Source organism: Mauremys reevesii, linkage group 2, assembly GCF_016161935.1.
Source record: "Mauremys reevesii isolate NIE-2019 linkage group 2, ASM1616193v1, whole genome shotgun sequence".
NCBI lineage: Eukaryota > Metazoa > Chordata > Testudines > Geoemydidae > Mauremys > Mauremys reevesii.
The window spans coordinates 242,631,418-242,752,806 of record NC_052624.1 but is presented as its reverse complement, the minus strand read 5'-3'; the positions used below and the strand labels follow the sequence as shown (position 1 = coordinate 242,752,806).

The 121,389-nt window shown below is 42.6% G+C and overlaps 2 protein-coding genes and 1 long non-coding RNA gene across 5 annotated transcripts; 2 read left to right on the top strand and 1 right to left on the bottom strand.

Annotated features, from left to right (window-relative positions):
• Positions 1-7,667: 7,667 nt before the first annotated feature.
• On the bottom strand, positions 7,668-60,648 carry DECR1 (2,4-dienoyl-CoA reductase 1). 2 transcript variants are annotated; one of them, XM_039522326.1, is made up of 10 exons: positions 60,562-60,648; positions 28,245-28,447; positions 24,700-24,757; positions 24,482-24,568; positions 19,737-19,884; positions 14,706-14,805; positions 13,263-13,335; positions 9,494-9,640; positions 7,970-8,032; positions 7,668-7,865 (listed from the first exon to the last, which is right to left on the bottom strand). In XM_039522326.1, exons 2-10 carry the CDS (start codon positions 28,364-28,366, stop codon positions 7,806-7,808), a joined length of 858 nt encoding a protein of 285 aa, XP_039378260.1. In that variant the 5' UTR covers positions 28,367-28,447; positions 60,562-60,648; the 3' UTR covers positions 7,668-7,805. The 2 variants fall into 2 exon arrangements, with proteins under 2 accessions (XP_039378260.1, XP_039378259.1); XM_039522325.1 differs by lacking the exon at positions 60,562-60,648 and adding an exon at positions 47,672-47,826.
• LOC120397000 lies at positions 9,304-41,514 on the top strand. 2 transcript variants are annotated; one of them, XR_005593613.1, is made up of 5 exons: positions 9,304-9,529; positions 11,975-12,083; positions 27,942-27,973; positions 34,908-35,130; positions 41,475-41,514. It is a non-coding gene; the product is annotated as an uncharacterized LOC120397000 (long non-coding RNA). The 2 variants fall into 2 exon arrangements; XR_005593612.1 differs by lacking the exons at positions 27,942-27,973; positions 34,908-35,130; positions 41,475-41,514 and adding an exon at positions 24,429-24,735.
• Positions 60,649-60,766: 118 nt separating the features above from the next.
• Positions 60,767-115,662, top strand: NBN (nibrin). Its single transcript, XM_039522317.1, has 16 exons — positions 60,767-60,929; positions 63,625-63,758; positions 65,678-65,826; positions 67,092-67,251; positions 74,249-74,352; positions 91,059-91,176; positions 93,899-94,089; positions 95,368-95,465; positions 99,419-99,566; positions 100,050-100,331; positions 100,875-101,346; positions 103,738-103,809; positions 105,954-106,109; positions 107,302-107,415; positions 109,999-110,048; positions 115,470-115,662. The coding sequence occupies exons 1-16, from the start codon at positions 60,887-60,889 to the stop codon at positions 115,498-115,500; spliced, it is 2,322 nt and encodes a 773-aa protein (XP_039378251.1). The 5' UTR covers positions 60,767-60,886; the 3' UTR covers positions 115,501-115,662.
• Positions 115,663-121,389: the final 5,727 nt, after the last annotated feature.

Sequence of the window (121,389 nt, the reverse complement as noted above, 5' to 3'; positions counted from 1 at the left end):
TACCTCCTTTGTCTGCAGAGCTGGTTCAAGCAAATCTGAGGCCCCTAACAAAGTCGTTCAATTAGCTCCCCAGCTAAAAGGCCCAAGGTCCAGCATATTACCTGATCAAAATTCCTATGCCATACTAGACATGGAGGGAGGGTTTCATCAGTCCCAGAGGAAGCAGGGAATAGGCACTATATCCAGAACTGATGTGTACATTTGTGGAGAAAGTTAAAAACACAGTGAAAAGAGAGTTCTTATTAAACAGGAAAAAAGTGTGGGAGCCTGTGATGTGCCTGAGCTCTAATATAGGAGAAAGCATCCTGCTTCTATAGGCATAAGCACTAGTTACAATCCCCACACAACACTTGGCAATAAGCGATTTGTGTTTCACACCACGTGGCACTGGAACATTGGCCGTAGATATCACACAAGCAGTAGTACCCTCTCACTATACCCTCAGCCCTTCATGCCCTCTGTGGCTGTAAACTTGGCAGCACTGCCTGTATTAGCCCATCTAACTTACTTCCCTCCCAGGTACCACTGATCTTTCCTACCCCAGAACCTTTGGGAAAAGATCCAGTTGTGAAAGGATTAACTGTTTGATTCTATGAGACCAGACTTTCAGATATGACCCTTAGCATTAGGAAACAACTCTCTATAACAGAAGCCTGGTCTACACTACGCGTTTAAACCGGTTTTAGGAGCGTAAAACCGATTTAACGCCACACCCGTCCACACTAAGAGGCCCTTTATATCGGTATAAAGGGCTCTTTAAACCGGTTTCTGTACTACTCCCTAACAAGAGGAGTAGCACTAATATCGGTATTAACATATCGGATTGGGGTTAGTGTGGCCGCAGATCGACGGTATTGGCCTCCGGGCGGTATCCCACAGTGCACCACTGACCGCTCTGGACAGCAATCTGAACTCGGATGCAGTGGCCAGGTAGACAGGAAAAGCCCCGCGAACTTTTGAATATTTCCTGTTTGCCCAGCGTGGAGCTCCGATCAGCAAGGGTGGTGATGCAGTTAAAAATGAAAATAAAGAAAGAGCTCCCGCATGGACGATGCGGACGTGATCGCTGTAAGGGCAGGCAAATCTGTTCTATCAGCGCTCCGTTACAGAAGACGAAATTCAAAATCATTTTTTAAATATCTCCAGACAGACGCCATAGCAGGGACTCAGCGCACTGCTGCGTGACAAGCGTAACGGAAAGCCAAAGAATCAAATGGACGCTCATGGACTGGAGGACTCAAGCTATCCCACAGTCCCTGCAGTCTCTGAAAAGCATTTGCATTCTTGGCTGAGCTCCAAATGCTTCTAGGGTCAAAAACAGTGTCCGCGGTGGGTCAGGGCATAGCTCGGCAATTTACGCACCCCCCCACCCACTCCCAGAAGTGAAAGGGAAAACAATCGTCTCTTGACTCTTTTACATGTCACCCTATCTTTACTGAATGCTGCAGATAGACGCGATGGTGCAGCACTCAACACCAACATCCTTGCTCCCCCCACGCTATGGCTGGCTGATGGTACAATACGACTGGTACCCGTCCTCGTCATCAGTCTATTGGCACATGGGGCAGTGCAAAAGGACTGGTAACCATGCTGACTAGCATCTGTCAGGTCGATCAAGGGTGCCTGGTCCTAATTTTTCCTGGTAGATGGTACAGTATGGCTGATATCCATCGTCGTCATAGCAACAGGGGGCTGAGCTCCATCAGCCCCCACCCTTCATGTGTAAAGAAAAGATTCAAGTGCCCCTGAACTAGCAGAGGGATGCTGGGCTCCTCTCCTACACACTCCTTACTGTCCTGTCTGGACTATCATAGCAGCTGGAGGCTGCCTTCCACTCATATCTCACTAACAAGTCACTGTGTCTTATTCCTGCATTCTTTATTACTTCATCACACAAGTGGGGGGACAATGCTACGGTAGCCCAGGAAGGCTGGGGGAAGAATGGAATGAACAGGTGGGGTTGTTGCAGGAGCACCCCCTGTGAATAGCATACAGCTCATAATTTCTGCAGGATCTGACACAGAGCAGCTGTGCTCTCTGGTTCTCTGATACAGTGGTTCTCTAGTACACTTGCCCATATTCTAGGCAGGACTGATTCTATTTTTAGATACCAAAAAGGAGGGATTGACTCAGGGAGTCATTCCCAATTTTAACTTGTGCGCCCCTGGCTAAGAGCAGCCAGGGGCACTTATGACAGCAGCAAATGGAACAGTGCAAAAGGACTGGTAGCCACGATCATCTTATTACCAATTTATGGATTGGTAGATGGTACAGTATGGTTGATAACCATCTCTGCTGTCATGCAAAAGCAAAAGCATGCTGCTGTGTAGCGCTGCTGAATCGCCTCTGTCAGCGGCATCTAGTACACATACGGTGACAGTCACAAAAGGCAAAACAGGCTCCATGATTGCCATGCTATGGCATCTGCCAGGGCAATCCAGGGAAAAAAGCCGCGAAATGCTTGTCTGCCGTTGCTTTCCCAGAGGAAGGAGTGACTGACGACATTTACCCAGAACCACCCGCGACAATGATTATTGCCCCATCAGGCACTGGGATCTCAACCCGGAAATTCCAAGGGGCGGGGGAGGCTGCGGGAACTATGGGATAGCTACGGAATAGCTACCCACAGTGCAACGCTCCAGAAGTCGATGCTAGCCTCGGACCGTGGACGCACACCACCGATTTAATGTGTTTAGTGTGGCCGCGCGCACTCGATTTTATACAATCTGTTTTACAAAACCGGTTTATGCAAATTCGGATTAGTCCCGTAGTGTAGACATACCCAGAGTTGAGAAACAAGTGTGTGCTTAAGCATCAATAACGTAATTCAGGGGTTGCTGTTTATAGCAACTGATAGCTAAAGAGAAGCAGAGTAGAAGTGAAATAAAATATAAACTTCCGATGGTCAAAGTTCAACTGTTAGTCAAACATTCTTACCCTTCTCATCTCTAGCCCCCAACAAGTCAGACACCTCCTTTACCAGAACGATCAGGAAGACAAGCAAAGACAGAATATACTCTTGTGGGAACAGTCCTGAAATAATAGGAGGATGGATCAGCGCTAACCCTCCTTTCACTTCTAATGTCTAAGATTCTATTATTGGAGAGCATTTTATAAAGAGCCCTATGAAATGTACTGCATTCTTTATAACAATACATATTGTTCTGCTCACCTTATGCAGGCTTGATGCATAAATTGTATACATCTCATTAACAGACAAAGGCATTTTAAATGAAGTAGCAAATATTCCCTTTTGTTTATTGAAACCTCTTTGCAACTTGAAGCAAATTTCATGGGTGAAGCCTCAGATAATATGTATAACATGCTCTATTTTCATTGTATAGGCTCCTCATTAAAGTTTAAAATGTGCCTTTTGTTTCTGCCACAAAACACAGCAAGACTGGAAAAAAATTAAAAAACCATTTTGCTTTGTAGTTATTTTGTGATTAATTACTTGCTTAGTTATGGATCATAAACAGGTGCAGGAAGTTATTTTGGAAGTAATGCTCATTTTTGTAGGTGAGCAAAGTTCAGTTACTAAATAAATGCCTAATATATATTTATAAGCCAAATTATAATGGATCCCTCTTAACTCTTCTGATTTTATCAGGTTAAAAAAAAACCCAAAACAAAAAAAAACACCCTTCAAGGACATGTACATGTAGCTTTTTCAGCGCTACAGTTGTGTCAGGGCTGAGACTAGGTGGGTCAAGATGGGCCCTCTGTCTGAAGGAACTTCCTCTTGTTCCAGCAGCTAAATGCCAGTATTGGTCTGCAATTTAGAGATGAATAGGGAGATGGAGAAAAGACAAAGGTTTTATCTCTTTTTTGGGGGGAAAGGGAAGGGGCAACCAGTAGAATTCATTCTAAACTGTAAAAGGATTCCAAATTCCTAAAATAAGTCTGTGTGTATTCACCACACTGCTATGAAAGTGATACACTTCAGATTTGACTTGCGAAGAGTTCACTTTAAAAAAAGCAAATGTAAATAAGCAGGGTAATTTAATATTAATGTGATAAGCTGAAAAGAAATGTTCATGTTGTGTAAAATTCAGATCATGGATTTCTAGCGTTCATGAGCTCTGGTTCTGAGGACATACCTGTCATTGGAACCATTTTAAGACTGGAATTGGACTAACAAGGTTAAATCTGAATTTTTTAAAAAATGTGTTATTAATTTGTATTATGATCGCATTTATAGACCCCCCAACTAAGATTAGTGATCCATTATACAAACACATAGTAACAGGCAGTTCATGCCCCAAAGATTTTAATATTTAAATAAGACAGAAGGTAAGAGAAAGGAGGTATTACTATTCTCATTTTACAGATAGGGAATGGAGGGGGAAAAAAGTTTAAGTGACTTGCCCAAGGTCACACAAAAATTTGTGGCAGATCCCAGAGTCCCAATCCAGTGTCTTAGTCACAAGATCACCCTTCTGATTATAAAATTTTTATATTCCATAGGATTTAAAAAAAATCTTTAGAAAACCACAAAGTTTGATAAAAAAAAATCTCCAGTGGATTTCCATAGTGATTGTAACACAGATAAGCATCTGAATTTTTGGAAGTTCATCCATCAGTTGTAAATATGAGATTTTTTTTTAAAAAATGACGATTATAAATAATAATTTGTCCTGCATTTGGAAGGAGAAAGGTTAACCTGTCTGTCATGAAGGTCACCTGCAGAGACTGGTGTGAAGCAACAAGCTATGTTTCATCTAATTTGTCATCCAGAGAATAAATGTAGTTAGGTAAGGAAAACCTGTCTTCCTGATTCGGAGAAAGCAATCAGGTAACATATAACTGACTCTCTTCAAGAGCCAGAAAAAAATCCAGAGACCTGGAAAGTTTGGACACAGATCCAAGAGATACCCCAAATTCTGGTAAAAGGGAACTGAACTGTTCCTTTTACTCCTGGCCTAGACGACACTGAATTGTTAGTGTTTTCCTTGCTAGAGGACTGAGCTGCTTCCATTTCCCTGGATCTGAGACGCATTTTGAGGTCTAAGGTCATGTCTACACTAGCACTTATGTCAGCAAAAAACTTTTGTCACACAAATAGCATGACAGACAGGAATGGCGGAGCCTTGTTTCTGCCCTAAGTGATATCAGACAATGAGTAAAGGATTCCGAATCACAATTGCACCGAAGGAGCTACTAGTCTCTCTCTTTTCAGGAGCATTTACCCACCGCCCATCTGCAAACACTTGGAAGGTGGTAAGGTGATAGGGAATAGCCAGCATGGATTTGTAAAGAACAAATTGTGTCAAACCAATCAGATAGCTTTCTTTGATAGGATAACGAGTCTTGTGGATAAGGGAGAAGTGGTGGATGTGGTATACCTAGACTTTTGTAAGGCATTTGATATGGTCTCACATGATATTCTTATCGATAAACTAGGCAAATACAATTTAGATGGGGCTACTATAAGGTGGGTGTATAACTGGCTGGATAACCGTACTCAGAGTAGTTATTAATGGTTCCCAATCTGGCTGAGAAGGTATAACAAGTGGGGTTCCACAGGGGTCTGTTTTGGGACCGGCTCTGTTCAATATCTTCATCAATGACTTAGATGTTGGCATAGAAAGTACCCTTATTAAGTTTGCAGATGATACCAAACTGGGAGGGATTGCAACTGCTTTGGAGGACAAGGTCATAATTCAAAATGATCTGGACAAATTGGAGAAATGGTCTGAGGTAAACCGGATGAAGTTTAACAAAGACAAATGCAAAGTGCTCCACTTAGGAAGGAACAATCAGTTTCACACATACAGAATGGGAAGAGACTGTCTAGGAAGGAGTAGGGCAGAAAGGGATCTAGGGGTTATAGTGGACCACAAGCTAAATATGAGTCAACAGTGTGATGCTGTTGCAAAAAAAGCAAACATGATTCTGGGATGCATTAACAGGTGTATTGTGAGCAAGACACGAGAAGTCATTCTTTCGCTCTACTCTGCACTGGTTAGGCCTCAACTGGAGTATTGTGTCCAGTTCTGGGCACCGCATTTCAAGAAAGATGTGGAGAAATTGGAGAGGGTCCAGAGAAGAGCAACAAGAATGATTAAAGGTCTTGAGAACATGAGCTATGAAGGAAGGCTGAAAGAATTGGGTTTGTTTAGTTTGTAAAAGAGAAGACTGAGAGGGGACATGATAGCAGTTTTCAGGTATCTAAAAGGGTGTCATCTGGAGGAGGGAGAAAACTTGTTCACCTTAGCCTCTAAGGATAGAACAAGAAGCAATGGGCTTAAACTGCAGCAAGGGAGATTTAGGTTGGACATTAGGAAAAAGTTCTTAACTGTCAGGGTGGTTAAACACTGGAATAAATTGCCTAGGGAGGTTGTGGAATCTCCATCTCTGGAGATATTTAAGAGTAGGTTAGATAAATGTCTATCAGGGATGGTCTAGACAGTATTTGGTCCTGCCATGAGGGCAGGGGACTGGACTTGATGACCTCTCGAGGTCCCTTCCAGTCCTAGAGTCTATAAAACTTTTGAGGGAGCGAAAATATGTATATATATTCAGGAAGGCAAACCCAGTCTTCAATGTAATTTTTAATATCAATTACAACAGATGCAACACAGACGAAAAATGTCAGCAAAATCAAGAGTGTGACTTGTACTGTATTCAGTCTTTAACTTCTGTGTGAGATGTACCTTAGTACTCCCTACCCATTTACACTCTTCCTCCCAGCAACAGTATTAGGCCCCAATTCTGCAAAGACTTATGCATGTTCCATTGACTCCTCATGGTAGTAAAGCAAAGCACATGTGTAAGTGTTTGCAGGGTCAGGAACTAATACTGGCGTGCAAAGCTTACATCTTAATTTCGTAGTTTCCATCAGTTTGTTTATCATTTATTTTTTCAGTAAAATATTCCAGAAACATTACTGGAATTGAAATTATGATTAAAAATATGCAAATAACTGAATAACTGAGGGAAAAAACCATTGAAATATAGGTTTGTCTACATGATGTTTTAATGTACTCCAGCTGGGATGTAAATTCTAGCGCCCATCAGTATGCCACACACTAACTGACCGATATGGATCCTGCTAGCATGCACTAAAGGTTCCCTACTTCCTGTAAACGTAGTACTGTTTGAAATGGGGACTAGGGAACTTTTAGTGTGCACCAGCCGGGACCCACATGGACCAGTTAGTGCTGGTGCACACTATCACACCATGTAGACCAGCCCACATTAAAACAAGCAGAGAAGGGGAACTAATTCCACAGCATGGCATAGACCAGGGGTCGGCAACCTTTCAGAAGTGGTGTGCCGAGTCTTCATTTATTCACTCTAATTTAAGGTTTTCCGTGCCAGTAATACCTTCTAAAAACGTTAAAATGTCTCTTTCTACAAGTCTAAACTATTGTTGTATGTAAAGTAAATAAGATTTTTAAAATGTTTAAGAAGTTTCATTTAAAATTAAATTAAAATGCAGAGCCCCACGGACCAGTGGCCAGGACCTGGGCAGTGTGAGTGCCACTGAAAATCAGCTCATGTGCCGCCTTTAGCACACGTGCCATAGGTTGCCTACCCCTGGTATAGACATTTTTACTCAAAGCTGTAGAATATTTTACATACCTCATCAAAAGACTTCATTTGTTTATGGGAACAAAACAGTCAAATTAAGGGGTAAGTATAAATGACTCATTCAAAACATATTACAATTTCAAAATGTTTTATTAGAATTGTCAGATAAAATATTTAACAAGATTATTTCTCAATGTGTGAGAGATTTACAGCTAATGGTACTTTTTCAGTGATACTTTCTGTAAGGAAGATGATAAGACAAGAGTATTTTAAGAACCTTTTGTTTTCCTGATTAATGCTTCCATCATATCCCACTGCTCATTGGTAACCTACATAATATAAGAAGAAATAGCATTTCACTTGGGTCTGTATACAATTTTATATAAATTTTTAAGTATGTTTGTATGTAAATAGTATGCATGTAACTTACTACCTTTTTCAGGTCATTGAACTGTCCAGCCATAGAAACATATTCTCCACCATCCATTCTAATAACCTAGGGGAAAAGGAAGCAATGCACTTAAGGTTGGTGCTTTTTTTAAATTAAGCTCGTGTATCGTTAGCATTCTTATATCAGGGTTCGGAAACACCAACCTCAACCTTGTACAAATTCAGATTTAAAAAATACACTCAAAATAAATGAATGCAACACTTCTTATAAGAGGCTCTGTGCTTTAAAACCTTGCAGGGGTCTCAAACACGCAGCCTGCAGGCCAAGTTATTTCCTGTGGCCCGCCATAGCTCCCCTCACCTCCCGTTCCCCCCCACCCCCTTGCCTCGGCCCCCCCTGAGCATGCCGCATCCCTGCTCCCCCCCCCCAACCCCCGGAAAGTCCTAAGCGCCACCAAACAGCTGGAGTTTCCAGGAGGGAGGGGGTGCGGAGCGGGGATGTGGCGCACTCATGGGAGGAGGCGGAGAAGAGGTGGGGCTGGGGCGGGGATTGGGGAAGGGGTTGGAATAGGGACAGGGAGGGGGCGGAGTTGGGGCAAGGACTTTGGGGAAGGGGTTGGAATTGGGGTGGGGCAGGGGCGGAGCCTCATGGAAGGGGTGGAGTGGGGTGGGGCCGGACGCGGGCTTTTGTATCTTTGTATGAAAAGGTGTCAGTGATGCGGCCCCCCGGCCAATGTACTAGTCCTCATGGTGATTTGAGTTTGAGATCCCTCAGCTAGAGTGAAGAATAATTAAGGCTAAGAGTTTGTCATGGATATTTTTAGTAAAAGTCATGGAGACGTCATGAGCAATAAAGAAAAATTCACGTAAGCTGTGACTTTTACTAAAAATATCTGACAAAATGGAGATCTGTGGGTCCCCACACCACTTGCAACGGGGCAGCTGTGCAGCAGCTAGGAGCTCTGGGAGCCCCTACCGCAGGTTGGGTGTTAGAGCTCCAGGATCCCCCACACCCCATGGCTGGGAGCTGCGGGGGCCGAGCTGCCTGCAGCTTCGGGGGTCCCCACCGCCTGCTGTGGGCCAGGAGCTGCAGGATGCTCCCACTGCCAGCAGCTCCAGGGGCCTCTACCACACACGGCGGCCGGCAACTCGGGGGCTCCCCTGACACCCGCCATGGTCTGGAGCTCAGGGTTTTTCCTGCTGTCGGGGCGGCTGGGAGCTGCAGGGTACCCCCGCCACATGGGGCAGCTTGGAGCTCCGGGGACCCTGCAGCTCCCGGTGCCACAGGCTGAAGTCACAGAGGTCACTGGAAGTTACGGATTCTGTGACATCACTGGACATCACAGTCACTGATGACTTCACAACCTCCACTACTAAATCGTAGCCTTAAATATAATCGACTAGGTTAAAAATGAACCTAAGGTTTTCAAATTAGCAATTTCTTTTGCTTAAGCTCTCAAATACTCTACAGCACTTAAAGCTTCTTTAAAAATTCTCAACATCACTAAGAACATCATCTATAAGCTTAATACTGCTGACAGCATGAACTAGAATAATGAAAACTTACTGCTCCAGTAACCCAACTAGCATATTCACTACAGAGGTATGTGGCAAGATTTGTAATTTCTTCTGGAGTTCCCAGACGGCCACAGGGAATCCTCCCAATCATTTCTTTCTCAAATTCACCTGTTGGGTCAAGACGGGTAAAAGCACCCTACAGAATTAAAAAACAAACAAACAAAAAAACCATTCAGCAAAATGTTATGAGTAACTAGAAAATAAATTCAAACAAAGATTTGATTCCTGGTTTCAGACTTAATACATAATCTAACAGTTAGTAGGAGTGTTGTGACAATCACATGCTTATTAGTGGGGTGGGTTAAGAGAGAACAGGAGACAAAGATCAAATTCTGGTGCAAATTCAGTCAACCAGTTATACCAGAATTTAACAAAGCAGTTCATGGTGTTCAGCAGTGACCCTTCTAAACTATTATTTCGCAGTAAAGAGAGGCTCTAGTGAGCGTTTTTTTACACTTTTTCTGAAAACTTGCAGGATAAAGAAAAATGAGAATGCCTCAGGGCTACTATAGAAATGTAGAGGAAACTTAAAAATAAACCAAAATCATATGTAGCACAGAATAACCAAACTGAAAAGCAAGTATCCTTTAATCTGGCTGAATAGGAACAATGAACAGAATCAATCTAGATAGCTTTGGGCTTTAAAGTGCATTTGAATATCTGGGAACAGTGCAAGACATGGGTGAGCCTGGGGAGAAAAACCTCACTCAAATGGACTCTTTTACTAACAAGAATAAACTTTACTGAGCAAAATCAAAAACCTAAGAAAACATATGTGAAGTTAAGCAAGCATAGTGCTATTTAGTAAAACATATCAGTAAAATAGTACTATAACTGCTTAATGATCTTATTTTTTAAAATACTAGGTTGTATATCTAATAACTTTGCACTGATAAAGGGCTTTTCTTTTCCTCCTACGGTTACTTAAAAGAAGTGTTTCCCAAAGTGTGGGGCCTTCCCCCAGGGCAGGTGGGGGGAGAATATAGATAGGCCTCTCAATTGTTCTCCAGCATATCAGCTTTCATTAAAAAAGTAAGTCTCCAGCTATTACAGTTGAAGAGAACCTTGAAAACATGACTCACTAGCACCTCATGCAGCAATGCCTGCCTTTGTTCATAGAGAGCCTGAACAATAGCTCTGAAGCATGAACTGTCCCACTAACTCAGATACAATGATGACAGTTAATGTAAAGTATTTAATTATTCAAGGTTTACTATGAAGATCTACACAATCTGCTCTAAGTGACGACGGGGTGGGTTTATTCCCCCTCTCCCCACCCCTTCTGCTTGAGAAGCAAAGCCCAAATTGCCCATGAGGGCATTTATGCCCACTTGAGAGGAAGCCAAGGCCAAGAGCTATGATTAACATAGTTAATGAGTGTGAAACTGTTTTAGAGAAAAAAATTAATGTCACCACTTAGCACATGCAATTAGAACTAAAAATCGCTGTGAAGTGATACTGTAAACTTGAAAATAAATGTTTTATTTCAGTTTCAAATAATAAAGTAACTTGTATTCAATCATCTAGCATTCAGTATTGACTAGGGAGTTGCACGCTTTGTTGTATCTGTTGGCCAAGCATACTGTTTCCCCCTGGGGCTCCTTGCATTGCTCTATTACCCCTACAAGCTCCCTGTTTGTCAGCCTCCCGTCCCCCTCTAGTTCAGGGACTCCCTGCAAATCCCCCACTCCATCATTCATGCCAGGGGCTCCCTTCGCCCATACCACTGTCTCTCATGCCAGGGGCTCTATGTCTCCCCTATTTTCTCTCCTTCTCCCATGCTTTCCCTTTCTCCCTTTTCCATACCAGGGACCCCTTGTTCTCCTCCCTGCCACCCAACCACCAGGACTTCCACACCACTCATTTCTTTTCTTTCTGTCTGGGACATAAGTCATTCATGATGTCAACATTTTTAAACTGTCCTGGGAGGATCAGCAGAGCTGAGATGGTGGGTATTATTATACTGGAAGGCATTAAGGTTGTCATCAACCAGTTCTTTGATGTATACACAATTGCAGAGGAGGTTGAAGCTGCTGGTTCTGCTAACCAGATGCCAGAGGCCCAAGTGTCCTCCAGTTTCCTCCTTCCAGTTCTCCTATTTTCACCAAAATCAATAGGGTTCTACTCACTGATGCCTACAACATTCCCTGAAATTTTGGAATTGATTGGATGTGGCACTCAAAAGAATTACAGACAAACAAATGCCACAGAATTTAATGTAAAGCCTTGCTTTCCTCAAACAAATATATGTGTCATTTCTTAAAATAAAAATTGAAAGACCTGTTTAAAAATACAATTTAATTTCATTTAACTTAAATTCTAAAATGAGGGTAAACCTTAAATAACCCTCAGAGGAGCTGAAGGGAGGCATGAAGTTCCATTTTCCTTTATTGGGAGAAGGGAGGCTCAGCTTTTAAAAGTTTGGGAAAATACTATCCTAAAGCATTTTACAATTACTCTCATTTCACAGATGGGGAGAATAAACCACTGAGAGTATAACCGACTTGCTCGATGTTGCACAACACCGTTGGATCACTGGAGAAACCAAGTTTGGTCTTATCTATACTGAAAGGATTATAGTAAGGGTTACACTACCTTAAAGCAAATTTGCATGGCATAGCATATGTAGACTTGGAATTATTAGATTTTTATTGGTAAAATGTCAATATATGTCTGTGATGGGGTGAGACCCCCACACCAGCTCTGCAAGAGTGGAATTGAGCCAGGTAGGCCCAATCAGCTAATTACGCTTCAAACGGGGGAGCTTTTGGCTGCAGGTAGCTAATTAGGAACAGGCTCACCTGTGTAGGAACACGTGGGCCCTATAAAGCCAGGAAGCTGGCAAGAGATAGGGACAGCTGCTGAGAAAGGGTAGTCACTCCCTGGGAAAAGATTTGTTGGAGCTGGTACACCCAGAGAGAAAAGGGGAACCAGAGAGTAGGAAGCAGTAGGGAAGGAACAGTAAGGGCAGAGAGAGGAAGCCCAGAACTGCCAAGCTAAGGGTCCCTGGACTGAGGAGTAGAGAGCAGGCCTGGTTCCCCTACCAGCTACTGAGGGAGTGGCACTGGGGCAGTGAATGAGAAGACTGTCTAGGATGGTTGATGGTCTGAACCCCAGAAGGGGGAACACTGAATGATCTAGCTGGAGGGGTAAGTCACAAAGAGAATGCTGTGGGTCCTAGAATGAGAGGAGCTGCAGGCCAGAGTCAGAGTGATGGCATGCAAACTGTGGACAGGAGCACTAGCCTTCAAAGTTAAGCCCCAGAGTGACCAGGAGGAGGCGCTAGATCAGGGATGAGTGGAGCACTCCATGACAACATCAATTTCACTGTACATACTCAAACCGAATAAAATATATTTCCATCAATTATCAAAATTTACAGATAGGCAAAGTAAAAGAAATGCTGTTTGAGAACTCTCTGGAGTTTGATTTAAGACTATTTATTTTGTATATTTTGATATGGTGACAACTTGTGTTAACAGTTATAAAACTAACTTTTTAAATCTCAACATCTAATGTAATTAAATAATTATTGTACATCTGCCATAAGTTCCCACAATTTTGAAAATTTAAGAAAAAAAATAAGAAAAGCTGAAAAAAACAATTTTGTGCAACTGTGAAAATATCAATAAAATATATAAAATGCTTTAAATAAACATTAATATTTCCATCAAAATTATTACAAAAATAAAAATCAATTTCTACCAGGCCTAAGCACATGTAAGGTCAAGTCTCACTTTTTAATGACAGAAATGTACCTTTGTTCTTATTGGACCTGGTTGGATCACATTGAATCTCATGCCATATCTACCCCATTCAGCTGCAAGAGACCTAAAAATTCATTAATAGACTGCATAAATATTTCAAACAGCATGTTGCCTAATGTTATTCAAGATGTAATTCAGAATCAAAATTGGGAAGTATATATGTCGAATTTATAAACACTTTAACATTTGAATCCTGACCTACGTACTGGTAGATTTTTTTGAAATATTTTCCTTTTTTTGTTATTGAATTTTAATCTTCTCACACATGGATCTGATGTTATATGAATTAGCAAACTGACAAATACAGTAACACCCATTTGAAGTATATATTGCATATAAAGCATACGTTCATGACAATCATTGAGAGTTAGGTACCTAGCTCCTTTAGGCACTTTAGAAAATCCCACCAGTATACACTTGTGGCAGATCTTCAATATAATTCTCAAACCAAGTGTTTTCGGAAACATAAGATAACCAAATCCCAACTTCTAAAATGTTTTACAAAGCAGAGTAAGCAGTGCAGTTTTCCTTTTATGAACAATATTATCTTTGCATATGCTGTTTCTTTAAAGGTGCTAAAACATCTGGTGTGGTAAACGAATAAGGTGGCTAGTCTCTGAAATACACACTTAAGTCACACTCAACTTGTATGAAAAAAGTGTACACAGAACAAAGCAGAAGTATCCCTTATTTGCTTTCTGTTTTTCTGGAGAAATAAATCACACCTGACCTACTTATATTTTCAAATATTTCCATTTGATTATCTCTACTGAAGTGTAGCGGCTGCACAGAGGCTTTGGCTACACTTGCATTTCAAAAGCTGCAGCGCAGCGCGCTGAGCAGCGCGAGTCAAGCAGCAGCGGCTGGAAAAAAAAAGCCTCCACTGCCCCCCCCCTCCACCTCCCTGGGGGGATGGGGCGGACAGCTGGGCGGCTGGCGCTTTGCTGACTACACTGCTGCTTGCTTTGGCGCAGCCAGCGCCCAGCGCTGCAGAGGGTGTGTTCACACACTGCTGCATGCTAGCGCTTGCCCAAGCCCTCTGTTAGTATCATCTCTATTCCCCTATAGCCGCTAATCACAGATGTCTTTGTTTGGGGAATGAATGTGGATATCTGTTTAATGCTATTAAAGGAATTATTGCAGATAGTCCTGATGAAAATCTAAGCAGCAGAATCCATGGAATTGAGTAAACTATTTATTGATTTCTTTTTGCCCTAGTAAGATGGCAAAAGTAATAAAACTTACATACTTCTTTCCATGAGAAGCTGTGATAGTAGCAACTGCTTTCTTGTTACGTAAAATGGAAGCTAAGGAGTTCATTCATGATCCAGTCAACTAGCTTCATTTTGTCAGACTGACAGGATGTGGATAAAGAACCAATCAGCCCAGCCTGGGAAATGTGAAGATAAAGCATTGGTATGCTCAACTACTCACTTGCACATTGCATCTACCCCAGCTTTGGCAGAGGCACTTGGTGACACAAATCCAGACCCACTCTCTGCATAGGTTGTTGTAATAGCCAAGAATGCTGCCCCTGTAAGATGCAAGAAGATAACATTTTTAAAAACGCAGGACGAGCTACAAAACTTAAAATTAACAACAACAAGTATTAGAACAGTACTGGTGTTTGCATCATCTCTGTTGTCAGAGATTTAACTTTCAGCTGTAAAAAAAGCACTCAAACAAGTTTGGCTCCAGCTGTTCTTTCACGTTTGGTTCCTCCTGTCCCTGAAATGAAAGAGTTATTCCATATATACAAATGCTTTTTCTTGATGGTACTATAAATCCCAGTACTGCATTTGGAATTGTGCACGTAGGCCCTTGCACCCATAGAGTCCCAGTGACACTGAAATTATACCAGTAAACCCCTTGTAGTGTACACAAGGCATGAGCCAGGTTACTATACTCATGATACTTCTTGCTGCCCAGGCCTTTAGGATATATCCATACTGCAATTTGAGGTGTAATTTCCAGCTTGGGTAGATGTACACATGCTAGCTTTTCTTGTGCTAGTGTTCTACAACCAGTAGCATAGATGCAATGGCACAGGCAACTGCTTGGGCTGGCTGCCTGAGTACAATCCCATCTGAGATCCTAGATATGTACTCTGGCGGATAGCCCGAGCCACTGCTCATGCTGCTGTGGCTGCACTGCTATTTTTAGCTTGATGACACCTAGGGAGGGTGTCTTCCCAAGCTGGGAATTACACCTCCATCTGCAGCGCAGGCATACCATCAGTTCTCAGGCAGCTATTTTTGCTACAGCTTCCAACAGTTCCCCACACTTCCTGGCTGAAAGGGCAAGACATAAAACATCAATGTGAACAATTATTAATTTCAGCACAGTTTTAAATTATTACCAATTGCAGTAGGGGTCTTGAGGCTGAAACTGAAGTTTATTCTAGTGCCCATAGATCTCTTCTTAGCCGATTACAGTAACTCATACTACAGCAGAAAATATACCCAAGTTAATCTTGACAATTGTACTAATCTTGCTATTAGTGCCATAATGAGGTCTCACAACAAAGACTGTTATTTTTATAAAATACATTAACAGACATTCAGGTAGAATAGCAATTATCAACATAAATGAATGATGTAATACATTTTGTTTGTTCATTCATTCATTTCTTTTGTAATATTCAAAAATAGCTTGCCCAAACTTTAGTTGAGAAAGGGAACAAAACATTAGCCATAAGTCCCTGGTAAAGAGACCACTAGTTCCTTATGCTAGTGAATGTAAAACTAAAATATTTTAAAAAAATACTATAGGTAGAATAATGATTTTAATTATGATTGTTGCTCAATGGACATCACTAACATTTTACGTCTTGGGGATAGCCCATATACAAAGACAAAGTAAAATAACTCAGTTAAATATTTATGGTGAGAAAAATTCACAGGAGAATTAAAATAAAAACCATCAACATAAGCTAAATGGGCATTAACAGATATGCCTGAGGATATCCTGCAACAATTAGCCTTAGAGAAATGAAATTCTTCATACAGAGACTTTGAACAGAAAAAGAGACAACCTCCCCCCCAACTAACTTTAAAATCTATTTTGATGTGGATATAAATTATGCATAGTTAGTAGACTTACAAGGGATAGGTTTATTAAATGCACATTAAGTAAAACCAGGTGCCCCCAGATTAGAAGCCGCAAGACTGATATTTACCGGGTATTGTTGAGGCTCAATGTTTTATTTATATGTATTTCAGTTCACTCTTACAAGGTGTGTGTGTAAATGTATCAGTTCAATAAAAGGCCGTTATCTAATTGTTTTTGCTATCTCATGTGTTAAAATTTAAAATAATGTTTAAATAAAGAGGCAATGGACATTTGTATTACAGTAACACTTATATGCCCCAACAGAGATTGGGACCCCACTGTGCGAGACAGCATACAAATGCACAGTAAGACATTTCCTGCAACAAAGAGCTTAAAACTAAATAAAGTGTGTACTATTTACAAAAATAGTTTTAATGTAAATCACATCTTGGACCTAAAATACATGTCAGTGTCCCTATAACAGCTGAGATGTATGCCAGCATACTATTATTAAATATCTGTTTACAGTAGCACTCACAATGTCCTATGTGCATCCCAAACATTCAAGAAAGAATGGTCCCTGCTCCAAGGAGCTCTTAGTGTAAGGACAGGCAAGTAGACATAGGTTAGGGGAAGGGAAACAACAAATAGGGAATTTTTTAAAATATAAAATATGAGATTCACTGAAGGTAGCATGGCAGAAGTGGGTCTCTTAAAAGAGCCTTAAATGCGAACAGGCCTTGCATGCAGGGGCCACGAGGAAGAAAGCAAAACTGTGAAAGACGATGACTAACTGGTGGCCAAGGGTGTGGACACTATTAGAATAGAGAGGGAAGGTAGAAGGATGCCATGAAACTTAATAAGGATATATAGAGATGGAAAGAAGTACATGGAGCTTTGAAGGAGGCAAGAAGCTTAAATTTAATGGGATATGAGATGGGGAGCCAGGGAAGGTAACTGAAGAGGACATTAACAAGTTCCTGTTGTGAGACACGGAAGCTGACTTTAATGGCTGCAATGTGTATTGACTAAAGGGAAGCAAGGTATATCTTTGGAAGGCCAGAAAAGAAGCTACTGAAGTAAAATAGGCAGGACATTAAGAAGTCCCAACAGAAATTTGTCTGTGAGAATGGATCTTGGAGATGCTGAGTAGGAAGAAGATATTAGTACCTAAGTGTTACTGGACTAACTGTACACTTCTAGAATGCACTGCATGTGGCACATGAAAATACTATTTGACCAGAGACCGTAGCATACTCTAAAGAGCGTATACACAGCTTTGTAACTTAAAACTGTAGTCATCAATATACAGCAATGGCACAGAAAATTCAAGGCATTGTGGATACTTTTTGGAGTAAAGTTGTACTACGCTATCATAAAGACTAATCTCAATAAATCTGACCAGATTCGCATTTTTTGTAATTATGATTGTAGTAACGGATTTTTGTTCAGGTAAAATACAGGAACATGCCTTTATGCATGCTATTAATTTTCATGCTCTAGATGTGGCTTCTTCCAGAATGCTTTTCCTATATCCTTCTGGAATAAATGTATATTTTGGGTAATGGAGGAAAAGAAATAGTCAAAAGATGAGGTGGCTCACATATGTAAAGTGAACTACTCAATATTCATGGACAGTGAAGAGACTATGAATTTTATAATTATCACAAAAACAAAGGAAGATGATGTACCTCATTCTTGAATTAAGTCTATATTCTACTGGCAATTTACTATTTTAAATGTTCCCTAGGAAAAATCCGAAAGAAATTAAAATACCTTATTCTCAAGGATTCCCTGAAGCACAAAGAAGAGGCAGTTATAGGCAGATACATTAAAAAGATCATAATGAAGATCATAATGATATACAGCAAAATATATGAAGATATGATTTTGGCTATTTAAAGACTAATTTTAAAACTACAATCTAATGAGCAGTAAATATGGTTTCAGGTACGAAAGACAGAGCCTGACACCGTGATTGCACAATAATTAAGAACGTATTTGGGAAAGTTTATTGTTAGAAAGAAAACACTTTTCTTCTGCTTTTACATAATTGCAGACTGTGTTAAAGGAACAAAAATCTGAAATTTTAGAATGAACAAGTCCATCTGATCAGGCAGCTAGAGAAATGCAATACAAATAGACTTTGCAGAATTCAATTTTTATTGTTTATATTTGACAGATAATATCAATGTTTATTTTTAAGCATTTTTTATTTTTATCAATTGAAATTGTCACCACTGTGTGAAATTATGGGCTTTAAGCAATTTTTTTTTCAATTTTTATTAATTTAAAGTTTCACAGTTGTGGGAAATTATGGGTTGTGGTCAGATGATTTTTTAGTGACAGTAGATAATGAGACTCAAAAAGTTAAAGCTTCATATAAGTCTTAAAACACAAATTAGTCACATGTCAAAATATACAAAGTAAAAGTAATTAAATCAAACTCTTAAGTTCTCAATCAGCACTCTTCTTACTTTGCTTATATGTACATTTCTATCATCATTGATGGAAATACTTTTTGTTGGTTTGTGTGCATACAGTGAAATCGACGTTTACCAACATTTACCTATAAAAAACTAATTTTTCTAAATTTAAATACAAGTCAGGACAATTCTAGGCTTTTATCTAGTGTGAACTATTGACTCAATGTGTGACCTTGTGCCTTAATACATCTGGAAAAGTGGTAATAAAAATGGGACCATATGGTAAACCATACCCAGGAACTTGCACCACTACTAGCCAAAACACATCACAGCCTGGAACTTGAAAAATGACTGGGAAGTGACTAGAAAGAAGACTGAAACCAATATGTCTACTTTTATTGGTTAAGTAGAGGGAAATGCAGAAAGTCTTCAAATATAGTGAAAAGCAAGTTAGATGTTTGCAGTTCTTTTACTTTAAATAAATCTCAGGTGCTTATAGTAACACTAATGGTATTTTTTGGGGGTCGGGGGAGAATAACCGACCACGGCTTTTAACCTAACTGAATCCAGTTAAATGAATGCCACATTGTTCATTGCTTAATTAAAGGAAAATGGAGAAAGGACAGAGGAGATGAGTAATAGCACTATTTGTAATTTAAAAGAAAGTCTTATTTTTTAATAATTTACAGATAAGGTCCAAAACCTGCAATCAGATTTGTGTAGGCAGCATCATTCACTTTGGATCTGATTGCAGGATCAGGTCCTAAAATAAAATTATGGATTCTGCAAAGTAGTGCTGTGTTGTATAGATGTTTGCACTATACAAAAGTTTCTTCTTGCAAACCTGTACAGCATTAAAACTCATTTATCAAAATGTTTATTTAAAGCATCAAAACTTGCTATTGTACATAAGTGTTAAAGCAAGGACAGTAAATGGTAATGAGATGTCACAATCCTTAGGCATTGTTTAGCTTTAAGTATAACTTACCTTTTTGTACTTTAATTAGTTCCTTTCCAATTTCTAGAGTTACAAAGGCAGTACCATTAAGAACAATATCAACTATTGTTTTCCATGCATTAGCAGAAAGACGTTCAGTAGGGGAAACAAAGTTTCCAGCTGCATTGTTTATCACAACCTAAAACAAGAGAAGACAAGCCTAAAATGTTACATGGAAATTAGTTCACCATAGCACTTAAGAAGTGTAAGAAAACTTTTGGCATTGCTAGAGATAGAAGTAAAAATATTCCTATCAAATGAAGTACAGTTTAGACAGACACAGGAAATAATCTATCATAAACTGAAGAGGAGGGCCACCATATAGATTCATAGAATCATAGAATAGCAGGGTTAGAAGGGATCTCAGGAGGTCATCTAGTCCAACCCCCTGTTCAAAACAGGACCAATCACCAACTAAATCATCCAGGCTAGGGCTTTGTCAAGCTTGACCTTAAAAACCTCTAAGGAAGGAGATTCCACCACCTGCATAGGTGACCCATTTCAGTGCCTCACCACCCTCTTAGTGAAAAAGTTTTTCCTAATATCCAACCTCAATTTCCCCCACTACAACTTGAGACCATTACTCCTTGTTCTGTCATCTGCTACCACTGAGAATGGTCTAGATCCATCCTCTTTGGAACCCCCTTTCAGGTAGTTGAAAGCAGCAATCAGATCTCTCTCATTCTTCTCTTCTGCAGACTAAACAACCCCAGTTCCCTCAATCTCTCCTCATAAGTCATGTGCTCCAGACCACTAATAGTTTTTGTTGCCCTCCACTGGACTCTCTCCAATTTGTCCACATCGTTCTTGTAGTGTGGGGCCCAAAACTGGACACAGTACTCCAGATGAGGCCTCACCAGTGCTGAATAGAGGGGAATGATCATGTCCCTCAATCTGCTGACAGTGCTCCTACTTATGAAGCTCAAAATGCCGTTTGCCTTCTTGGCAACAAGGGCACACTGTTCACTCATATCCAGCTTCTCGTCCACTGTAACCCCTAGGTCCTTTTCTACAGAACTGCTGCCTAGCCACTCAGTCCCTAGTCTGTAGTGGTGCATGGGATTCTTCTGTCCTAAGCGCAGTACTCTGCACTTGTCCTTGTTGAACCTCATTAGATTTCTTTTCGCCCAATCCTCTAATTTGTCTAGGTCCCCCTATATCCTATCCCTACCCTCCAGCGTATCTACAACTTCTCCCAGTTTAGTGTCATCTGCAAACTTGTTGAGGGTGGAATTCATGCCATTCTACAGATGATTAATGAACATATTGAACAAAACCAGCCCCAGGAGTGACCCTTGGGAAACTCCCCTTGATACTGGCTGCCAACTAGATCCATTGATCACTACCCATTGAGCCCGACGATCTAGCCAGCTTTCTATCTACCTTATAGTCCATTCATCCAGCCCATACTACTTTAATTTGCTGGCAAGAATACTGTGGGAGACCATATCAAAAGCTTTGCTAAAGTCAAGGAATAACACATTCACTGCTTTCCCTTCATCCACAGAGCCAGTTATCTCATCGTAGAAGGCAATTAGGTTAGTCAGGCATGACTTGCCCTTGGTGAATCCATGCTGACTGTTCCTGATTGCTTTCCTCTCCTCGAAGTGCTTCAAAATTGATTCTTTGAGGACCCGCTCCATGATTTTTCCAGGGACTGAGGTGAGGCTGACCGGCCTGTAGTTCCCTGGATCCTCCTCCTTCACTTTTTTAAAGATGGGCACTACATTAGCCTTTTTCCAGCCATCTGGGACCTCCCCCAATCACCATGAGTTTTCAAAGATAACGGCCAATGGCTCTGCAATCATATCAGCCAACTCCCTCAGCACCCTTGGATTCAGTGCATCTGGCCACATGGGCTTGTGCTTGTCCAGATTTTCTAAATAGTACTGAACCACTTTCTTCACAGAGAGTGGGTCACCTCCTCCCCATACTGTGCTGCCCAGTGGAATAGTCTGGGAGCTGAGCTTGTTTGTGAAGATAGAGGCAAAAAAAGCATTGAGTACATTAGCTTTTTCCACATCCTCTGTCACTAGTTTGCTTCCCCCGTCAGTAACGGTCCCACACTTTCCATGACCACCTTCTTGTTGCTAACATACCTGTAGAAACCCTTCTTGTTACTTGTAACATCACTTGCTAGCTGCAACTCCAATTGTGATTTGGCCCTCCTGACTTCACTCCTGCATGCCTGAGCAATATTTTTGTACTCCTCCCTGGTCATTTGTCCAAGCTTCCACTTCTTGTAAGCTTCTTTTTTGTGTTTAAGACAAGCAAGGATTTCACTGTTAAGCCACGCTGGTCGCCTGCCATATTTACTATTCTTTCTACACATCGGGATGAGTTGTTCCTGCAACTTCAATAAGGATTCTTTAAAATACAGCCAGCTCTCTTGGACTCCTTTCCCCCTCATGTTTTTCTCCCGGGGATCCTGCCTATCAGTTCCGTGAGGGAGTCAAAGTCTGCTTTTCTGAAGTCCAGGGCCCATATTTTGCTGCTCTCCTTTCTTCCCTTTGTCAGGATCCTGAACTCTACCATCTCATGGTCACTGCTATCCAGGTTCCCATCCATTTTTGCTTCCCCTATTAATTCTTCCCTGTTTGTGAGCAGCAGGTCAAGAAGCGCTCTGCCCCTAGTTGGTTCCTTCAATACTTGCACCAGGAAATCGTCCCCTACATTTTCCAAAAACTTCCTGGATTGTCTGTATACAGCTGTTCTGCTCTCCCAGCAGATATCGGGGTGACGGAAGTCCCCCATGAGAACCAGGGTCTGTGATCTAGTAACTTCTGCTAGTTGCCGGAAGGAAGCCTCATCCACCTCATCCCCCTGGTCTGGTGGTCTATAGCAGACTTCCACCATGACATCACTCTTGTTGCTCACACTGGCCACTAGGCTATGCAGCCCTGACTGAGGAGGCAGCCATATTGACTCTGGCCACTAGGCCTGGCAGAGGAGGGCCAACATATTGACTCTGGCCAGTAGCTCCCGCAGAGGAGGGCTGCCATATTATCACTGGCCATTAGGCTACGCAGCCCTGACTAAGGGGGTAGCCATATTGACCCTGGGCACTAGGCCATGCAGTCCTGCAGAAGAGGGCAACCATTTTGACTCCAGCCATTAGGCCATACTGCCCGAGGCTAGAGTGGTCATTTGAACTCAGGCACAGGGCTATAACACCCTTCTCCACTCCCCAATGGATGACGGGGTGTCCCATCCCTAGGACATTCTCTCATAGTGAATATTGGAATGAAAGCTATTCTGGACTGGTAACTTAGTAGAATTTTAGGTGGTCAAACTCAGAGATCTTTACTAATAGTTCAAACAACCACCCACAGACCTAATATTCCCTAAGTTGCTAATATCAGTGTTCACTGATCCTGACTCTCATATCCCATTGAGGACAAGTGGGTATAAAAGAATAAATGTTGTAAACAGACTTACTGTCAAGTGGTTTTGTAACATACAGTACTGAAGCAGGATACAGAACTCCAAGAAAGTGAAAAAAAGTATGTATTTTCTTTTTCTCATGGGATTTTTTTTACTGACTTCTGACCCATGCTGTCTCCCTCCTCTGCTTTATTTCATTTTTGTCCTGACCACCTCCTTTACATCCCCTACTCTATTCTCTTGCCAAGTTATTTCCTTCATTCATTTCTTGCGGTTTTAGTATCTCTCTCCTCCAAGTTCTGCCCTCTGATGGCCCTACAACACCGCATTAAGCTAAAAAGCACAGTTTTGCCAGTTTAAGCTGTGTCCACACTTGGAGTGCTTTGATATGGAATACCACTACAGCTATACTGGCAAAGCCCTTCCAAGTGCCAGCCTGACCCTAAGTTTTTAAAAGATATGCCCTGTCTCCCAAAACTGAACAGGCTAGTTCTCCTACAACTCTAACCAGCTTGGGACCTGTCTACTTGAGACACTGCCTATCTCCCTTTTCCATAATGCAACAGCGGATACTCTGGACTTAACAGAGAGGGACTGGGGATAAAGAAGCCCTTCGCTTTGGAACCAGTCCCTTAGCTTTGGTCCAAGATAAGGTTATTTTTTCATCTTCTGGGCACAGTGAAAGGCTTATCTTTTTTACTCAGGCTTTATGGAAGTTGACATTTTGAGAGTAGAGTTCTGATTTGTTTAGCTGACAGTGAGTTGCTGAGGGCTGTGTGCAGGTTATTGGAGAGCGTTTACCTGCTAGGTTTAGTTGATAATTTCTTTACATGTTCGTTTTCAAAATAGGTACTTTTTTGTATAGTTTGTATACACCACAAAAGAAAAGGCAAGGAAGGATGAAAGAGAGACAGTGTTACTGTTATTTCTGCTTTTAATTTGGAAGACACTCTGATAGCTGACAGGTGTCATAAGTACTGGGATAAATAAAATCATTCTTGTATGGCTACATTCTACTCACTTCACTCACACAAGGAATTCCACTCTTATAGCACTGGAACTATATGAATGAGTAAGGGGACAGGATTTGGTCCATTTGGCTACTGAATCATTCAATAGCTACACAAAACCGAGTAGATCCTCTGTGCATAGGCACTGTCGAAAACTAAGATAAACAGATAAAACATTAGGTTTGTGCTGCACTACTGCTGTATTAGTAGCTGTCTTTTTCCTGCTGGGTCTCTGTATGCAGAGCTGCTTTTCTACGATATATCACTTTTGTTCCCACATACTATTCAGGGTATTTTCACCACTGAAGATTGAAGTCCTTGCATCATAACTATCATACTTACATCAGGATGTCCTGCCACCTTGATTAATTCAGCAACAGCATTCTTAACTGAAGTTGGGTCTCTCACATCACACTGGATTGCATGAACCTATATATTAAATGGAGAAAAAGGCAATTGTAAGACTTTATAAAAATATTACTCATGAGACAAAGAATTTTTTTAAATTCTTTAAAATGCAGTAAAAACTAATAAAAATACAAACTTATCTAAAAATATACCTTGTTTCCTGTTTTAGAAGAAATTTCTTCCGCAGTTTGTTTCAAAACATCGATCTTCCTAAAAATAAATTAGGAATTTTAGCATAACTTTTGAGTTTCCACTAAATGCATCTATGTTACAAATCATTACACTTTGAAACATTAAAATCTTTCTATGAATTCCATTTGTGTGTTGGTGATGTTAGTGCAAAATTTACCTTTGAAATAAAAAGAATTTAGGGCCTTGGTATTTCAATTTAGCTTCTGAAAAAACCTCTCTCAAGTAAAATGGAGCTTTAAAGAAATTCCAAGTTATGTCCAACAAAGTAATCTTCTCTCATATTATCAGCTAAAAGCAACTTAGATGGGACTTAAAAAAAGAGATACTTTTGATAGTAAAACACAGCAGGTGATGTTTAACAAAAAATGCCTTCATCCTGGGCACAATGAAATTTAGAAAAGACAAATGTAAGGTGCTACCCTTAGGGAAGAAAAACCAAATTCAAAAATACAGAACAGGGGATAATTGGCTTGGTAGAAGCACTGCTGAGAAGGATCTGGGAGTTGTGGTGGATCACAAGCTCAACATGATTCAACAATTCAATGCTGCTGCAAAAAAAGCAAATGCAGTTTTAGGTTCCATTAACAGAGGCATAGCATGCAAATTTCATTTAGAAATGAGCGGCGATAGTAATGCTCTACTCAGCAGTGGTTAGGCCTCAGCTGGAGTACTGTGTCCAATTTTGATCACCAATGGATAGAAAGGATGTAGAAAAACTGTAAAGTAACCAAAGGCAAATGACAAAGATGATTAAAGGGATGGAATGTATATCATATGAGCAAAGGCTGAAAGAACTGGGTATGTTTAGTTTGGAAAAGATGAGATTAAGGGGGGGGGGGGAAACATGACAGTGGTCTTCAAATACTTGAAAGGCTGCCATAAAAATGATTGGAAAAGTTATTCTCTTGCCACAGAGTGCAGGACTAGAGGAAATAGGTTCAAACTAAAGCATGGAAGATTTAGATTAAATCTCTGGAAAAATTTCCTAACCGTAAGAACAGTAGGACAATGGAACAGACTTCCTAGGGAGGTTGTGGAAGCTCCTTCACTAGACTTTTCAAAAGGAGGCTGGATAGCCATCTGTCTTGGACAACACAAATCCTGCATAACACATTTGGCACCTAAATGACATGTTGGCAGGGGGTTAGAGTAGATGGTTCTATGATTCTAAGTATTTTATTTAGGGCTGTCAATTAATCGCGGTTAACGCCTGCGATTAACTGAAGACACGTTAATTGCGTACCTTTAGGCAGGGAGGGAGGCATCATTGGTGGCCCCAGCTCAAAGTGTCGGGTGGGCTGGAGGGGAGTGGGTTCCAGCTCGGAGCTCTGGAGGTGGGGAGGCACGGCAGTTGGGCCAGAGCCCCACGCCCTGAGAGCAGCTGAAGGCCGGTGCCCTCATGGGGGCTGGAACCCGGAGCCTCCATGCCTATTTTTGAAAATACAGAAAACCTAAAAAATATTTAAATAAATGGTATTCTATTATTGTTTAGCAGTGCGATTAAAACCGCAATTGCAATTAATTTTTTTAATCTCGCAATTAGTCACGTTTGTGTTAACTTGAAGGATGAGATTATTTGCTCCTATTATGCTAGAAATCTTAGAAAGATCATTTTTAATAATGAGAATTATGCTAGGGCTGCTGTAAAATCCTTATGTTTAAAAGAAATACTAGCTATAGGAAATGATAAAAAAACTTGATCAGAAAGATAATTCTAATGATGAAAATCACAATGGCCATTGCTGTCCATTTAAAAAGAAATTTGTTGACTTGTTTTGTAAGCATCTAGAGGATCATAGCCAACATGAATTTGTCAAGAACAAATCATGCCAAACCAACTTCACTTCCTTTTTTGACAGGGTTATTGGCCTAGTGGATAAGGGGGAAGCTGCAATATGATATATTGTTATTTTAATAAGGGTTTTGACAGTCCCACATGACATCATCATAAAGAAACTATGGAAATGTAGTCTAAATGAAATAAACATAAGGTGGATGCACAACTGGTTAAAAGACTGTATTCAAAGTAGGGTGGATAAAAATCAATGATTTTTTTTTAAATAAAAAAACCCAGACTTTTATGATTTAAATTGGATTTTTTGATAAAATGCTTTTTGAGGAAAAAACTGAAGACCGACAAGAACGTACTTTTATGTAGAAATCCATGATTAAATCGAATCTTCCTGACTAATGATTTAAGTCAAATCCACCCTGATTCAAAGAGTAGTAATCAATAGTTCGCTGTCACACTGGAGTGGACATATTGAGTGGAGGTCTGGAAGAGGTCTGTCCTGGGTCTGGTACTATTCAATGTTTTCATTAATGACTTGGATAACAGAGTAAAGAGTATGTTTATAAAATATGCAGATGATACCAGGTTGGGAGCATTGCTAGCAGTTTAGAGGACAGGATTAGAATTCAAAATGACCTTGACAAATTGGAGACCTGGTCTCAAAGCAACAAGAAGAAATTCAATAAAAACAACTGCAAAGTACTACACTTAGGAAAGACAAATCAAGTGCATAACTATAAAATGGGGAATAACTGGCTAGGCAGTAGTATAGATGTAAAAGATCTGGCATTTATAGTAGATCACAAATTTAATGAGAGTCAGTGTGATGCAGTTGCAAATAAGGCCAATATCATCCAAAGGAGAGCAACAAAACTAATAGAAGGTTTAGAAAACCTGACCTACGAGAAAAGGTTAAAAAAACTGAGCATGTTTAGTCTAGAGATAAGAAGACTGAGTGGGGACCTGATAACAGTTTTCAAGTATGCTAAGGGCTGTTTTAAAGAGGATGATAATCAATTATTCTCCATGCCCACTGAAGGAATGGGCATAATCTGCAGCAAGAGAGATTTATATTAGATATTAGGAAAAACTTTCTAACCATAAGGATACTTAAGCACTTGAGTAGGTTTCCAGGGGAAGATATGGAATCCACGTCATTGGAAATTTTTAAGTACAGGCTGGACAAACACCTGTCAGGGATGGTCTAGGTATACTTGGTCCTGCCATAGGGCAGGAGGCTGGACTAGATGACCTCCTGAGGTCCCTTCCTGTCTACATTTCTATTATTCTATTTTTTGTCTCTCTTGGATTTGCAATAGAGGTGAAGTGTACCTGGCTTTTTTTGTTTTATTATACTTTCTGATTGTGGACTATCATTATGACTTTAATTTGTATTTCTTCTCATTGAAGGTTATGCAGCAGTCAAGCACAAGACATTACAGGTCGTACATAAATACTAACAATTTTAAATATAATATTTATACTCTGCATCGTGTTTGTGTATATTTCAGAGCAGCTTTTTAAAATTTAGCACAACAGATTATAATTAAAATGGTACTGCAGGTTAAGAGACAGACCTAAATTACATGTCTGTAGCTATGAATAAAAAAATGTATCTTTACGTATTGTTTATGAAGGAACAGGGAAGCAGATCAATGCAGCTTTCAATACTAAATTTAAAAAGATATTTTAGGTTTGATTATTAGTATTTACCTGCTTGATATAACACATTCAGCACCTAAACTGGACAGAGCTGTTGTCATTCCTTTGCCAAGACCAGTACCTCCACCAGTAATAAAAGCCACTTTTCCTTGAAAGGCATTTGGTGGTAACATCAGGTTTTGAAGAGGTGGAAAGAAGCTAGCTTGAGGTACATTGCTACTTTGACTTAATACATTTGATCCATGACTGAAAAACTGAAACAAAAAAATAAAATTATTTATTACTGCTTATATACAAGGATTCCCACAACTATCATAAGAAAATTAAGTTTTAAATTTTGGAATTATTATAATAAATATTTTCACAATTGACACAAATTCACTGTGAGCAATAATTTTATATTTATTGCATCACAATACATGTGAATACTTTTAAACAAATATGAATATTAAAGTAATTTTAATTTTTAGGGTAAGTTAATAAACTGTAGTAATTTCCACTACATTTTCAAATGAAATAAATAACACGTTTTTAAGTGATTTTTGTTCTTTTGAACATTGTGCCCAGTCCTGCAATGATGACTCACATAGGCCCCAATCCCACACTGGGATTCATCAGCTGTTTGTAGATCCCAAAGCAGGATTGAAGCCTTAGACCCTGATCCTGCAAAGACTTCTGTATGTGCTTAACTATATGCATTGTGAGTAGCTTCAGTAAGCCAGCAGGACTACTCATGGTATGTAAAGATAAGCAGATGTATAAGTCTTTGCAAAATTGGGGCCTGCAGTAGCAGCTACCCAAGGCCTTGATCCTGCACCATTGAAGTAAATGGAATTCTCATTATTGGCTTCAATTAGAACATGATCAAGCCAAGCCCCATACAACTAATCCCATTGGTTAATGGACTACTTGTATGAGTAAGGCTTTTATGACTAGAACCTTTATTATAGGTGGAGCAGGTACCACTGCCTATTATTAAAGTTGTGTGTTGATGAAGTGGGTATTCACCCATGAAAGCTTATGCTCCAATACGTCTGTTAGTCTATAAGGTGCCACGGGACTCCTTGTCGCTTTTTAGTCATCATTTATGTAGATTTCCACAGTTTTCTAGCTGAAAATTAAAGAAATTAAATTCTTGTTCTTGTATAAATATCATTTTTCATTATTAAATTACATTAAAAACGGTTAGTTTTACTAAATGCATATTTTTAAAACCCTCAAATACTCAGTTTTTTAAAATATGAAAATTAAAACAGTTTAAACTAGAAAATTGATTCTTGTGCTGAATCTCATGTTATCCATGGCAATGCTTAATGTTTCAGTAACCAACACCAATTAAAATGAACTATGATTATAACTGCGCTTCAGTAATATGACTCCACTTTACAGTGCCTCTTAGAAGTCCCAAATCAGGACTGGGGACCCATTATGCTAGACCCTATACTATGCCTAATAATCTCCTAAATCTAAAGTCTCTCTTATCTACTCCAATGCAGAAACATGCCCAGGGTTATGCCAGTTTTATGTAACCCAGATGGCAGGAAGGCTATCAATGAAAGGTTGAAGTGGTGTAAGTTGCCTGTTATCTCCCTATCACAGGCGAGCATGAAGAATGTCAATAGGGGCTCAGGCTAGCCTCAAAATTGGGTAGTGCTGGCCACATTGGCTGCTCCTGAAGCTACCAATGGAAACTAAAATTAACCTCTGACATGGACTAGTCAGGATGGCAGATGACAGCTGTAACCTGCCTCAGCAGCAATGCTTTTAAGACTTTCTGTAAGACTGGTTCTGACCAGGCTGGATAAAAATCAATGACTTAAAAAAAAATTAAAAATCGGATTTTTTTTTATTTAAATCAGATGTTTTTGATAAAATGCTTTTTGAGGGAAAAAACTATCTAAAGATAGTTTTAATTAAGATACATTATAGCTTAAAGAGATCTCATCATGGAATAGGGATTATAAATTCTTATTCTATAGTATGAGACAATATATTCATGTAATGTTTAAGAAGAAAGTTTTGTAAATGAGTTCCAGTAGTTCATGGATTAGGGACCCAATCTTATGGGGTTCCAGGGGCTTCTGTATATATTATTTAGGTTAATCTTTCTATCTACCCAATGGGACTCAGTGCTCAGTCTAGATAAGATACCATCAGAGATGCTTAGTTTTGCAGTATTCAAACAGTGGATTTGTGTCTCCAGAGTTAACATGCTTGTTAACAGCAAAAATGTTTTTAAATAAATAATATATAGAGGTGAGAAATAGACTCATAGACTTTAAGGTCAGAAGGGACCATTATGATCATCTAGTCTGACCTCCTGCACAAAGCAGGCCACAGAATCTCACCCATCCACTTCTATAACAAACCCCTAACCTATGTCTGAGTTACTGAAGACCTCAAGCTGCAGAGAATCCTCCAGCAAGTGACCCATGCCCCATGCTGCAGAGGAAGGCGAAAAACCTCCAGGGCCTCTGCCAATCTGCCCTGGAGGAAAATTCCTTCTCAACCCCAAATATGGCGATCAGTTAAACCCTGAGCAGATGGGCAAGACTCACCAGCCAGCACCCAGGAAAGAATTCTCTATAGTAATTCAGATCCCAACCCATCTAACATCCCATCATAGACCACTGGGCATACTTACCTGCTGATAATCAAAGATCAATTGCTAAATTAATTGCCAAAATTAGGCTATCCCATCATACCATCCCCTCCATAAACTTTTCAAGCTTAGTCTTAAAGCCAGATATGTCTTTTGCCCCCACTACTCCCCTTGGAAGGCTGTTCCAGAACTTCACTCCTCTAATGGTTAGAAACCTTCGTCTAATTTCAAGTCTAAACTTCCTAATGTCCAGTTTATATCCATTTGTTCTTTTGTCCACATTGGTACTAAGCTTAAATAATTCCTCTCCCTCCCTGATATTAATCCCTCTGATATATTTATAAAGAGCAATCATATCTCCCCCTCAACCTTCTTTTGCTTAGACTAAAGAAGCCACGCTCTTTGAGTCTCCTTTCATAAGACAGGTTTTCCATTCCTCAGATCATCCTAGTAGCCCGTCTCTGAACCTGTTCCAGTTTGAATTCATCCTTCTTAAACATGGGAGACCAGAACTGCACACAGTATTCCAGATGAGGTCTCACCAGTGCCTTATATAACGGTACTAACACCTCCTTATCTTTGCTGGAAATACCTCACCTGATGCATCCTAAAACTGCATTAGCTTTTTTAATGGCCATATCACATTGGCGGCTCATAGTCATGCTGTGATAAACCAATACTCCGAGGTCCTTCTCCTCCTCTGTTACTTCCAACTGATGTGTCCCCAATTTACAACTAAAATTCTTGTTATTAATCCGTAAATGCATGACCTTGCACTTTTCACTATTAAATTTCATCCTACTACTATTACTCCAGTTTACAAGGTCATCCAGATCTTCCTGTATGATATCCCGGTCCTTCTCTGTGTTAGCAATACCTCCCAGCTTTGTGTCATCTGCAAACTTTATTAGCACATTCCTGCTTTTTGTGCCAAGGTCAGTAATAAAAAGGTTAAATAAGATTGGTCCCAAAACTGATCCCTGAGGAACTCCACTAGTAACCTCCTTCCAGCCTGACAGTTCACCTTTCAGTATGACCCATTGTAGTCTCTTCTTTAACCAGTTCCTTATCCACCTTTCAATTTTCATATTGATCCCCATCTTTTCCAATTTAACTAATAATTCCCCATGTGGAACCGTGTCAAATGCCTTACTGAAATCGAGATAAATTAGATCCACTGCATTTCCTTTGTCTAAAAAATCTGTTACCTTCTTTGAGAAGGTGATCAGGTTGGTTTGGCACGATCTACCTTTTGTAAAACCATGTTGTATTTCGTCCCAATTACCATTAACCTCAATGTCCTTAACTACTTTCTCCTTCAAAATTTTTTCCAAGACCTTACATACTACAGATGTCAAACTAACAGGCCTATAGTTACTCGGATCACCTTTTTTCCCTTTCTTAAAAATAGGAACTATGTTAGCAATTCTCCAGTCATGAGGTACAACCCCTGAGTTTATTGATTCATTAAAAATTCTTGCTAATGGGCTTGCAATTTCATGTGCCAGTTCCTTTAATATTCTTGGATGAAAATTACCTGGGCCCTCCGATTTTGTCCCATTAAGCTGTTCGAGTTTGGCTATTACCTCGGATATGGTAATATCTACCTCCATATCCTCATTCCCATTTGTCATCCTTCCATTATCCCTAAGCTCCTCATTAGCCTTATTAAAGACTGAGGCAAAGTATTTATTTAGATATTGGGCCATGCCTAGATTATCCTTAACCTCCATTCCATCCTCAGTGTTTAGCAGTCCCACTTCTAGCTTTTTCTTCTTATTATTTATATGGCTATAGAACCTTTTACTATTGGTTTTAACTCCCTTTGCAAGGCCCAACTCTATATGGCTTTTAACCTTTCTCACTTCATCCCTACATGTTCTGACCTCAATAAGGTAGCATTCCTTGCTAATCCCACCCATCTTCCACTCCTTGTAGGCTTTCTGCTTTTTCTTAATCACCTCTCTGAGATGCTTGCTCATCCAGCTTGGTCTACAACTCCTGCCTATGATTTTTTCCCCCCTTTCTTGGGATGTAGGCTTCTGATAGTTTCTGCAACTTTGACTTGAAGTAATTCCAGGCCTCCTCCGCCTTTAGATCCACAAATTCTTCAGTTCAATCCACTTCCCTAACTAATTTCCTTAATTCTTTAAAGTTAGCCCTTTTGAAATAAAAAACCCTAGTCCCAGATCTATTTTTGTTTATCCTTCCATCTAGTTTGAACTGAATTAGCTCATGATCACTCGAACCAAGGTTGTCCCCTACAACCATCTCTTCTATGAGGTCCTCACTAGTCACCAAAACCAAATCTAAAATGGCATCTTCTCTTGTTGGTTCTTCAACTACTTGATGAAGAAATCCATCAGCTGTCACATCCAGAAAAATCTGAGCCCTATTATTGTTACTAGCACTTGTCCTCCAGTCTATATCTCGGAAGTTAAAGTCTCCCATGATCACACAATTCCCATTAATGTTTACTTCATTAAAAACAGAGAGGTCTCTATCCATATCCAATTCAGATCCTGGTGGTCTGTAGCACACCCCAAGCACTATCTCAGGGGAGGCTCTAGTAGCTTTCTTTCCCAATGTGATTTTTGCCCAGACAGACTGTCTTATCCATTCCATCACTTATTTCTTTACAGTTAACCTCATCATAGATATACAATGCTACTCTACCACCTTTGCCTTTATTTCTGTCTTTCCTAAACAGCACATAGCCTTCAATACCTGTACTCCAGTCATGACAACTATTCCACCATGTTTCTGTTATCCCTATAATATCCGGTTTCACTTCCTGCACCAGTAGCTCTAGTTCCTCCATTTTGTTACCTAGGCTCCTCGCATTAGTGTACAGACATCTTCATTTTTTCCATTTGGCTTCACTGACATTCTTTACCCTGTTAGGCACAGACATTCTACCACCAGTATCACCTATTAGACTGGTATCTACACTACCCTTCCTCCTTATGTCCATTCTTCTGCCCATGGCTGTATCCTCTCTTTCTTTGTTTTCTTCCTTCTCAATGTTAAATTCCGGCGTGGAGATTACCTGGACATCTCCCACAAATTCCTAGTTTAAAGCTCCCTTAATCAGTTGTGCCAGCCTCCATCCTAGAAGTCTATTTCCCTCCTTATTCAGGTGAAGTCCATCCCAAGAGAACAGTCCTCTATCCATGAATGCTTCCCAGTGGCCGTACATCCCAAAGCCCTCCTTATAGCACCACTGTCTGAGCCATCTGTTGATTGCCATAATCTTGTCACACCTTTGTTGCCCTTCTCTAGGAACAGGCAAAATCCCACTGAAGATCACCTGAGCCTCGATTTCCTTAAGCGTCTTCCCCAGATCTCAACCCTATTGTCCCTCTGCAAATTTGTGTATACAAAGTCAATGGCTTACCTCTCTCTAAAAGTGCAAAGTTTCAAAAAGATCAATGAATAGAAGATTGTTGGGGGCGGAATAGATCTGGACAAGAAGAAGTCTGGAGATAAATGTGAGAAGGGAGGGACAGGCAGTAGAAACAAAAGTGAAATTTTGAGCAGCATATTCCAGAACTCTTGAGTTCTTTTTGAGTGTAGCCTTCATTGATTTGAGATCTACCATACCATTCTCTCACTATAATGGCAGCAGGCCATAAAAGAGACCCGGTTTGGGAATATTTTAATGAAGTTCCTCTACCTGTGGGTCAGACAGGCATGCGTGCAAAATGCAAACAGTGCAACAAAGAAATGCAAGGCATGGTTGCCCAAATCAAACAACATCATGAGAAGTGTTCCTTCTCAGGAGGAAGCTGCGTTGAAGAAAGGAACATGTCTGAATATGCAGGCTCTTTAGGTTGGTTAACTTTTTCATTTCATATTTCTTTCTTAAGGACTGCTGTCTTCCTTCTGGACTATTCTCGAATTCTCATGTTTGAGCAAAAAATATAGTTGTTACTCTATGGTACTATCATTTTAGACGCAGTTGTGATAAAAAATAAATAGGTGAAATAAGCAGATCTTCCTTTTACAATTTCACCTTTAAAGTAGTACTGAATGTCAGTGAATGCAATGAGTAATACTAAATGGACAATATGGTAATAATAATTAAACAACTGCATTGACTTATTTTTTAGGAGAATCTACTCTCAACATACAGGATTCTGAAGACTATCCACCTTCAAGATCACCATCATTTTCTATAGTTTCAGAGTTATCTGCCAATGATAGTGTTTCAGTCACATCATATATATCACATAGCCACAGAATATCACCTGTAGCAAACGGAAAAAAAAATCTCCATCATCCAGAAACCACCATATATAAGTGTTTGATAAGAACCAGCAGATACAAAAAGAGGTAATTGATGAAAAAATTCCCTGGTTTGTTTATGCAACAAACTCTCCTTTCTGTATGGCTGAGAACCCACACTTCATTAACATGGTTCAGTCATTAAGATCAGGATACAGTTCACCCAACAGAGCAGATGTCGCGGGCAAATTGCTTGATAAAGTGTATGAAATAGAAATTGAGCAGTGTGCAAAAGGTCTAGAGGGTGAAATTGTTAACCTGAGTCTTGATGGGTGGAGCAATGTCCACAATGATCCTGTTGCATGTGCTTGTGTGACAACAGAAAAAGGGAATGTCTTCCTTTCAGAAACAATTGATACATCAGGAAATGCACACACAGCAGAACACTTACAAGAAGTAGCAGTAAAGGCTATAACGGTGGAAAAAAAATTCAAATGTCTAGTACGTGGTTTGATCAAATGTGCCACAAATGTGTCTGAGATGAGAAGAAATTATTTAGAAGAGAGAGTCCCAAGTTAAGAACATATGGTTGCAGTGCTCATTTGATGCACCTCCCAGCCAAAGACTTCAGTGTTCCAGAAATAAAGGCTAATGTTGAAATTGCAAAATACTTCTGTAACAACCACTTCACAGCAGCCCCTCTGAAAAAAGTGGGAGGAACCAAGCTAACTCTCCCAGAAGATGTGCGATGGAACTCAGTCGTGGACTGTTTTGAGCATTTTATCAAGAACTGGCCTAATCTGATGACAGTTTGTGAGCAAAATTGTGAAAAAACAGACAGCACGGTCACAGCCAAAGTTATCAACGTTGGGCTTAAGAGAAATGTTGAACACATGCTGAGTATCCTGAAGCCTATTTCTGTAGCCTTGAACAAAATGCAGGGAAATAGCTGTTTTATTGCTGATGCTGTTGAAATTCGGAACGAACTGAGTGAGATCTTAAAAAGAGAAATATGCAGTGACAGAGTTAAATTATAAGCATTAAAAAAAAAAAAAGGATGGGACAAGCACTATTGCCAGCTCATCTTCTTGCTAATATTCTCATAACTTAGTACCAGGGCCAAACCTTTAGTGCTGAAGAAGAGGAGTTGGCTATGACATGGACATCCAGCAATCATCCCTCCATAATGCCAACAATAATAAACTTCAGAGCTAAGGGTGAACCATTCAAGAAATATATGTTTGCTGATGATGTTTTAAAGAAAGTCACACCAGTGAATTGGTGGAAGTCACTCAAGCACGTGGATTCAGAGACTGCTGAAGTGATAATCTCACTTTTAACAGCAGTTGCTTCTTCTGCCGGTGTAGAAAGAATATTTTCTTCCTTTGAACTAGTTCATTCCAAATTGAGAAATCGTTTGGGACCTGAAAAAGCAGGAAAGCTTGTTTTTCTTTTCCAGATTATGAACAAACAGGAAAATGAAGGTGAAGATGATGGAGTTAGCTGCAGAAGCCAATATTTTAAGTTTCTCATGTTGACCTGGCTGACATGGTCAATTTTTTTTTTTAATATTTCATTTAACTATTTTAATTAAAAACAATTTTAACAAAAACAAACCTGATTTTAAAAAACCTCAATGTTTAACTAAATTAAAAAAGTAATATGCTTGTTTTGTTAAAATATTGTATGTTTGCTGTTGAAGAAAAATTCCAGAATATATAACGTTGTTTTAGTTAAATAAAACAATTTAAATGTCTGTCTGGTGACGTTCTCCTCCTAATACAGCATGGCAAGAAAATCCTCCAAATATTAACGATTAACCTGCTGAATTGGAGATAGTTCACCTGCCAATTACTTCATAAATATCTGCTTCATTTACCAAAGGTAAATGAAATAACCAAACAATCATTCATTTTTTGATATAGCTGTAAAACTAATCTGAAAAGTTTTCAAAATAAATCACTTTAAAAATATATAGTGTGTACCCTCTAAAAATGAAACATCTATTTCTGTGTTGTGAAGAATATGTATTAAGGTTATAACAACCAACAAGAATGCACTTTTATGCAGAAATCCATGATTAAATCAAGTCTTCCTGACTAGTGATTTAAATCAATTTCATTTTGATTTAATCAAATCCACCCTGGTTCTGACCAGAAGAAAAAGTGTCTTTTCTTGGTTATAAGTTTGTTTTAAAGAAAAGGAAATCTTATATTCCTGAAGTGAATCTGGTGATTGAAGTAACAAGTAAAAAAGAACACAGTGAGGCAAAGAAATGAATTCAATACTATAAAGAAAGTCTGTGGCAGAAAATGTCTGCACACTTATCACCATGAAAATCTAGATTACATAGTAAAGTAAATATTCTGGGGCAGTTTGCAGTCTGTCTGATAAATAATATCAAAGTTTAGAACTCCTCCACAGCAGAGCTTGTGGAAATGTTTTTGTAATCATATAAGTTAATGTTTTGCTTTTTCAGTTAGCTATTTACTAGTCATTTCATTTTGGCAAAGTATTTTTCTCTTTTTTTCCCCATACACAATGAATTGACCAAACTACAATAATCTTTTTCCATATCAAAGACAGTTTTACTATCTGACTGCCATCCACATCCAGAACTTTTACATGAAGATAATAAAAGTCGAATGCTTTTGCATAGGATGACATTTACACCACTCACTTCTCAATCCTAAAGGTCTGCAACCTGCATCAGAGCCACACACCAAAAAACTATCATCTTACCTCATTGGAAAGATCACACACATTCAGGAAGCCTTCTCAAACAACATGGATCCACTCCACCTATCACCACTAGCCCACCTGCATTCCTAGAGTTCAGTACATTCACTCAGCAAGACATTGCATGAGTGTCAACCTGAAACTTGTGAACCAACCCATGATCTTCCTGGCTTGTGAAAGAGTCAAGAGCAATCTCTCATTCAGAAAAGGAATCTTTCCTTCCTACTTCAAACACGCAACAGTCCAACCTACACTGAAGAAGCCTACCCTGGACACATCAGTTCTAGCCAACTACTGCCCAGCATTAAATCTCCCATCCCTCCAAGCAAATTCAGAGAAGCTAGCTAAAGGCCAACTACAACCTCATCTAATTGAAGCTAATATTTTAGACACAGCACAGTCTGGATTCAGGCCAGACCATGGAACTGAAATTGTTTTAGTGGCACTGATCTCTTATCAATGGATAGGACAGACATCTATTATCATCCTATAGGAACTCTCTGCAGAATTCAACATTGTTGACAGTAAGATGTTCCTGTCTCACCTGAGAGAGGTGACAGAAGTCCAGGGTAATGCACTAAAATAGTTTAAATCCTTCTTGGAGGGACACATCCAATGAGTCGGGATAGGAAACTGCAACTCCACCACTCAACCTCCTCACTTGTCAAGTCTCACAAGGATTAATTTTCAATCTGGTCCTTTTCAGCATCTACCTGCAGCCACTAAGTGAACTATTCAGAAAACACAGACTTAAGTGCCAGCAATATGCTGATGACACACAGATACACATATAACCACACCCCTACCATCAAGATGGCCATGATGGATGCAAGATGGCTCCTGATGCAAACAACTGGCTGAAGCAGAACCTGAGCAAGGCAGAGGTGATGCTAGTGGGCAGAAGAAAATATTTTCAAGAGTTTTCAGCCATGGCGAAGTCTCCTTTGGTTGAAGGTACATACCCACAATTGCTCAATTGAGTCTGTTGTTTAGGAGTACTTTTAGATTGCTTGCTGACACTAAACTTTCACATAGCAGCATCCACAAATAACACTTTCTTGCCATCTACAGTTGGTTGTGTCCCATTCTGGTGGACAATGACCTAGCCTTTGTTATTCATGCGTTCATGATCTCTTGGTTGGATTACAGCAATGCATAATACCTGAGTATGAAACCTTCAGTGCTCAGGAAACTCCAGTTGCTATAGAAAGCTGTAATACAACTCTTCAGTAACATAGGCTACTACAAATACATTAAGAGCTGTACTACCCTTAAAATCTCAAATCAAGTTCGAGGTTTCAGTCCTTATTTTCAAGGCATTCCATGATTTGGGCCCTCGGTATCTCCGAGATGAAGACCATAGTCAACTACTTCACTCCTCTGACACAATGGAACTCTCTACAAAGAAGATAAAGCTCGTTTGTGTGAAAGACAACTTTCTTTCGGGGCCAGACAGACTGTGGAATGAACTCCCCCCAGAAACTAAGGACCATCACAAACGTCACATTTCTTTGACCTTGCCTCAACTAACATAAATACATAGCAACATGTATATTAAAAACATCCTAGTAAAATAAGACTCTCCATTATATGCATTTCTCCCTCTGGGGAGCAGATGAGAGAGCACACAATACAAGGCAGATGGTAGTTACATCACTAAATGCACCACTGGAAAGTGATCAGATACTACTGTGATGAGGAGTGTGGAACTCAAACCCATATAGAATACAATGTTCTTGGAAAAATCTTCATTTTCAGTGTATATTACAATGTAGCGAAGGGTTCATTGTAACTGCACTTGCAACAACTTACTAAGCATTACGTTAGTGTTATCTCATTTGACTTTTGTGGTTTCTCAACCTCAGGAAGACCAATTACAGACCTAATTATTCTCTTACCCATTCCGCTCAACAACAAATGGTGAACATATGCCCTCTTATTCCACAGAAAAATGTACTTAATATTTATCCATTATCTCTATTACTACTCCTGGGGAATTCTGTGCCAAAAAATTTAAACTGCCTAGCCCATCCCCTCCACCCCAGCGGGAATTTACATTTCTATCAGCTACTCCAGGAGCCCAAACCAACCTGCCTGCACTTCCAGGGAGGGATGCGTGACCACTCTTGTGTCTTCCCTTTGCTTCCCTGTCAGAAGTCGTAATTTTCTGCGGGGAAGGAAAGAAATCTGCAGAGGACACGAATTCTGCAAATGCGCTGTGATGCAGAATTCCCCCAGGAGAATAATTTGTCAGTATCCATTTGCACATTGTACTGAAACGTTAGGTGCTGGAAAATGTCTCATCAGAAGAAACATACTGGAAGGATAAAACCTGGTAAAAGGCAAGTGCTTCTGGTTAGAGCCCTCTGAGCTCTGATCTGGTTTTGTTCACTTTTACACAGCTGTTTAAAGGGAGAGAGACAGATGGGTTTGTTTCAAGATTTGTAGGTTTCATATAAAACAGGTTTTATGAAACCTAGTACTATAGGAATGTTTGAGAAATTGTGCTTAAAATATTACCAAAATGGGTAAGCTTGAATCTGAACATTCCACATTTTCCACCTACATTTTTTTTTTAAACAACCCACAGAGTGCAGCATTGGGCTAATGTAAAATAACTGGTCTATTTTTATTTTCTGACTAAAAAAATCATGAATGATTAAAAGTACTTTGTTTTTGTAAAGACATTAATAACAAGAATCTAAAATAATATTTGTAATGGGTCCTTTTAAATATAAGCTCCCAATATGATTTTAAGTCGCAGTTTGGGCCATTTTCACTATATAGAAGTTGTCAACTAAAATATATTAACTTTAGATACTTTGTGCTCTCATTGCACGTGCACACATCAGCTAGGTGGAGTAAAACAGCCACCAGAAGAAACTTTTATGTATTATAGGACACTAAGAAAAAAATATATTACCAATCCTATATATCCTTGCCTCACAGAGCCTACATTCACATGAAATGACTAACATCTGATGACAATCAAAGGTCTCCTCCACAAATCTGTGAGTAACACAATACATACGATTCATTCTTTTGCCAGGAGATATCCCATCACTCCAGTGGAGCTCTAGGCACCTAACCTAATATGGAGGAGCTCAATATTAGATTCAATGCTAGATCTACTATGAAAGCAAAACAATATTTCGATATTTACATTAAACTGCAAATTTCAGATATTCCTGCTAAAACTCAGACATCTCAGTAATATACATGAAACAACACAAAACTCTTCCGAGATGATTTTGAGAAATTCAAGAAACTCAAATCAAGATTTTGTTCAGAATCAACTGAAAAAAAAAATCAATAAAATTTTCCCAGACCATGTGTTTTCTGAAGCACCAAAATCCTGGTAATCAGAGTTATAAGTCTGTATACAGGGATATTTTCTTACATTTTACATTTTTTCTAATGAATACCAGATTTTCAGATTTTTACCTGATGCACTGTCAATTCTTAAACTTTTTCTGGAAGAAATTATTTAAAAAATAATGCTAGCAAAGCTCTTTTCTTCTTTCCTTAGGAATTCCTGAGCTTTAAAACGCTCAAACTCTCTACCTCACAAACTACCTTCAATTACCACTTTCCTGATTTTCTTTTACATATCTTGGTTAGTATGCTAAGTGAGATGCTCAAAACCTAACCTAATGTATATATCCTAGGAATAGAACATAAGAAGTGACATTTTGACCATGAATCTTTTTCAGAGCTGAAGGGAAGAGAAATAAAACTAGACCAGCTGAATTTTAAAAAGGAATTTCAGAGAAAATATGAAGATGGGAAAATGAAAGGCAAGTAGACTGGGAGAAAACAAAACTAGGAGAGTGGGCACATTTAGAACATGGGTTTAATATACTTTGGCCACATCCAGGCTTGCCAGCCAAAGTGAAAGAGTCATGGGTTTTGATGAAAGTGTGTCTAATGCTTAGAATCTTAGCTCCCAACCAAAGGTATATGGGACTTTCAAGTCTTACTGGGCCCAATTTTCAGAACTGCCTCCATGGAAGCACACATACAATTGCAGTAATTGCTAGCGTGCAAACACTCAGTTATACATCTATGTAGTTACTTAGGCATGCTAGCACCGACTGTCTTTGTGCCACCCATTTAACGTTGTGTGCAATCACAGTAAACACATGTACAGTCAGGCTTGTAAATTGTTCTGGAGCTCTCAGGTACTGAACAGAAAAGTTAAATAAAATAAAATGTTATGATGGAGCACTAGCTAACAATCAGAAACTAGAAAATGGTGGAGAACGTAAGAGTTGGTATAAGGAGTGCGAAATGTAAACAAGAATCGTAATATTAATGAAGAAACATTGGGTAAATAATATTTAAACAAAGGTAGAAGTAGCGAGAATTTTGACAGATGATATAGCAGGCTTGGAGAATCCACTACTTCAGACTCATTTACTAATTTCAAACTTATTCATAGATTAATAGACTTTAAGGTCAGAAGGGACTATTATGATCATCTAGTCCAGGGATCACCAATGTTTGGCATGCAGCCCGCCAGGGTAAACCCCCTGGCGGGCCGCGTTGGTTTGTTTACCTGCCATGTCTGCAGGTTTGGCCGATTGCAGCTCCCACTGGCCGTGGTTCGCCGCTCCCACTGGCCGTGGTTCGCCGCTCCCACTGGCCGTGGTTCGCCGCTCCCACTGGCCGTGGTTCGCCGCTCCAAGTCAATGGGGGCTGCGGGAAGTGGCGTGGGCTGAGGGATGTGCTGGATGCCGATTCCTGCAGCCCCCATTGGCCTGGGACGGCGAACCACGGCCAGTGGGAGCCGTGATCAGCCGAACCTGCAAACGTGGCAAGTAAACAAACCAGCCCAGCCCGCCAGTGGGCTTACCCTAGTGGGCTGCGTGCCAAATGTTTCCAATCCCTGGTCTAGTCTGACCTCCTGCACAATGCTGGCCACAGAATCTCACCCACTCACTCCTGTAATAAACCCCTAACCTATGTCTGAGCTACTGAAATCCTCAAATCATAGTTTAAAGACTTCAAGGTGCAGAGAATCCTCCAGCAAGTGACCTGTTCCCCATGCTGCAGAGGAAGGTGAAAACCCCCCAGGGCCTCTGCCAATCTGCCCTGGAGGAAAATTCCTTCCTGACCCCAAATATGGTAATCAGCTAAAACCTGAGCATGTGGGCTAGACTCACCAGCCAGACACCCAGGAAAGAATTCTCTGTAGTAACTCAGATCCCACATCATCTAACATCCCATCATAGGCCACTGGGCGTATTTACCACTAATAGTCAAAGATCAATTAATTGCCAAAATTAGGCTATCCCATCATACCATCCCCTCCATAAACTTATCAAGCTTAGTCTTGAAGCCAGATATGTCCTTTGCCCCGACTGCTCCCCTTGGAAGGCTGTTTTAGAACTTCACTCCTCTGATAGTTTAGACTTCTTCATAAAACAGTTAGCCTCACAAACCAACTACCTTGAAAAAAAATATTTAAATAAGTTAAATTAAGTCTATACACTAAACTAGACAAGCTATTAAAAATGCTGTCCAAGGCCATGTATAGGTCATGGAAGTCATGATGTCTGATGATGTGGGAAATAATGAGTTTGAGGTGATTTCCACTTATAACTGCTTCAGTGTTTTCACTGAATTCATCTACAAACCTTCCTAATGTTTACACACTCTACTTTTGCTATAAAATATATAGTGAAGATTTTCAGAGAAGCACAAAGGAAACTCAGATTACATGGAAAAAAATTAATGGACTCCACCTATAGGTTATATTCAGATTAATTTGGATGTGATACAACAAATTCTGTAAGATTTGGCAGAAGTCTGAAGATAAATGAAATAGTACAGTTTGAAGTTATGTGGTCTAAACCAAGCAAAAATGGACTATAAGAGTTTAAATGACTACACACAGAATCAGTCAGAATTAGCATTACAAAAACTTACACAGAAAAATCTAAGAGAAGTTATTAAGGGAGATAGTCATATAGGGACTAGAATAGGAGACTGGGAATCAGACTACCAGGATTTTTATTCCACGCCTGCTACTGACTCATTATATGACCATTAGCAAGTAACAATTTCTGTATCTCAGCTGTACAGTCTTTAAAATAGGAATAATCCACCTTGGTAAAGTGCATTGAAAGAGTAAAATTACTATGTGCTTGATAAATTGACAAATCATGTGTGTACATTTGCCACAAAATAATAAACATGTTTTTCTTTCTTTACCTAAATGCAGTAATACATTTATGGTTTTAAAACTAAGTGCAAAGTTTTCAGGGGATACATAGACTTATAGGCGCTTTATATAACTGTTCTATAGAGATCTGATTGGTCCTTCAAGTGAGATTTGCAAGCAAAGCTGACAAAGAAAAACCAGCTAAAATAAAAGAGAGCAGGATGCTTGAGCAGCTATATATTTTCCCTGTGTCAGAGCCTGCCTTACCTATTCTGATCTAGCAAGATACTGAGCACATTACAGAAGGGGCTGAGCAGTTACAGGGCAGACCCTCTGAATGGAAAGCTGATTTGGAGAGTCAAAGGAGGACACAGCATCCCAGGTACAACACTGGATTTCTAACTGTGGCATATTAAAGAAAAAATCCAATTAAAAAAAGACAAAACTAGAAACAAATTAGAGTCAAAAGAGTAAAGGACTGAACAACAGCAGCAAACAATATGTATTAGTAAAAGACAAACATACAGCTGATTTCTAGGAGCAGGAGAACAGAACAGGCTCTTTATAGGACAAGAGCAGCAAAGTTGTTCAGAGGAGTCAGAGTAGTGGGAATTGTCACAAACCACAATGGTTTTAGGCTGAAAAAAAATCTAATACTCAGTTCTATATTGGGACACAGGTGCCAGCCACTAGTGTAGATATCCTGCAATTGTATAAACCATAATTTGCATGCAGATAGCCCAGTTTCAAACTAAGTCACTTTTTACATGGGTGAATGCAATGTTGTCTACATTAAGCAATTTCCACCAGTATGCAACTACATCAATCAGCTACACCAGTACAAAACAACCTACATGTAAACGTGGGTTAAAAACCAAACTAAACTGAAAACAAGCCCAGGAACAAGCTAGGTAACTGAAGGAGGAGGGCAGAGAAATCATGACATTACCCCCACCTGTAGGAATAACACAGCAAGTCTTTTCTGAACAGTAAGTGCTGTGTCCAGACAAAACTCTTCCAAAACATGGTCTGCAAAGGTACCATAAGTAAACAGACCAATCTATTTTGTTGCTCTGACTGTAAAATGTAAGCTATTTTAGTTAAACTGTACTGAATAGTACTGCTCCCAAGACCAAAGGTTGGTAAAAGGCTTGCTGTGCACCAGAAATATTTACCCAGCTAGAGAATGGAAGGTTCCACTGAATGCCTGGGAGGAGGAGGATGAAAATTACACCATGTATGTATGGTGAGGTAAAGGTGACTCGGCCTAAAGAAGCTATACTGGGTGGGTAGAGGGGGAGATGGCGAGCTTTCACTATGTTCCTGGAGGAGAGAGGAGAGAAATGGAGTGGGTTTCCAGTATTGTCAACTCTGACAATTTTATCACAAGTCTCATGATATCTGTTGGCATTTTTTCTAAAGCCCTAGCTACTGAAATCAAGACATTACATGAGAATCCCAACTTTAATTAAAAGGCAAATTTCTAGCCCTCAAGGTGGCAGAGAAAAACATGAAACAATTAAGCAAGTGTATCCTAAAGGCTAAGAAACCAAGAGGCAAATAAAAAGAAACCACAACTTATTTTTTTAAATTTCATTATTATAAGCCAATCTCATGATTATTTTAAACACTTGGTGGGACTGGCAATGCTGGATGTCACTGTGTTTTAATGGGGGGGGGAGGGGGGAAATGGAGCAAGGGTTAGCATTGCATCCAGAGAGAAGGGAGATGAGTTCGGTTATGCTGGTTCCTGGGATACAGTTACACAGTGTGCCCTGTGGGGAAGAAGAATAGAAGATGGGGATGGGTTACCCCATGCCACAGCCATATTGGCAGCATGTGTGTGTCAGAAGACAGTAAGGGTACACTGTTTCCTAGCCATGGGGGTAGCATGTGTGTACCAGTGGAGGAGGCATTACACACTGTGCCCTGGCCATAGGGGCAACCTGTGGGTGCGGGGAGAGGGCGGTGTGTGTGACACGCTGTGAACTGGCCATAGGGACAGCCTGTGGGTGCAGAGGGTGGGAGGTGATACGCTGTGCCCGGCCCACGGGGGACAGCCTGAGGGTGTGGGTCGGGAAGTGACACGCTGTGCCCTGGCCGGGGGGCAGCCTGAGGGTGCGGGTCGGGAAGTGACACGCTGTTACCTGGCTGGGGAGGGGGTGTGTGTGCCTGAGGGTGCAGGGCTGGTGTGACATGCTGTGCCCGGGCCATAGGGGCAGCTTGGAGGTGCGGGGGGGGGGGGGGGGGGGAGGGAAGGAAGTCACCCCCTGGGCCCTGGAAATAGGGGCAGCCTGGGGGTGCGGGGGGGGGGGGGAAGTGACACAAAGTGCCCGGGGCCAGGAGGGGAGCCTGAGGGTGCGGGTTGGGAGTGACACGCTGTGCCCTGGCCAGGGGGCAGCCTGCGGGTGCGGGGGCGGGGGGAGTGACACGCTGTGCCCTGACCAGGGGGCAGACTGCGGGTGCGGGGTGAGGGAGTGACACGCTGTGCCCTGACCAGGGGCAGCCTGCGGGGAGGGAGGACACGCTGTGCCCTGACCAGGGGCAGCCGGCGGTGGGGGGGACACGCTGTGCCCTGACCAGGGGCTGTGCCCTGACCAGGGGGGCAGCCTGCGGGTGCAGGGGAGTGACACGCTGTGCCCTGACCAGGGGCAGCCTGCGGGTGCGGGAGTGACACGCTGTGCCCTGACCAGGGGCAGCCTGCGGGTGCGGGAGTGACACGCTGTGCCCTGACCAGGGGCAGCCTGCGGGGGAGTGACACGCTGTGCCCTGACCTGGGGGGCAGCCTGCGGGTGCTGGGGAGTGACACGCTGTGCCCTGACCAGGGGGGCAGCCTGCGGGTGCGGGGGAGTGACACGCTGTGCCCGGGCCATAGGGGGCAGCCTGCGGGTGCGGGGGAGTGACACGCTGTGCCCTGGCCATAGGGGGCAGCCTGTGGGTGCGGGGGAGTGACACGCTGTGCCCTGGCCAGAGGGGGCAGCCTGTGGGTGCGGCAGGGTGGGGAGTGACACGCTGTTGCTGGGCCATAGGAGGCAGCCTGAGGGTGCGGGGGCAGTGACACGCTGAGCCCTCGCCGGGGGCAGCCTGTGAGTGCGGGGGGGGAAGTGACACGCTGTGCCCTGGCCGGGGGCAGCCTGCGGGTGCGGGGGAGTGACACGCTGTGCCCTGGCCAGGGGCAGCCTGTGGGTGCGGGGGAGAAGTGACACGCTGTGCCCTGGCCTGTCCGGGGAAGGCAGCCTGTGGGTGCGGGGGGGGGGGAGGTGACACGCTGTGCCCGGGCCAGAGGGGGCAGCCTGGGGGTGCCGGGGGAAGTGACACGCTGTGCCCGAGCCAAGGGGGCAGCCTGGGGGTGCCGGGAGGTGACACGCTGTGCCCTGGCCATAGGGGCAGCCTGGGGGTGCCGGGGGAAGTGACACGCTGTGCCCTGGCCATAGGGGCAGCCTGTGGGTGCGGGGGGGGGGGGAGTGGACCCGCTGTGCCCTAGCCATAGGGGCAGCCTGGGGGTGCCGGGGGGAGGTGACACGCTGTGCCCTGGCCATAGGGGCAGCCTGGGGGTGCCGGGGGGAGGTGACACGCTGTGCCCTGGCCATAGGGGGCAGCCTGGGGGTGCCGGGGGGGAAGTGACACACTGTGCTCGGACAGAGACGCGGGGGTGACACTGGACGACTGCGTCGACGCGGGAGGGAAGCAGCGACTCCCCACCCGGCCGGGAGCTCCGCAGGGGCGGGGAGGGGGGCGCCTTACCCGCGACGTGGGAGGGAAACGCGCGGCCGCAGCAGCCCACTGGCCACAGCACCACCCCGCCCGGACCGCCATGGCCGCGACGCTGCCGCTCCCTCGGCCTCCGCCCAACTACTGGAGTTAAGCCTCTTCGCTGGGACCTTGGGCGCACGCGGAAGGGGCGGGGCTTGAGTTCAGTCCTGGCCCCGCCCCTCTGGTCTCCTGCGCTGGGGGAGGGGGAAGGTGGGAGAGCCGCGAGCTCGCTCCAGGGCGGAGCTTCCCTTCGCTGAGGCTGCGCGTCTCAGTCACCTGAAGCCCCCCCCAGCGGCCTAGCGGAGAGGGGTCAGGCTTGGGCCTGTGCGAGGGCGGCAGGGATCGGGGGAGGCACTGGGCTGCGCCCGCCCTTTTTCGCCCCTCACCGATAATTATTATTTATTGGTGAAATGTTGTTACCCATTTAAGCACCAGCGGAGTCCAAGTAGTTGGCTGGAGCCTGACGCAGACTGGATCAGCCTCGTGTCCGCCTGTCTGGCCACTCCCAACCCCGTCTACACACAGACACAAGTTCTCTGATATAGGCACAGGCTGAGGCTCAGCCTGCGGTGACCTGGTCTCCTTCCACCACCACAGCAGTGGATATTTTGGTGGGGCAGCCAAACAGGCCTCCCATGCCTCCTTTCCCTCTGAGTAGCTGATGTCTAGAGCCCAACACAGATACAAAATCTATATCCGTATCTGATCCAAGATCCGCAAACATGGTACATGGCTATAAAGCAGATATCCGCAGATTTGCAGGGCTCTACTGATTTTACCCAGACAGACTTAGTACAGTCTCTTGCTCCCATCCATTGTAAGGGGAAGAATTTGCTGACAAGAAAGCTAATTGATTGTCCTGCAGGACTGGTGTGCTGTGTTGTAGCAGCCTTGTTGGTTCAAGGATATGAGAGAGAAGATTCATAGATTCATAGACTCTAGGACTGGAAGGGACCTTGAGAGGTCATCAAGGACCAGATGGGAGAGGTAATATCAAGGCCGCCTGGGGGGGGCAAGTGAGGCAATTTGCCCTGGGCCCCACAAGGGCCCCACGAGCCTTGGCCCAGTGGTGGTCCGGGTCTTCGGCCGGCATTTCGGCGGCAGGGGGCCCTTCAATGCTGCCGAAGACGTGGAGTGACTGAAGGGTCCCCCCCGCCGCTGATATACCACCGAAGACCAAGACTGCCACTGGGTGAGTACAAGCACAGCAGCTCCCCTGCTTTGCCTGAGGCCCCCTGAATCCTCTGGGCGACCCTGGGTAATATCTTTTATTGGACCAACTTCTGTTGGTGAGAGAGACAAGCTTTTGAGCTTACACAGAGCTCGTCGTCTTCTAGTAAAAATATATTATATATATTTATATTATATATATTATCTCATCTATTTTGTATCTCTCATATTAAACTTGAGTAGGCAATAAGAAAACATTGGGTCAGTTCTCATAGGAGACTATCAGTGCTCCCTGAGGGCATGCAAGTTGTCAGGGGTACTCAATCTTGCCAACTTTTTACCTGTGTCACATCAGTTATTGAGAAAGATAACTGGGAATGTTGTGGCAATTACTTTTTTTTAGAATCTGGGATTCTCAAATCTCCTTGACCCTATTCAGTCTGGGTATGTTGAAGAAAGTGCATTTGCTGATCTAATCAGAGAAGAAGATAAGGTATCCACACTTGTTCCTTTAAATATGTCACCTATATTTGATATTGACTACGGGCTGGTCTACACTAGAAAATTAGATCAACCCATCTACATAACTCAGGTGTGAAAAATACACTGCCCTGAACAATCTAGTTAAGCCAGCCTAAATCCCTGTGTAGACAGCACTAGATTGATGGAAAAATTCTTCCATTGACCTGGTTACTGCACCTTGATGATTACCTATGCCGATGGCAGAATGTCAGCATAGGTAGTGTCTAAACTGAAATGCTACAGTGCCACTGCAGGGTTTCAAGGGTAGACAAGCCCTATATGTTGGAATAAGGGTTAACTGAATCATTCTTCAGTGGCTCTACTTTCTTTCAAGTCAAACACAGTAAATGTACTTGCAAGGATCAAGAAGGATTCCCACCCTATTGAAGTATAGGTGAACTAGAATGCATTGCAATGGACAAAGACCTTGATATAATAAGCATTATGGAAACTTGGTGGCAAGACAAAAAATAACAGGATACTGTAATACTTGGTTACAAACTATACATGAATGCCAGGCCAAAGATGTTTGGGAGGAGTGCTGTAGCTAAAGGATTCCATAAAATCTAGAGAATTAAAAAGAGAGGGACACTCACTATGTATCCATTCTATAGGGTACAAATCCCGGTATAAACATATTAGTATAACTATACTACCAGCCTCTAGATCAAGAAAAGGAACTTGAACATACCTGTTATGAGAGACCAGATAGGCAACAAAATCAAACAGTGATAATGAGGTATTTCAACTACCCACATGATGATGTTCGTCCATCGTTTTCGAAGAAGACCTTAACATCTATCAGGTTGTGAGCTGTCCACGGTGCGTCCGCAAATGGCTGGTAAGGCCAATACGGGCATGAAATGTTCTGCCACATGTCGGGCAGACATGTGTGGGCACCACTGTTACAACATTTGCAGCTCTGGCTTTACGGAGTGCTCGCTTCTCTTGTGCTAGGGTTATCCTTCTGGCTTCAGATGTCTGGCAGCCTTGATGGATCAGCGTACGCCATGTCGATCGGTCTTGTGCCAGGGTTTCCCAGGAGGTGATGTCGATATCCAGGGACTTAAGAGAGGCTTTCAGCGTATCTTTGTATCGCTTCTTTTGTCCCCCGTGCGATCGCTTTCCTTGAGACAGCTCACCATAGAAGAGCTGTTTGGGGATGCGGTGGTCTGGCATCCTTGCAACATGGCCTGCCCAGCGTGTCTGGGCTTTCATAAGCAGAGTGTAAACTGACGGCAGGCCTGCTCTGGAAAGGACTTCTGTGTCAGGCACCTTATCCTGCCACCGAATCCTCAGAAGTCTGCGGAGGCAAGTCGTGTGGAAGTGGTTCAATTGCCTAGCGTGCCTCCTGTATACAGTCCAGGTCTCACTGGCATACATCAAGGTAGTTAGCACTACTGCTTGGTAGACTTTAAGCTTTGTAGCAAGGCTTATTCCACGGCGGTCCCACACATTGGTCAGCAGTCCGCCAAATGCAGAGCTTGCCTTGGCGATTCTGCAGTTGACCTCGATGTCAATTGTCACTGCGCGGGAGAGGGTGCTGCCAAGGTATGTAAATTGGTCCACTGCTTGCAGCTTCTGCCCCTTCACTGTGATGGTGGGCTCTTGGTGTTGGGCTTTCGGAGCTGGCTGGTGCATCACTTCGGTTTTCTTTATGTTGATAAGAAGGCCGAAGTTATCGCATGCTGCTGCGAATTTGTCCATGCTGGCTTGCATTTCCTGCTCTGATCCAGCATTCAGGGCACAATCGTCAGCAAAAAGGAGGTCTCGTAGCACAGTCTCCTTTATCTTGGTGACAGCCTGGAGTCTTCGCAGGTTGAACAGTTTCCCATCAGTCCTGTATCTCAGGCTGACTCCCAAGGAACTGTTCTGAAAGGCGTCTGACAGCATGGCTGAAAACATCATGCTGAACAGGGTCGGTGCCAACACACACCCTTGCTTGACGCCATTTGTGACGGGAAAGGCCTCTGAAGCTTCTCCGTCGTCCAGAACATGAGCCGTCATGCCGTCGTGGAATTGACGTACCATCAGGATGAATCTATCAGGGCACCCAAACTTTGACATGATACGCCACAGACCTTCACGACTGACAGTGTCAAAAGCCTTAGTGAGATCCACAAAGATGGTGTACAGTTCACGATTCTGCTCTTGACACTTCCCTTGGAGCTGTCGGACTGCGAAGATCATGTCCACAGTGCCACGCTCTTTACGAAAGCCGCACTGTGTCTCGGGTAATAGACCCTGTTCCAGGTGGTCAATCAGGCGATTCAGCAACACTCGTGCAAAGATCTTGCCTGCGCTGGAAAGCAATGATATTCCTCTATGATTGTCGCAGACTTTTCGATTTCCTTTCCTCTTATAGAGGTGTACGATGGACACGTCTTTCAATTCCTGAGGGATAGACCCTTGATTCCAAAAGGACTGAAACAGTTGAGTGAGTTTGTCAACAAGCACTGCACCACCAGCCTTATAAACTTCTGCTGGGATCGCATCAGATCCTGAGGCCTTGCCACTGGACAGCTGGCTAGTGGCCTGTAGGATTTCAGTCTCTGATGGTGGGATGTCCAGACTGTGGTTGATATCCGCCTGGGGCATTCTATCAATCGCCTCGTTATTAATGGAAGATGGGCGGTTCAGTACGGATTGAAAATGCTCAGCCCAACGCTGTAGAATCAGAGTCTTCTCAGTAATGAGAGTTACACCATCTAAATCCAGTAAAGGAGAGCTCCCTGAGGGCCGAGGGCCGTACAAGGATCTGATGGCTTCATAGAACCGTTTGGCATCGTTTCTATCAGCAAACATCTGGATTTCACCTGCCTTGGCACTCAACCAGGAGTCCTGCATCTTGCGAAGCTTGCTCTGTACGGTCCTGCGAGTGTTGTTATAGGCATTTTTCTTAGCTGATGACGACGGGTCGTTCTGATGAGCACGGTAAAGGCGGTGCTTTTCAGCAAGTAAGGCCTTGATCTCTTCATCGTTTTCATCAAACCAGTCCTGCTGTTTCCTGTGTGAGGGTCCAAGAACCTTTAGTGCAGAAGAGTGCACAATATTCCGGAAGCGTTCCCAGTCCTTCTCAGCATTTTCCTCTAATTGCAGCTCTAAGAGTTGGTTGTCAAGATCTTCTGCTAGTAAAGCTGCTGTATTGGGGTTCCTCAGTTTACTGACGTTAATCTTTTTCACCACAGCTCTGTTTCCCTGCGGACGTCTCTTTGGCTTGATGTAAAGGCTTAATTTAGAGATGATGAGTCTATGATCAGTCCAACAGTCAGCACTCGGCATGGCCTTAGTCACCCTTACATCCTGTCTGTCTTTCCTCCGCACGATGACATAATCAATGAGATGCCAGTGCTTGGAGCGTGGATGCATCCAGGACGTCTTTTTGCGAGTGGGCAGGCGGAAGATGGTATTGGTAATGATCAGATCATGAGCCACACATGTCTTCAGGAGTAGTAGGCCATTGCTGTTACATTTGCCGATTCCATTTTTTCCAATGACGCCATTCCAGGCAGAGTGATCAGATCCTACTCTCGCGTTAAAATCGCCAAGTAGAATCAGCCTGTCGGTACGCTTCACAGATGAGAGTAGGGCATCAAGATCTTCATAAAACTTGTCCTTTACTTCATCCGGATTCGTCATTGTGGGTGCGTAAGCGCTGATTAGTATAGCTTGCTTTCCTCTCGGTAGTGGAAGATGCAGCGTCATGAGTCGGTCGTTCACACCCTTAAGAAGACTGGCAAATTTGTGGACAAGTTGATTCTTAACCGCAAAGCCAACTCCAGATTCACGATGTCGTCACTGCTACGTCCACACCAGAAGAATGTGTAACCACCCCCTATTTCTGTGAGCTGACCTTCGTTGGCTAGACGAGTTTCACACAAGGCTGCAATATCGATGTTAAATCTTGCGAGCTCTCTAGCGACCAGGGCTGTTCTTCTTTCTGGTCGATCTGCTGAGGGGTTATCTTGAAGCGTGCGTACATTCCATGTGCCAATAATGAGCGGTGTCACCTTGCGGTTTGTTATTTGAAGTTTTGTTGTTCGACCGCATAAGATGGGATCCCCTCCAGCCGCGGTAAGCTGGCCAGGGTTCTGTGAAGCAAACAATGTTTAGGGCACCTTTTCTAGCCCCTTCCTCTTGCTACGGAGGTGAGCAGTGCAGTCCTAAAAAGGGCTGCTCAGTCACTCAGGTAGACGCCGAATCCAGCTGTTGCTTCGATCAGCAAGAAGACGACCATTAGACCTGAGCCGCCTGTGTGCAGGTCCGCGGCTACAGCTCCCAGTGTATCCACACCTGCTGCTTTGTCGCTCGCCCATTGCCACAGGACTTTGAAATTTATGGAAGTTAGGAGATGTCAAGACTTGCGCGTGGATTGGATTAAAGTGAGGGAGAGGTGCGCGTAGTCAGCCTCACTCTCTCTTCCCAGATCCCATCTTGCTCCAATGGCAGGACAAGAGTCGAGACGGTTGGAGATGGGCTGGGCGCAGTGGTTGACCAGGGCATCTTTCGCGTCTTGCCATGCTCTTAGCGTACCACACCACTTGCAGAAACCGCCTTCATGACCGTTGGTCCTATTCTAGAAGGTCTCATCCGCTCAATCCGCCGGAGTCTGTCTTCACATGCTCGGGATAGACAAAGCCCTATCTCACTGGAGGTCTAAGCCCAACGGCTACCCTCAACCTGGTTTAGCCAGCCTGTCGAAGCTGTTGCCCGGGGTGTGGCCGCTGCGCATGCTACAGCTACAAGGAGCCACAGGTGAGAGCTGAGTGACAGGTGGGGACCAAAGGTGGACGAGCTGCCCTGAAAGGACACGACATGCCCCTACACCAGAGGTGCTACCCCTCCCTGAACACCCCATACACCCCACTACCCACATATCAACTGGTCAAATGACAGAAGACAAAGCCTAGAGAAACAATTTCTTGACACTTCAGTGATTAGTTTTTGGAGCAGCTAGTTATAGAGTTAATTCAAGAAGTGACAGTAGCTGAGCCACACAATAATTAGATCCAACATCCAAGGAGCAAATAAGGTACCCAAAAGTGACACAGTGACATCAAACTTTAGAAAGGAGATTTCAATAAAATGAAGTCAGTCAAAAAAGACCCTGAAGTTAAAATTAAAGAAAGTAAAATACTTAAAAAGTAAACAAACAAAGAAACAAAAATAGAGTCTCAGTAGGCCTGGAGTAAACCAATAATACTAAATGGGAACGTTCAAGAGGCTATTCAAGCCAAACATCCTTCTAAATTTGGAAATCTGAACCCAGTGAAGCCAATAAACAGCAACATAAATCACAGCAAGCCACAAGTAAGAGGACAATAAGAAGGATTTTGAGGAGTAACCAGCAAAAGGTGTAAAAACAAACAACAAAAAATTATTTAAGTACTGTATAGCAAAAATAGGAAGCCTGTGAAAGTGGATCACAATGGCTTAAAGCGAGCCATTGAGGAAGATAAGGACACTGCTGAGAAGCTAAATGATTTCTTTGCATCAGTTCACCGAAGAGAATGTTGGAGAGCTTTGAATCCTGAACCTGCTCTTTTCTGGTAAAAGGTGAGTTACTCTCTGAGAATGATGTGTCAGAAGAGGAGGTGCTGAAATAAAAGCATATTTTAAAAATTAATAAATCATCAGGGCCAGATGAGTCACATCCAAGAGTTCTGAAAGAGTTAAATGTGAAGAAAATGAGCTGTTAACACAAATATGCATATTCTCATTTAAAACACCCACTGTTCTAGAGGATTGGAGGGTGGCAAAATGCGCTAGGGGAATTGTAGACCAGTATGTCTTACATCTGCATCTGAAAAATTGATTGAAATAATAATTAAAAATACCGCCCCCCCCAAAGAGCATGATATGACAGGGTCTAACCAGTATTATTTTTGCAAAGAAAAATTATGTCTCACTAGTCTGTTAGAATTCTTTGACTGAGTCAAAGTGGTGTATAGAGAACCAGTCAACATAATTTATTTACACTTACAAAAGGATTTTGATAAGGTCTCATACAAGAGTCAACTAAAAAAGTAGTAAGAGAGGCAACATTTTAATGGATCAAAAACTGTCTAGGAGACAAAAAGCATAGAGTAGATGGTTAATTTTCATCATGACAATAAGATTAACAGTGGAGTGCCTCAAGGTTCTGTACTCAGTCCTGCTTAATATGTTTATTAATTTCCTGGCAAGGGAAATGGGTAGTGAGGCAGCAAAAGTACTCCACTTTCATGTACTGAAGTTGCTGAGATTTCAGGTAAGAACTATATTTCCATATTTCTCTCTTTATGTTATTTAATCCCCATGTGTAATGGCTTTAAATGTGGTAAAGTGTTTTTTGGCCATGAAATTTTAATTGTTTATTTAAAGCAAATACTATAAAAAGAGTATTTTTACAAGATAAAAAGCAGTAAGATAAGTAGAAACAATATTACAAAAGAAAAAAAGTGAATTTTATTGCTGGTGAAATATGTTACAATTCTTAAGGTTTCCTTTTATTAACAGAAAAGATACAACTGACTGACAAGCTGAGTGTGTTTTTTCCCTGACCTGAAGGATCTAGAGGTAAGAGGTCACACTATGCCTATTTAATCCTGGGTCTCTGCTGAGGCTGCCAAAAAGGTTGCCAAGTCAACAATGCACAGTATAGGCTGGTGGTGAGCACGAGGATGAACGGGGCATGTTCCTTTCCCCAACTTTTTTACTACAGTGCATTCCATTTATCAGAATCACGGATATAAGAATCAACCATGTATACCAAGGATCGGCAACCTTTGGCACGCAGCCCATCAGGGAAATCTGCTGGCAGGCTAGCACATCCCTCGGCCCGCGCAGCTTCCCACAGCCCCCATTGGCCTGGAACGATGAACCGCGGCCACAAACCGTCCCAGTCTGCCAACGGATTTCCCTGATGGGCTGTGTGCCAAAGGTTGCTGATCCCTGATATATCGTGATCAAAACCACTGGGATAAAATCATTCCTATACTAACCTATACTCCGCTTGTAAGAATTAAATCATCCGGGACAGATGTGATTCTTATAAAAGGAGTGCACTGACTGTACCTTTTGATATTCCCTTGTAATGGTTGTCAGTCTGTCCTACCCCCAATTTCCTTCGTAACTACATGTCTGTGCTTAGTAATGACAATTGGCAGGATGTTCTTCAGTAGGACTCAGACCTGTGAAAACCACTTCCTCTCTAGATCCCTGATAGTTGAGTTCGTTATTCAGAATGTGCTGCAAGGCTTACCTTTCCCCCCTGTAATGTTGCCTGTTATGTGTTGGGTACAGCTGGTAGGTATGGGACTCTGAGGATAGTCCCTATGTGTGTTTGTGCATATGCAGGGTGGGGGGTTATTAATTTCTATTATACGTATTTATGTATATATTGGGTTGATTTGGTTTGGGAAAACTGACTATATATATAAAGGATTATCAAGACTGCCCAATGCATTGGATGGGAGCTCTGGTATTGTTTGTAAACATTCACATTAAAAAAAAAATGTTAGGCTGGTATTGTGATAAGGATGCCTGATTGCTAGGAACTAGACAACAACTCCAACCTCATTTCATATGTGCTATCAGAGACCCAGTCAGACACTAGCTAATGGATTCAGTTCAAACTAGTGTCACAGAGCAGAAGAGAAAGGATCCATTCCCAGACCTCTGAGCCCAGGGCCGTCCTTAGGCATAGGCAGAACAGGCAGCCGCCTAGGGCACCACTAGGTCTGGGGGCACCGCTCTGCTGGGAGCAGGGACAGAGGGAAAGCAGTGGAGCATGTAAGAGCAGGGCTGCTGAGTCCTAGAGAGAGCCGAATGCAGCACAGGCTGAGGGAGGGGACGGGCTGCTGGGGTCTCTGGCAAGGGGAGGGAGCTCACCTGTGAATGTGACTCTTTCCCCCCCGCTGAGGTGAGGTGAGGCAGGCTCTGCGGCTCTGGAACCAGTATCCTTTGTTGTCCCCCATAACATCCATTCCTCTCCCCCCTGCCCCATGGAGCACCCCCTCCTTCCTCCCTCCTCCCCAGGAGCATCCCTCTCTCTCCCCTCCCTCCCCTCCGTCAGGGCTGGGTTGGGTGAGGTGCTGGGGGGTAGGTGCGGGGGGAGGAGGCTGCCTGCCTGCTGAGGAATGACAGTGAAAGTAACTCACTTCCTCGGCCAGGATTGGAATGTCACACAGGGCTGGGCTGGGGTTAGCCAGATGTGTGAAAAATCAGGACGGGGGTGGGGGTAGGGTGACCAGATGTCCCTATTTTATAGGGTCAGTCCCAATTGTGGGGTCTTTTTCTTATATAGGCTCCTTTTACCCTCCCCCCCCCGGGCCTGATTTTTCACACTTGCTGTCTGGTCACTCTAGGTGGGGGTAATTGGTGCCTATATAAGACAAAGCCCCAAATATCGGGACTGGCCCTATAAAATCAGGACATCTGGATCTGGTCACCCTAGCTGGGGAGCGCCTCTCCCCCAGGCTGGCAGCTGCCAGCGATCCACCTCATCCGGGGGGAGCTGCACAGGGCAGGGTGACCTGTCCCTGAGATCAGATGCTGTGCTAACTTCACCATGGTCCGTAAGGCTGGTGGTGGTGCCCATTGGCGTGTGATTGGACCTGAGGGTTTGCTGCTGCTGTTGCCACTCTGCACCCCAAGAGGTGGATTTTGGGGTCTACTGCAGCTGTTGGACCAGCAGGCTGGGGGGTGAGCCAAGCATGAAAGCAGTACTGTGTTGCCATTTAGATTGTCATTTAACAACTTTGTTTGCCAAAAATTCTTGCTAACAATCCTGAATCCAATTTCAATATATTTTTTTAAAAAATCAATATCTTAGCCAAAAACAGAAAATTAAGTTGTTGACAATTATTAGTGACAGGTTTGGTTTGAGGCAGGGAGTGGGCCAGTTTTCATCAGAGAAACAAAAAACGTTGACTGACTTTCCTATAGCCTGTTACTCCTGATAAGAGCCCTCCAACAACTGTAATATGCTCATTTCCTTACTAGCATATAAAGCAGGGGTCGGCAACCTACGGCACACGTGCCAAAGGTGGCAGGTGAGCTGATTTTTGATGGTACGCAGCGGCAGGCTGAGCGGCTCAGCCCATCACTGCTCTGGGGTTCCGGCTGCTGCCCTATTGCCAGCTGGGATACTGGCCGTCGGCCCCACTCAGCACCTGCTGCTGGCCTGGGGACCCCCAAGGAACCCCAGGCTGGCAGCGGGCTGAGCAGGCGGCTGAACCACTCAACCTGCTGTCAGCCTGGGGCTCCATTCACTCAGCCGGCAGCGGGCTGAGCAGGGCCGGTGGGGGGTTGAGTGGCTCAGTCTGCTGCCAGTCTGGGGTGCCGGCAGCACTCAGCCGACTGCTACTCCGGGGTTCCGGCTGCCGGCCCCTTGCCAGTCAGGAGCCCAGCCGCCGGCCCCACTCTGCCTCCTGGCAGCCTGGGTGAGCAGAACCCCAGGCTGGTAGCGGGCTGAGGGGGGTTGGCGGCCAGGATCCTGGCCGGTAGGAGTTGGTGGTCAGAACCCCAGACCGGCAGCGGGCTGAGCAGGGCCTGGGATCCTTGTCTAGGGTTCCAGCCACCAGTCCCGTTCAGCCCGCTGCCGGTCTGGGGTTTCATTTACTCAGCTGGCAGTGGCCTGAGCAGGACCGGTGGCCAGGACCTCAGATAATAACAATAGTTTATTTATATAATATAGATATAGAGAGAGACCTTCTACAAACGTTAAAATGTATTACTGGCACGAGAAACCTTAAATTACAGTGACCTTGGCACACCATTTCTGAAAGGTTGCCGACCCCTGGTATAGACTGACCATATGTTGTACTAAGATTCTCCTGCTTTTTTTTTTTCCTGTGAGTCAGTATAGCTTTTGCCAGCCCAGAAGTTGGGCAGCCAATGTTTTACGTTTTCACAATGTTTTCTTCAACTTCCATAAAGTAAATACATAGTTAATATGAGTTAAAAAGGCCAGGGACACTTCCTTGTGAAGAATCTGTACAGCAGATCATGCTAGAGCTGTGAAAATGTCAGTTTTTGATGGAACTTTAGAGGCAGTGATTTATCATGTATTTTATCATGTGAATGTGCTGCTATTGCTAATGTCTTTCCAAACAAAAATAAGGCACAATAGGACTTCTGTAAAAGCAGCAACGAATCCTGTGGCACCTTATAGACTGAAAGCAAGAAGCAAGCTAGAGATAACGAGGTTAGATCAATCAGGGAGGATGAGGCCCTGTTCTAGCAATTGAGGTGTGAAAACCAAGGGAGGAGAAACTGGTTCTGTAGTTGGCAAGCCATTCACAGTCTTTGTTTAACCCTGAGCTGATGGTGTCAAATTATCTCTAGCTTGCTTCTTGCTTGCTTATATATACCTGCCCCTGGAAATTTCCACTACTTGCATCCGAAGAAGTGGGTATTCACCCACGAAAGCTCATGCTGCAAAACGTCTGTTAGTCTATAAGGTGCCACAGGATTCTTTGCTGCTTTTACAGAACCAGACTAACACGGCTACTCCTCTGAAATAGGACTTCTGTAACATTTCTGTGCTACCTTAATCTAGATGAGATGATTCTGTGCTGACTTCATTTTGGTCACTTTGTGCTTTACCTAGCAGTAAAACTAGGGTTATATTTTCCCACTGTTTGGAAACCCAGCTTATTAAACTGATTTTGCAGCCAAAAAAGCCAGAAAGATTGCTTTTAATTAAAAAGCAAATCTTTTGTTTCAATACCTCTTCATATAAATTTCCAATAAAATTTTGACAAATTAAAAAAATTATATTATTTGCATCATTCTGTCAAATCATAATTTTTTCTATAGTGCTACTTCTTTAGTGCTAGTGCATCAGCATTACAGTGTGCTTAATTAAGTTAAACTGGTTTTAATGTGAATGTGGCAAGTTTTCCAATACTGTATGCTTATATTTGTGTTGCTAAGAGCAGATCAGGCACAGGGGCACCAGTTTAATAATCTCGCCTAGGGCACCAGAAATCCTAAGGACGGCCCTGTCTGAGCCCCTCTCATAAGTCTTTTAATAGTAATAATCATATTCTAAATTTCAATACTTAATTCAAAGAATCATTTATAGCAAGTCTCTTCATAAACCTGCATAAGGTAGGTGAGCTGGCAGCAGTGCAGCTCCCCTTCTTCCCCCCATGACCTGACCTTGGGCTGGCAACAGTGCAGTTGCTGATTGATGAGATTACCTTATGTTAGTGTACCTCCAACCACGCCCGGGCTCTGGACTAGCAACAGTGGAGTGTCCCCTGCTCCCACCCGTACTCCAGCTGGCAGCAGTGCCACCTCTTCTCTTCCCTCCCCTCCTGCGTCCGTCCAGTCGCCGCGCCTGCGCGCAGTCTGCAGGCGGAAGTAGCTGTTATTCCCCTCCCAGGCGACAAGTGGCGCTGCAGGCGCCGTGCCTCAGCGAGACTTCGTTCTCGCCGCGCGGGAGCGCGCACAGGGACACGCCCGCGGATTGCGGAGCGGGCGGCGCCGGCTGAGGCGGTCGGAGGTTCCCCCCCCTTCCCCGGGATGTGGAAGCTGGTGTCAGCGGCAGGGCCCGCGCCTGCCCCAGGTGAGGGCTGGCAGCAATGCGGTGTTCCCGGTCCCGGCCCCGCTGCCCGGCGGGATCCGCCCGGGGTACTAGGACCGAGCCTGGCGGGCACGTTGCGTTGAGGGTGGGGCAATGGGGCGGTGCGGACTCAGGTGTCCTGGGGCGGGGGGCAGTGCTGGGAAACCCCCGCCCCCCAGTCACAGGTGCTGGAACTAGGGGCGCTGCTGCTGCTGCACCCCTTGGGTTGAAGTGGTTTCTATACAGGCTTTTCCATTTCGTTCAGTGGCTTTCAGCACCCCCACTATACACATTGTTTCTACCCCCAGAGTGTGTGAGTGCAGCAGGTGAGGGGCCCGTGGGGCTTCCAGCCCTGCTGGCTTGGGGGGTGCAGTGCAGCGTCTGTGTCCCCTCTAAATAAGGATTTTAAATTGAGTCTAATCTGGATGGTCTCCTAACCATACCAGTGCCTGATTTAGTCACCTGAATGATAGATAGCATGTGGCCCTGAGTTCCACAGGCTAAAAACGCCTCCTTTAAAAATGTATTTTACTCATTTTAATGTGATTGTCTTTTCAGTTTTGTTCAGTGCCCCCTTTATTATGTGAGGGTGTGTATAGGAGTGAATGTAGAAACATACCTTTTACTTCCATTTGCTTTCTCTTTGCCATTTATTTTATGTTCCTCTGTCGTGACCCCTCTTATGTCTCATCTTTAAATATGCAGTGTTGTTCTTATTACCTCACACACCTTGTCTCTCTCATCCCTATATAGTTACTCTTGAGGTTTTTTAATACGAAATTCTTTCTGTGCTTTTGATCATTTTCATCACTTCTTTGAAGCCCCCCCTTTTTTTAGATCATGTGACCAGAACTGATCACAGTATTCTAGATGGGGTTATGCTATTGATTTATGTAATATTTCTGGTTATTATTTTCTGTTCTTTATGCAGATTAGTAGTTTGTATTTTTGACTGCTGCTGCACATTTGGGAGAGGTTTTCCTTGAGTTGTCTACAACGCGTCTTTTTGTTTGAGTGTTTAAAGTTAATTTAGAACCCCATATTTTGTATGAGTGGTTCAGATGTATTCCTTCCAATATGCATTACTTTTGTAGGTGTCAACAATTAACTTTCTCTGCTATCCAGCTTTGTCAGGGCCCTCCAGACTTTCTTAATCATCTATATACTTGCCTATCCAAAATAACTTATTTACTTTGACGATCCTAAATTTTGCCACCTTGCACTTCATCCACCTTTCCACTTCATTAATAAATATATTAAATAACATCAGCAACATATAGCTAGTGTATGCCAACTGCCAGAATTTTTTTTTAACCACTCTGTCATTTGAGCCTGCTCTGTGCAGGAACTTTACCTGGGCTACAATGACCGTGCACAAATTTGATTAAAACTTTTGTGGAACACAGTCTTGTGGCCTTAGTTATACTGCTTAGTTAGCTGATTGTTTAACTGAGAACAGCAATTGTATTTACAAGAAAGGCTGGGTAAATTTCTTCAGTTGAATTAAAATGTGACAGGGCTTTGGGGAGAAAAAATACTTTACATTTTAAAATAAATTCTTGAGGAAAATAGTCCATCCTCTTTCCTCACTATGATCTGAATGTTATTGCTTGAAAAAGATATCAAATAGATGGAGGCATGTAGGCTCCAGAAATGTGAAGTTGTAGAATACATCCCTTGGCCTGTGCCACTTCCAACAGCTCCCATTGGCCTAGAGCAGCAAACTGTGGCCAGTGGGAGCCGTGATCGGCCGAACCTGCGGACACGGCAGGTACACAAACCGGCCCGGTCCACCAGGGGCTTTCCCTACACAAGCAGCGTCCCAAGTTTGGGAAACACTGTCTTATAGGATTGATCCTTGAAACTATATGGCCTTGGGGTCAGGTATGTTCTTTAACTCTATCAGTTGAGTCCTGAGCAGCTCAGATCTTACATTTCATTGCACCGAAGGATTTTGGATGTGAGATGCTCTGCAATCTTCCAGAAACTAATAAAATACATTTATAAGGTACTATATTTTCCAAATTGGCATTGATCACGGGTCCCACTGGCTGCGGTTCGCCGGTCCAGGCCAAGGGGGGCTGCAGGAAGTGGCATGGGCCACGGGACGTGCTGGCCACCCTTCCTGAATAAGCGGCAGCCCAAGTTTGAGAACCACTGGTCTAGATGACAAATGCCAAGAGCGGAATAGAACAGTCAGTCAAAGTGGAGTGCATATTTATCAACTATGGTTTGATTTCTCTTGTAGATCATCCAGCATTCAATTAAAAAGTTGTAGGATTTTTTCATCTGAATCTCTTTTGTTAGTTGTCTTTCTGAATAGTATTCTGGAATAGCAGTATGATATACTTTTTCCCTTCACATAAAACTTAATGGTTCCCAAAAGTGGTACTGTACATTTCCTGTAAGTAGTACTGCAAGTTGTTTTTTTGTTAGCACTGTGATGCACTTTATTCTCTGGAAGATTGCTGCAGAACTGTGAACTACTGTTTTTGTCACAAGTGAGTCCAGCTCAAGTGTGCAGGAGCCAGTGAGAGAGAGAAAATGCAGCTGTAAAATAAAACTGCACTTCTGATCCTGCCCAATACATCTAGGATTACAGGGCTGAGTTTGTTATATCTTGGCAAAAGCTTTTAAATGGCTCACAGGTACGTATGTTTTTCTGCTGTTAAATATTTGTTAATTTTGTTGTTCCTAGGAGAGCCATATCGACTTTTGGTTGGTACTGAGTATGTTGTTGGACGCAAGAACTGTGCAATTTTAATTCAGGATGATCAGTCAATCAGTCGAAGTCATGCAGTTCTGACTGTCACCCACCCTGAAACTAACCTTGTAAGTTTCCACTTTACTGCATTATGGCTATATGACCTAAAACTGACTGGGGTTAGGGATACTCCCCCACCTTTAATATATGTGCTTCAATCTGAAATCAATTCCAGTCCTATTCCAACAAACCTACATCTTATGGTGGCAGTAGACTCATGCTATCTTTTTCTTGAATATTTCTATGGGCTTGTCTACACAGGGAAATTGACTGACAAAATTATAGCCCTGTAAAAATATTGATATAATCCCCCCTGTGGATACTCTTATGCCCACTCGGGGAGTTATACTGGTGTAATTATATCAGTAAATTTCCCCATATAGACAGGCCCTGTAAGGTTTGGTATTGAATTGACTCACTTCGCTTTCTGTGTTCTAAGCTTGTGTCTTTGGGTATGTCTACACAGCAACTAGACACCTGTGGCTGGCCCATGGGGCTTGTTTCATTGCTGTGTAGACTTCCAGGCTTGAGTTGGAGCCTGAGCTCTGAGACTGTGCAAAGTGCAACGTAGGAGCCCAAGCCTAGAAGTGTACACAGCAAAGAAACAGCCCTGCAGCCTGAGCCCCAAAAGCCCGAGTCAGTCGGGACAGGCCAGCCATAGGTTTTTCTTTGCTATATAGACATACCCTTTAAGGCCACACAGGTTTAACTCCCACTGACTTCTTGAGGTAGGTGACAGGTTTCAGAGTAGCAGCCGTGTTAGTCTGTATCAGTAAAAAGAACTTGAGTACTTGTGACATCTTAGAGACTAACACATTTATTTGAGCATAAGCTTTTGTGGGCTAAAACCCACTTCATTGGATGCATGCAGTGGAAGATACAGTAGGAAGATATATACATACATATATATGTATATATATATATACACACACACACACACACACACAACATGAAACAATGGGTGTTACCATACACACTATAACAAAAGCTATCTGTTAAGGTGAGATATTACCAGCAGGAGAGGGAAAAAAATACTTTTTGTAGTGGTAATCAAAATGTCCCATTTCTCACTTATGTAACTGAGCAAAATTTGATACGGTTTGTCCCACACAAACATTTTTCTTGTTATTTCCCATGATTAGTATAACCCTTATGTAAGTTACATACTAACATTACGGGGGGGAGGGATTGTAAAGAGTAAATATGATCAATTAAGGTATTTGAATGTGAATATTCAATTACCTTTATGGTTTGTGTATTTGATGATTATCACCTATGTAAAAAGTCACCTGAAACATTGCACAGCAGCCTTAGAATGGAGTTCTGTAATTTGACGCACAATAGTGAACCCTAGCTGTAGCACAGAGGCCCATTAAAGTCAATAGGGCTCTGTATGTGTGCAGGGTCCACCTGCATGCATTGAGTTGCACAACTAGGGCTTTAATTCTGACCCACAACAAATACTTATGAATATCTACAAACTCGAAAGGTAATAGAATAGCTATTTAAATTTCTCCATAGCTTCTAGACTGGTCACAGAGAAGGCAAAAAATGAGCAATGTTTCACAAAGATTTATTAAAAAGGAAATCTGTTGTGGTAGGAAATGCACCCCAACATCACTCTGAGCTATAATAGCACATCCTTATATTGGTACATGGATACAGATGCATTGGTATCATGAGTACCATATAACAAAAGGTAGAGGTAGTGAATTATAGCAAAACAAAGTTGAATGCAAAAAATACTACTTCTCTTAAGTAGTTATGGGGAATTTTTTTCTCAATTGCTTGTTGTGGAAAGCAGGTGGTAAACTTTGAACTGCAGAGCTAACATGTTTGTCCCAATATACTGTATATTTTTAGGACAGTAATATGAATATCTCATAATATGTGCTTTCATTTTATACATTTGCTGCTGCTTGTTCTGTAACAATATACAATATTTTGAGTACCTAATAAGACTTTACTAATTTATATTCCTTTTCAGAGTCAAGCTCTCTCAGTCCCTGAATTGATAATACAAGACACCTCTAAGTATGGTACCTTTGTTAATGGAGAAAAAGTTTTGAATGGTACTTCCAGAACTCTGAAGTCTGGTGATAGAGTCAATTTTGGAGTCTTTGAAAGCAAATTCAGGTGAGAACTAGTTGGATTGATTCTGAAATGCTGAAATAAAATTGCAGCTGCCAGTTGTAATTTTTTAAAATAGTATCACAGGGTGTACTTAAGGAGGTAAAAGCCAGATATGCTAAACATTCGTATGCCCCTTCATGCTTTGGCCACCATTCCAGAGGACATGCTTCCATGCTGATGATGCTCATTTTAATAAAAATAAAAAAAGTTTTAGTTAAATTTGGGACTGAACTCCTTGGGGGAGAATTATGTTTCCTGCTCTGTTTTACCAGCATTCTGCCATATATTTCATGTTACAGCAGTCTTGGATGATCGAGCACGTGTTTGTTTTAAGAACAATTTTATTGCAGATTTGACAAAACGCAAAGAAGGTACCTATGTGAGCTTTCTAAAGATAGCTACAGCACTGGACCCCAGGTTTACGAATCTGAAGTGCCTTCCAAAATCTGAGAGGGACGATGTGTGGCACATGCATTTAGAAGTCTTAAAAGAGCAAGACTTCTTTACGGAAACTACCGAACCACCAAAAAAGAAAATCAACCTTCTGCAGGTGGCATCTGACTCAGATGATGAAAATGAACGTGCGTGAGTCTGCACTGTTTTGGATCGTTATCGAGTAGAACCTGTTATCAGCATGGACGCATGTCCTCTGGTATGGTGGTTTGAAGCATGAAGGGACATAGGAATCTTTAGCACATCTGGCACCTAAATATCTTGTAACGCTGGCTACAACAGTATGCCTGTTCTCACTTTCAGGTGACATTGTAAACAAGATGCAGGCAGCATTATCTCCTACAAATGTAAACAAATTTGTTTGAGTGATTGGCTGAACAAGAAGTAGCACTGAGTGGACTTGTAGACTGTAAAGATTTGTGTTTTATTTTTGAATGCAGTTATTTTTTTGTATATAATTCTATATTTGTAAGTTCAACTTTCATGATAGAGATTGCACTACAGTACTTGTAATGAGGGAATTGAAAAATACTATTTCTTTTGTTTTTTTACAGTGCAAATATTTGTAATAAAAATATATAATATATGTATATTATATAAAGTGATCACTGTACACTTTGTATTGTGTTGTAGTTGAAATCAATATATTTGAAAATATAGAAAACATCCAAAAAGATTTAAATAAATGGTATTCTATTGTTTAACAGCATGATTAATCATGATTTACTTTTTGAATCGCACAATTAATTGCAATTTTTGTAATCGCTTGACAGCCCTAATTTAGACAATTCTCTTCTGTATCTTGTTCCTTGCAGAGTAGAATATGAACCTTTGATTGTCTGCTCCTCATGTTTAGAGGTTTCTAGGAAAACTGCTTTAAATCAAGCTATTCTGCAGCTTGGAGGCCTTGTTGTGAATGATTGGTCAGAAGAATGTACTCATCTTGTCATGTTATCAGTGAAAGTTACTGTTAAGGTAGGTTAAGTTTATGTGTGTTAATAGATTTTTGTGACTTCAACATGAAAATGTATGGGGTGAAACCGTCACGCCCTATTGAAGTCAGTGGCAAAATTCTCGTTGACTTCAGTTAGTCCAGGTTTTCACCTAGGAAAATGATTGATTGTTTTCAAGTAAAGAGTCCTTAAAAACAAACTTAATATGAATATTTAACTAAAATCAGAAGAGTCTGAACAGTTTATAGCAGATAAAATATTTTGCAATTGTCATCCACTTCTGTGCATGATGTATTTTTCTGGGCTTCATTTTTTTTCTTCGCTGTGGTATTTGAAAATGCAAAAGAAGCAGACCACTTAAGTGAGAATCAGAGGAACCTAGGAGTTACTATACCATACTCTTAGGGTTGCAGTCCATAATATTAATTATCGTTTTGTCTGACAGAGGCCAGAACTGGATACTTTAGAGGAAGTGCAAGACACCCTGTAGCGAATGATTATGGAATAATATGGCCTTGGGGGGTGGGAGTTTCCTCCTAACTTGTAGTTAGAGGTTAGTTTCTACCCTCAAACATGAGAATTTAGGTCCTTTCTAGGTTGTATGAAAATCCTATGTAATGTCACCCTGGATGCTTTCATTAGACATTTATATGGATAAGACCATGTCTACGCTACAAAGTTTGGCTGACTCAAGTTACTTTGACATAAAGCTATTGTATATTGTATAGGCTCATATGTGTGCATATTTGGCTCTTTATGTCTGTACTGTGTGTACTCCATAAGGAGTGTTTGTGTTGATGCATAGTGCGGTGCATCATGGTTATGTATCCCAGGGTGCAACCTGCCACTTTTGGCATGTTTTGGCAATGCATGATGGGGCAGAAACGAGTTGTGCAGAGGTGACTGGAAACAAAGGGTGAAGTTCCCAGCATGCAACTGTCTCCATCTCATAATGTCATCCATATACCATAATTTTAGAGCCTTTAAAAATCCTGCAAACCCGTGCATCCCGTCTCGTTCTCCACCATCTCTGACAGAAGATGCACTGCTCTGCACAGTTGTCATGAGTGTTGCAAACACAGGATGCACAGTCTTCTGCTAGTGTATTTGCAGAGCTTCAAGAAGAACTGCATCAATGGGGAACATGATGATTTCATGGAGGACAGATTGCTGTGGGAAATAGTGAGAATCAATTGAGGGTTATTGGTAGCATTCACAGAGCAGCTGCAACTGGTGAAGCACTCTGGGCCTGAGAAATGAGCACTGACTGGTGGCATTGCCTCAGAATGCAGGTTTGGGACGAGAACAGTGACTGCAGAACTTTCGGATGTACAAGGCCACATTCCTGGATCTCTATGCCAACCTTACCCCAACCCTCCAGCTCATAGACACCAGAATGACAGCTGCACTGACCGTGGGGGAAATGAGTGATGACTGCACTGTGGAAACTTGCAACACCATATTGATTTCACACTCACTGGTAGCATTTTGGAGTTGGAAAATCCACTGGGCTATTGTCAGACAAATGTGGAGAGCCATTAATTGTCTCCTGTTATGCAGAACCATTACTCTTGGCAACATGCGCGACATAATGGATGGATTTTCAGCAGTGGAGTTCCCAAACTGCAATGGAGTGATAGTTAGTATGAATATCCCTATTTTGGCACCAGCCTGCCTTGCCCCAGAGTATTTCAGCAGAAAGGGCTACTTTTTCCATGGTTATGCAAGTGTTGGTGGATTACTGGGGGCGCTTCACTGACCTCAATCTTGGCTGGTAAAGGAAGGGCATGATGCTTGTCTCCTTAAGAACACAGGACTGTTCCGAAAGCTGCAAGCAGGGACTTTCTTTCATGGCTGGCGGATTACCATGGGTGATGTTGATGAGTAGTGATCCTGGGGGTCTCAGCCTATTCCTTGCTCCCATGGCTCATGAAGCAATGTACCAGCCACCTCACAGCAACAAGACAAAGATTCAGCTACATTTATAACTATTACACTGTGTTTCTGTGTTTGTTACACTATGAGTTCTGTCACACTATACAAGAACAAGTGGGTACTTTCAGTACTGCTAGACATTCTGCAGCATATATTATGAATTAATAAAAATGAATTATTTCTTGAGGAATAGAATTTTGAGTAACAGAACCAGCGCATAGAAAAATTTCTGCATTTTAAAAACAAATACATTAAAAACTTAATAAAATAATGGAACCGATCTAAACAAGGGGAAGGAACATTTATGTCCATTTTAGTTACACGTACAGGAATTGTGGCTCTCACAGGTCAGTGTATGTGAAGCTGTGGTTGTACTTACGGTCCCCTGGTATGGAGTGGTAGTGGTAGCCGCTGCTGCCATATGGAATGTTGAGGTGGATATATGGAGTTGCTGTACTGGAGTTGTCCATGGACTGCAAACGGAGGCAAGCCTGTGATTGTTGACGCTCTAGACCCACAAACGTCTGCAGCATCTTTATTTCCTGAAAGTGAAGCCCCATTATGTCCTGGTGCAACTCCCTCTGCTTTTCCTGGTGGGTCTCCTGAGTCTGTCTCTTGTCTGCTCTTTCCTTCTCCAGTCTGAAATACTCACCCTCCAGCCCAGTGCAGCACTGCTTTGCAGGATCTCGCTGAACATGTTATCTGGACTCGTCCTATTTTTTCTCCTTGTCTGGCTCAGGTGTTTCACAGGTGTGGAGGGGGAACTCCTCATAGCCATAACAGCAGCAGCTACAGATAAAACAGAGGTACCATTGTTAGTATAGTAACAATGAATAGCAAAAGTTAAGATTCAGAACTCCCTTCCTTTGCTTTTCTAAAGTTTTACATAAGACATGCTTTTTGACACTTCTGCTGCAGAGAGCTTTTGTGCTGTACCGCTCACACCACCACCCAGGGTGAGGATGGCCTTCAAGGGATGAGGAAAATGAGGAAGGTGTTTCTCAGTTGCATGAAATTGAGTATAGGGCTATGGTACTGAATGCTGGCACCATTTCCTACAAATGGTGGTGATTTTTAACTGTTATCCTGAGGGTAACAAAGGCAGAGAGATCACAGCTGCCCAGGTCTGTATGCTGCTAGCCTGTTAACTTTGGCAGGCACCATTGCAGTAATTGCTGACTGGCTTGGGGATGTGTCTTCATGTGTAGGAAGAAATAAGGCCGTCATCTCTAGAAACCTTGGGGAGAGGATTGCAGAGTACCTCCACGAACGTTTCAACCAATTCTCTCAGGAGGATTCAAAGGACATCCCTGTGTACATAAATAAACTGCTCCTCATCTAACTCTACCGGGGAATGAAAAGCAGATAACAATGCTGCCTCTTCGTTGTACCATTACTTCTAGTATGAGTAAATTAATGAAAAAGTTGATAACTGTGTATCAGTGTAATGGGAAATACATTTATACACTTACCTGAGGTTCCTTCCCCTGCATCAGGTTTGCCCATGATTGACTGCCAGGACTGACTCTCCAGTGGAGTCTCAAACAGGTCCTGGCTTGCAGCATAGCTGGACCCCCTGGTCAAATGACCCCTATCCTCATCCTTGCTGTTTGCACTGGGGTCTGTGGCTCAGGCTCCTCGGAAGTATCCATGGTGGTGGAGACTCCACCAAATATGGCATGCAGTTCTTTGTCAAAGTGGCAGGTCTGTGGCTTGGCATTGAATTGACCATTGGGTTCCCTGGCTGTCTTATATACCTGTCAGAGTTCCTTCACTTTGCAGCAGTGCTAATGATTTTTGTTGTATCCCTTCTCCTGCATCCCCATGCAATCTACTCATAGCTGTACACATTTCTGTGGCTGGCCTGTAACTGTGCCTGCATAGCCTCTTCTCCCCACTGATCCAATATCTCCTGTCAGCTATAGGCCAGAGCATGTCTGGAGCATGTAGCTGTCATGGTTGGTTGGGCAGCTGCATACAACAGAGCTGCTAAGTGTACTTGAATAGGTATTTAAAAAATTTGTCGGGTTTTAAATGAGGGAAGGGATCCAGTTGTCATCCCCCTGCGCAATGGCATTCACAATTGTGGCCAGAGCAGTCGGTGCTGGGAATTGTGGGACAGTTGCTGGAGGACTGTTAGGGTTGACATAGGTAATTCCATGTCTACACTCACACTACGTCAACCTCAGAACATCAACCATGGCCCTCTGTCATTCGGGAAGGTGGTTTTATTGGATCACAACAGGATAAGTACATTGATGGGAGACAAATTTAAATGTAGACACATGCACAGCTAGGTCAATGCAAGGCAGCTTACATCGACCTAACTTTGTAGTGTAATTCTTTTTCTGAAACTCAACAAGTCCTTGGCCTTGATAACCCGTGATTACAGTCAATTGCGTAGGCTACTTATTAGAGCTGGTTAAACATTCACTATATTGTTTTTCCAGTTTAAATTGTTTCTAAATTTGCAAAGTTTGGAGTGAAACAATTGTTTTTCAATTTTGAATGAAATATTTTATTTCAAATATTCAAATTTAAAATTTCAAATATTCATTTTCCACCATTTTTTGTCCTTCTAGCCAGTAAGTGCGCTAGAATGAATGATTTCCAGGATCTGTATGGCGTGGTTATCTGGTTTTTGTTTGGTTTGGTTTTTGTTTTCAAATCTCAACTTTTCAAAACTTCCCCAATTGTGGAAAATAAAGTTATTCTTCTATTTTCATTGTACAAATTTCTAACCATACAGAAACAAATATTTGGTAAAACTGGCCATGAAATTGATTGAAATTGACATGAATTTGGTATGACCCTATCCATGAGCTTTATCATCGCTCCTGACCCTCTATTACCTGCTCCTGTCTGTCTCCTTTTTGGCTATCCATTTCTAGTTTTTCATTTGTCTCTCTCCTAGCTGTGTTCTTGTTATCTGCCTGATCTGACGATTGCAGCACTTCACAAACATGTCCTCCTTTCTCCTTCTTGTTTGCCTTCTTATCTGCTGAAGGCACTCTGCTCGTGTGTAGAAGCTGGCCCTCAAGGGCAGATCTGCAGAAGCAAAAGAAACAATACACAGTCATTATTGTGTGTGCACTCAGGGTCTTAAATTATAAATGTTACATATACCTTTCTCACTTTCCCTTGGCAGGCATGCGGCACAGCCAAGCATTAAACATGGGGAGTTCGGCCCGGGGGGGAGGGGTGCAAGATGGGACAAGGGGTCTGCGTGGTTTCAGAAGGGGATCAGTACAAGTGCCTAAGGCAATATTATGAATACTGACAATGTTTTCCACAGGCAAGGGTAATCAAAACTGAAATCACACTATTGAGGGTAACCGAAGATACAAGGGTGCATCTCCAGCATGCATGCGGCTTCAGACCAGGTCCGTATGCTGCTTGCCTTTGTGCTGCTTTGCTTACTCCAGAAGTAATTGCAGATTGGTGCAGCAAAGTTTCCTATAACATGGGAAGAAATAAAGCAGCTCTGCCAATGAACCATTGGCAGAGGATTGGAGAGTATCTGTAGGAGTTTCCTAGAGATCTCTACGGAGGATTCCTTGGAGATCTCAGTGTGCATTAACCAACTTTTCTGCAGAGCCCCACTGCATAGCCGCACAAGGGAATGCGAAGCAGATGCAAACAGTATCTAGTGTTAATTTCGATCCCTTCTTCCATGTGCACCATGTAACAAAATAAAGGACATCTCTACCTCATGTGACTGTGCACTATCAAAAAACAAAGAGTATTTACCACTTCAGGCATGCCACTGCTGGGACAGGCTACGCCCTTCTGGATCCAAAAAGAGGTATTGACTCACCATGCCAACGGACGAGCCTGTTGCCTGTCTAACCTCCTCATCCACTACTTTGTCCTTGGGGTTGACTCCGCTGGCCACTGTCTCCATTCCCCCCAAAGTATCCATGGGGCTCTTGGCAGCAACCCCTCCTCTATCTCCAAGGGTGACGAGTAGCTCCTTGTAGAAATAGCATGTTTTCAGCGCCGCAACCTTGCCTTTTCGGCTTCCCTTACCTTCTGGTACGCCTGCCTCAGTTCCTTGATTTTAGCATGGCACTGCTGTGTGTCCCTTTTATCTCATCCATGCCACGAGCAATCTGCTTGTAGGCATCAAAGTTACTACCGCTGGATTGGAGCTGTGACTGCACAGCCTTCTCTCCCAACAGATCCAGCAACTTTGGTATACTCCAGGTGGGAGCGCGTTTGCTGCAGAAAGCCATCGTCGTCAGCTGGAAAGATGCAATGTGATCTGTTGGTGCTGAGCAAACAGGAAGTGGAATTTCAAATACTCTCAGAGTTTTAAAGGCGGCGGGGTGTATGCCTGTGTACCTGACTGCAGGGCAGCAGAGTAGAAAGTGCTTACCAGAGTGATCATGATGGGCATTGTGGGACACCTCCTGCAGGCGACTTAGAATGACGTAAGCAAGTGCAGTGTCTACACTGACACTGTGTGGCTCTAACTTTGTTGCAAAAAGCTCTATGCTGCTTGTCGAGGTGGTTTTATTATATCGGCATAACAGGAGAGTTAAATTGGTGCGAGGAGCATTGTTGTGTTTACACCTCCGCTGCTTTCTCAATGAAACCTGGCTTCTGTTGACAAAACTGTGTAATGTAGACAAGGCCTTAGAAACTTCAAACTACTACATAGAAAGGAGATGTTAGCAGTCATTTTACCTGCCATTTGATATCTAAATATTCAATTTTGTAAATTTGCATGTATGGCTCTTTTGTGGTGAAATAAGACTGTTTGTATAGCATCACTGATTTTCCTTTTTCTAATTTTTTTTAAAGATTGCTCGCCGGTAGATTAGTAATAAAAAGGGTTATTCCGTTTAATGGCTTTTGTCAACATAATTCCAATTATAAAGAATAAGTGGTGGGTGTAAGAACAAAACTATTTGATTTTTTGTTTATTTACGTTAGCCTGAGTAGAATGATCATGCACTTATGTAACACACATGCCACATTTGAGACCTTACATAAATATTAGATTTCAATACTATTTTTTAGGTGACAGCATATTCTGCTTGAATTGTTAAGTATGGTAATGAATCTTTCCTTCTTTTCAGACTATATGTGCTTTGATTTGCAATCGACCAATTATAAAGCCAGAGTACTTTGTGGAATGTATCAGAGCCATTCAATCCAAGCAGCAGTTGCCAAAACTGGAAAGGTAAATGGCATGTTTTCAGAACCACAAAGTTGCATTTAATAGGGCTTATATTTAATTTAATACTTACATTACTTGAGTGCTAGATTAATAATCTTTTCACATTTTTAGCACCTATTTTCTGAAGTTATACCATTATATTACATATAAATACTTATTTACTCCTAAAACGAGAAGCCCCGTAAGCTTGTCCTGTTTAGATGCAACTGCCATGTCTTATTCCATATGTAATAGTCTGTATTATTCAGCACCATAGGATATTCTGGCATCTACTTGTCGTAACAGATGTATTTATATGGCATATAACTACCCGATAAAAGAGCTAAACTAATTTATAATAGCACTGTTCTACTTATGTCTTCCAGAGTATAGAGAGGTTTTTATGTTTTTTTCTTAAAAGTCCTAATTCCAACTAATGTAAAGATGCTGTGATCAATTCAGTATTTTCTTGTAATTCACCTTCTTGCCCTGTACAAAGTGGAAAGAAGTAAAGTGTAGCACCGAAAAAAGTTTTGATTGCAATAATTTGAGTTGCAGCAAACTGCTTAATTTGAAACATTTTACATTCTGGTAATTTTCTTGCCTTGATCCCTGAGGAGTTAAAAACCTTAATGTATAAATGTGAGTTCTTAGTGTTCATTGGATACTTAGAGATGCTACTAGCTCTACCTAGGCTTCATTTTCATAGGTTGCCATAGAGATCTCTATGGTAATATAGTCAAAGCAGCATGTATACTCTTTTGGGAATAGATACATTAAAAATCTAATTTTCTTGTTTTAAAATAATTGTATAAAGCTTTTCTCAATATGAAAACTTATTCTTCCACTATTTTTTCAATTTGTAAGATTAGGTTCATTTTAAGCTTTGGTAATCAACAGAAATAACCCAAATATGTTCAGCTGCCTTTAATATCAAATTTTTGTGCTTTTGTCTGAAGTTAAAATAAGATTAATATGCCGCTAGGTCATGATCTTATGTGGAAGAATCACTTTTTATCTTGTGTAACCAGATGATGTGCCTGTGGAGTAACTCATTTTACAAGATAAACAGGGTGCGTACTATGGCTGTATCACATGAATGCACAATGCAAATTGCACTTAGTTCATGCCTGTGCATCTAAGATTGTCATTTGATCTTGTATATTTCACGTTGTTAGAAATTTAAGAACAGACAGTGTCAGACTAGAAAAGACTAATGGTCCATTTTAGTCTGCTCTCCTACCTCTCCCTTCAGCTAATATCAAATGCTTCAGATAAAAAGGATTATGCACTTGACAGCTTGTTTACACAAATTTTTCTGGAATAAAGTATGGTATGAATTTAAAGTGCTGTGGTTATTCTAGAACAGTTCCATATATGAATGCTCTTATAAACTTTTTCCTTGTTTAGCTTAATCTTAAAGTGAATGGGCAATAACTCTGAATCATGAAGATGGATAGATCTTGTAATTTTATGCTAGATAGTGTAACTATTACTAGATAGTGTACTTCTATTACTAATTTTTTAACTAAGATGTTTGCCGCATTAATAGTCTGTGACACTAAACATCATAAGTGGAAGGGGTGTTAGTTACCTGTGATATGCTCTGAAATTAAAGACAATATAAAACAAAGTCAAAACAATACATGGAAGTGGTTAGGATTTATGATATAAGAAAAATAAGGCATGCTGAGTTTTAACATACATATTGGAAGAAGATCCTTGAGAAGCCATCTTTCATTTTCTATAGTTAAGCCATCCTGTTTTCCCCTCGTATATTCTTTTAAATTTGTGAGTAGTGGACCCAAGATACCATCACTGGGAGGGCGGGGCTGGGGGGAGAGAAGGATTGGGGGTTTTCTTTGGTTGTCTAAAATAAATGGAGACTGTTTTAGATGTTGAAGGGCTGCTAGAAAGCCAGGAAGAGAGATTTAATTTTTGTTTTAATATGTTTGAAGTTAATCATTAATGTAATGTTTTAAAGAAAAATTGCTGTTAAATCAAACAAATCTCAATGGCGTATAGCATCACTGAAGAAGGATTACAGTAAGCTTATGTGAACTTGCAGTTTGTATGTAAGAACCGTATGTGTTGAAAATTGCTAAGAATACTTTGTCAGAGTAATACAAGTATTTCTGGAGCAGTAAACTTTTCAAAGTATTAATTCTGGACTGGTAGCCAGAGAAGAATTTATCACAGTAGTTACTGGCCATCACTATCTTTTTTAAATTTAATGGCACATCAAGCCCAGTCATTATTCAGAATAATTAATTCATTTCCTTTTAAGTTACAAAAGATTTAAAAACAAAGATACTTGATACCTGATAATTTTTCCTTCTCACGCCTACAGCTGAATAGCTATGAAAGCTTGAGAGAGCTAAATTATGACCAAGATACTGTAGTACCCTGACCTAGAGCAGAACTTTTCTTCTTTTTAAAAACAGTGGTGACAGACCTGCATGCCACAGAACTTCTAGGAGATCTGGTTGTGTCCAAGATCACTTAGGCCATGGCTGCACTTGCAGATGTAGAGCACTGTGAGTTAAACCAGCCTTTGGAGACCACAGCAGGAAAAGCGCTGCAGTGTGTTCACACTGTCAGCTGCAAGCGCACTGGTGTGGCCACATTTGTGGCACTTGCAGCAGCATTGGGAGCGGTGCATTATGGGTAGCTATCCCCCAGAGCACCTCTTCCCATTCTGGCGCTGTTGCTTGTGGTAAGGGGGTGCGGGGCATTCTGGATCCTGTCCCAAAGCCCCGTGATGCATCACTTCACATCCCAGCCATCCCTGTGTTTCCATCCACATTTGGCACCATCTTTCAATGTTTTTTGTAGTATGCGCTCTGTCTTCTCTTTCGGTCTGTGGGAATGGATCCCGAAATGCTGAGGAATATGCTGATGGGTCTCGCCAGCATGTCACGAATGGCAGTCGAGTTACTCCTTAAGCTACAAATTGACAGTGAGGGGTCCGACGTTGATGTCGACTCCCATTACGCTTGCGACATTAGATTGCTTGTAGCATTCACGGAAATCCTCACCACAGTGGAACGCTACTTTTGGACTTGGGAAACAAGCACTGACTGGTGGGATCACCTCATCATGCAAGTCTGGGACGATGAGCAGTGGCTGCAGAACTTTCGCATGAGAAAAAACACTTTCATGGGAATGTGTGCTGAGCTTGCCCCCACGCTGCGGTGCAAGGACACAAGATTGAGAGCTGCCCTGATGGTGGAGAAGCAGGTGGCTATTGCAGTCTGGAAGCTGGCAACTCCAGACAGCTACCAATCGGTTGCTAACCAGTTTGGAGTGGGAAAGTCGACTGTTGAAATTGTGTTGATGCAGGTTTGCAGGGCCATTAATCGCATCCTGCTCAGAAGAACCGTGACTCTGGGTAAGGTGCATGACATTGTGGCTTGCTTTGCAGAAATGGGTTTCCCTAACTGTGGAGGGACGATAGATGGGATGCATATTCTAATTCTGGCACCAGCCCACCTAGCCTCCAAGTACATAAATCGGAAGGGGTATTTCTCTATGGTTCTCCAGGCGCTTGTGGATCACCGTGGGTGTTTCATTGACATTATTGCAGGCTGGTCTGGAAAGGTGCATGACGCATACTTCTTTTGGAACACAGGCCTGTTCAGGAAGCTTCAAGCCAGGACTTTCTTCCCAGACCAGAAGATCACCATAGGGGAAGTCGAAATGCCCATTGTGATCCTTGGAGACCCCGCTTGCCCTTTAATGCCATGGCTCATGAAACCCTACACAGGGAGCCATGACAGCAGCAAGGAGTGGTTCAACAACACGCTGAGTCGGTGCAGAATAACTGTGTATAGGAATCTGGGCCTGGCCCATGACAACATCCCCACGGTTATATTGCGTGCTGTACCCTCCATAACATTTGTGAAGGGAAAGGTGAAAGATTCACTCAGGCATGGACCTTGGAGGTTCAACACCTGGAGGCTGAATTTGAACAGAAAGAGAGCAGGGCTATTAGAGGGGCCCAGCGCGGCGCTGCAAGGATTAGGGATGCTTTGACGGAGCAATTTGAGGCTGAAAGCCACCAGTGGTGCCCTGCACAGGAGTGAAGTGCAGTGGTTCCAATGTTAGTAGGAATCTGTTTGCTACATACGATACTCTGACTTGCGGTGCCTGTTTCTTTCCTGGGCTAAGATATCTTTTACTTAATGCAATAATAAAGAATGTTTTCAAAACCAAAAAATTCATTTATTGAAAAGAAACACAACTGCTTGGGAAACAGAAAGGGCAAGGGGGTGGGGAGAGGAATGGGAGAATCACAGGTTTGCGTATGTCCTGTTATTCACACTGAGCCTTCCTGGCTAGAGTGCTGTGCAATGAGTGCTGCACTTCAAGCTGGCTAAAATGCATGGTGATGGGGGTTCAGTGCAGTGGGTATGGGTCATAGTTTGCAGGGTTGAGTGGTGAAGCTACAGGTATTGGAGGCAGCTGGTGGCGATAAGAACCCAGATATTGGGGGAAGTGGGTTGGAGGTGACATGGGGGCACAAGGGAAAGAGTTTTGGGACAAGGGCTGTGGGGGGTGGGGGCGGTGGGGCCGAAGTGCTTTGCCTGCACTGCTACAAGCGCCTGAATCGAGTCTGCTTGGTGCTCCATGATGCTTAGCAGCCGCTCTGTGCCTTGATGCTGGTGATCTGCATTCTGCTGGCAGACCCTCCTTTCATTCTTCTGCCACTCCTGTGCTTTTTGATTTTCATTAAGGGATTGCTGCATTACTTCCTGCAGCATGTCCTCTTTGCTTCTACGTGGCCGCTTCCTGATTCTTTGGAGTCTTTTGGCTGTTGATAACAAGGATGCCTGGGATCTCAAGGTTGCATCTGTAAAGCCAAAATGCAACACTTAACAGAGGCAGCATTGTTCACACCAGACAGAGCAATGATTCGTCTGTACTAAAAGACAAACACAGTCTACACAATAGCAGAAATTGCCTGTCCCAAAGCGAGCGCACTAACCCCCAGGAGCCCCAAAATGGTGAGTAAGCGCAGGGGCAAGGGGGACTGATTGTTTCAGGGCTGTACTGTCCTCTGGGTTTCTGTGCCTTGGGGAGAGCCAACAGCTGCAGGGGGGCCCTGTACTGATCACTGTCCCCACATTTTCCACAGGATGAGTTTGTCCTGGAAGATACCTTGCTGCTGAGGGTGACCTGGGAAACGAGGGGAGGGTCTCCTACTACAATGTGGCTTCCACCCTGGCCCATATGCAGCTTGCCTGTGTGCAGCTATGGTCCCCCCGCCCATCACAGCACAGTGGCGCTGACATGTTAGCCTTACTGGGACAAGGACCACATTAGCTCTGCCAAGGAGCCTGCACAAGTGGATTGCCCAGCTTCTGCATGAGACCTTTGAAGAGATCAGTGAGGCTGATTACCGCAATGTGAGAGAGCACATCAACACCCTATTCCGCATCTAGGCATGCATGCAGCCCTAACCCTCCTTGCCACAAGAGCCTGCACCAAACAACTTCCTTCCCAAAATAAAAGCTGCTTACCGGGCACCTCCTCTGGTGTTTGGGGAAGAACAAGCACCGTCCGCTGTGACTGGCTACCTTCCTCCTAGCTTGAAAAGAGCTCCTGGCTGCATGCATCCAGGGATGCCGGGCTGTCTCCCTCCTCCTCAGCACCCTCACTCCTACTTACCTCTTCCTTCTCCTCCTGCCTTGTTGAACTGAGCTCTGCACTGTCAATGGTGGTCTTTGGAGTGGCGGTTGGGTTGCCCCCAGGTATTGCATTCAGCTTTTTGTAGAAACAGCAGGTTGTGGGGGCAGCACCGGAGTGGCTGTTTGCCTCGCGGACTTTGTCATAGGCATTCTGCAGCTCCTTCACTTTGACCCTGCACTGCAGTGCGTCCCGGTCATGGCCCCTTTGCATCATGTCCCTTGATATCTGCCCAAAGGTATTGTAATTCCTATGGCTGGAGCGCAGCTGGGACTGGACAGCTTCCTCCCTCCAAACACTGATGAGGTCCAGCACCTCGCCATTGCTCCATACTGGGGATCGCCTGGTGCGTGGAGGCATGGAAAGATTCACGGAGAGCACTCCACGCCTTGCTGAGCAAACAGGAGGGGATTTTCAAGATTTCCCAGAGAATTTAAAGGGTGGGTCTGATGCTTGGTTACCTGAGGACAGGGCAGTAGAGTTCAAAGTGATGACCAGAGTGGCTAGAACAGGCATTGTGGGACACTTCTGGAGGCCCATCAGAGCGCATTAATAGACCAGGGTGTCCACACTGGCACCACGGCGCTCCAGTCGGAGCGCAGCAAGCTTTATGCTTCTTGTTGAGGTGGATTACCAGGAGCGCTCTAGCCATGGAGTCCAGGTGCTCTACGTCCCTTGCCAGTGTGGACGTGTCATGAGTTAGAGCGCCCGGGGATGCTTTAATGCGCTCTAACTCACAAGTGTAGCCAAGCCCTTGGTTACTATGTGAGAGTAAGTCCATTGATAGTGTAAACTGTGATTAGTGTACGTTAATGGTACTCCATTATCTAGCTGTAAAGCTACTGTTAATGTGTGTTGCCAGTGCATATGCGTCTGAAAATCAGAGTGCATAATGACCAGTCTAAGTACAGATGTGCTAAAAGGTGACAATATAATTGAACGTTAAGTGCTCCCTAAAATAGAATTTGATGGATATTTTCTCTTCCTAAAATTTTGGTAACTGTTAAAGCCCCCCAGTGGAATTGAACTTCACTAAACATGATTGACACTGCAGTGTATCATTTAACTTTCAAAGAGATACCTATGCATCAAGCAGGATGAGACAGCTCATATAATAACCAGATCTATATTTAAAATAATTACAGTATCTGAGAATGAATGATCCTTAAGATGTAATTTTCAGGGAGCTATTATAAACTTACTTAGCAACTGCTTGTGTTAAATCTCCAAAAACTCCTTTTAATCTTCACAAATATCATATCTGTTTCCTTCCTACGCCTCAAAAAAGGTGGAGGAGGGGGATTTGGCTGTATATTTTAACTAATATTCTTAGGCAATGCCAAAGACCCTGTGGGAGAAACATTTTTCCATTGATCATTAGGAAAAATCATAATGTTCAGAAGCTTGAGTCTATCAGAAAGCCGGCATGAGTGAAATTACATCAGGTACTCCTGAGGGAATTCTGCTCTAAAAAATTAAAAATTCTGTGCACAATATTTTAAAATTCTGCAAACTTTATTTGTCAACAAATGTGGAGGCTCTGGGGGAGCACCTTGGAGTCATTTCCCCCTCCCCCCAGGGACATGGATTTGGTGTTGAGACTAAACTCTACCCTGACACAGTGCAAAGGCTGGGTCTCTCCTAGAAACACCCCGGGGCACTGCCCCTCTGTACCAGGTGTGGGCAGGCAGGCTCAGCCTGGCAGGAACCAAATGTGGAGGGACCCAGGTGGGAGTGAGAGGGTTCTGTGTGGGGCAATCTGGGTGTGGGTGGCTCAGTCAGGGGTCTGGGTGTATGGGGGATCTGGATGCAGCAGCAATGGGACTCAGCAGGGGGGTCCAAGTGAAGCTGGTTGGGGCTCAGCCGGGGAGGTCTGGGGGGAAATCAGCGGGGAGGGTCTGGGTGCTGGGGGAGTGGGGCATGCTGGATTGGGGGGTCCAGGTGCAGTTGGTTCGGGCTCTGTGGCATGGGGGCTCAGGTGAAGGGGGCTCATTGGGGTAGTCCTGATGCAGTGGGATGGGGCTCGTTGGGGTGGGGGTTCAAGTGTGGGGAGCTCAGCGAAGAGTGGTCTGGCTGCAGGGGTGGGGTGTGAGAGGTTCCCCAGTGGTGCCACCTGGAACTGGGGTACTGCTGAGCCCTCTGACCCCCGCCCCCCCAGCCTGGGCTCCCTCTCACACTGTGCTGTTGTGACAAGTTGTAAAGCCTTCCAAGCTTACACTTCCATCAGCATTCACACAGGTAGGGACACACCCAGCTGCAGTCACATGCAAGCTCTCTAACCACCAGCTTCCCAGCCAAGGACCCCAGGGCAGTACTGGCTTTCCCTGGTCATATCTGGCCAATATATGGGTTTAACACCCGGTCTGCCACTCCCTCAATGTGAAGAGGACTGTGCACACTTGTGGTAACCAAGCTAAGATTTTCCCCAGACACCTTAGTCAAACGCACTCTGGTTTGGATTAGAACATAAAATGAGTTTATTAACTACAAAAGGATAGATTTTTAAATGATTATAAGTGATAGCAAACAGATCAAAGCAGATTACCTAGTAATTAACAAAACTGCAAACTGAGCTTAACATACTAGATAGGTAGGATATGAAACAGGCCTGGCAGATTCTTAAGGCACAAGCTGCCTTGGCTTTGCAGCTTGGGTTTCCCAGGTTGCCATACACCGGTTAGAAATACCTTTAGCCTGGGACCATCACTTCCCCCTCAGGTGTTTCCAGGTGTCGCGTTGTAGGGAGAGTGAGGTCCTATTGTGATGTCATTTCCCCCTTTTATATTTTCTTCCAACTTGCTGGAAAGCTCTTTTGCTGTGACCTGGGTCAAAACCATTCCCATTGTGTGGTGCTATCTCTGAGAGAACAAGGAGTCCTTTTAGCATCTTTGAGACTAACAAATTTATTTGGGCATAAGCTTTCATGGGCTAGAACCCACTTCATCAGTGTTAGTCTCTAAGGTGCCACAAGGACTCCTCGTTGTTTTTGCTGATATAGACTAACACGGCTACCACTCTGAAACCGATCTCTGAGAGGTTTCTATTCTACACAGTTCCTGGGGTAATCCTTGTGCTTGTGTGCATTTCTGCAATAAGCCATTAACATGGTTTGGCCTTTTTACTGTTGTACCTGAAAGGCTACTTGTGGGTGTTTTCAACCTCACAACAGGTTTCAGTAACACATACATAGCCAAACTTCATAACTTCACATATGATGATAGCACATACAATCCAATGAGAGATTACTGTCTAGCAGATCAAGTCTTTTAGAATGATACCTAACAAGGCATACTTTGTATAAAACATATCGTAATTACATAACTGTGCTGAATATTGGGGTGCCAGGGTGTCGCATGGGGGTCCAGAGGCATGGGGAGTCGGTGGGGGAGCAGCTCCCATACAATAATCCCTTCCCCTATGGCTGAGGAGCAATGGGGGCAGGAAGTATGGGGATGTCTGCAGAGCTTTCTGCATCCAGCGGAGGTTTCTGAGAGTGGATCTGATCTGACCTTGGCTGCTCCTTTCAGGGGAAGAGCAAGTCCCATCTTCCCCAGCCAAGCTGGGACTAGCCGCTGAGCCTGGTAGAAGGTAGGAGCCACCAGCCGGGGCATATTCCCCCCACCCTCCACAGCAGTGATTTTCCTCTTCACCAGCTGCTCTGGGTGCTCAAAGCAACACCTTTGCAGTGCTGGGGAGGGGCATGTGACCACCCTTGCAGCGTCCCTTTGCTTCCCTGCCAGACAGTTATTTTTCTGTGGGGAAGCAAAGAAATCTTCAGGGAACATGGATTCTGCATGTGTGCAGTGGTGCAGAATTCCCCAGGAGTAATTCCGGCTAAAAGGGAAGGGGAAAACCCCAAAACTGACTTGTAATTAAAAATCCCAGTTCATTAGTCAACTCGTGTCTTACCTGAAGATGAAAATGAAAATTTGGCACCCACCTCACTTCCTTTGTAAATTCCAGTGACAGGAAAACAGAATAATACCCCCACCAAGTCCATTACTCTACTAAATTCTGTCTCTGTTCAGTTAGTTGTGTTCTATGCTACACTTGGCTAATATGTTCTGCAAACCTACTACTCCTGATTCATATCAATTCTAAACTCTCTTCTAATATGGGGCTCTCAAGAAGTGACATTTGAGTAGAATATAAGCCCAAATCTACTTCACCATGCTGTGCACTTGCATGTGTGGAATAACTTATTGATTACTCTGTGCTTTGTTCTGTCATTCTCTGATATGAGGCTCTGATGCTGCAAATACCTATGTTTTGGTGCTTAAACTGTAAGCATGTGAGTACTCATACTGAAGACAATGGACCACTTGTGCTTAAAGTTGAGCACAAGCTAAAATGTTTTCAGGATTAGGGCCTAAATTGTAAATTTTTGGGGGCAGTGTCTATCTGTACTAATATTCCACTCGACTCTGTAAAATAAATATTCTGAATCCGGTTTATCCATTAGGCCATTAGAAAATTGTTTTTCTGCTCTACATGTTAGTGTGAGAAGCATCTTTTATCACCAACCAGAACAAGGGAAATGGCCACTTCTTTGAGAAGTGTCCCTGTGGGTGCTCCGCTTTAGGTGAATCTGTGCCCCTGCGCTTGTAATCTGAGATTTTCAGTAGCAGTGCCTGGTTGCATCACACATGTGCTGTCCTGTGCCAACTCTGGCAGTTACATAGTGTTTTGCGACCTCTAAGCCCCCCTCGCCCAGTTCCTTCTCTACCACCCTCTGCTTGACATGGAGCATTTGGCAGCACCCTTGAGATTTATCTTAAGCCTAGCTTAATTTTGAATACAGATGCTTCCCGGGTTATGCAAACCCGATTTACGGAAATCCGCATTTACGGAAAAAGTTCCGTAAACTTTTTTGGGGGGGAGGCATAATTGTCAGAGATACGTTCCCGACTTATGCAAAATTTGACTTATGCAAGATGTTCCAGAAAGGAACGCTTGCGTAAGTCGGGGAGCGTCTGTACTAGTTAGTAGTTTAGTTTACTACCCTACCTCTTCCCTGTTTATTCTTAACATTTCTCGTAACTTAGGAATTTAAGTTTCAGTTATTAGGAGATCCCTTAAGCCTGGTCTACACTAGGCGTTTAAACCGGTTTTAGGAGCGTAAAACCGATTTAACGCCACAACCGTCCACACTAGGAGGCACCATATATCGATTTAAATGGCTCTTTAAACCGGTTTCTGTACTCCTCCCTAACGAGAGGAGTAACGCTAGTATCGGTATTAACATATCGGATTAGGGTTAGTGTGGACGCTGATCGACGGTATTGGCCTCCGGGAGCTATCCCACAGTGCAGCAGTGACCGCTCTGGACCGCAATCTGAACTCGGATGCAGTGGTCAGGTAGACAGGAAAAGCCCCGCGAACTTTTGAATATTTCCTGTTTGCCCAGCGTGGAGCTCCGATCAACACGGGTGGCGATGCAGTCCAAAATCAAAATAAAGAAAGAGCTCCAGCATGGACCATGCAGATGTGATCGCTGTAAGGGCAGGCAAATCCGTTCTATCAGCGCTCCGTTACAGAAGATGAAATTCAGAATCCTTTTTAAAAAATCTCCAGACAGACGCCATATCAGGGACTCAGCGCACTGCAGCGTGACAAGCGTAACGGAAAGCCAAAGAATCAAATGGACGCTCATGGACTGGAGGACTGAAGCTATCCCACAGTTCCTGCAGCCTCCGAAAAGTATTTGCATTCTTGGCTGAGCTCCAAATGCTTCTAGGGTCAAACACAGTGTCCGCGGTGGGTCAGGGCATAGCTTGGCAATCTACTCACCTCCCCCCACCACCCCCAGAAGCGAAAGGGAAAACAATCCTCTGACTCTTTTACATGTCACCCTATCTTTACTGAATGCTGCAGATACACACGATGCTGCAGCCGTCAACACCAACATCCTCACTCCCCCCCTGCCATGGGTGGCTGATGGTACAAAAGGACTGGTAACCGTCCTCGTCATCAGCCTATTGGCACATGGGGCAGTAACCATGCTGACTAGCATCCGTCAGGTCGATCAAGGGCGCCTGTCCCTAATTTTTTCTGGTGGATGGTGCAGTATGGCTGGTAACCATCGTCATCATAGCAACAGGGGGCTGAGCTCCATCAGCCCCCACCCTTCATGTGTAAAGAACAGATTCAGTTGCCCCTGGTCTAGCAGAGGGATGCTGGGCTTCTCTCCTACACACTGCTTAATGTACTGTATGGACTATCATAGCAGCTGGAGGCTGCCTTCCACTCATTTCTCACTAACAAGTCACCATGTCTTTTTATTCCTGCATTCTTTATTACTTCATCACACAAGTGGGGGGACAATGCTACGGTAGCCCAGAAAGGCTGGGGGAAGAACGGAATCAACAGGTGGGGTTGTTACAGGAGCACCCCTGTGAATAGCATACAGATCATAGTTTCTGCAGGATCTGACACAGAGCAGCTGTGCTCTCTGGTTCTATGATACAGTGGTTATCTAGTACACTTGCCTATATTCTAGGCAGGACTGATTCTATTTTTAGATACCAAAAAGGAGGGATTGACTCAGGGAGTCATTCCCAATTTTGGCTTTTGCGCCCCTGGCTAAGAGCAGCCAGGGGCCCTTATGACAGCAGCAAATGGTACAAAAGGACTGGTAGCCATGATCATCTTAGTTCCAATTTATGGAAGGGTTTGGATGGTGCAGTATGACTGGTAACCATCTCTGCTGTCATGCAAAAGCAAAAGCATGCTTCTGTGTAGCGCTGCTGAATCGCCTCTGTGAGCGGCATCTAGTACACATACGGTGAGAGTCACAAAAGGCAAAACAAGCTCCATGATTGCCATGCTATGGCATCTGCCAGGGCAATCCAGGGGAAAAAGGCGCGAAATGCTTGTCTGCCGTTGCTTTCCCAGAGGAAGGAGTGACTAACGACATTTACCCAGAACCACCTGCGACAATGATTTTTGCCCCATCAGGCACTGGGATCTCAACCCGGAAGTTCCAAGGGGTGGGGGAGGCTGCGGGAACTATGGGATAGCTAGGGAATAGCTACCCACAGTGCAACGCTCCAGAAGCCGACGCTAGCCTCGGACCGCGGATGCACACCACCGAATTAATGAGCTTAGTGTGGCCGCGCGCAATTGATTTTATAAAATCTGTTTTACAAAACCGGTTTATGCAAATTCGGAATAGTCCCGTAGTGTAGACGTAGCCACAGTATAGTATGTTACCGTCCCTTTGGGGAGAAACGCTATTCTAAGGGGCATTCCCAGCTCCCTGGGTTTTAAACATTGCCGGTCCACAATCCTGGTGTCTGACGGGCACTCACAGTGTGTCCACTGTCTTGACAGTACACACACATCACAAAAGTGCTCCCACTGCCACAATCTCAAGGCCCATGCCAGGAAAGCAAAACAAAGAGAAGGTTATGTGTAGTAACTGAGGTTCTTTGAGATGGGTGTCTACATGGGTGCTCCACTTTAGGTGAATCTGCGCCCCTGCCCTTTTAATTAGATAGCATACAGATAGCATAATCAGAACCAGCAAATCATAACCTTTTCATAGACACCTTACTTGACCTCCTTTGTACATGATTTGGTGCAACTATAGGACCTTGGTTGCAACAATGATCTATATGGTCACAGTTCATGTCAATAATGTCACACCAACAAAAGTCAACATTCAGACCTGTGCAGAGATTGAAGTTCAGCGGGGTCTATCTCGACTCTCTGGAATCTATAGCCTGTCTGCCCCGGCACAGATTTACCACTAGTCAACCTAATTGCTATAATGCAAGCCATCACATAGATATTGGCCAGGACCTGCCTCTGACTATGAGGCCGTATGTCAGCAAACACATTTGTTGTCAAGCATGCCAGACTACACATGATGCCTGCCAGGCTGGCTCAGGACAGTATATACACCCCCCCCACACACACACACACACACAAGCCTCTTACAATGCCAAGCAAAGTAAAAAACTGTCTACACTGGTGGCCTCAATCACACAATATCTGTACAGGAGTTCCCTTTGCATGCCCCCACCCCTCCCTCGATGATACTTGCAACAGATGCTGCTCTGCTAGGTTGGGGGGCACACTTGAGCAGTCATATGATCAAAGGGTGTTGGCCTCCATTGGAAACAACATTACACATAAATCTACTTGAGCTGCGGGTAGTATGCAATGCATGCTCACGCTTCCTACCCAGGATCAGAGACAAAGCCATAAAGGTGCTGATGGACAGCCACACTTGTATGTTTATATAAAGTGCCAAGGAAGGGCATGGTCACACTTCCTATGCACAGAAGCGATGCAGTGTATTGGTGCATCTGCCATAACATCGACATCTCAGCCTCCTACCTACCAGAATGCCAAAACACCATAGCAGATGCGCTAAGCAGAACCTTTTCTCAAGACCATGAGGGGGAAATGAACACCAAGGTACTGCTGAACATATTCAGATGCTGGGGGTTCCCAACTATAGACCTCTTTGCAACAAACCAAAACTCCAAGAGCCCATATTTCTGCTCCAGAGCAGGACTAGGACTTGTTCTCTTGGTGATGCCTGCCTTCGCACATGGGATACACATCTACTGTATGCATTTCTCCCAATCCTTCTAGCCAGGATCATACACATGGTAAGGACCGACAACTCCAGAGTCATCTTGATAGCTCCCCATAGTCCAGACACGTGGTTTCCTTACCTCCTGAAGATCACTTTGTGCCCACCACGCACTCCACTTCTACCTCATCTCCTGTCTCAGAATGCAGGCAGGTCTACCACCTGAACCTAGCAAGACTCCACCTGAAGGCATGGCTACTCCATGGTTCCAAGACTGTGAAATGACCTAATCAGAGGAAGTAAGGGACTTTCTTTTAAATAGCAGAAGATCTACTACACAATATACCTACCTTCACAAATGGAAAAGATTTCATACATGGTGTCAGAATAGTCGAACAATGGCAACTACCTTTCCTCTACTTATGGTATTGGATTACATGTTGGAATTCAAGAAATCAGGTCTTTCATTGAGTTGGGTCAGCGTATACCTTGTGGCAATCATGGCATTCCACCACCAAGAAGACGAGTTCTCGATCTTCACCCACGCTACCACCAAAGGTTTCCTCAATGGTCTCTGCCACCTCTACCCTGAAGTACGAGCCCCCCACTCCATCATGGAACCTCACTCTGGTGCTGCGATGCCTTATGGGGCCCCCTTTTGAACCACTGGTGATAGGCTCACTTCTTCACCTCTCCATGCCTTCCTTGTCATTATCACATCTGCCCGAAGAGTGGGAGAACTGGGACCCTCATCCCTCATACACAATATTTTTCACAAACTTACCCTATGACCACACCCCAGGTTTCTGCCTAAAATAGTTTAGTCATTCCATTTGAATCAACCCATCCATCTCCCATCGTTCTTCCCAAAACCTCATGGGAACAAACAAGAAGCAATGCTTCATACCCTGGATGTCCAAAGGACTCTAGCATTTTACATTGAAAGGACAGAGTCTTTTAGAAAGTCACCAAAGTTCTCTCTCTCTATCATGGAACTATCTAAGGGAGGCACCATATCCAAAGGCTGTCAAAATGGATCTCTGGCTGCACTGGCTTTTGCTATCGCCATCTTTTTAATAATTGGAGATATACCAATCTCCTAGAACTGGAAGGGACCTTGAAAGGTCATCGAGTCCAGCCCCCTGCCTTCACTAGCAGAACCAATTTTTGCCCCAGATCCCTAAGTGGCCTCCTCAAGGATTGAACTCACAACCCTGGGTTTAGCAGGCCAACGCTCAAACCAGTGAGCTATCGTTCCCCCCTAAATACAAACTCCACTGCAGACCCACACACATTCCACCAGAGCTTTCTCTACATTGATAGCCTTCCTCAACAATGTGCCCATTATGGACATCTGCAGAGTAGCAACTTGGGCCTCTGCCCATACATTCACACAGAACTATGTGGTATAGCTGGATGTGACATCAGACGCTATACTGGGACTTGTGATTTTATCGTCCACCCAGACTGCAACTCCAAAGCCCCTCCATTCCAGAGAGGGGCACTGCTCTACAGTTACCAAAAGTGGAGCACCACATGGACACTCTTTGAAAAAGAGACGGTTACTCACGCTGTGCAGTAACTGAGGTTCTTTGAGATGGTTGTCCCTGTGGGTGCTCCACTACCCACCTTCCTCCCCTGTACTTCAGAGTTTTTATGCTAGAAACCGTGGTAGAGAAGTGAGGGTTCGTCGCACAGTGCTATGTAACTGCCAGAGGTGGCACGAGATGGAGACCCAACCAGGCGCTGCTACTAAAAATCTCCGATTACAAGGACAGGGGCGCAGGTTCACCTAGAGTGGAGCACCCACGTGGACACCCATCTCAAAGAACCTCAGTTACTACACAGGGTGGATAACTTTCTCTTTGTTTTGCTTAATGAAAAAGTGTGTGTGCGTGCGCGCATGCACATATTGCTATTTAAAGATATGTAGCACACTCAGTTTTAGTACATGTTTTTCATCTCTTCTAATACATGTACCTTATCCCTGTTTAGAAGGACCACTTGTAGTAGTGAGTAGGTTGTGCAGGGATCCTTGAGACATGGGCTTCTGCTGAGATTGCCAATAAGGTATCTGTCATGATGATGGTTTTTATGATGTGGTTATCATTTTAGTGGAACTGGCACTTAGACCACCAAGTCATTACTGATGGTAATGACTCTGGGTCACACTTGACCTGTGCCAGATTTAGGTAAGGATTATCAAAGGAGCCTGAGAGAGAGAAAGATGCCCAACTCCATTGAATTTGAAAATCTCTGCCTCAAATCACTGATCCAGAAATGAGGCTCCATATACTGTTATAAATCCTTTGAAAGATCCAGTCCTTCCTTTCCCCATTTTATAAGTAGTTATAACAGCAGTAAAGAATTACAATATGTTTTGATGCCCTGCCTTCAAAGATTTCTTTTGAAATAAACAAAGTAGAAATAAATTGCAGTAAAAGCTGCATAAAACATAAATCTGAATTTTATAACTTTGTTTCCCCCCTCATTGTAGTTTTTATCCTCCAGTTGATGAGCCTGCTATTGGCCCTGAAAAATTGGATCTGTCTATGCGTCATGAAAGAAAAATTATCTTCAGAGGCAAAACCTTTCTGTTCCTAAGTGCTAAACAGGTAACTGGTCTCTGGGTTGCAAAGATGTAAAGACAATGTTGATCAAAGTATTTAAAAGATACTTTGAAACAGAAAACATATGAAATTAGTTTTGTTTGTAAAAATGCACCAATTAGAATTCAAAGGTAACACCTTGTATGTTGATAGTGTATTGAAACTGCACTCGTTCAGAAGGTAAGTAATAGGGAGTGAAACTTTTATGGGGGCCTGCCACAGATGTTCAAGCATCTGTGGAACCTGATCTTGATTTGGAGACATTGTCTTAACCCATCAACAGAAATTGGACCGCAGCCCTTCAATCTGTGTCTTTTACTCACTTTCATTTAAAACATTGTCATCTCCCTTCACCTACAGAAACTGTCCACGAATGTCTGATTCCAATTGACATGCTCTGAAAGTCCACAATCCTTTGAGTATAGAAAAACAATTGTGCTCATGCAGTTTTATATCAAGCTTATCGGCTGTGAACTATCCTAAAACTATAGCAACTTTGCCCATATAAACTCCTGGACAGTCTCTGTTTAAAGAAAGGGATCTCTGCTTGCAGAAGCCTGGATAAAGCCCTACATTTTGTAACAGTTTTAGTTGAATACACACACAGCTAAAATCTGTAAATGAAGAGTAGGGTTAACCTATTCCATTTAGGTTGGTCACTAAAAATGCCTTCTGTTGGGTGCGAAAAACTAATTTTTTGGTCTTGGATCACAAAACTGGGTGAGTGGGTTTAAAGGCTATCTTAGTTGCTCCCAGATGTTGCCTACCTGTGCTATTGTATATGTGTGCCTCTTCCTTTTTTATACAAATGAGAAATATAAATGTTCATGGCACTTTACAGACATAAGACCCTGCCTCTTCCCTCAGGATCTTCGAGTCAGAGGCCCAAGTCCTGCAAAGGAATCTGCAAGTGCAGATCATTATCCCATGTGGATTCCCACTGAAATAACTGAATTCTGCACAGGAAAGAAAAGTCTGCATTGTCAGAACTCTTTACAGGATCAGGGCCCAGTTTGAGACAAGGTCTAATGAGAGAAATACTGATGAATACATGATGGCAACTGGAAGGGAGGTGGGGAGGAATCAGAAAACTTGCAATGGTCTCTTTTGATATTGCCTTTCTGATGCCAAACATACTTAATGGAGATTTGAATAATCATTTGCACTGGTAGTATAAGCTGGTGTATGTAAGCACATTACTCCTGGGGGAATTCTGCGCTACTCGCAATGCAGAATTTTGCAGAAATTAACATGCATGCAGAGTTTCTTTTCCCCCACAGAAATGGGCTGCGGTGTTGCTGGCCGCCATTGGGGGCTGCTGGACCCAGCAGAGCCCAGCTCGCACACACAAGACATGTCGAGGGAAGGGGAAGGGAGCTAAAGAGTTCCTGGCAGCTGCAGGTCCCAGCATGCCCTAAGGGAAGGAGACGGCAGTGTGCAGGAAACTCCATGCAAGCCTGGGACCAAGCATCAGGCTGTTTCTCCCTCTGGATCCCTGGGATGGGAGGGCAACAACTGGGGTGGGGGTGGGAGGGACGTTTGGGTGTGTTGGCTGGAGGGGGAGGAAGGGGTTGGCTGCGCTCTGGGAGGAAGGGGTTGTGGGTGTCTGGGCTCCCGGCTGGGCTCAGAGGGATGGGTGGGGGTGGGCGGGGCAGAGAAATAGGAACTGTGTTGTCATAGGGGTTTCTTTAACTCTCTACTCCTGGGGAAAATGTTGTGTGTGTCTGTTTATTATTACAAACATACTTGGTGACGGGTATTTTGAAATAAATTACCAAAATGATAGAAACTGGAGTGAGTATGTAGTGACAAAATTTACAGAATTTTGCAGAATTTTAAAATGTGTGCAGAATTTTTAATTTTTTTGATACAGAATACCCCCAGGAGTAGCACATGTGCATTTTACTTAGAGCTGGCTGAAATTCAGGATTTCCAATTTGCGAGAAATTGCAAACTTTGAAACTTGGTTTTGTTCTCTCACTAACAGAAGATCCAGAATAAAATTAATTTTGGGAACGCTGTCACATGGTGTTTCTGAAACATAGTATGTTCCCTAGGATCTGTCAGCTGCTGACTGAAACTTTCTTGACAGTTGCAGCACTGCTGTTGGGTACTATTCCTAGCAGTGGTGAAACTGACAGGAGTGTCCATTTCAGTCAGTAGCTGCCAGGTCTCCCAGAGTATGTCTACAGGGGGATAAGAACCTTGCAGCTGACCTGGGTCAGCTGGCTTGGGCTTGGGCTCTGGGGCAAAAAAATTGCTGTGTAGATGTTGGCAGCCCAAACCTAAATGTTTACACATCAATTTTTAGCCCCATGAGCCTGAGTCAGATGACCTGGGCAGCTTCAGTTGTGCCATGGGTATCTTATCCCTGTGTAGACGTACCCTCAGGGTCTGCAGCTCCAAGGAAGACTGGCCATGCCCACTACCTCAGGACTGGGAACCCTGGTGCTTCAGAGTTCCCAGGCCAGCTGGCTCCCAGGGCTGATTGTTTGTCAAACTGACCCATTTTCTCAAGACAATTTGGCTTTGATGAACAGGCATTTTCCAACAAAATTCATCATCAGAAAATTTCCAACTGTGTCTAGATTTCCTCAAATTAATATAGTTCTGATTCTAGAATAGGTTCTCATATTATTCAATATTGTTGTTTCAGTAAAAAGAAAACTAATAGGTCTGACTAAATTTAATCTATTCATCAAATTGCATTTTCTTTCTTGATTTTTAGCATAAGAAACTGAGTCCAGCAATTATTCTTGGCGGGGGAGAAGCAAAACTGTTGCCAGAGAGAATAAAAGAAACTTCTTTACTGGTAGCTCCTGAAGTTTGTGTCATTGATGCAGGATTAACTAACTCGCAGGTCCCAGTGTCTGACTCAGTGCGAAATTGGATTGATTCCACTATCACCGTGTTACAAAGGTGAAATAGATTATTTTACTTTAATAGACATTTTAGAAAATTTTAGCAGTAATATGGGTTAGTTCTTTGTGTACGAATTAAAGATGGGATTTTTTTTTAGAGAGGGTGTCTATTTATATTGCTTGAGAATCTTACAATAATTTAATGAAATATTGACTAAAACTTTTGGGGGAGGGAAGGATTGTTGTCGTCTTAGATAATTTTGTGTAACACCATCCAAATGAACCACAATTAATTGGACTTTGTTCAATTAAAGTGTCAGTTTACTTTCTTCCTTGACCAACTGTTGCTTTCTACAATATAAAAGGGAAAGTTAAGTCCTTTCTTGGTTCTACCATTTAAAAAAATAAGCTATGAATAAAAGGTTGTGAAAAATAGGAGAGAGAAGCTATTGGTGAAATAGACACAAGTGCATGTCTCAACAGATGAATAGGCACTACACCGCTACCTCGATATAATGCCACCCAATATAACACGAATTTGGATATAACACGGTAAAGCAGTGCTCCAGGGTGGCGGGGTTGCACACTCCGGTGGATCAAAGCAAGTTCAATATAACACAGTTTCACCTATAATGCTGTAAGATTTTTTGGCTCCCAAGGACAGCGTTATATCAAGGTAGAGGTGTACTTTCAAAATAAACTCTTACTGAATACTAATAAGATCCAGGGGCTGTCCTTTGTTTTTATAGAGGATAACATTAGTAATAATGCTTTAAAAAAAAGAACTTTAACAAACCTAAAATAGGTTAATAATATTTAGGCCCACAGATCACCCACGTAGGAAAGAAAACCAGAGAACCTGTCTTGTTTCACGGGAGGCTGTGTGCATGAAAGAGTGATGTCTCCATAGAAGTCAGATCGTGTCAGAAGAACTTTGTTTTTCATATAATTTTTCTACTCTCTGCCTCCCCAGTGAATTAGAGCACACTTTATGGGAAGCACCTTAGTTTGGCTAAGTGTCCAGGTCTGAACTGATTGAGGTCAGGAAGGGAACGGGGCACTGTCAAGATTACTAGGACTAAAAATGGACCTGCAGTGGCCATGGGACATTGAAGTTTTCACCTGCAAGGCTCATACGTTAACATTTTTTCCCTTAAGCCTGCTGTTGGTGCATGAAGCATTTTGTACCATATGATGGGATTGCTGTCATTTGCTACTCTGTCTTGAATGTGTTTTTGAGAAGCACATGTTTGGATAAAAAAAACAGAGTATTTGGATATAAAAGCTGCTGCTGTTTGGTACTTAATTTTCTAAAAATGTTTTTTATTTTTAATAGCAAGAATCTCAGAGCCATTCCAGAAGCAGAAATTGGATTAGCAGTTATCTTCATGTCTATGGAAAGATATTGCAACCCTCAAAACCAGCCTGGCATAGGTAATTTTATAAACCTTGATACTTTGCGGGGGAGGGGAGGCGTGTGTGTGTGTGTATAGAGAGAGAGAGAGAGAGAGTAGTATTTATTATTTGTATTACCATAGAACCTAGGAGTCCTAGTCATGGCTGATTATCTTAGTTTAAGCAAAGGAGGCAACATATGTCTTTGTATACAAAGGGGTCAAGTAATAGCTAGTGGCCATTCTCTTTTCGGGCCTATATATGTTTTTTTAATAAATGTTCTTTTCTTTTTTCCATATAGTATTTTTTGCTTTAATGTTTTTGTAATTCTTGCACCAAAGATGATCATATTTATAGATGTAAAGCAAAAAGCAGACACTGACTTAAAATCAGATGTATTGTGCAGTGAATATACAGAAACATATTAAAAGAATGTTTTGAATTCCACACAGGAACAATATATATGTAATCTGCTTATTCCATGCTATCCTGCACCCTTGGAATGAGAACAGTAGTGCAAAGCAGATGAAGGATGAATAATAGAAAGTAAAAAGAATAAAAAGAATAAGAAATGAATGGGCTTATAATGCAGTTCCTTATTTGCACTTAAAGGCATCAATCTTTTTAAAAAACTAAAATAAAAATTCAGACCAGTAATAGTTTAGTTGGCCTGAAAATGTAATGGGGAAAGATCTAGACTTCACAGGTTTGGTTTTCGGTGTTTTGTTCCAAGCATTGGCATAAGAACAGCCATGCTGGGTCAGATCAATGGTCCATCTAACCCAGTATCCTGTCTCTGACAGTCGACAGTGCCACATGCTTTTGGCATTTGGAGGTTTAGGGACACCCAGAGTGTGAAGTTGCATCTCTGACCATCTTACCTAATAGCCACTGAGGGATCTATTCTCCGTGAATTTACCTAATTATTTTTTGAACCAATGTATACTCTAGTAGTACTCTAGTGCAATAAGAATCTAAATCTATGCAAATGGATCTTAGGTTTTCCCTGTTTTCCAAACATGGGTTTTTTTGGGAGGGGTGGGGGGCAGGGCGTCAAGTTTGGGACGTGGTTTAAGGGATTAAAATACTATGTGCTTTGTATTATATTAATAACCTAAGCTATATTTACAGGTTTAAATTACATGCCATTCTATGTAGTTTTTAAATTAAGCAAGAAGTCCTAAAATGATAGGTATTTCTGGGTCACTGGTGTATGTTTTGAGTGCATTCAGGCAACGAGACTGAAGGGTGAGGGTGAAATCCTGTCCCCACTCAAATCAGTGTGATTTTTGTCATTTGCTTCAATGGCACCAAAGATTTCATCCCACGTGCCTAGCACTACATAGTGCATCAGTAACCCCTCCTGATAAGGCTTGTTGATTCTTACATGTGTTGAAAAATGCACAAAAGACAGTTTCAAGAAATAAGCTAGTTTTGAAAAAGCAAACAAACAAACCAATATTCCTTGACGATGAAACAGAAAGTTCATGAGAGCAAGTGGGGCACACAGAACTAGGACAGCCCAATAGAATTTGACAGTTGATGATGATGTTTCTTTAAAAACAACAACCACCTGTCTCTGGACATATGTGCATAAATTATATTAAAAACAATACGAAATAAGTTGACTAGTATAAAAAAACCCTAATGAGACTTGTCCCACAGTCAATTATATACATAGAGAGAGAGAGAGACAGTCTTCATCCCATCAGGCAAAAATGGACTTCATTCCAGACTATGAAGGTCATCACACTTACAATCTAATAGAGGAAGCAATTCCAGAGTTCAAAGGTCACTAAAAACTGTCTTACCCAAACATTCAGAATCAAGTACTGTCAATAAGCACGAGTCAACTTGTCTTTCACAGCAGTGCAAAGCAAAACAATTAAAGTGTAACCACTCACTAAAGAGACTTGCACACAATTATAGACAGCTCAGTGTGCAATGGCAGAAAATCCCCATTCTACCTTCCACCTCCCTACCCCCTCACACACAAAAAGAGGGTATAGAAGAAAAAATACTGAAAATGTAATACTATTATATAACATTGAAGATGTACTCCCATTTTGAGTACTGTGTTCAATTCTGGTTATCTCACCAGAAAAAAGGTACAGCAGAAATGGAAGGGAGCCAGCTGAGGGCAACAAAAATGATATAGAGACTTGGAAGACTGCATATGTGAAAAGATTATAAAGATTAATTATACCATTCAGTGAAGAAGTGATTAATTGAGGACATGATAGAGTGAAATAACAAATGAGATTCACTATGTAAACTGTGTGCTCCTTATTACTGTCCCATATGAAACAATAAAGGGACATCTGATCAAAATGAGAAGCAAAAAATTTAAAACTGAACACAGGAAATAATTTCCTACCTTGCAGCACTTGTTGCCATTAAAGGCAAACAATTAATAGGATTCAAAAAAGGATTTAATATTTATACGGATAATGTAAACATCCACATTTACATTAGGATAAAAATGCCTAAGGGATATAAACCATCCTGCTTCATGGCGTAAGTCAATCATTGACCAACGGGGGTCAGGAATAAACTTCTCCTTTAGCCGATGTATCCCATCATAGGATTCCTTCTTGCACTTTAGATGCAAGTTAAATAATCATAATCCTGAGGAGCCATAAATAACCTGGAAAAAATAACTACCACATAATCAGTTTAGATTCTTATTTTTTGAATGTTGTGTTTTATGATATGTACAGCTGGGTCTTGTACAGCACGGCCCCTACATGGTTCCTCCAGCACTTGCACCAGGAAATTGTCCCCAACACTCTCCAAAAACTTCCTGGATTGTCTGTGCACTGCTGTATTGCTCTCCCAACAGATGTCAGGGTAATTGAAGTCCCCCATGAGAACCAGGGCCTTTGATCTGGAAACTTCTGTTAGTTGTCTGAAGAAAGCCTCGTCTACCTCATCGTCCTGGTCTCGTGGACTATAGCAGATGCCTACCATGACATCACTCTTGTTGCTCTCACCTCTAAATTTAATCCAAAGAGACTCAACAGGCTTTTCTCTAGTTTCATACTGGAGCTTTGAGCAATCATACTACTCTCTTACATACAGTTCAGCTCCTCCATCTTTTCTCCCCCACACCTATCCTTCCTGAACATTTTATACCCATCCATGACAGTGCTCCAGTCATGTGAGTTACACCACTAAGTCGCTGTTATTTATATCACATCATATTTCCTTGACTGTGCAGGACTTCCAGTTCTTCCTACTTGTTTCCCAGGCTTCTTGTGTTTACGTACAGGCACCTAAGATAACTAGCCAATTGTTCTGCTTTCTCAGTGTGAATCAGGAGACCTACCCTGTTGCACCCTCCTCCTTGTGTTTCCTCCTGGTATCTCACTTCCCCACTTACCTCTGGGCTTAGGTCACCATCCCCTGGTGAACCTAGTTTAAAGCCCTCCTCACTATGTTAGCAAGCCTGCCTGCGAAGATGCTCTTCCGTCTCTTTGTTAGGTGGATCCCATCTCTTCCTAGCACTCCTTCTTCCCGGAACAACATCCCAGGGTCGAAGAATCCAAAGCCCTCTCTCCAATGCCACCTGCGTAACCACACATTTACTTCCACAATTCAGTGGTCCCTATCTGGGCCTTTTCCTTCAACAGGGAGGATGGATGAGAACACGACTTGTACCTCAAACTCCTTTATCCTTCTTCCCAGAGCCACGTAGTCTGCGGTGACCTGCTGAAGGTCACTTTTGGCAGTATCGTTGGTGCCCACGAGGAGAAATAGGAAGGAGTAGCGGTCCGAGGGCTTGATCAGTCTCCGCAGACACTCCATCGCATCCTAAATTCTGGCTCCAGGCAAGCACCGTGCTGCTTGGAGTTGTATGTTAGCTATTGAATCTGTGTGGATTTATAATTAAAATCAGTTAACAGTAATAGTACTGTAATAATGGCTTATAAATACACAGAGCCACAGGAAGAATGCTAACTTTTTAATTGTTTGATATGTTCAACTTGCAGCTAAACAGCCAGTTAGTCCAGGATCAGCTATTCTGCATCCAACCCTTTCTCAGAGTTCAACTGTACATGAGACCATAATGTCTGTTACTACAAGTGATAACAGAGCATATGTAGCTGACACAGAACCAGAAGAACTGATGGACACGTGGTAAAGTACACATTTAAATAGTTTCCTAAGTTGATGACTATAAATAAAGCTATTACCATGTCAGAGGAAATTTGACTTTCCAGTTCTAGACTTGCCATAGTCAGTGGGGCTCTGCATTTGATGGGGGCACTCCCTAACTTGCAAAAGTAAACTGTGGTCACTATCCACAGGGGTCCAACTTCTGCCTTGAAGTGATCGGGTACAGCAAGAAAGCCAGCTGGGGCATCAGGTTTGACACTAGAAGATGCAATTGGTGATGCAGCAGATCTGATTGGCTCTTTTAACCATGTTCAGAATTCTAAAGCAATTTCATATTTATCTAGATCATTTAGTCATAGCAGGTATTAATTTATATAGCTTCCATAAGTGTTCATTTGTATACCACAGGTACAGCTGCATTACTGTGGTGCTCTGTAATGTGTATGCTGTTTCTACAACGATTGCCTGTATGTTTACTTAGAGTTTTTTCTCCCTTTTGTGTAGTATGGAGATAAGCGGAGAGGAGAGAGAGAAAACTCCCAAAATGGATCGAAGAGACAAAATATATTCACAGAATATAACTACTGTAAAGGAGACTCCCAGCACTAGTGGCAGTGTAAATACAGGGACGGTATTACCCAGGATGCATAGAACGCTTGGGGTTGACCAAAAGAGTCTACCCCTCTCACCCTCTAAAATTTTAGAAGTTAATAGAAATAGAGAGAGAGCTTCACAGCAAGAGTCTAACTCCATTAAAAATTATTTCCAGGCAGCTCCAAAGAAAAGGTATGTTCACAGAAATTCTTTTTTTTTTTTTTTTGGGGGGGGGGGTTATTTTTCATATTTTTTCAGATGGTGCTTTTTTTGTTTTAGAAAGTAATTTGTTTTAGTTCAAGGGGCATACATTTTATTCCCAATGTAGATTTTACTACCTGACTAAGAAATTGAATTCCTCTATTCATTTTTTAGTTTAAACTGGCCATTTCTAGGTATCTGTTTCCCCAAACAGAAAAGTGTATGCAAATCCTAACACAATCATGAAAAAATGCAGAAAATCATCAGTTGAGGCATATAAATAAAGATTGCCTTAACTCGTATTATGCAATGTTCATGCACGTGGTTCATCTCTGTAACAAACTCCCATGGACACCCAACATATAGCTAAGCACAGTGCACACAACCAAGTACTCTAAACACGTAAGCAACATTACAAAATCAAAATGAAGAAAATCATCACTTGTGGATTTTTGGATTCATATTCAGTCATTGTGCGTTGTTCACTTACTGAGTTTATCATGTTGAAAAATTCTTTGTTTCTTTCTGGCTAAGGGAAAGGATTGAAGAGGGAGAAACATCTGTACATAAACTGGCAAAGATGGAGGAAAAGTCATCTCATCTTTCCAGTCAAACCCAACCCACAACTTCCTTGATGTGGAAAAGTAAAGTGGAACAGACTCAAAAGGAACAATATATCTTGGACCTGAAAACAAATCTTTCGCCTGTAGATACAAGCCTAAAGCTTCCAATAGAAACTAGCAAATCAGAGAAAGATAAAACTGTTACTAAAAATGTTTCCAGTGAAAAGCCTGCATCAAAGAAGAGAAAAGAGTTAGGTGATTTAGTTGAGGATGCGGCTACACTAGAGCTTGTGTTTGGGAGTAAAGAGCTGGATTGGGAAGCTGACATGGGGGATCGCGGTGAGGAGCATGGAACCAATATGCAGAAAAAAAGACGTTTGGAAACCAAGGGGGAAAGGATTGAAGAAGAAAATGTAATTCAAGAAGAAGCCAATAGGATATTGGTAAGTAATGTTCTTTATTAATCACTTGTTATGGACCTGATCCTGCAAGTTACAGCATCATTGGAGGAGCCTGTGCAGCAGCATCTTGCAAGATTAGACTCTTAGCACAAAGACAAATGCAGCTTAAGAACAGATACCAGCTTTGAGCAGTTTGAATGCAATGTATTAGCTCTCATGCCGTTATAAATGAGCAGTAGGTATAGTCTGGGGATTTTATGTAAACATTGTGATGAATGAGTTAAAATATAGACTTCCTTGCTCTCCAGAAGTCACTATCCTGTAGCGTTTTTAGAGTTTATTTCCCCAGATGGAGGCACTTTGTAACTTTAAACCGGCATCAGTTATTTACACTTCATACTTTCTTCCTGAAGCTGTCAATTTGCTCTTGTTAAAGAAATACAGCCTTTGTAAGCAGAACAGCCAACCCTTTTCCTGTCCTGAAGAGAAGTTTTTTTAGTACAGTGTGCAGTTATTGTTATTAATTGTTATGCTTCTGAATTCCCAGGAGAAACTGTGTCAAGCTCCTTTCCAGTCAGAGAGTCTCTGTACCTGTGTGTTGGGTGTCAGCAAGATGATATATTGTCAGATCATTATGCATCCTTAGCGTTCTCACCTAATAGCTCTCAAATAGCTAAGCCCCATATGTGAAACAGAGACACTAAGCTGCATAGACAGATGTCTGATCTGATATGGGGTTAATTTCTTTACTATTTTTCTTATCTTCAGATTGCAGAAAGAAACCAGAGTTTTAAATGTTCTTATTTCACATTTATATAGCACCATAAATTTACACAAAACTTGTAGAAATGTAAAACTGTTCTTACTTGGGTGACCAGATAGCAAGTGTGAAAAATTGTGACACTTTTTTTTCCTCCGGGGGAAGGAGGAGGAAATATAGTTGCATATACAAGACAGCCCCTAATATTAGGAATCTGGTCACCCTAGTTCTTACCCCAAAGAGTGTATAATCAAAGTTAGACAATGTGAGTGGTGACAGCAGGCAAACGGAGGAATAAGGGTTATAACAAATAAGGACTCGTGATTGATTGTATGGTTATGAGCTTGTGATTACTGACTCTTAAATTTGAGAACGAAGTAAAGTCCTAGAGGAAGAATAGAAGGCACTGGATGTTTGGTCTAATTAAAAATAAGTTATTTGGAGGAGGACAAGAGAAGATGCTTGGGAGAAGGATATTATTAAAAGCATAGGGGACAAGTGTGTGTATGTGGAGGTGTTAAGGGAGCAAGGATTAGGTTTAATTGACATAGTGGTAAAAACACCACAAGTTGCTGAAGCTTAATCTACGCTGGTGGGGAAATGACCTAGTGTAGACATGGCCTAAGTGCTGTAATAATAATGGAATTTTTTCTTAGCGTCAAATAACTCTCCACATTATACAGTAAAGAATCCCCCCACTTCACCAATATTGTGGAAGGTCAGCACTGAAAATAACTTGTTTGTTGAAATTAAGGAAGCTGATGACATTCACTTGGAAAAGAGCACTTATAAAGGTTCTTTAGACATAGTAACTACAGAATTTATTATAAGGTTAATTCTTCATGTGGTAGACAATGTCTTGCCTCATAACTGTGGCCTGGGATCCTTTTTTGTTTGTGTCCCTTTTCAGAGGTCAGATAAGTGTTTTTGGACACTCTGGAATCTGAGGGTGCAAAGTCTGATTTGTACTGAGATTCTGGTCATGTGGCTGAGATAAAAGTGTAGACAAGGCTTTAGTTTTCTAGTGTGAAAGAATATGTTTGGTATTGAGCCAAAAATGACAGGGGACTTTTTTATAAAAGGCAAAATTTTAATCTAATCTGACCACTTGGGCCACTGCAAGTAAACACTTTAGGAAACGTTGTGTTGATACTAGCACCTTTCCCACCTGATTTTTTTCATAACAAACACCATTTGTGACATCAACACACCTTTATAGCAGAAATAGAAAAGCCTTAGAGGAAGTTATTAGATACTGAGCAAAATTGTGATGTGTAGTATTATGCTTTCCCTTCTTTAACTACAGGCTGTGAGGAGACTAGCCTTGATCCTAATCACGATTGCTCCCAAATTGACACTTACATTTAGTTATTTCCTGACCGTGAACTCTGGGATATAATTTAAAATAGAAAACTAATACTTTGATTCATACCTGAAAACTTAGTGATTTTCATAATCCTTACTGGTAGGATTTTAGGAATTATGAATTCTTAAGGAAAAACACTTTGTTTTCTTGTACTAAAAAAAAGTAATCCGAACAAACCAGGGGCAGTGGTTTTATTAGAACAATTCATTGTTAAAGTATATGTCCAGGGTGTATTAGTTTTTTTGTAAATATGCAATCATAATTTACATTTACAATGATTGCTCTTTAAAATTGTTTGGTCAAACAGCAAGAAAATGAACTTGGTGCTGTTCCAACTGCAAAGAAGAAAATTGAGATTAAGCAAGAATCATCAGTTTTGGTAAGAAACTAGTCCAATGCAAGGAATACCCAGCATTAGTTAATACTCAGAAATGTGAAGGAAATGTACCACAGTTTTTTGCTTTTAAAACTAAATTCATATGTGTGCAGTGGACATAGGAGGGTTTGATGAATGAGGGCTTATTTAAATATAAAAGTTGTACTGCTTTAACTATATCAGTATATAGTCAAAGATGTACAGGTACACCACCAACTTCTCTTATGTGGATGCGGTTACATTGGTATAAAAGTGCTTATCCTGTGTAGATTATTATAGGGGAAGGGAGATAAATACACCGGTAGAAGTAATCTTTTATGTTGGTGTAACTGTGTCAGTAATCAGAGGGGTAGCCGTGTTAGTCTGGATCTGTAAAAGCAGCAAAGAATCTTGTGGCACCTTATAGACTAACAGACATTTTGGAGCATGAAGTGAGTATTCACCCACAAAAGCTCATGCTCCAAAACATCTGTTAGTCTATAAGGTGCCACAAGACTCTTTTGCTTGTGTCAATAATAGGGCTTTCAGTGGCATAAAATTATTACAGTAGAATAAATCACACCCTTAACCAAAATATTATTATTAACCGTGTTTATTATGGTAGTCATATGCCAAGAATAGGCCCTCCTTGTGCTAGGTGCAGTACAAATAGTAGTAGAGTTCCTGTCCCAAAGAGTTTATAATCTGAATAGACCAGACAGACACAGGGTGGGTGAAAGGGTATAACACACAAGCAAAGTAAAAATATGATGGCAGCAAATGTCATATTGATTCCATTATTTTGAGGGGTTGGAAGATCAGCTAATTAGGGGGGAAATGGAGGAAGAAGGGGCACTGAAAGAAAGGAGGTGTGTGGGGGACAGGGCAGGGGAGGAGAAGTTAAGAGAGCAGGTGTGGAGTGAAGATGACATGAAGAGATTGTGACGGGGAGAGGGTTGAAGCAAACAGCCAATCAGCACAGGGCAGAGAAAGTCCAGTCAGAACCGTAGGAAGTTGTCTCAATGTCCAAAGGTCCCTGATTTGGCTGCTTCTGCAGCTGCTCCTATGGGCTGGAGTCTCTGGGTACATCTACGCTGCAGCTGGAGATGTAATTTCCAGCTCGGGTAGATGTACACATGATAGCTGTGATCAAGCTGGTTTGCTAAAAATAGCAGCGTAGCCATGGTGGTGCAGGCAGCATCACAAGCTAGGGGCCGGAATACAGTCCCATCTGATACGCCAGGTACGTACTCAGTTGACTAGTCCAGTGGTGTGCAAACTTTTCCAGTCACGCCCACCCCCTTACCATTAAAGGAATCTGTTCGTTGTTTCCAAACACACATGCACACACACACCCCACACATACACACGCTACTGCACAGCCAAGGCCTCCTCTGCACCGGGCTTATTCTACCTTCCAGCCAGTCTTTCACTGCTAGGGCAGGGCCAATACCTTCTCCTCTGCCCCTCCGCCCTCTGGTTTTCAGGGTGGGGGAAGCCGCGTGTGATGGTCTCTGGGGGCGGAGCCAGAGCTGGGCACGGAGCCTGCTGGGGGTGGAACTTGGTGCGGCACACTGATCCACAGGCTGGGTGGCCTGCTGAGGTGAGTCGGGGTGGAGATGACGCTCTCTCCCCACCTCCCCTATTGGGGGCTGGCCCAGGCCCTACTGCACGGAGCTGGCACGAGCTGCCTTGCATCGCCACTTGCCCCCGAATGTTCCTCTGGGTGTGCCCCACAGTTTGCACACCACTGGACCTAGCTCATGATGTCCACATGGCAGTGATTATACTGCTATTTTTAGCATGCTAGCTTGATCAAAGCTAGTGCTTGTACATCTGTCTGAGCTGGGAACTGCATCTCCAGCTGCAGTGTAGATCCAAGCCCAAAGCTGGTTCCTCCCTGCAGTTTTTCCCCCAAAGCCACATGGCAAGGGGAGGAACCACCTGGGTCCGAGTTTCCCCAGAGTGGGGGTAACACTTAAGCTTAGCCTTAGTTTACTAGAAATCTAGTTTTAAATTTTAAGCTTTATCTAGACTGTTATGTTCTGAGCTAATATCTGCCTTCCATTTCTAACCCGTCAAGTGTACATTCTCTGATCTCTTAAAAAATAGGCTCTTAGTTTACTGAACAGCTTGAAGTTTTCCTTTCCCCTTTTTCCTCTCACAAGAACACTGACGGACTTCAAGATGTCTCCAGCAATCTGCCCAGCAGACTCTTGTTGACTGAATTTAGATCACTGGTAGTTAGCCATCCAAGGCCAAATAGTCTTGTTGCTGCACAAATCAATTATAAGCAACTGAACAACTTTAAGAAATTCAAAAAGGTGAGTGCATATTTTAAACTGCCACAAGATGGCACTGTTTGAAATAGCTATGTAAGTGCTGCTAATACAATAGACATGTTATTAGATGAAAGGCATTAGAGATTCTACTTCCACTTATATTTTATTAACTTACTGTCACCATTGTGGTAAAGAGCAAAATACTGTGGCTATTTTTGTATTAATTTATCAGATAGATACCAGAGAAGGTTACCTCCCACCCAGAGGCAACCCATGGGGGGGCATGCGGAGTCACGTGCCCCCCAGATTTGCTCCTTGCCTTGTACTGAGCATGTTCACATGGACCGAGCATGCCCTCACCCACGTCCACCTCCCCGCATCAGCAGGCATGGGTCATCTCTGCTCCCACCAGATGATTACCTAGAAACCTGTGTTCTTTTTGGAGGCTTGTGCAGTTCTTACTCAAGCTGACTCATTAAATGATACTGTGATCTTGAACAGTATTATAACTTCAGGTGGTATCTCTTCTTAGGCTTACTGTGTCACTTTCAAATAACCTACTGAGAACACATATTGGCTTGAAGTTTTCATTTTGACTACGAAAATTTGGATTTCTAAACATACTACTAAAATGCGTCTTATAAAACTAAGATCAATTGGGTTCTGAGAGTGACTTTTACAAAACTCCGTGTTCATTGTAGGAATATAGCTTCAGCCCAGAATTTAAAGAGAGAGTGCAGTGTAATCTAAGATTTGCAATACACTACATTTAAGTAAAAAATTTAAATGCCTTTGAATGGACATGGTCAACTTGAAAATCACATTTGTATGAAAATATTGTACCTACCATAGTTCCAAGTAGCATTTTAAAATTGTTTAATAGAACATGCAATATCTTTGAATGTATCATCCTTTCTGTTCTGCATTACAAGTTCTTCTCTACATCAGACTGGATTAGAAATTTAAAATATCAGTTTCTGTTGTTTTCAAATGCATTTTAAATGTATTAGTTTATTAATTTAACAAATTAAAAATATAACTAGTCACAGGTCTTTCTTTTGGGGGGAGAGTTTGCAGGTGGTGTGCTATTTAAGTAGAACTAGTTATTACATAGATACTGTTAGACAAATTGGATGAAAGGTATTCTGCCACTGTGAATTTACTAGAGGTGACTGCTCTTGTTGTGCACGGTTGTCAGCCTGCACTATAACAGCAAACGTTTCTTGTCCAACAGATACCTTATCCTGGAGCAGGACAACTTCCACACATTATTGGAGGATCAGATCTGATAGGTCACCATGCCAAAAAGAATTCACAGTTGGAAGAATGGTTAAGGCAGGAAATGGAGGTAAGGAATTCTTTCCAAGCAACAAAACAACCGCGGGCCTTCCCAAGAACAGGGCAGCTCTGTACTAAAAGTTGAGCCTATGTGCTGAACAAATCTGCCACTTAACACATCCAAAAAGATGTTAGGGGTGTGACCTAAATAAACAAAAGGGGTTCAGTGATAAGGCTGACACTCTACTGATTCTTTTGGATAAATCTGATATGTAATATTAATAAAAAAATTAATAAAATGTTTAAATCTTTCATACTGTCGGTACAGAGGAGGCTGCTGTAAAGCAAAAGGCACTGACCTAGGAGAAAGTGATTTTAATGACTGAGTAAAATACACATTTTATTGAAGCTTAGCCCTGCATGAATTCTGAGTGTGGCAGTGAAAGTTTTTACATTAACAAGCTCAGCAACCTCAGCGTTCAAGGCGCTCAGTGAAGCATTGCTGATGGTCTGCTCACAGACAAGAATGTAGTTGATATTCAGATGAAAAATATATATGAGATGTGCATGTTGTAATCAGGAGACTGAATATTGTGTTTTTCACTAGAGAACATATTTCCATTTGTATGTAATTTATATCTTGCTGTAGCAGTTCTCAACTTTTTCATTTTGTGTGCTGCTTCTTTAAAAAAGCTCCTCTCATGGGCCACATTCCATCCCAGTCGCCCACTCCAGGTTTCATATCTTTCCTGTGATATCAGTATTACTTGGTTATTTGGAAAGGTAATAAGATAGTATTAAGGAGAAAATGTGATAGGTGGGACTTCTCGAGTTTTTTACTCCATCCCCACTTCTGTATTTGCTGTTTATTTCCTCTCACTGATTTTAATAGTTGATTTCAGTGCTAGATTTTACCTTGCAGTAAAGCACTGCATAATCTCTCCCGGACACGCTGAAATTTGTCATCTTGTGTGCTTGTTATCCTAATTTGGCATCCACCACAAATTTACTCATTGTTGAATTTATATGAGGCACACCTATGAAGGACACGAGCAGTGGAGCAGAGTGGTTCTGACTCCTTTTTCCCTCTCACCCTCCAGCTCAGATAGCTAAAAAAGCCTTTGGAAGCCCTAAAATTAATCATAACCCGGATTCCAATTAATACAGTATCCACTCTTGAAAACAGGCATAGATGCTTTACTCTCATGACAGAAGCAACTCTGGTTAGAAGTGGTCAGCAGACCACAGTTTGAAAGTATGCTGTTACCCAGTTTTTTTAAAGTAGTTTAGAATATAGTTTGCATAAAAAGGTACCATGCAGGATGTTGGCCTAACCCTGAGAAATGCTAAAGCTCTGCGGCTTGTATTGTCTTCAGTTGTGGATGTTCAGCATTTCTCTGGCTCATCTCTTAAAAATATTATAGCAACACAAGGGATCAAACTCAGAGGACAGTTTAAAATGGTGACATTTGCAGCTCCTTTTGCCCCTTCCCTTTTTGCCACCAAAGTATACATGTTACACTTAGACAGCATAGATCTTAACTTAGACCCTCAACATACCACTTACACACCCCTATAACTCATCACTTGTGTTAGACTAGACTTAATTACTCAAATTCAAAGTTGGTGCAGTGTAGACTCAGTGCTGAAAGATGATAGCACTGAATGAAAAAACTCTGTAGCAGGAAGCTTTAGATAGTTGTAAACTAAAGCAGGTCATCCATTACTTTAACTTGCATCTCCTTGGCATAAGTTATGTTAACTTACAGCTACTTGACACTGTGTAAAGGAGCCTTCACACCACCACTGAACTAGTTTCAGAGTTTAAAACTAATTGGGACAAAACTCAAAATTTTGACCAACTAATAGATTTCCACTTGTTGCAGTTTTAGTCCGACATTCCTGCTTTTGAAAGTTCCGTCATGACAAATAATGTAAAGCCCTGGGTATTTTTCTGTCCCCTTCAGTTTTCTCTGACACAGGACAGCTACACTGTGCAGTTAGCCCAGGTAATTGGCACCTGGGTCTGAGCATTTGAGTTAGCCTAGCCTGAGTATGAGCATTCCCACAACAAAGCTGTCCCTCTGTTACTGTGTCCTCATTATTACTGCCCTCATCCATGAATGTCTGGGGGCATAGCCTATGGTTTTTTTGTGCAGTAACTCTCTAATAATCTTTCCCAGTAAATTGTGAGAGAACTTCTCGGTCCTTTGGAGGAAATTGTGGGAAAGGGTTTTGTAGGACTTTCAGCACTCGAGTGATCTTGCCTGCATGTTCACTGCAAAGTAGGCAAGTTCTAGCCTGAGCTAAACCACAGTTCTGGCTTTAATCTGTACTCCTACCCATGCAAGCAAGCATAAATTCGAAGTCCAAATAAGCACATGCTTGAGGGTTTTGTGTGTGGATGAGAATGGTTTGGGCAAAAACATGTAAGAGCATGGGCTAAGACTAACTACAGTGAAGACATTCCCACAAGTGTCTGATCGTTTTTCAGATTGGTTTCTGTAACTGTGGCCTACTTTAAAAATTGAAAACCATAATCTGACATTCCTGTAAAACACATTGTATGTGAGGTATTCACAGTAAGATGTCTCAGTACAGGACTGTTGTGTTAGTATGAACAATATTGAAGAGATTTACTTTATTTTGTCAGGAACAGAATCGGCATGCAAGAGAGGAGTCACTCGCTGATGATCTCTTTAGGTAAGGGATTTTTTTGTTAGTGCTTTTAAAAGGTCTGATATGTTATACATCACCTCACTTATTTTCTGGACAAATTTCAGTTTTCTAATTAAACCATGATGGCTAAATCTCCATTGGCTGCCTCCTTTCTTGATACCACATCTGAGTAGCATGTGGCATCCTCTTCTGCTCTTTCCTAACTTTCTTTATACCTTAAACTTCATCAGTTCCTGGGCCATACATGACTCCTTTTAATGTAACATTCAAAACTACTAGTCTTACTGGTAATTAGAACCTTTTCAGATAGAATTGTTGCTGCTTCATCTCCGACCTATAAACTCCACTTTAGCCCCCAATTCCAGGAACCTGGGCATTAAGTTTGAATCAAGAATCACTTTCCTACTTGTGAGGATGCAGCTTTACAAATTTGGCCGCCAGCAAATCATGCCGCCCGGCCCGCCCCCGAGCAGCTGGAGCAGCGCCGCTGCGCTGGGCATGACCGCGGAGTAGCTGCTGGCTCAGGCTCACTCTGGACCTCCCCCGCGGCTGGGACGGCTCGCTGGTCCGGGCTGCGTTGAGAGCTGCCCGGGTCCAGCCGAGCCGGGAGACCCGCGGCAGCGGACGGCAGGTCAGGTCGGCCCGGGGCTCGTCCCGTCGTCCGGCTCCGTGACGCAGGCATGACCATGGCTGGCAGGTCCACCCACCCCCCCCCTGCCCCCCCTTGGGCCCCAGCCCCTCTGGCTGTGCCCCTGCCTACTTGTGAGGATGCAGCTTTCCTTCCTGCTAGCAGAGTTTGCCAGTGCCTGTCTCCCTATTGGTTGGAAGGTTTTGCTCTGGCTGAACCAGAGATTCCCCTTTCCAGCATAAACAAAACTAGTCCAAAATAAAAACAGATTGCTTGGGTTATAGTGCTGTAATCAGTCTGGGGGGACCCTCCCCACTTTTCACAAGGGGGCTCATACCTTTTCACACAGGGATCCTAAATGGGCCTTTGCCCGATTCATTTCCAGGCTTCTGCCCAGGCTGCTGCTTCGGCCCTTTCTCCATGAAAAGATCAGTACTGCGCTTTCCTTGTTTCCTCTTTTTGGTAGAGAGACTCAGCAGGTCTTGCCATCTTCCTGATCTCTCTCTCCAGAATAAAGCAAGCCTTTTTATACCCAGCATGCTGTTAGCCTACAGTTCCCCTGGTTCTGTGGCTCCTGATTGGACTACAAGTCACAGAATCCCTCTGTTTGAGGCAGGGCCCATGTCACAGGAGCAAGGTGAGGTCTCTTATCCTGGCTCAGGACATTGTTATGCTGCTGTATCTTGTACATCTGTAAATCTACCCTGTGTAAAGCACCTTCTCTTCCATAAACCCTCTTTACCAGTTTTCTGCTGATATCCTCATTTTACTTATACTCCTCCTCCCCTATCTGCCCTCTTTGAAGAGGACATTAGATTCTTCTTCCACACTATTCCTTGGCCAGTTCATTCTCTGCCTCTCTACAGCCTCTTTTCCTAGGCATGAGTCCTAACCCAATCTCTAATAATAAACAAAAATGGGAGCCCACTGCTAGGCAGTCTGCTTCTGTTTATTCAGTTCTTCTCTTTAAAAGTCACTGTATTGTTCAGCACTGTTCCAACATATGCAAATTGTATGATATGTATTGTAAACTATATAGTTTACTTGTTATGTGTATGTATAGATTGTAAACTGGAGTGAAGTATTTTGTGAATATTGCTAGAGCTCTGTTTTTTTCTTTTTTCAATAATCACAAGAGTGACTCTCAGTTCACACACATTCACTTAGTTAAATCCTTATTTGCAACTTCACCAACAATATGATTGTTTAGAAAGAATTAATTTTTCATTGCTCGTTAAACCTGCTACTGTTGGAACTTTTAACTAGGGGTGGAAGAACCCAGAAAAATTCCAGCTCTGATTTTTTTAATTTTACAGTTCACAAAATTATGCAAAAATCCCAATTTGCAGAATCCAAACTCCTCTGTAAAAAAGGATAGAAATGCCTGGGCAGTAGAATATGATATGAGTAGGGCCCTAACAAATTCACAGCCATGCAAGACGCGTCATGGAAATCTGGTCTTTTGTGTGCTTTTACCCTATACTATACAGATTTCATGGGGGAAACCAGTGTTTCTCAAATTGCAGGTCCTGACCCAAAAGGGAGTTGCAGGAGGGGGTCACAAGATTATTTTAGGGGGATTGCGGTATTGCTACCCTTACTTCTGCACTGCCTTCAGAGTTGGACGGCCGGGGAGCGGGGGGCTGTTGGACAGACACCCAGCTCTGAAGGCAGAGCCTCGCCAGGAGCAGCGCAGAAGTAAGGGTGGCAATACATCATATTGCGTTTTTTAGGTCAGAGAGAGCTCTCCTGTCAGCTTTACTACTCCGGCCCCTGCGAGCGGTGGTAGCCATTTCAGCGGGAGAAGCTCTTCCATCAACATAGCATTGTCCACACTGGCGCTTATGTCAGTGTAACTTACGTTGTTCAGGGGGGTGATTTATTCACCCCCTTGAGCGGCGTAAATTATGCCAACGTTAGCTGTAGTGTAGACTTTAAGGTCAGAAGGGACCATTATGATCATCTAGTCTGACCTCCTGCACAATGCAGGCCACAGAATCTCACCCACCCACTCCTGTAACAAACCCCTAACCTATGTCTGAGTTATTGAAGTCCTCAAATTGTGGTTTAAAGACCTCAAGGTGCAGAGAATCCTCCAGCAAATGACCCATGACCCACACTGCAGAGGAAGGCAAAAAACCTCCAGATTCCCCTCGGGGCCGGCAGCAACACAACAGTCTTTGCTCACTGTCGCTATTAAGGTGCACATTAAGTTTCTTTTCCCTGCTGGGGTATAGCCACAGTGTCTCTTCTCCCCACTTGTTAGTTTGATAGCTTTGTTTATCTGATATGTAAATGAATTCTCATTGTTTTTCAAAGTACTTTGGAATTAACTACCAGGTAGAGAAACCACATTCCTTCCTTGAGGGTGGGGTAACTCCTGTTTGACTGGAAATATGAAAAAAAAAACCTGACATTTGAGAGTTCTATTGAGAGATCATATGGTGAGGCTTAATTTTACTCAGAAATCATGACTCTCACGCTCACTTTATGAGAGTTGGCATGTCTGACTAGGTGGGTGAAGCCAGACAATAGTTATGCTCTCGACAGCTCTCACAGGAAAACGATAAATGACAAAAACACGGTCACCTCTGAATGATCACTTAGCAAAAAGTGTTCAATCTCTGACCTATCAGTTCTCATCCTCAAAGGAAACCTGCACCACGTTTTCAAAAGACGAGCCTTGGAACTTAAATTCATAATTTTGCTAGACACTAAAAATCATGGACTGAACAGAAAGAGTGGAATTTATGGCTTATTACAACACTCTGTAGCCCACAAACTGCCTGCCCAGCTGCTCCCCACCAAACTGGAGGGGTAACAAGCCACTTCACCTTAAATCATAGGCACTGACTTACTCAGATGCTGGGGGATGCTTGACCCTCGCTCTCCCCCAGGCCCTACCCCTTCCCCCACTCTTGCCTGCCTCTTCCTGCCCCACTCCTCCCTCTCCCTCCCAGTGCCTCCTGCATACTGCAGAACAGCTGATGGAAGCAGGTGGGAGGTGCTGGGAGGGAGGGGGAGGCACTGATTTTCGGAGCTGCCAGTGGGTACTTGAGCACCTGCTATTATTTTTTCCCATGGGTGCTTCAGCCCTGGAGCACTCATGGAGTCAGCGCCTATGCCTTGAATGATCCCTTGAAATATGTGTTAACTACTTATGCTAAATTATCTGTTACACCTTGTATTTAGCTGTTACACAGAGCATGTTTCCCAGACCTGAAGAGCTTTATGTATTTCAAAAAGCTTGTCAAGAAGTTGGCCCAATAAAATATACGAGGTCACCTACTTTGTGTCTCTAATATCCTGGGACCAACACAGCTCAACACTGCTGCAGACTGCGTTCTAGCCAGACAGACAAGTGGAGAAATGGCAAGTTGAGTGTAGGGCTATGTCTACACTGGCAACTGAATGACAAAACTTTTCTCTTTCAGAAGTGTTAAACCCACCCCCCCCCACCACCTCCCAAAAGACAAACGTTTTGTCGACAACAAGTGCTGGTGTGAACAGCTCTTTGGCGGCAGGAGAGCCGATGAAGAGTAGCGACACTGTGCGCCTTTTAGTGACACAGCTGTAGCTACACAACCCTGTTGCTAAAAGCTGCATAGTGCAGAAATAGCCAAACATCCTGCTTCACTCAGCCAAAAAGTATATGCTATATCTCTAGTTTCCCTATCTGAGGGAACTAGCAGTAGCTGTGGGACTTGTCTAATTTAAACAAAATGTGATTTCTTAAAAAAAAAAAAAAAAATCCTGTATGCTGTTACAGAACACATTTGTTAATTCACCAGCTGAACTAGTGATTTGAGGTATAAAGTATTATAGCATATTCAAACGTGTAAGGAGCCTTTCCAAATCCTGAGTGTATTACCAGCATGCAGCCTGTGATAGTTAGTCACAGTTCATTTCTTTTCCCCCAAAAAGGATAAATGAGTTGCCTAGGAACAGCAATGACCTGTAATACATTTCTAGTTAAGCGGTGATGTAAATTGGCTCACAAGTTGAGACATTTTCCTGTCTCAGAGAGAGAAAAGAAAGCTTAGTAAATGGAATCAGATTTAGGGGAAGTAAAACTGCCTGATCATTTGGTTGTGGCTGTAACCTATTCATCTGTGAAAACAAAGCAGGTTAGAAGCAAAGAAGGGTTTTTTGTTTGTGTTTTGGGGTGGGAGGCAGGCCTGGAGAGAAAAAAGGACAAGGTTTGAATTCAAAGTATAAACACGTTCCTGGGCACTAGTTAATCATTTTGTACCCTATCAAAAAAGTTCATTAAAAGATCAAGTGGTAGGCAGGAGCTGGAGAAGAATCAAGTGTGGGAGGAGAAGTGGAAGGGATTGGTAAATGCTTCTCTGAACTGAGCTGTAGCATATGATATGGTCGCTATTGGTACCTTCATTGTTATTGAGAGGAAGGACTCTAAATATTAGCCTATGAAAATTCTTGCAGCAAGAAATAGCAGCTTTCATGGTGAAATATGTCTACAGATTTTCATTTGATTGCAATATTAAAGCATCTAAAAATCCCAGAAGGTAGTAAGTTACCAAGTTACCTTTAACTCAGAAACCACTCACAAATTCTAGAAATGGCACACGGTCCAGGTGTAGCTCTTTTTATTTTACTGGCAATAAAAAACACAGTGCTGCAAGAGGCTGAACACCCTCGACATTTATTGACTTAGTTGGGAGTAGTGTGCTCCTGCCCCCATCTGAAAAGGAAATGTTAACTTTTAACTGTTTAAATCAAACATTTAGCTTTGAATATCTGAAATAAATAGTCGGTATCTGTTTACTTATAACATTTTTTCCTTCTTACTGCAGATATGATCCTAATGTGAAAAGGAGAAGATAAATTCTCTTGAATTTACAATGAACCTACAGCAAAATCATCTTGACATCATGGTTGCGGGTTCCAGTGTACAATATATATGGGAGGTTTAAATTCTCTTGTAACAATTGTTTTAAGTCCTGCTTTTATTAAAGGAAAACAGAATCAGTTTTACGTTGTTTGGAATGTATAGAGTCCACATTTCTGGTTTTGAGTCTTTAAACTCCTTTGCTTCAAAGCAGTGCTATAGTACAACATTCTGGATGGTTAAGGCTTCACTTCAAGCTTTCTTGTGTCTGTTTGAGAGACACTTCTGCTATTACTCTGTTGTTCTGGAAAAAGACCCAGTTAATTTCTTTAGCTCTTTGTGTAACAGTAATAATTTGCTGTACAATAGGGCTCAAAGCACAAACACTTTAAACTACATAAAACACATGGTGGGGGCAGCAATCTCTCTTATTGGACCAACTTCTGTTGGTGAAAGAGATTACCTCACCTGCACCCCTCTTATGGCTCCAATAACACTGTAAACTACCTACACTGGTTTAAAACAACCCTTTAACCTTAAGGTGACTTAACTTCAGCTCCTGTTTGCATTTCTGCAACAGAACTGGCTCTGTTATTTAAAGTGAAACTTTATAAGCCTCTTCTAATGTGATATAGGTAACATCTAAAATAAAACCCTGCGACTTTGCCCTTACTAGGTTTGAAATAGTAGCCACGGCAGTAAGTATGGTTGTGGATGGCAGAATTCTAAAATTTTCCTGCCCACTAGAGACAGGGATTTTATTCTGACAACTATGTTTTCCAACTGGTAAACAGCATTGTTGTTAGTGGGCTAAGAATAAAATCTCTCTCTGCACCAAGTGACTGAAAGCCGGTCTAGAACCTGCTAGCCATGATTTGACTTGTGGTTAACAGGTCTGGTTAACTTTTTATTCACATGGTGCACAGAATTAGATGTAGTCGAAGAAACTTAGGTCTGTGGATGGTGGCAGTATTCACACTTGTGATTTCTTTTTTGATTACTGTTAAAGAAGATTGTGCCCAACTTAGAGTCAGAAAATGAGGTTCCATGTGTTAGCAAGATGGTTACTGCCACTTCGAAGTGATCAGTGTAGGTTACAGCTGTCATATGTAGCCAGCCATCAAACATACATTTATTTTTACATGCCAAGGACTCAGAGTTTTTTTTTAAACACCCAGATACTACTATTTCATAACAGGCTCGATCTAGATTCCAATATATAACTTTAAGTCAGCAATAGTCAACTGCCACTCTTGTGAGAGTACTGGCTGAGCCATTATGAATACATTATACCCTAAGTGTCTGGCTCTTAGGCCTTTGCCCCAACCAGTGAATGAGAAATCTAACATAAACCCTGATGTCTCCTTAAATTGTTAAACAAGATAATCAGCATGCTGCTGTTTCCAAAGCTACTTAGAATTTTCAAAGTTAGTGTCTTCAAAGCTGAGGAGAACCTGAGCTTTTCAGTATTGTCATGTACCAAATTCATGAGTGAAGTTACTGTACTGTTTCATAACAAAAATACTCATTTTAAACAAAACTTCAATTAAATCATTTTATCCATTTTTAAATTTTCATTATTTGTTCTGTTCCAGTAGGAATGAGTTTGAAACAATACAAAGAATCAAAACCTGCTTACCTAGTTATTGGGACTAATTGTGTTAAAAGTCATCACAGACACTAGGAATCTTTTCAAAATCCACTTCACTGCTATTTCTATAGTCTCAGTAAGCACTACTAACACAAATCAAAAGTATATAATGTATAGGCCCTAGTCAAACACCTCTGCGGGTGCTTCAGATTAAAGCACATGTCAAGGGAACTATTCCCAAGTGTAAATGTACTCGTGTGTGGCTGCAGTATTTGGTTTATAAAGAAGACTGTTCTTTCACATTGTGTGGAAAAAGAAGGCACAAGATGAAACTGAGGTGGGTTTTTTTTTTACTACTACTACTACTTCATCATTCACAAATGGCTTGCCCATTTCTTCCTCAGGCCAGATACAGCTCAAGCACCTTGAAGAGAATGCTAAGAATTGCTCAACCTGCCAGTAGCTCTGCAGGTGCAGGGAGCCAGATTTTATTTATTTATTTTTGTGGCTGTAATGAGCATTTATCCCTTTTTCTGTTCCTCTTCTGGGAAAGTTTCCTTCTGCACAGGTTACTTGTCTTCCAATGAGGAGAAATGCCATTTCTTATTTTGACTCCTTGGGCAAAGAGAAAGGGGCTCTGTCCAAGAAAAATAAGCAGAAGTCATCCACAAGACGACTTCTTCATTCTCCATAGGGGAAGGGGGATGCTGGTGAACCAAGAAAGAGAGAATAATTATGGATAAAGTTTAGGCCATGAAGAAAAGGTTAACAGTGGAGCAGGGGTAGTCAGGAGATCTTAGCTCTGCTCCTGACCTGCTAGGGGACCTTGGTCAAGTCCATTCATTGCTCTGTGCTTCAGTTTCCCTACCTGTGAAACAAGGCTAATAGCCCAGATTCACAAAGGCATTTAGATACCTAAGTCCAACATTTTAGGCACCACTGCTATCTTGCAAAGCCCCCAGTCAGCCGCCATTTAACCTAGTAGGAGCCTAGGGGACTCAAGTGCCTAAATGCTGACACCACATTGTGGATTGGCCCCCTAACTCAAGTTGAGCCCCAGAGCAGGATTCTCAAACCTATCTTGCCACCAGGGCCTGATCCCATAGGCTCTTAGCACACCTAAAACCCTCTGAGCACATTTAAGACCTGATACCTGTCACAGAAGACAACTGGAAGCATGCAAGATTCAGAGCAGGAACTTGAAGCCAGGTGAATGCCCTAACCACCAGGCTATAGGGCAGGGGTTGGCAACCTTTCAGAAGTGGTGTGCCAAGTCTTCATTTATTCACTCTAATTTAAGGTTTTGCATGCCAGTAATACATTTTAATGTTTTTAGAAGGGCTCTTTCTATAAGTCTATAATATGACAACTATTGTATGTAAAGTAAATAAGGTTTTTAAAATGCTTAAGAAGCTTCATTTAAGCCAGGACCCAGGCAGTGTAAGTGCCACTGAAAATCAGCTTGTGTGCTGCCTTTGGCATGTGTTCCATAGGTTGCCTACCCCTGCTATAGGGTATTCTGAAATGAGTCTCAATGTCAAGAGCTGTTCCTGTATAAATAAATATTCATTAGGTCACAGAGAGAGACTGACTAGAGCCCATTGGTTAGGGCACTCACCTGGGATGTGGGAGACTCAGATTCAAGTCCCTGCTCCAATTAATATTTAATTATTTATACAGTAGAACTCCTCCAATAGGTGAGAGTGAGAGTCCCAGCCCAGAAGTTACTCACCTGGGAAGTGGGATGTGCTCTGGAGCAGGTACTTGAACCCAGTTCTCCCACATCCCAGGTGAGCGCTTTGACAACCAGCAGACAGTGTGTCATCAAAAAATGTCAACGCTTTTTGTGCTCTCCCCCATCCCTCCTCGGGCAGTCTTTAGAGCTTGTGCTGTGCTTCCCCTCCACCTCTCCATGGGGGCTGACAGGTATCAGGTCTTACACACAATCACCAGCAGGGCCTTGTCACTCACTCGCTAACACTCAGGTTTCTTGGCTGTTTTCTAGCCCTCTCATCTGCTCCCAGGGCTCCATCCCATTCCACTGCTCACCCCCTTTGGCTCCATTCTCACTTTTCTTCCCCTCACAATATAAGCATCCTTTAGTCTCCCTCATCTTAAATACCCCAACCTTGACCTCACTTGCCTTTTCAATCATTGCCTGAAATACCGATCTTCTACCCTCTTCATCCCACTGTCCTCTTCCTGGACAAAGCTGAGGGCTTCTGCTCAGTCTTCACTCTCCTTTTGAGGGCTTATGGCACTTTATGACCATATAGTACTTGAAATCCTGTCCACCATTGGCTTTCATGACTCCATCCTCCCATGGCCCTCCTTTGCCACTATGTTTATTCCCTTCAGCATGTGATTTGCTGGTTCTTTCTTCCCGTTCCCCTCTCTTTCCCACATATGTCTTTTGTGCTCCACAGCCTGTACAAAATGTCTAGGCAATCTTCCCCACTTTCATAGGCTCTGACCAACTTTGTAATTATGACTCAAATACATGCCTCACTACTCAGGACCTATTCCACACCTTGGCTCAGTAGTTCTCAACCAGCGGTATGTGTACCCCTGGGGATCCTCAGAGGTCTTCCAGGAGATACATCAACTCATTTAGACATGTGCTTAGTTTTACAACAGGCTATATAAAAAGTATTAGTGAAGTCAGTACAAACTAATATTTCATAGACAATTATTTGTTTATACTGCTCTGTACACTATATACTAATGTTAGTACAATATTTATGTTCCAATTTTGTAATTGTATGGTAAAAATGAGAAAGTAAGCAATTTTTCAGTAATAGTGTGCTGTGACACTTTGTATTTTTATGTCTGATTTTGTAAGCAAGTAGTTTTTAAGTGAGGTGAAACTTGGGGGTATGCAAGACAAACCAGTCTCTTGAAAGGGGTAAAGTAGTCTGGAAAGATTGAGAACCACTGTCCTGGCTGATCTAGCAACTTAAATTGAACATGGCAAACACTGGGCTCCATTGTTCCTGCCAAAACCTCTTTTCTCTGTCACTGTTGATGGCCACCAACATCCAAGACTCCATATGGATTTTCAACACTTCCCTCTCTGAACCCTTGTAACCAAGCTATATTCAAATCTTGCAATTTATCCATTTCAATATCTTCAGGAACCAACCTTTTCCTTGTCCAGATTGTCAAACCTTTTGTTTGATCGCATATGACTTGACTATTTGAACCACCTCCTCTCTAACCTTAATTACAAGCACCTTGGGTCCATTCAAAACACTGCCGCCAAGCTGTTTCCTAGTTGATCCTGTCACTATGCTTCAAATCCTTCCTCTGGTTCCCCCTTTTCCACTATATCGAAGACAAACATTTGGTCCTTACCTTCAAAGCCCTTCACAATTTAGCTCTTATCTACTTGTGTGCCTTTGAAAATTTTACCCCTAGTCTTTCATCTCGGCCCTTAGCCGCTCTCAAGCAATATCAACACAAACCAGCTCCACAGGCAATCAATATGCCAAACGGAATGGGTCTTCTACTCCAGACAGATCTAGGGCAACCCCAGGCAGACCTGTCTGCAAGCTGACAAAAAACTAAAGGGATTAATATTTTTCCAGGGAGAACTCAGATTCCTCTGGGATGCATATTTGGTCACATCAGTGGCCACAATCTTTGCTATGCATTTTCCACATTCCTCCAAGACACAACACAGTACAAAAATAAAGGGGGGTGGGACAGTGATTCTAGTAGCATATATCAGCTATGATAGCTCTCCTTTTTGGTCTCACCCCTTCCTCTCTGACCTGGACTTAATATTTCTCCCTCTGTTTCTAAACTGTTATCTGACTTGAGATATTCTGGACAAATTATCTTTACATTGCACTCATCCAGAAAGAAGTCTACGACCCAAGCACATTCTTGGCACTGTAAGAAATTTTTCTAAGGGGAAAAATAAAAAATAACCCCAGGGATGCTGGCTACTATTCAACTGTTGCACGAGGATGTGTCCATAGGTCTCAGCTTTAATTCCTCAAAGGTGAAACTTTCTGCCCTCAGTGTTTTAAATCCAGATCTTCCTTGGCCTCCATCACCCTCAAACTTGCCAAACCTCTTAAAGCCATTCTCACAATTTCCCCTGCAAGGACCAGAATGGCATCTTGAACACCCTTACTTGGACTCCATTTGAATGCGAATGTCAACAAAACCTTGCTTTCTCTGTCAAAACATATTTCCGTTGCCATCACTTTAGAGTCCCAGATAGTATAGCTCTTTGAAGCAAGACACTTCTTTCCTCTTTCAGGAAGGCAAAACAGTTCTTAAACCG

Coding starts and splice junctions, on each gene's coding strand:
- DECR1 (XM_039522325.1), bottom strand. CDS start 47,743: ATGGCGGTCCGGGCGGGGTGGTGCTGTGGCCAGTGGGCTGCTGCGGCC. Junction 19,885..24,481: donor AGGTGGCAGGACATCCTGAT/GTAAGTATGATA, acceptor CTCTTGTTTTAG/GTTGTGATAAACAATGCAGC. Junction 8,033..9,493: donor CTAGTTGGGTTACTGGAGCA/GTAAGTTTTCAT, acceptor CTTTTCCCCTAG/GTTATTAGAATGGATGGTGG.
- NBN (XM_039522317.1), top strand. CDS start 60,887: ATGTGGAAGCTGGTGTCAGCGGCAGGGCCCGCGCCTGCCCCAG. Junction 63,759..65,677: donor CCCACCCTGAAACTAACCTT/GTAAGTTTCCAC, acceptor ATTCCTTTTCAG/AGTCAAGCTCTCTCAGTCCC. Junction 74,353..91,058: donor CAGTTGCCAAAACTGGAAAG/GTAAATGGCATG, acceptor CCCTCATTGTAG/TTTTTATCCTCCAGTTGATG.